A 135,122-nucleotide genomic window follows, 5' to 3' on the forward strand; every position below is an offset into this window, starting at 1 on the left:
GTCTGATGCTTCTGTGAAAGCTTCTCCTGGTGTCCTGAAAGGTGCTGAAGCACCTACAGAAATATGGGAGGCTTTGCAATGGAAGCGTTTCACTTGGGACAGTGTCTGTCTGGACAGAGGTTGTCCAGGCAATCCTGGTGTCTCCAGCTTCACAACTGTACGAACGCAGACTGGAGGCACCCACACCCTTTCCTGAAGAAGCTAAGCCAGGACCCACTGAAGGGTTCAGCTCCCGGAGGCACACTGAAAGAGCTCCTTTTATGCCCAAGAACTTCCACCTCTGCCTGGAGCATCTCAGAGAGAAATAGGTGTGTATGTAATGGATAACACATACGGGAGGGCATAGTCTGATATGTCTACGATGGTGTCAACTCTGTTTTACATACACTATAGTTACAGTTCACCCAGAGCCCAGCACCTTCTGATGCTCCACACTTGCAGCTGGGCTGTGAGATACCCCAAAATCCCAAACAAATATCCAAAGTCCTCAAAATCCTCCTGGATAAAATGCTCACTTAGAAAGAAGACAGCTGCCTGAGGAAAACCCATGCCCAATAAACTGGTAGGACTGTGCTGGAACATTACCACAGCTGAGCTCCCTTCCCCTGACTTTATCTACATCCTTATTGCAAAGTGAGCGGGTCAGAGCTCAGCTTCAAAAGCAGCCTGAGCTCTAATCTGCCTCACCAGATGGACAAGAAAACACATGCTAAATGTGCACAATAGCATAAGGGCTCCTTGTCTAAGTGGTTACAGGACTGGGAGCTAAGGTAAGTTTCCAGGATAAACCTACAACGCAGCGCCAAACACAGGAGAGACATGCACGCACGCAAGAGGAGGCTTTTTCTACCACACAGCTTGGGGTGAAATGACTCCACATGCTATTCATCTGTGTGGGCATCGCAGTGCAGGAAATCCACCCAGCCGAAATCAAGGCATCAGAAGGTGACTGGGACTGTGCACAGCAGTGGAAAGAGCCTCTCCTGAACAAAAGGATGCCACCGCAGTGATGACAATGTCCTCAGCATGAGGCAGGGGCAGCTGTAATTGTGCAAAGTGCTCTTTATTCATTACCCTTCACTGAAGCTGTGTTCTTGATTGTACCTCTCAAAAAAACTTAAGGGCGACTTCTTTCTTGTCCTCAGCAAGATGCAATTTCCTCTCTCCTCCTGGAGAGTACATTTAATCATTCTGCAAGGGACCAACAAGTTTAATTGGCCCAATGAGCTAATTTTAGATCTTCATTCTTGACTTCAGATTCACTTCAAATACCCTTTATGAACAAGAAATATAAATGCTAACAATTTTAGGGTCACATTTTTGCAAGGGGCCCAGAAATCCTCACTGCAGCTGTGTTCTTCTGCATATATAAATAACTAAAGTCACAAATGATAATTGTTCATTATCTGCCTAATGTGCAGAGAGCATCAGGTAGCCAAATCTCCACAGGGCATTCACTGCAACCACAGCTGATTGCAGGAACAAAATTGTCAACTGCTTCCCACCCACAGGTCCATAACGTCACTGAAGGATTGGAAAGGGGAAGGAAATATGAAGACCTGTGTTCCTTCCCTCAAAAACCCCCAAACCTAAAGAACCCAAAGAAAAGCCAAGAGAACTAACCGCCTACCCTTTGACAAAACCAGAAATGACTACTCAGTCTATTAAAAAATAACTACAGATGACGTTAAGATATGCTGCCATCATCCTTGCTGAAATAAGTAAGTTTCAAAGAAATAAGAACAAACTCATCATGCTTATTTCTTTTATTTTCTTTAGCTTGCTACAAAGGAACTAATCTGGGCACAGGTAATAATCTCCCTACACACCAGGAAACTCTGTACAGGCTGGTTTACTCTGCTAAGACTCAGTTTGCTGATAATTAAAGCAGTGTAATGTTTTGCATTGACCTGTTGTTAGTCTTGGCCCACATAAATCCCTCTGGATTGCCTCAGGTGCTGGCTAGGGAAAGTAGTGACCATGTGTTAGCCAGGCCTAAACTCAACTGTTTCTCCCCGTCGAGACCCAGACCTATCACTCTTCCAAACACTTTCCAATTTGACATTATCTTTCTGCTTTTGCTTACCATTGCCAGCTTAATCTCCCTATCCCTTCTGGCTCTCTTTAGCAATTACCATTTCCTAGATTTCTCTTTTTCACAACATGAGTTTTGGATTATTTTCTTCCCAGATTTAGAAGTCTGCCCAAGCCAAACCTCAATGTTGATTTCTGCCCAGGTTTTTAATCCTCCTAAATGAATTTGTATTGCCTTTTGTCAACATTGGTTGTCACAAAACCTCTCCTATCTTGCCATGATCAGCTTTTAAGTATTTTGTTAATCTTTTTTTGCTTGGGGCAGAAGACAAACATCTTAAATTTCCAGCTCGGCACCAGAAGAGCCCAGCACACTGCTCAGGGTACAATGCATTGCACAGGAAATATGTTCCCTATAGACATTCCTAGATGATAGAGTGGAAGTCGCATGTGACAGACATCTCTGTTTTCTTAGTGATTCATAAAGGATTTGCATCTACAACAGACACTCAACATAACAATAATTACGTGCCTAAATCCTTAACAAACCACACAACTGAGAAAGACTTCCCAGATGCATTTATCAGAAAAAGGATCAAGGAATAGCTTCTTCTGCTGCTGTGCTTATATATCTGACCTAGAGACACTGCTTCCAGACTAAAAGCAGTTTCAGTTTTCATGCCTCCTTTCACCATTGACGTATCACTTATTCTTTTTTGAGGGGATCACAGCAAGCGCCAACAAAGAGGGTATTTTCTGTAGATGTCCATGGGAACAAGAAAAAGACCCAGAGCATCCTATTAAAAAAAACATAAAATACATGAATAAAGACTTGTTACTGCAGACACAATGGGGCAATAAAAAATCAACACTGTAGACTAATTAGAGAAAATAATTTGGTATATTGTCTTATTTAGGTTTCCTATCTGCTTGCAGAGATAGCCCCGTTCTCTGAATAGCCAGCATACACAAGATTGCTTTAAACTGTCCAGCTATAACATAGCCACCTTAGATAAAAATCTAAGGCTTTCTGGATGGACAGCAGTCAGTCAGGGGAAGCCTTCTTAATGATGATATGAATTTGAAAACACTCATTTCTTAAAATCATGAAGGTGACAAGTGGATTCAATTAATTCAGCCTGTGATCTTCTATTAGCTGTCCTTGGCCTACACCTGCTGTCAAAATTTTCTAGGCAAGAATAGCCTCCATGGAGCTGAGGCCGGGGGCTTGTTGGGATGCTGGTCTTGGAGTCCAACTGTCCCTGAACGTACTCTTGTCCAGCACCCTTTGTGTCCCAGGAAGATAATTTGAGGCTCAACTCTAAAAGATGGCCACATAAAACTCTGTAGATGGGTTGTATTTTCAGTCTCTGCCATAATGCTAGTCAGTAGTGGGTATGCAGCAATGGATTCACATTTCCATCATGTCAGCTCCACTTAGCATCCTTTCACAGTTTCTTTTTTGTCACACCACTGACTAACCTGACAGAGACTAACATAGCATGAAGCAAGGTAACATGATTCAAGAGCTTGAGAAATATTACACCAAATACATTGCAATGAAATTCGTACCACTAACTGCTTTCCCTCCCTTCTCTTTTCTCTTGAGAAGAGTGCAGGTGGGGAGAAATGTGGTATTCAAAACCAGAAAGGGCCTTAAACACAAATCAGGCAAATCCATCAGTCCAGTAACTTGAAAGCTGGCCTTTATTGTGGAAAGTTTCCAGCAGTGCCAGTAAGCTGAGAGAGAGGGAAAGAGAGGACCTCAGTCCTAACCAGGGCCTTTCCCGCACTGACGGTGTAGGCACTGCCACTATTCAGTGGAGAATCCCCGCAGATGACTCAATGAGCTAGACAACACGTATTAGTTACAACCTTCATCTTCTTCCCTTTATGCTAAACGTGAATCTGCTCTCTCCCCAGAACAAGGTCAGAGCTGGGGCCTTCCCTTCCTTTCATTTCTTCCCCTAACCCCTATTTTGAATGTTACTGTTAAAGTACGATGGCCTAAAAAGTTCTCTTCATTTGTACCCATAAAGTCATCCACATTTTGGTGCATCAGAAGGAAAAAGATGCTGCTATCCACAGCTTTCAACTCTTTCAACCTGAGTCAGGGTCAGGTTATCTGGTGCCATGACTCTCCATTTCTTTCTTGGCTCCTTGGAATCCTTGGGTGCTTTATTCTCTGTGATGCAAGCAAAGAACTCTGGTTATGATATATTTCTGTTTTAAGTTACTCCAGTTTTCTTAGTAGGCCTTTTGCTGAAGAACTGCTAATTCCTTCAACCATAGTGTCATAACGATACTGTCTTCCTGAAAGAAACAAAGGAAACAAAGACAGAAAGGACAGAAAGAAAGAAAAAGAATACAAACAACTTGCTTCACATTACCACCAAGATGTACTTCTAAACTACAGAAGTGTTCACAAACTCCTGCACCCAAACCTAGCTATGATTAACCAAAACAAAGCTATTCTATAGCATTATTAATGACAATAAGGGGTAAAATTACAATCAAGTTTCCACTGATTCCACAGTACTGCAGCTCCATTACATTGGTATCTTAGTAAAGAAACCTTAGACATCTATTTAAAATTAATCAATTTTTCCACAGAAATACTCTTATGAAATGTCCATAAAATTAGAAATAATTAACACAAGTGTGATACTGATACTTTTTTGCTTTCATAGAAATGAGGTCTACAATGTCTGTTGGGACACAGAAAATATCAGACTTTGCAACAAGCAAACCTCATTTTTCTCTCTTCATGAAGTGATTTTCTAACTCAAGCTAACTTAACAATATCTTTCTTCTTCTTGCTTTTTTGGTTTGATTAAAGTTCTCACACGTGCCTTTAACTTCCTGACTTGCCCTGGACTTTACATGTCTTTTTTTGAGGTTTCATTTCAACCTACTTTCCCACTTCAGACTCTTTCCACAGCGTAAAAATACATCTTTTTTGGTGCTAGCCGTTCAGAACATCTTCTGGTATTCATATTGTTCATCCACCTCTTTCAGCACTGACTCATCTCTGTGACGTCCACTATTATCTGTCCTGTCATTTCTAATTCATGCCTTACAGCATTATGATGTGGTTTCCCTTCCACACTGTTGGACAGATATGGTTTGAAAAAGAGAAATGATAGAAAATAAAGGGGTTTCCTACTGATCTCGTATCAGTTGGGTTACTCCACGATGACACACTTTTCATGAGAAGTCCCACCAAAACCAGAGGACACCTCTGTTCCCCCAAAACATCAGTCTTTCTTTAGCTGGATGTCCTTAATCACCATTTGTTAATTCGCTACATTCCCACTCAGCGCTGTTCTACACACATTTTTATACTTGTGTAACATTAGTGGTTAAAGTTGAGCCATTTCTCTATGAAATGGCTATAAAGCATAAGCTTTAAAAAGGTGCTTATATGTCAGAAATAAGTCTTACTGATGTAAGGACCTCTATTCCCATTTAACTGCACCTGTCACTAGAAGGCTCATACCATGCAGATATGCCCACATGTACACGGGTGTAGCCACATTGGCACAGATGCTGCGCATAGACCAGGCACAAACATATGACAGACGCCACTTCTGGCCCTCAAGCCCTCCTGTGACAGGTTGCCGAGGGCAGCTTTCACCCCTCAGAGCTGCAGGCTTTAGGGGAATTGACCTAATCAAAGAACTGTCCTGGTTTCAGCTGGGATAGAGTTAATTTTCTTCATAGTAGCTAGTATGGGCTATGTTTTGGATAGCTGGAAACAGTGTGGGTAATACAGGGATGTTTTAGTTACTGTCGAGCAGTGCTTACACAGAGTGTGAAGGCCTTTTCTGCTTCTCACAATCCCACCAGCGAGTAGGCTAGGGGTGCACAAGAAGTTGGGAGGGGACACAGCCGGCACACCTGACCTCAACTGACCAAAGGTATTCCATACCATATGATGTCATGCTCAGCATATAAAGCTGGGGGAAGAAGAAGGAAGGGGGGAACATTCGGAGTGATGGCGTTTGCCTTCCCAAGTAACCATTATGTGTGGTGCAGCCCTGCTATCCTGGAGATGGCTGAACATCTGCCTGCCGATGGGAAGTTGTGAATGAATTCCTTGTTTTCCTTTGCTTGCACGCGTGGCTTTTGCTTTACCTATTAAACTGTCTTTATCTCAACCCATGAGTTTCCTCACTTTTACTCTTCTGATTCTCTCCCCCACCCCACTGTGAGGGGAGTGAGCGAGCCGCTGTGTGATGCTTAGTTACCAGCTGGGGTTAAACCACAAGAGCACAGCAAATAGCTACACTGAGATGTTTGACTGAACCTACCTGTGCCAGTCATTGTCCTTGGTAGTTTCATGGGTTTTGGTAGAAATCACGTGAATACCCGTGCTTGTGTGGCTGTTACCAGAAACCAGACTAACCCGATAGGTTCTGCCTTAAGCAACAGCAATACACTAACACACGGAGTTTCTTTACATGAGATAGATGAGTGGATAACAGGTGGTACTTAACAGACCTGAAATGAGTAGCAAGAGAGTAGCATCTGATAAAAAGGCATTATTTAGGGACACAGAAAAGAGACAAATCAAATAATTGACAACAGCAATCTGAGGACAGATAGCCTGCTCAGGAAATAACAGGAAAACAACGTTTTATGTTGTCACCTACTGTTGTCCTGCAATTGCCTTATGGCCTCATCTCACTGCCATCCGTAGCAACCTGTGCAGCTATTAGCACTGTTCTAGCTCAGCACTCCGCTCCCCAATTTCCCGCTTCAGTGCAACAAGTACTTCATGCTCTGATCATAACCCAGCAAGGAGGTATGTTGCTCCCACCAAAACTTCTAATGGAGAGGTCTTTCACAGTTCTCCTGGATATCATATCTGTGAAAGATATCCTGGATATCATACTCATGGTTATAATATTGGAAGAATTCCTGATAAAAAAAATCAAGTAAAATCGTGGTGACCTACAAAGCAAGCCTGAAGGCATCACCCCCACTTCTCACTGGCCTACAACACTGGGAAGGTAAATTATTGCACACTAACATCATGTTTGGCTCTTCCTGTGAACTACAGCAGTGGCAGCGTCCCAAAGCTAGGGACAACAGTGGAGAGGAAGACTGGCAACATCCAGTCCACTCTCACATAGGCTGCAGACCCTCGTGAGAGCAGGTCTGACAGAGGGAGTTTCTGACCTCCCGTCTCGCACAGCCCATGGTCGGTGAGCACCACCACATAGCCCGCTCTTTCCTCAGCTTGAGCTGAATTGAGGTTTCAGCCACACATTTGTGTTCTGCTCCAGGTCTGGGGAGCCGCTTGCTGTTTTGGAAATTCGAGGGCAAGGGAACCAGCAGCCTCTGGAGACTGGTCAGCAATACCGATTCATACGCCCAGACAACTGGACTGATCCAAGACAGACCACGTTTGGTAAAGGGAAAGCTGCAAGGAATCAACTTTGCTCAGCAGCAGGTGATGTAACGTCTCTGGAAAGAAAGATGGGCAGAGAGCTCTGATGCATCCTCTCTCTGTCACAAGAACAAGAACTGGGGATGGAGGATATTCATACAAACGTGGGAAAAAGCAGAACAGAGGGAGGAAGGAACAAGCAGACGGGGAGGAGGAGGTGCTGAAAACCGGCAGGGGAACAGCTCTTTCTGGGAGAGAGTAGAAAGATTTTGCGTTGAGGAAAGCTGTTGCCAGTTATTTTTGTACAGATTTTAAAGTTCACCAAACCCAGCTCTGGAAGTTGCATGTTGTGTTTTTGGCTGGCAATATCAACATACCATATGGAGAAGCCTCAGTTTGAGCTTTACAATATTGTTTGGATTTGATATTGACGTATTTTCATTACTGAACCTGCCTTGAATTGTATGTTCTTTTCTTTTGATGTATGATAGATGAAACAAACCCATAAAACAAAGAAGCAAAAACTAAAAACAACAAAAGAAATGCACAGGGAAATTCCTGTATTTTGAATTAGACCTGAAATTCATTGACTTTAGCATCCTGTCTTTAACAGCATCTACCAGACACGGTAGATTCCAGAAAAGAGGAAGAGGCAAGAAATACTATACTACTGTAGATATCATGGATGCTGTTTCTCCATCTGTTTGTCCCATTATTATTGGACTGCTTCCCTGTTTTAGGGATTTGCTGAACTAGTGGGGTAAAGGGGGGGGAACAGTCTAAAGATAGTCCTTTCATTTACTGGTATAATAAGAAACAAAGGGCAACAGCTCCCACTTTCTACTCTCTGAGAAGATCCCTAGCAGAAAATAATCTGGAACAAAAACTTGGAATGGATGAAAGCGTGTAGGCTGAAGGGAGTGAAACATAGAGGGAGCAGAAGAACTGGAGGTCCCAGAGACATGGGAGCTGAAACCACTTTCTAGTTTTTCTACTTGTAAAGCTTTTCCCTTGCAACGTTGTATTCTTCTGCTGAAATTGTGCTGTACGTACTTCGAAAAGCTCAGGGCTTTTATCACTCCAGACCACTGATCACAGCTGCCAAAGGCAAGACTGTCAGGTAATTAAATGCCATGCAGCTTACCTGCTGACCTGATCACAGTGCTTGGTGTTAGAGACTGGGGACCCAATCTAAGCCGAGGAGAACAACCGTGGCCTTTCAGGTCAGCCCAGCTAATGCCTGACTGGAGCTGCTGAGGAGGAGCAGGAAAAGTCAGAGGGTGGGTGCAAGTCTCCAGCCATGAGAACCACTGTGGAGAGAGAAGGGCAGCTTACTTTGCAGACCCGTCATGCTGTAAGGACATCAGTTAATTACATGGACTGTTGTCCACAGGTAATATGAGAATCCCAAGAAGCATCCTCCGAGTGGCATGGAGGAGCTGCAAGAACGTATGGGAATTCTCAGGGAGGCAAGCTTCATGAGGACAAAATCAGCATTTAGGTATCTGAATCTGGTTTTAGGGGTTTTGGGGGGGGGGGGGGGGGGGGGGGGGGGGGGAGTGTGTGTAGTTTTTTGTTTTTTTTTTTTTAAATAATGTATTCAGATTGCAGACTTTTTAGGACATGAATACTGTTGACTGTATTCTTGTTGTGCTTACCACCTTGTGTCCTCATCCCGGATAGGGTCTCTCATTGCTACTGTAATATGAAATCCAACATCCAACAGTATCCAGCAAACACCCTGGGCTAAATTTGAACCTGAGACCTGTGCAGTGAAAGATTTTGCATTTTGTAAACCTCTCTTCATCCAGCCGCTGTTCCTAGTTGATACTTTTTGATACAACCTGCATTTTAATACACTATACCTTCCTCTGCTAATTACCATCGGCAGCATGAAATCAAGCAGTAGTAAAAAGCCCTCCTACGCATCTCTTCCTCCTCCTTGCAAGCCCATGCTGCACCAAACCGCATATTTGCATTTCCAGAGACTGCCTGCCTGAAATGTAATTGAAGACATACAGATCATCTGTTTACAGTAACAAATTACAGTAATTTCAGTGAGGCTTTCGTGACAATTTCACTCCTAACGTGGCTATTTTTGATATGCAGTTAAAACACAAGGAGTATGCTGCTGACATGATCAGAAAGCTTGCAGAGACATTAGCTGAAGAAGGAATACTGTAGTAATCTTTGCTATAGACAAAAGAAAAGCTATACTGAAAAGAGCGCCTCTTTTCCCTTCCTGGAACTCCAGATGAGGAAATTACGAGTACGTGATTGCAGCACTGTGCTGTGTGATACTACACCTCTCTAGCTGGTGTGGGTCGAGCTGTGCAAGGGAGAACCCTGCTAGTCATGATCCTGCTCCAAAACTTCTCTTGAGCCCCTCTCTAGCAGCAACTCCTCTACTCCCTTCCCTTGGCATCTCCACATAGCAGCAGGAGCCACGCAACACAAGTTCAAATTGCTGCTTGATTCACCTCATGAGATTTTTCTACTACTGGTTATGGCCTCTGGTCTGCATTTATGAGAGCTTGGTGACATAGGGTGCTCAGCACCGTGCCGCAGAGCCAGAAACGTGAGAACCTTTTCACTGGTCTCCTATCACCATGACTTGCAGAAAACATGGTGTTGGTAAAGATTTAGAAAGAAGTGCGGACAGCAAAGGCAGTTATTCCAGTATGGTTGGAATCAGAGGCTCCCTTGGGAAACAGCTTGCTCATTACACTGGGCACTGGCAGAGAAACTTAGAGACCAGTGACCTATACAGAACTAGGTCTCTAATCTCCCTGTAGATATTCACTGGAGGGAAAAGCTTCATTGGATTCAATATCTTCAGGCTTTTCCTGTACAAGCTGGAATAAGGAAAGGGAAAAGGTGTAGACTTATTTTTAATTTACACTGAAGATCACAATTAAAAACTGGAACTATACCTTGGGGGAAAAAAAAAAAAAGGAGGGGAAGAAAAAAAAAGAAGCACTGCCCTTGATGATACCACTTAGACTTTGGTTGACGTGACTGATATTCCACTAGCCTGCCTAGTTGCTGCTCAGTTCCTAATATTCTACTGGCGCTTCTGAGAATTTTTTCCACCTCTGCTTGTGCTGGAGTTGGAGCAGTGGGAAAGAAAGAAAAAAACCTGCTGCTGAAAACTCAACACTACCACTGTGCCCTCATTTCTACTTGTAAGAGCATTTGTGCAACACCAATCCAGCTCTGTCATCTCGTAATCTTTAAAGGTATTCATTACCACAAGCATTGCTGAGGTAGGAAGCAGTCATATGGTCCCCATCGCAGAGCAGACTGAACTGCTGAGGGATTAGATAACTTGCCCAAAGACACCTGAGACAACTCAGGTCTGCCAAGCCAAGGCATGGTGCTATACCACCTTCCAACTGGTTCAGCTGAACTCTGTTCCCTTTATTTTCTCCCATGCTTTCAGAATATCCACCAATTTATTCTCAGTTTTAAAAGAAATTAAAACAAACGTTATTTGCACAAAGAACAGTTTTTAAAATCAGAAGTCACAGTCCAGTACATTAAATCTTGAAAATATTAAAAGTCATTCTGGAATCTAAATTCTCTTTGATTTTCACTAAATGCTTTAGTGCATTGCACCTCTTTATCCTCAATTCAATTCTCCCATACATTCCCTCTGATTTTCTGGCCAGAGATAACCTGAGTACAAGATGTGTTTAGGTCTACTAAGTAATTGTTATCTGCAATGGCAAACTTATGTCTGGAGGAACACTAGAAATGCTAGTTTGGTTCAATTAATACGGTTATCCTCTCTGAAATCCATCTCTCTGCAAAACCCTCACCTGCCGGAGTCAAAAGAAATCAGCTTCAAAGAGGCCAAGACAATTTCGTACGTGCATTAATGATCAAGATCACATTCACTGCAATGGCACCTTCCTCTCTGCACAGATATGAGAACTTAAGACCCTCTCTGCTGTCTTCAGCAAGCAACTATGAAAGGGAAGAAACTGGCTAGACCAGCTTCAAGATCTTAAAAATAGGCCATAGCCCAAGTCCTATTAACAGATTACTGCTGTTAGAAAAATTCTTTCTTTTCATCACAAGGAAGAATATGAAACATTGATGAAATTATGTAGATTAATAGGATATAGCAAGTATTACTCAACTACTCCAACCCCATCGAAGTAGCCCAGTCATTCTTACAAAACTGTTGATCAAGCAGACAACTGGAAAACACAGTTGACCTTGAACACATGTGCATAACTATCAATTAACTTAAGATACTAAATGTACATATAAAATAGTATTTTTGTAGGCATGTGGCTATAATGAACTGCAAAAAGTTTCAGTATAAAAGTAGCCTGACAGGACAGAAAAGCAGCATCTTATAGGCAGAAGACAGCCGTGGAGGAAAGATACTGAATTCTGACACCCATATCAGAAAAAATAGGACTTCACATCTTTCACTCTTCAAGCAAAAACAGTTTATATGCAGATGAGACATAAACAGAAAATTTATATCAAAAGACTGGAATTGTCTAATTTATAAGGCAGATTAATTGACCCAGGAGTAAATTCAGGTCAGCAAGAGAGTAAAGCAGCCTTGCAAAACTGACTTTATAATTTTCAGATTGGTAGCTTTCAGTTATATTTTTGAACTTCTTTTCCCCATTTCTGACCCTCTAGCCAGAAATTAAATACTGATCTTCAGGAGAAACAGCCAGGTCAAATCCCTGGAGTTATTTGAACTCACTCAGCATGTGGGAGGAAGGATGGTTCTGTGGTTAAGTCAACTGAGAGTCAGATTCTGTTCCTGGCTTCCTCTGTGACTGTCGGTGCCTAAAAATTATAAGTCATTCCTCTGATAAAAGAGAGGCTGTAGAGGAATTTCATTCATCAGCATGTGCAAGCATGCTCAGATACTGGAGCATTAGCATATGATGAAGTCTCTATGTGCAAAACATCTGTGTGTTTTGGAGGTTCAACTACTACTGCATTTGAGTTTAAGCCATAAAATTTATGCCAGATCTCAGACACGCCTCATACTCAGGTATGCTGTTGCAAAGATAGGGTCAATGTGCACAATGGGGTACAATGTGGATTGTACTGTTCTGCCACAATGAGTCCTAATGTTTTCATTTAGCCCTCATACAGAATTTTACCTTTTAAAATATATTCAAGTGAAAAAGAGCATCAAATGAAGATACCAGCCTGGCAGACAAAGCATCACTGTCTATAGCCAACAATGTCCACTACAAACATGGGAAGCAAGCAGCTGTGAAGCATATACTGCTTCAGCCATATTTTTACCCATATTGCCTACGGGCATTTCAGCTTCCTATCTCTCACTTATTTATATTGTGTCTACAAAAGTATGTGAGCTGGTGGCAAGCTCTGCTATCTGTCATGCTGAAGTTGAAAGGAAATCAGAGATTCTTCTACAACAAATAAATTGAGGTAGATAAGTCCTTAAAATGAGCCAGCGCCTGACAGACAGGGCCCAAAACCTCTCCTTTCTCTGCCTCTATTTCTGTAGCACACCTCTAAAGAGACAGCTCTGCTCCAGTCCACCGCAGAGTTCATTAGGAAGACGCTGCATGATGCATCAAATGTAGGTGTGTGGGGGAAGCAAAGTTCATAGTTTCACAAAGCATTTTGCAAATGCTTTTCTAAGCACGTGTAGTATTATTTACCTCAGCTGTTTAAACTCTTGCATTCAGAGCTCTGCTGACCAGAAAACTTCACGCTACGCAAGAAGAATTTAATTAAAACTTCATAAATATTTCTGTAAAGAAAGCTAAGTGAATTCTGTGCAAGCAAAAGGAACCAAACTGACATCTCTATGAGCTGAATTCCCTGGTTTACTTACAAAGCAGTCCAAGGGCAAACACAAAGCCAATTTTCCTCCTACACAATATACATCAACCTGAGGAACCCTCTAGGAAAGGCAGGAAAGAATGCACCCATTCATTCATGTTCTGTCCTAAGAATACCAGCTAAGGAGATATAGCTTGGGAGGGGGAAGGAAAATAAAAACTCTGTGTGAGGCAGACCCCTGCCTTTTACCGGCTTGATGAAGGCCACTAAATTATTTTAGATTATCTTTATAAGAACCAAAAAAAACAAAAAACAAAACCAGGAGGCATTCAAAATCAAACTTTCTAATAGGGAAAGGATATGCACACCTACCTATCCTGCTCTTAGATGCTTCCTTCAAGAAGAGAGATGGAGAACAGCACAAAGAAAACTTACATGGCTGCTAGAGCCATATGAACCTTTCCAGTAGCAGGAGTGCTTCAACCTCCAGATACATTAGGAGGGAAGTGACATTTATAGCCCTATTGAAAACAGAAATAAAGAAAAGCAATGAAGAGACCAGTTGTTTCCCCTGCCTTCCTTCCTCTCTCGCCTCCCCCTAACTCATATACCCTCCAGGAAGAAAGATTTGACTCTCCTTTGACTTTTCAGAACAGCTGGTCTGTCTCTAACAAATGAGATACCAGAAGAGGAAGTTTAGGAATGATTAAGCTGCTGAAGAACCCCAGCTGACCTCAGGGCATCGCCTCCCCTCTATTGGAGAAACCCAACCCTTCCTAAATGCCAAAGTTGAGGCATTTCCCCACAGCAGTTCAGGGAAATCTCTGTTTTGCAGGATGTATCTTGCTAATACTTCTCATCATTGCTCAAATCTCGCTCTCTGTTTCATTTGAGGAATGCAGGAACAACCCAGCCACTGCTGTTTTGACTGTTACACCACTGACAACTGCTGTGAGCCTTACACACAAGTGGCTATGATTTTAGGTAGAAATTTTAAGAGTTGTTTCTAACAAGCAGTATTTTCTTAGTTCTTTAGAGATTTGCCATTTGCTTTCTTATTTAAGCGGTGTTAGGTTTCCTCTAAGCAAAGGGAAGCAAGAATTTCAGATCAGAACAAGAGCTGATGCATTTTCAACCAGATTAATAAAAAATGCTTTCATGTCAAGTGTTGCAACGAGTTGGGAGAGCCTCACCATTCTGCACAGCCAAGAAAGACTTTCAGAGTTAATAGAGTAATACTGGTGGCAGGCTATCCACATCATTGTTCCACATTAGCAGTAGTGCAAAATGAGAGCTACGAAAAATGTGAGGGCGAGCAGAGGGACATTGTGTTCATTAAAGGTTGCAGATGGTAGTTAAGACCTGTCAGCAAAATGCTGCATACATTCCTTAAGCAGCTCAGTTCAAACAGCAAACACAAAACACTACAGGAATTGCACATTCCTCAAGTCATTTCCAAAGCACTGGCCTCAGCTAAGACCAGGGCACCAAAAGCTACTAATGAATGAGCAGATGGTTCTTTGAATGATCAGTATCAAAGGTGGTATAGGGTCTGCAGCACTACTTGTCAGACTGAATGACAAAGAGGGATGCTTTAATTATTATTGACAGCAGCCACTTTTTGTAAGAGCTCCTAAGTTTCTTGAAATTGTACCCAAAGCCCTTAGACTGTTCAGAGAAGTTGCTCTTTGAAATGCCTCATTGTGAAGCTCCCAACCATACATCTGCCATCACTGTCCCTGCATCCAGTTGGACAACTTGGACATCATTACATCAAGTCACTGAACTCTATACCAGCTCCTATTAGAGATAAGCTTGAAGCAGCAAATTTAGATCTTCATGCTGCTATAAACTGGCAGGTATTCAGATGCAAGATCTGAGCCCTGTCTCCTATTTCCAGCAGATGTGTGAAAAAGCTAGCTTGAGAGAGTTAAGCAGTGGCAGTCTTTAGTTCAAGCATATGCTGCCATAACATACCATGAAATTATCATCTAGCAATGACTTAATCTGTGACCTGAAAAGTATCCCCTTCCCCAGGAGGGGGAAGCAATACTGTCCAATAAAGGCTGTCACTCACAAACCAAGTGCAATTAGCCAGACGCATGTTGCTACTGATAATAACTATAATGAATCCCAAGCAGAGACACCTTCCCTGGCAGGCTGCTGTTTGGGCTTGAAAAACAGTTTCAGAATAAATAAAAACAGAAGCCATCACATTAGCTACTGATTTTTCACCTCCTACTCAAGCACTCCATAGAGATCCACTCTGGGCTCTGTCAAAAGCAAGCAATTACTCTCAATCAGAGATATCTGGCATGGAGGGAGTGACATAGTGCATTCCTTGGGGTGGGTGGGTATTTTTATACTAATTCAGATAATGGAGCTAGCTTGCCGAGTGGGAGAGGACTACTCATTTCCAAGACTACCTCCCAGCCCCCCTTCCACTCCATTCCTTGATTTTTAACATACTCCCACAGCTTTATGACTGGTGCATTACACATAACCAGCTCCTGAGGTGACTGCTCCTAGGTAATAGGAGAGAATTGCTCACATTCCAACATTGGGTGAGTTGATTTTCTTTTTTTTCTTTTTTTTTGTATTGCATATAACAACATGTATATTACACTGCACTGCAGCAAACCCACTTTTTTTTCCCCCACCTCCCCTCAAATCACACAATTTAGAAAGGTAACTGAGAATGTCAGCAACAAAGAAATCAGATGATGCTGTGTTGTAGAAAGATCTGGCCACAGCTTGTGCTCAGCTTTTCACAGCTGGTCTCAAAAGGTACCAGACTGGTGACCAGTTATCTCAGCCCAAACCATGACAGTAAAAGAACTGATGTCTGACTTCAGGCTGACATTTCTGACATCTCTGGCTAGGGCCTCCAAGCTGATATCCTGGGCTGACAGCTCATCTAGGCATGTACTAACTTGCTGCCTTTTGCTAAGCCAGCATTTGTATTTCTGGTCCCTTTCACTTGTTGTCAGAGGATAAAGTGAGTCAAGAGAAAGCTTGTGCCGGCAAGCCGAGACCATTCCAGGCATGCTGCTGGTACAGGCAGCTTGTTCCTAAAGACAGCCAAGACCTAGAGCCCCCCTTTCCACTTCCAGCTACCTCAAACCTGTTACTCCCTGCTTGGGTCCATTAGACTGTGTGTAAAATGATTTTATATCTCTACAGCCTTGCAAGAATTTGATGGTGTTTGTAAAAAGCTTTTTTGTTATAAAGTACTAAAGAGTTGTACAAAGTAACTTATGTGCTGATAAATTCTTTTTGTAATCTTGTTAGTACAATCCGGGAAAAGAAATACAAGGGAAATACTTTAACGTTATTCCCTAATAAGGCACTCCCCTATTAAGCACAGTAGGTCAATTATACCATGTTATCAGTTATGCCATGTTATCACTGTCAGCCTCATAGCCTAGATGGCATAGAGGTGCTTTCCTGGAAGATAATTTACTAGACTTATTTTTGTTTAACCCAAAGGTTTCCCTTCCTTCCACTTTTGAGTACACATTCTCCAGAACAGAATTAAAGAAGTATTTACCCCAGATCGTTGAACAACAGTATTAGTGAAATCTCTTCTAGCTTTATCTGTGCTACACAGCTGGCAACTGTGGATGTCTGTGGCATCCAGGTAGAGACGTTTTCAGGGGCTGCTACTGGCAGTACACTGCAGCATGAGAGCCTGCAATGTAACAGGGCTGGTTTTTTTAGTACAGAATATCTCTCTTGCAAAAAAGCATGTCCCTTGCCAGCAGAATGTTGCTTGCTGTACACCAACTGCATAAGAGGAAATAAATTACAGTGGCACATCCAAATCTCAGCGTTCACTACAGGGAAACCTTGTCAGCAAATTTCCCCTATGGGATACACAATATGGTCTTCAAATACATTATCACCAGTAGTAGACAGCTGGAAGTCAAACAGCACCTATAAAACCCCTTGAGATACAACACTGGCACCTTACAAATGGGTATTGTTCAACACTTGTTATCATTTCTACCACTTTATTTTCTCCCCCATTATGAATCACACTGGTTTTCTCTGGTATAACACACACACCAAGCAGGTAAGGTAGCTGGCCCAAAAAAGCAAATCTTAGCTCTGTATAATTTCACAGAAATATAATGTGTGGTAATTATTCACATCCTTGCTCTTATCATTTGAAACACTGCAGAAGAAAGGAAGGACCTACCTACCACTGAAAGTTTATTTAGATTAAGATAGATGAGACTTAAAGACAATAGTAATCTTGGAACAATTTGGTGTTCAAACTTAATCCAGAATAAAGGCAGGACTGCTGCGATTTACCTTCTTCAAAGATCTGCCTTCCAAGTAAAAGAAGTTAAACTGAAGGAAGTACCATTTCTCTAAAATATTAAATTATTATTAAATATTAAAACATTAAATTATCATGGAATATTGTGCAGATAAATCCTCAGATTTTCAGAAACCCCACGACTCTTTACTATGAAAAAGAGAGGAACAGTTATTTCTGAGGTAGCATGTCAACAAATATGCAAGAGCAGGAGAAGAGGAGGGAAATATAACAGAGAAGGAGAAAAGCTTTTAAATTTGGCTATACATAAGAAAACAAAAATTACTCACTTCTCTCAACCTAAACTATGCTGAGTTTTCTCTGTTATATAAATTTAGCCTTCCAATCCAGAGTCAGATCTACATTAGCATCACAACACTGAGTCACTCAGCTGACTGACGCAGATATACTGAATTCTCCAGCTGAAGAACTTAAGCCTTTCCCTATTAAAAACAGAAACAGTCTTCCTTTCTTTTTTCTTTTTTTTTTTTAAACATATTGCTCCTCTTAGGAATATCAATAGTTTTAAAATGGTGTAGTCTAAGTGTTGTAACATAGAAACTAAATTCTCTTCTTGGACAATAACCAACCTGCAACCTGAAAACAAATGTTACCTTCTGTGACAGCCTGGTTTCATTTAAAGTTTAAAACCTTTTTTACCCCTTTGTGTAACTTCCCACGAGTAAAGCAGAAGCCTATTCCATGAACTGTGGTCACAGGAAAAGCCGCTGCTAAAGTACTACGATGCCCAACCACTTGCACATCAGTTTTAGCGTGAAAGATTAAGAAATAATCCTCACTGCGCAAGTATTCCTGGAACACTTGAAGCCTGAAAGCTAGTTAGCTGTGAAAGGCTAATGAATATTGAAGGTACTAACAAAAACGGTATTTTGTAACTCACTTCAAGAAGTTCTGACCACAGTAGTTGCCATAATGATGTCTCATGTTATTGTGTATTTCAAATGAAGAGGATTTAAATGAAAAAAATGCGACCCAATTGCGTATCTCACCACTGATTAACCAGCAGTTTGTCTCTTAAGCCACTATTAATAAGCAAAGAGTAGCTCTTCATCATCCTAGCAGATGAGAGCACTTTTCCATTAAAAAGTCACTTGCCCATAAATCAGAGCTTATCAAAAGCAACATTTGACATGCGCAAGCAGAGGAGTAAGAGAGGAACTCGGCGAGTGAGCAGCAGGCTGAACCACCGCACAGAAGCATGCTATACGCTGGACCAAATGTGCGTATCACACAGAGATTCAGCACAGCTAATGACATCTTTTCTTGCCAGGCATTAAGATCCCATTAACTGGTGAATCATTCTACCATCTGCAAAAAGCAGGTCCCTCCTCCGCCCTCCCCTCACTCAGGACAAGTAAAGGGGAAGCTTGAAAACAACTTTCAGCTCTTGTAATTTGTCCTTATGAGCAGTTTCGTTGTCTCCCTTAATGATATCATCGGTGATATCTCCAGTTCTCTCTCAACAAGATTTTACTACAGTGTAATGTAACACGCAGAGGTCAACAGGTTTCCAAGCTGCATATATACCAGCATTCAAAACGACAACCAAAATCGACACCTTTGAAGACAGCTGCATAGACAAATAGACGGTTTCATGTTCATTGCAATTAAGCAAAGCAGCATTCATTTTAGAACCAGGATTGAAGAAATACAAAATATTACAACAGAGCATTAAGTTGGGAGACTAACAAATAAAACTGAATCTAGCTACCTGCTAAGCCCCCAGTCATCTTGCAATTTCCAGAGACCACAGGAATCTTCTGGCAGGCCAGATACAAAGGAGGGCAGTTTCATTTGCAGGTCTGCCTGACACAGAAGTTTTACTTGGTGGTTTGGTGCTCTGATGCCATACAAAAACCTAGACAAAGAAGGAACTCATGTCACCTGTCTATCTCGAGGTGCCAGTTGATAACCACATGCCAGGAACTGCTTCTCTTCCTCATTCCAAGGAGGCCAAGGAGGCCATCAGGATGGCCAGACCCAGGACCATTGCAGTAGTGAGTTACTGGTTCAAAAGTTACTGTGAACGTGGTTCCCCAAGAATTTCTTTAGTAGCAGTCCACATCCCACATCATTCCCACCAGAGCTGGCACGGCTGTTTGAACACCCACACTTGCAACCAGACTGGATAACTGATCCAGATGCAAAAAAAAAAAAAGGTATTTTTTGCTGTGCTAGCATCATGGGGAACCTGGCATGAAAGCTGGTTAACATGACTTGAGCAACATTGCTGTAAAAAGCAAATCCACAGCCAAACGATCTGTTTTAGCAAGGAAGTTGTTTGATTTTGGTTTTTTTTAAAGCTAATTTTCAAAATACTTAAAGCTGCAATTCAAACTCTGCATTAGGCAGTAGCTCCTCCCTCGCCATCTTTTTTTTTTTTTTTTTTTTTAAACCACTCATCTGGCTTCCAGATCAAAATGAGAGTGTCACTAATGGTCTTGGAATCAGCTTAGGGGAAAAAAAAAAAGACACCAACAAACCAATTCAGACGGTCTAACTGATTTCACAGGCATTTAGAGAGACCCTTTCAGACTTATAAACAACAGCCCACAACACACCGTTGCCCCTTGAGTTACCTCTAAATCTCTAAAACCTAGGGCTGCTCCCTTTCCATGCCTGATCAAGAACAAGGGGGGATGGAGCCAGACCAAACACCCTCCCACCCTAGTCTGTTATTCACATTCAGGCTCCAATTTCTATCAAGATAAAGAAGATATGGGGGTTGGACTAGATGACCTTTAAAGGTCCCTTCCAACCCAACCTCTTCTATGACTCTAAGAGAAAAGCATCACAGTGCTTAACACCTAGTTTTTCTAGTCGTTTCCCTTAAGTCCCATATTTAAATAAACAAGAATTGAAACAGGAGAAGGGGGAGGCTCGGGTTGCAGTTGCACCAGCTTCAAGGGCTTCACACTGAATTGAACACGACACTCGTAAAATTGTTGTTAGCTCCCTGGTGCACCTGAAGGATCGTTTCTATCTCAAGAACGACTTTTGCAGACCTTGTGTTTTTGGGACTTACTTTGTTTTTCTGTAGAGAGACAACAAATAACTTAGCAAATTGTAGATATTGTTTAGCTAACATGCAAGCTTACCCATGCTTCATCATGGCATGAAGTGTCTAATCTCTTCTTCACTTTACATTATAAAGAATGCATTCGTGGGGTTTTTAGTTTTGGCTTTAAAGAGAGCATCATTAAGTGCTGTGCCAAGAAACCTGATTAACACACTATTTTAACTTGTAAGTTCTTCTAAAACAAACATTCAATCGACAGCTTTAAGTAGACGACAAACTCCTTTAAAAGAACATTTTAAAATCAAAGAGGTAAACCAATTCTACCCTGCAAGAAGAAAAAATTACCGATTCATTAAGACTAGTTTGATATACATTCACTCAACAAAGAAATGCAGATTGTCACAGCTGTCTTAAGCAGTGATTACAAACGAGTTATTCAGAAGTACTATCCATTCCTTGATAAGAGTTATTCAAGTTATTTTACTACCATCGAGTACAACGGCAGTGCACTGACAATCTCCTGATGGGTCCCCAACATCCCCAGCAGCTGTAAGTGGCAACTTTGCACCTTCTGACAGAAAGCTCCTGAGAACGGGTAGCACTGGGCTACTACGAGCTATGCTCAGAGAAAAAAGACATAGTAAAACTTTACTGAACTCTCCAGGAACCTGGGGTTTCCTTTTTTTCCCCCCTCCCCCTTCTTTTTATTTCCTTATTCTAAGATTCCACAAATAATCCATGAATAATTTATTCAGTGATTTAAGTTCCCTTTCTTGATCACCACTTCTGTATTTCATGACGAGTGCTGCCAGTAGCAGCTGCTCAGGCAACTCAGATGATGCTGTTTGTGCTCTCTGATGGGATGAGTACCTCAGCACTGCACTTTATGGCAGTCACCACTGAAGGAGCCTCTGTGTCACTGGTGTGCCACGGACATCACCTCTTCATAGGATTTCTCTTTCCCTTCCCTGCCATGTCCTCAATTACCTTCAGCTTGTATGCTCACTCTTCTGGTTTCCAAACAGTGTCCTCACTGTGGTCGTAACAGCAGATGGAGGAATTTGGGGGGGAGTGGACATGTCACTACTCTCTCTGCATGTCAGTGCTTCCCTCAAATCACTATTTTGTTAACTGCACAGCAGCTAAGCTAATGCCTCAGTATTAGACTCACGGGATATTAGAATTACAGAGGGTAAAAGGATATGAGTAGCAAGAGGAAGTGTTAATGTGGTGTGTTTAAAGCAGGTCTTTCTGTCCTCTTGCATCAGGCAGGTGTCAGTAACCCAACACGATTTCTCATTTAAAAAGAAAAAAACTGAAAAAAACATATTTTTGGTAAAAAAGCTGTAAAAACCACCGCAGGGAGTAAGCAAACAACTTTCTGCGCAAGTGTATGTGACGGCTCTCCCTCTGGGAAGTGTTTTATTTTTCTCTTTGTGATTTATCCACCACTCAAACCTCCACGTCCTCCCCACCCTTCAGCAGCTGCCAGTTCACACAGATTTTTGCAACGTGATCATCACCGATGCATCTCACGAGGCTTTACAATGCCGCCTTAATTTTCCACTCTGACCAACTCCCTCCCCCTTATACTTCCCACAGGGCAAGAATTTGAAAGAAATAAAAGAGGAGTCAGTCGCCTAACTTCACATTTGCAATGAATGGCTCCAGCCCGAGCTGAATCAGAGCCTTTTGAAATTGAGTCATTTTGTCTAGCTTGCTCTAATGTGATAAGCTAGATGGGATAGAAATTCTATATATTATTACACAGAATTATTTCAAAACATGGAGCTAAGATAAAAGCAGAGTCCAGGGAGGGCTAATCTGTGCCTGGCAGCCCACACTTTAATCACATGCCGATTACTTCGTTAGTCATCTCTTCATCAGTGCTCTCAACCCACTCCTGCTCCTCCTGCAGTAAACTTTAATTAACCAAAGAAACACTGGAGTTACTCACTGAGAACAGAGAAACAGAAAAATGGAGGAGCTGAATGCCTCTTATCATAGGTGAGAGTGAATCAGTTTGGAGGTAAAGTCAACTCTTCAAACCAAAGCAGCAGGAATACCTGTCTGTGAGCGACCATTTTGAAACAATCCACAAGGAAGGTTTTTGTGCAGTTGCACTTTCATGCTTCTTTCCCTGGCGTATCTTTCGGGATAGCAGCTGGTCTTTTACAATAAATTAAACTGAGAAAAAGGCAAATAGAACAACACATGAGTCACCTGCGTGGAGAGTTCACTAAAATCACTGCTCTTCATCTGCTGTGCATTATCCTTACTCTCATGGGACAATTGTTAGCTAAAAGCCAAAAACAAGCAAGTCACATAATAGCAATGTTTGTACTTTAGGCTGAGCCTTCAGTTCTTTCTAATTTTAGTGAGCTAGCACCACCCCTACATGTCATGCTGATTACCACAACAGTAACAGCATCTGTCATGCTACCAGCAAGTTACATCTGAGGTGTTATGGTTTTGTTATGCTCTTAGGGATAATAATTAACCATTGATGGAAAGGAAACCACTACAGTAAAGGATGATCCCACTGTACAACTAGTTGAACAAGTTGTCATGACTTGCCAAAGAGAGCCCGTGGCAGAGCTAAGGTGTTATCCTCCTGGATCACCATCCTTGCACCAGCACTAGCACTCTTCCCCACCACATCAAGCCGGCAGCATGAGATCTGTAAGACGACTAAAGGAAAAGAAGGTCCTGGCTCTTCAGCTAGGCACATTTCCATATTGGTTCTGGAGTGCGAAGAACCTACTAGATTACTTTAGCTATTAGGTAAGTATCGGAGAAACAAAACAGTCTGGCAGGTCCCAGACTCTACTGGGTTATACGATAGCAGCCAGTACTCTGAGTCACACGGAAGAGCTGTGCTTTGGACAAAAGCTGCCTATTAGCCTTGCATGCTCATAAGGGATTCTGCATAGCATCCTGCACCCAGCATGCACCTGGCACATTTGCATAATTTGCAGTATTAGAGTAGAAAGAGGATTATGAAAACAATGACTGAGGCAATATTTAGCTCAAATGGATGTGCTGCTACTACCCGGCCATAACAGGCTGCTGACAGAATGAGCTTTAGATAGATTTGTCACTTCCTTGGCCTCATTGTCACTTCATTCTTCTCCTAACCTCTGTATTACTCCATTAATGCCTCTCCCAGCTTCTCTTTCTTCCCACTTCTCACCATGATCCACATTTTGCCCATCCATAGCACTCTGCCACCGCACCACTCTCTCCCTTTCTCCCACTCACGATGTGATGCCTCTCTTTGTGCCACAACAGACCAAGATCAACTACACCAGGATCCTGCTTTTGACGGTGACTACTGGCAGATACCTGAGAAAGACAGTAAGAATCAGCCTCTTTTTCCTCCACTTGTGGAGCCTCCCTGCTTCTTCTGCCCCTCACCTTGCTGTCAGTCAGCACTTGCCCTCATGCCTGATCATGTGAGGATACAAAAGATCCTAATAACTAGGTTTGAGAGGAACAAGAGCAAAGCTTTACAGGAGCTTGCCATCTAGACAGTGCTTGGTATAGAGCTGTCACTCAGTGCCACAATCACATGCCAAGTCAGATCTATCATTAGAGAGATGCCTGTACGCATGGGTTGTATTCACAGCTGAAGCAGGGCAAATCTCAAAGAATGAATCTCCATTTTTATACATTCTCTTTCATCTCAGGCAATGCCGTAGAAGCAGCGTCCCTGATCTGGCACTTCAAGATGCTATTGCTGCATCCCAAACAGCAAAACAAGCACAAAAGGTAACGAGGGATTGCTCCTCCCAAGCACACTGTGAGAGGCAGGAGATTCTTTCTTACCATTAAGGCTCCTGTTCCCCTTAAACAATTTCAATTTTGCTGCAGCAAACTGCCATCTCCCTCCCCTAATCAAAACCCCACAGCAGTAAGTGCACTTAGCCACTTCTGTATTTCACAGTCTAGAAAAAGAGAGAATGCCTGTTGTGTTGGCACAGGAAGGATATGCAGGCAGCCGCACACAAACTTGCTGACCTGGCACAACATTCAGCTGTAATGCAGAACTATTTTCCCATGCAACTCATTGATAGCGTTTAATTGCGAACACTGTAGAAAAGGCTAAGGGATTTGGAGGGAGGTTATGGGAAGCAGAGCATGATCTGGAATGCTGTTCTGCAGTCCAGAGAGCAGTCAGGGAAAGACAGCAGAGGCTGCCTGGATAAATGGGGAAGGTTGAAAGAAACTAGCCCCATGCAACAGCCTGTTTCCAAGCACAAATAAGACTGGATCACCACAGAAATCAAGTTTCATAGCTGCTCTCATGCCCACTATAAAAGGTATCTAAATCACATCAGTAATAAAAGAGTAATAAATCACATAAGTATTGCATGATTGGATTCGGGGGGAGCAAAGGGAAAATTCAGCATGGTATTTGCAGGAGAACGTTGAAGTCCCTGACTACAAAGGGGTGGCTTAGGAGCTGAAGGAGCCCATGTTTTTATGAGTGCTCACTTTGATCACTAGCATGTAGATGTGCAAGTCACGTGATTCAATACAAGCATGTAAATCAAATGTGAATCGAATTAAAAACTGAATTTCAGGAAATTCACGTACCAATGTAAAACAAGCAGCATATAAAGAACTGCTAATTTGTTGTCAATTATGTCAAGTTCAGACCCTCTTTTTGATGTAAGGTTTTCAATTCAGATACAGATATGTTTTACAGTTTTATTTATACCAAGAGGTCTCATCTTCTCTAGATTGCATAGAGGAGTTTTGATAGTTGAATAATTACTCACACATTGAAAGAACAGACTTCTGTCATGGTGTCCTACAACTCTTAAGTCCAAATCACTGATAAATGCTGTATCTAGTATGCCTGTAACTGCAGAAATAGAGGAATAGCTGTATTCCTTATCTGTTCCCTTTCATATGCTTGTATGCTTTGATAAGTGTTCTAAAATAATAACACAACCATCAGAGAGGTAGATCAGAGACAGAAGTTTCAAAAGCCCCAGCTCTTCCCTGTGCAAGAAGCTCTTCTAAGCACTAAGTTCTTCTGCTGGTTCCCCTTTGTACTTGTCTGAAGCCTCACTCATTTCTGAAACTCCAATCTTCTGTTTAGCTAGCATGAGACTTCTTAGTAAGGACTGAGTTTTTTTCCTAAATCTAAGATAGCTTAAATCACTATATGATCCATAGACGGCAGAAATCTGCATCTAGACATTTGTACTTGCCAGCTTGTAGAGAAGCTCCTCTAACACTATGTACAGTTAAAAAAAAAAGTCTTAACTAAGCTTCACAGTCCCTTTATTACAAATAAACATCATGCTTCACTATACCATCTTGCCCATCACAGTCCCTTTCCTTTCGGCTCAATGGGACCCTTAAGTCCCTTCTGATATCCAGTTCCTACCAGGAGCTGTAACTTAGCATGTCACCCAGCTGGAACTCTGCTTAGGATATTAAAAAACAAAAATATATGCTTCTCAATAGCACTCTCTTGATTACCTAATTGATTTTTAGAAATTAACAATAATAATGCTAAAACACCCAGCAGCCTAATTATCAGCCGCTTTTCATTTATACTCCCATTAAATTCACAGCTGCTTTGCAAAGTGACAGGCTGCTGTATGAAGACTGCCTTGTATGCTCTCACTCAAGCCCCTTCCATTTATTCCATAGAGAATGACGACACAAATAACTCAAATGCCTGCTTGGTATTTGGCAGATGCTATTCGCATATGACACACTATTCAAAAAGCAAACAGCAAGAATGACATAACGTTCTGAAGGGAAAAACAGGGCATTTCCTTCTTCTCATGCTAATAAAATAGTTAATTTTCAAGTATCTGCTAATCCCTTCACTATCCAAAGGAATTTTACTTTGAGCCAAATCTGCCAGCTTACCTGTCTTGTAACAAACCCTAGCTGAAAAGCGGGTAGCTGTGAATACAGCAACTGCTGTTGAGGGGTGGGGGGAGAAGAACTGACAAGCAAGGTGTCTGTATGACTGGCACACTCTAGATAGGACCCTGAGGTGTCGAAGTACCGTCTTCCAAAAGACACCCAGCTGGGTTCCTTAGCAGGAACACCTCAAAAAGAAGAAAGAACCTGCAATTACATTTTGTTGGCTTTGAAACATGCTAAATTGACTGAATATTTTTCAACTTTATGCAGTGAGATGTTTCAGCATCTTTAAAATGTATTTGCAGGTGTATTTCTAATTTGCCAGGGCACTCTTACACCAAGCATGTGGGCACTTAACTGACAACACAGATCTACACCAAGAACAAGTCTGCATCATCTCAGCTAAGAACTTGGGTAGTTTTGCTAGAGAGAACTAGGCTGATTTCAGGCTGGACGTTATAAGGAAACACAGAGAGGTGTATTATACCCATGCATCACATAGGAACAGCCTTGGTGTAACTCAATCTGCCAGCGCTTTGGCCCCTGAACTATTGTTGCCCATAAGGCGGTCTGTCAAAACTGATGCAGTTTTTACACACACATTCCTATCCACTAAGATGCAGGCTGGGATTTGCCTGCCTGTTTCAGGTTTAGCAAAAGGCTCCCACTGTAAAATTTTACCTACTATGTATTCCAGCTGGAATCATCCAGATGACCTAAGGATAAATATTCTAAATAATGAACAGACACCCTGAGGTGTTTCGTTTTCCAGGATCAACTAATCACACTCCGCCTGATAGCTTAATTCAGTGTCTCCAACGAAAGTGAGAAGCACAACTGAGACATCTTCAAGTAATTACTTTTTCACAGCAACCAATTTTACCGCTGTATAAAATGAAGTTATTTCTATCCATTCACACTACCCATAACTAAAGAACCAGGAAAAATACAGAACATGTGAAATACAGTTTTTAGAGCAGCCATCAAAGGCCAAACACAACCTTTGGACTCAGCTGATGTTTGTCTATTCCTGATTTAAAACAGTGAGAAAATGGGCTATTTGGGCCATATTTGGTTTAAAAGTTCTCTTAAACAGATGCTTCAAAGCCAGTCACAGGATAGAGAACAAAACACATAGGCTAAAACATTGGACATGCTCAATTTCTGAAGACATTGATTGTATTTAAAGCAGAAAAGTTTGTCATGAAAGAATGAATTTGAAGAAAAGGTGCTGGACTCAGGCAGGATACAAAGTAATATACAAAACCAGTTCGGCAGTATAAGTTGACATGAGAGGTGACAATCCCACATTTTAGTGGTTTAAGAGTTGTGAAAAAGCATCCTCATTTAGATCAGAGCCCCTGCACCGACAGCAATACTCCCTGTACGTTCATCCGGAGCAGAGGTTGCTACATTTTCTGCACAAAGATCTTGGAACAGGCGCAGTTTATAAAGCACAAAACAACCCAAAGTACAAGATGCAGCCTTGAATGCTATTTTGTAGCGAATGCCACAACCTGAGCCGAAAGGAGGGAGAAAGAAAACTTACACTTGTTATTTTAGGGGTTGACTCAGGCAAAAAGCCAACAAAACCACCTTGAAACTGTGATTTTTGTTAAAATTTTTTACTAACTCATTTTTGTCTTGTAAATACTATTTTCAAAGACTAATTAAAAAACTGAAATAATAAAATATGGAAAAGCATAATAAACCTAACAGCCTTGCAGAAATTTGTGATAGGATCTGCATGCCTTGATTCATGTTTTAGAATAAATCAGATGTCAAGTTTGGATTCAGCCTAGAATTTTGCAGGTTTTTTTAATATGGGCTAACCAAACTATGAATAATGTACTTATTTTAAGTTCTGTTACCAAGTCCATCAAAAAAACCTGTGTGTCTTACAGTCTCTTCTAACTACCCTCAGCCAACATACACAGCTTACCGATGATATAAACCTGAAGAATTACATCTGGTTTCATCACCATGCAGCTCGTAAACCACAAAGCAGACCAAAAGCAGGTTTCTACAAAATAATTTGGAGTCAATTAGGTTTAAGAGTTTTAAGATTTTGAACTTGGAAACAGAGCAAGAATCAGGAGGCAAACACGTGAATTTAAGGCAAAGGGCGTGTTTACTATAAATGATGTTCCCTCTCTTGCACGGCTATAAACATTTGGGTGGCTTATTTTTGAAGGGGTAAGGAACAGACGACAAAATTAGATTCAATGATTCTGTTTGTTACAGAAAACACGATGTTTTTATTTATTGGTTTATCACTGAGTGCTCTGGGACCTTTCCTGATAAATGCTTCACTAGCTGAGTCACAGCGTGCGCAGGATTAGTCACGGCTGTAGAAGTGTCCCAAGGTTTCATTTACAGCCGCAGATTTACCTGATGTATATTCATTTCTTCTGTAAGTTGAAACTCTCTGAAGTTATGTGCTTCAGAAACTCCTGGCTCTGTCATTTCCTCCACGTCACCACACAGTCCACCTGCACCGTTCGAACACGAGGGTCAGGCTGCGATAGCACGCAAGAAGGAAGGTGCTGTCTGCTGGCCGTGTTAGGGAAGAGGAATGGAGGGCTCACAGCTTGTACATCAACATATGTTATGTGGGCCACAACACAGCAGAGCATGCGTCATGCTGACTTGATGCTATTTTAAGAGGCAACAGGTAAACTAAATGACTTAGATGAGCGACCAAGCACCCTCCTTTCATTATGTGCTCCAGCGGAGAAGTCTGAGCATCCGGCAGTACTTCTGTCCGTGTTAGTTTCTGCCCTGTGGTATTCCTACTCTGCACATTGGGAGCAAGGACAAGAGGTAAGTAACTTTGCCCAGAGTTAAAGTGCAAATCCCTGGCAGAATAAACCCCCTATCAATACCTCAGGCCTCCAGGTTTTAAGTCACCCTCTCCATGTAATCCCTAAAAATCCTCTGCCTGGAAGATCTGATCTAGCAAAGCCTGGCTCTTCCATGAGAGGTGTCAATAACTGCCTACATTGGATCACCAAACAAACACCAGGCATCTTACCTCAGTTACCTTTCCTCACAAGCTTGAGCAAAGTCTGAACATGGGTGCATGCATGAATTAGCTGCACGTTCTCCATTTTGAGAGGCTTGCATGAAGCAAAAGGAAGATCAAACCTGACCACGTGAGCAACAGTACGAAACCAGAAACGTAGGATTCCTAAATGGCTTAAATGTGTAGCCAGCCTTTGAAACCTTAAGGCACCCAGCTTTTCTGCACCTTACATCCAGCTTTTACACATACCTTAAACATGGCACTATTTAGACATGGAGAGCTCTTCCACTGGTGCCCATATCCTTATGCTAGCTGTGTGAACGCCATTGCTTTCTCAACGGGCAGTTCACTTTCTGCCCAAGGGACATCTCAGAGACTTGTCCCTAACCAAGTGAACTACAGACACACATGAAGTTACCTCAAATGGAAGTCTATCTTAATGGAAAAACATTCGAAAAGAGAAAATTGTAAAGTAAAAATTACTTAAACTGCACTTAAAGGGTATGTCATTACAGGAACAGCCCCTAAATAAACTTACAATCTCTGTTTAATAAATTTTTACACAAGAGCAAACCACGGTGAAGCAGACAGTGAAGTCTAAATGATGGCACTTAGCTGCTCTATGCTGGCTTACATTGTTTACAGCTTCGAAGACAAATACAGAGGCCAATTTGCCTAATGAAAACAAACAGCTCCACTAGACTATTCTGTTTCTTGAGGTGAATATACATTTTATTCAGTTTAGCATGTCCATGTGGTATGCACTATACCTTGACTCAATTTTGCATTTCTTCCTGCAGCAGAACCCAAATTGTTAACTCTCATCTGTAGGTTAAACCACGCCTAATTTCCTTCCTTCTATTATTCTATACTCTCCTTCCTCTCTTCCTGTTTCTGTGCTAAGGATACTGACATCTACTTATGACAAAATTTTCCTCCTCACTTTCAACAATTTCTCCAGTCAACAAATTGCTGTAGAAGGTTCTTAACTGGTCTTATTAGACACACGGAGTCCTTTAATATCATGTAAATGCAAATATACTATCTGAAAGGTTGACTAGCTCCAAAACAGAAGTGAATCAATATCTACTGAACACTCTATACTAAAATCACTTATGTTATTAATACAACCAATGATAGGACTAGTCCACAGAGACTTATCCAGTGATTTAGATTTTCAAAAACAACAGTGTTTCCCTGCTCGGATCTATATAGATGCTCCAAAGAAAACTAGAGATTATTTCCCAAGAGGTTTTGCTAAAAAAACAAAAAAGGATTAACATAGCTGATCTAATATTTCAACCACTCTGCACCACAGTTCCTGACAACAGCTCCCTCAAGGTTAGCCTTAAAATTATATCACAGCCTCATTTGGCCTTGTTTTACATTAGTCTGAAACCATGCCTATATTTTATTGAACTCTGATTCTGTTACTGGTTTTACATATTATCCAGATTAAATTTTTAAGATGGTTTCATGGTTTGAAAAGCATCATCATCTACTGGTAGGGAGTTTTTAGTGAAGCAGGAAATGGAATTAGGAAAGATCTACTGACTTAATTGAACATGCCACTAAAAGCTTTGTCAACTGCAAATATCCTGCCCTTCCGATTTCAGCAGTGATCCTGGGAGGAGAATGTGGAGCAAACTACCCTCCATGCACACAGCAACCCTACTGTAGAGAAGTCTGTGATATAGAACGGGCCTGCCTATGTACATCAGAGCTAGGGGTGCATTTACTGCCTTTACACCCGCTAACACTATCAATATGATTTTCAGATGTGCAATAATTTGATATGATAATTCTGCTATGTTGTGCCTGCTTTCTAGCTCCAAAGGAAACACCATATCTGGAAGAAAAACATAATTCAACACCACAAAAACCTCTACCTTCTCCACTGTTGCAACGTATATTTGAATCCCCAAAGTGACTAAAAAAAGGAGAAATGTACTATGAAAACTCATCTAGAGATATGCAAATGGTATTTCCTATGCTCACTATTATGATTTACCAGGCAGTTACCGTCTTCATTCTATTACAGTAAAAGGGAAGTGGAGAGCCCACATGAATGCCCTAAATCTAGAAATATTAACATCATGAGCATTAGTGAAATAAGCCTGCTTGGAAATACCTCCAAAAAAAGGCAGAAGAAAAAAAACTCTATGTTTGAGTTTTGCTACCATGTTTTCTCCCTGTGGCTTAAGATATCAATGTCATGACTCAGTCTGGGGATTGAATTGCTCCCTGAGTGACACGACCTCCTCATACCAGCTTTGTTCCTCATACTAGTAAAAATTGGTCACCACGAAGACTGAATGAAGAAACTTCCTTATTAGTCATATCTGGATCTGTAAAACTAATACCAGAAAATGATGTTTAAACAAGCCCACTGCCACTTCAGGTATGTGGCCTTCCAACATTTCAAAGCTAAATAGTTTCATCAGGTGTGGGAGAGAGGATAGAAAAAGGAAAAAAAGTTACATACATAAGACGTGCTTTGTGGCTCTAGATAAAATCAATGGATCAGCATTGCCTGCAGCAGTTTGGATCCACATTTAGCTTTTCATGTTTATTTGCTTGACTGGCAAATCCCAAGGAGATTTTGAGACTGATGCTTAAAAAAAAGCAAACATAAAAACCCACCAAGCCTTCAAACTCAGAAGGCTCAGCTCCCAGCTGCACTTTAGCTGATCAGCTGTCCATCCTTACTTATGCTGTAAACCACTGTGCCTTCCCATATTCAATTAAAAACTACACATCAAATCCTCCTGCCGAACACAGGAAGAACATGCTCTTGCCTGCACCTCTCCTGGAAAAGTTCAGTACATTACTGACCTGGCACAAAACTAAAAACTCAGAGAAAAGCAGGCTGCATCTCAATAATTAATGTGATTATAGGCTCAGTTGCTTAATTCAAAAGATACTGCAATAGTATCAAATAATACCCGTTATAATGGTCACTGACAATAATCATCATCTTGTTCCTGCTGACATTGGTTGCTTTTCGTTTTAAGCTCTCTCTGCTGGTAACAGTACCGGGTCGAACACCATCGAACAGCATATTTTACACTATCACCAAATTACGTGAATAGGCTTGACCAAGATGAGGATGAATATTCCCATAATTTCAGAGGACCTAATCAGAATCCATCCCCTATCCCTGAATCAACAAAGTACCAAGCCAGGTTATAAATCCTTCTGCAGCTCTAAAGCTTTGGAAAGACTTTGGATCTATAACTACACCGAAGAACTGAAACCTTCTCACAAAGGAAGCATAGCATGGAGAATCAAAAGCCTCATGGAAAAAAATCCAGTGTATGAAACAGCACAATGTATCAACTATACCTTTTTTCTTTTGTAAGTAAAGGATGCAGATAGCACTGCACTTAAAAAGAGTAAGATGAAATTGCTAAAAACCTTGAAAGAAAAATAAAAAACCCCAACCAAACAAAAACCTCCCATAGATTTTTAGCCAATACACAATGAATTAAAATTATCCCAGAGCCCAAACATGGTGTTGATACCCCTTGTGTGAACAAGGATCATGTAGTTAGGCTATATCTTAGTATACTCTTGGTAACCTGTCATCTTGGTTTCCCCATCACATTAAGATGGATACCACAGTACTCTTTATATGAAATCTAGCATTTAAAGAAATATCAACCAGTAGCCCCACATTTTTTTTCCTTCAAGTGACATATAAATAGAAGCATTGGTAAAGAGAGTTCTAAGTGCCCATCTGATATACTCTTCTTTTATTGCAAAGCACCATTTGCTGGCCAAGTATCCAAACTGACTTCATTTGGAGGCAGCTGCAATGACATGCAAGACAGTTAGCGTAAGAGACATTTCAGTTTCATTTTCAGAGGAAACATCTGTAGAAGCACTTTCAGTTTCTCTAAGCATTGGATCAGCTGTAGGACATGAGACAACGCTCTGATTACCAGGAACAGGATGCTAAAACACATGAAAGCAGTCTCGCTGCTCAAGTAGTGACTAACATGATGTAGAAGGGAACATTTAACAAGTTTGTTCATGCAACAGGATGGGTGGTTGCCATCTCTCACCGCTATGTGCATGCTCCAGAAATTCTCTCACTTCAGGAAAATGTGTCCAAAAGTCTGTCAGTAAAATGAAGGATGGAAAAGTTTGCAACAGCGACGCGCATATTTTGCATTTTACGCAAATTGTACACGTTGTTTATATTGGTAAAGAAAGCACATTGATGCATGTGAATTCTGCAGCTACTATAGCATAGTTAATGTTTTTAAAGGTTAATGTACAGTGTAGTTAGCAAAAATAACCTTATCGTAGTTCAGTATTAAACATGTTAACTGTGGGTAACTTCTAGGTTCACAGGATGGAAGCAGAATATGGCATGACAAAGTCCGTCTTCAATAGTCCTTGACGCTACTCTAATGCCAGACATTCACAATCTGGTTCTACGTCAGTGGAACTCACTATTTGCCATAGACTCCTCAAATTCTATTTTAAAGAGAGAATTCTCCATTTTCTTACTGGCTTTCATTTGATATTCACCAGTACTATGTTGCAGCATTTTTTAAGTATTAATTTCTACAACATAAGGTAGCTTTATTATCCCTTGTTCTACGGGAGGGCAAAGAAACAGAGATACTGAGGTCCAAAGGCGTCCGAGTGACTAATTAAAGTTCTGATGTCGTTAACCTCAGAAGAGGCAGCAAATAATCAGAACCCTCTTTATAAATAAGTACCACCGTCTCAAGTTGCTTCTTCCTATTTTTGACCACCCCCAAAAAACTACTCATATGGCCTAAGGAACACTGATCAGGAGTGGTAGCTGTCCCAAGCCAAGATGCTATAATTTTTCAAAACCTAGGAATTATGACAGTTCCTAAAAGCAATCTAACCATGCCCCAGTGGCAGCAAAATTACCTCCAGCTGAATCAGAGCTTCTTTGGTCAGTTTTCAATGACAAGTCCCATGGGGCAATTAGCTCTAAGTTTACACTCTGAGCTTTCTTTTTTCCATACTCAGGTCTACCTCACTCATGCTATGTAGATACTCATACACAGGAGAGTAAATTCAGATCTTTACAGTGGTATTCAGTAGCCCTCTTGCAAAGCTCTCTTCCTTTTCTTTCAGTTCCTTGAAAATTCAGCAGAGATACAGGACCTACAAACAACAGCCTATTTTTAACTACACATCCTTGATTACTGTAAATCCTGTGTTCTGAACAGAGCGCTTGGACCAGGAGTGTGCAGCTCCCATGTGGGTGGACCACCAAAGACTGACTGCCAGCACCAAGCTGCAGCTGCGGGACACAGCGGAGTGGCTCACCAGCGCAGAGCAGCCACCCAGCTCTTTGTGGGTGACTGCTAACCGGCTGCCACAAACCCCAGCCAGTGCGTAGCATGCGGCTGGCAGAAACCCCGTACTGGAGAAAAGGCACACAGTCATCCCTGCTGTCAGTTGCACCTCATATCCCTTTCCCTCTCCTTTCATGTACTCATTACAAGTTTCCCTCTGCCTATGCATACCATACCCTTCCTTCTGTCTACCCGCACTACCGCAGGACTTAGGTCTCCTCTCCCCATAGCAATCCCACAATCCATCACAGCAGTCCGCCTTATCCCTTACTTCCCAGGTCCCTCCCCACACACAAACACAAAACACCCCCGCGCTGTTCCCATATTAACCTCGAGTTCCTGCTTCCCAAACCTCCCACACTGCTGGCTCACTGCTTCAAGCTCCTCTCCTAATCCTCCCAGGCTCCTCTGCCCACTGCAATGGCCCTTGCTCCCTACTTTCCAAACTCCCCTCGTCTTCTCAACTTTCCTGCCATTCAAACCCCTCCTGGAAGTAAGGAGTCTCAGCAACAGACTTCCCAGCACCCTGAGAAGAAGAACCAGCATCTCCAGCTGCCGCCTTCTGAAGTCCCCAGGCCTCCAGCACTGACATGCTCCCTCACGCAGATGGCTGAATGCCTCAGAGAAAGAAGTCGCACCTTGACTTGGCATATTGCTCCCAACTGAAGACTCACGTTAAGCTGAAAATACCATCTGACAAACTGTCTGTTGTGTAGGCCTGATTAAGACCCATCAAACGGACCTGATCACACTGGCAGGTTGTCATTTCCCACGTAAGCTGGCATTCTGTCAGCTCTCAATTCCTTTGCTTAGCACCACAATCTGTGTTGACTACCACGATTGTAGAGAGTTAAATTATGTTTGGAAATGTGTACACGCTCACCTAACTGACTTCACTTCCACACAAACTTCTGTGTAAACAGGTATTTCAGAACCTTACAATTAGGCCAAATTTCAGGAGAGTAGAACAGCAAAAAGTGAAGCCTTAAAACAAGCAGAACTTCCCTAAGAAGTTTTGAGCCTGTGATTTAACATGAAGAGGCACTTGAACCCCTCAACAGAATAGCTGTATATTTTTAGCATGTGCCTGGCCAATCAGTATTTCTTTCTATAACTTGGTTTTGTAAGTATCAAACTGCTGAAGCTTTCCAAAGTTCAGCCAGAGCCAAACAGCCAGTGCAGAAAAAAATTCAGCCTATAGAAACAAATTTTGCAAGAGCAACAATAAAAAAATGCCTCGTAATGGGAAATACCGCATAATTGCATCTATGGATGAAGTTGACAGCTCTGCCCATGATGACAAATGATAAAGCCAATTTTGCTTAGAGGCACAGGTCAACGGAGAGAAGAAAACCCCCACATGTTCAGGAAAACAAGCCTCAAAATTGAAGTATTAATACAGTATTTTCTTGATGGTTTGATCCAAATGAATACACCAATGACTTCCAAGCCTGACATACTGCCCTATTAACAGGGCAATGCCTGCCGGGCAGGCAGCCTACCAGAAAAGCCTAAAAAAATCCAGTGTCTCCATTTTGGCCTAGACTTGGATTGCAATTTCTGTCGTGAGGACAGACTGTTTTGTTTGCAGAAGCCATTTTTTTGCTAGTGGCTAGGTCCCTGTGCTGAGCACAACAATCTATCCACACAGACAAAGCCGAAAAACAGGGACATTAAACCATTTGGATATAATAATGTCTTTACAGCATCAGTTGCTGCTGAGCACTCCCATCTCTGACCCTTAGCTGCTTCAGGATTTAACATTAAGGAATGCAGAATACTGCTGATTTAAATGTACTTATTCACCATAACTCATACATGTTTCAAAAGACTGTATAGTCCCAGCTATCTTCAAAAATAACTTCAGATATATGTTCCCATTAGCTCCAGCTATAAAAATAACGCAGTAGACTGTAAAAAAGAGACATAATTGTGGACCTACAACAGAGTAAGTTTCCTGCGTTGCTAGTTAAACACGGCTGGTGATACAGACGTCTTGTGCAGCACCACTACCACCTCCTGGACAAGCCAAGCACGGCTGCAGGATGCGCCAGTGCCTCTTCCAACTGTAAATTAGTTTGCCTTAAAGACAGGCAGCCCCTTTATGAGCCCCAAGGCGTGCCCAGCTATACTGGTTACTAAAACCTCACCTTCCCAACAAGATGCGCCGTTTGCTACAGAGTATCACCGCTACCGCTACACTAACTGCTGCCCCGCAGCACCAGCATGGCGACAAAGTCTCCAGTTACACCAATTTTCCCTACTTGTTCCCCAAGTACAGCCACGTGTATCAGACAGCTTCCCACTAGGAATCACAGCTGAAAGCCTCTATGCTAATGGCAACAGAGTTTGGCTTAGGTAAAAGCTGAGCGAGTTGGCTTTTCTTTCTGTTACTAAGTTAGGGAAACATTCTACGGCACTTGTGATGAAGTATTGTCTTAAATTTACATGCCTTCATTTGGCAATAAACTACACTAAAATTCTATGTATCATGTATGATAAAATGTGATATATAAATTCCAGTAACATAGTATCAATTACTTTGTAATAATTATACTACTGCGCTATAACTTTACAGCCTGTAAATAATATGTCTCAATTCTATGAATACACTCTAATACTGCACTGCAATGTATAAACATCTCATAAAAAGTAAGGATTTACAAAGAGATACAGTTCTGGTAGTTACTCTGCTGCCCATGGATAAGATGAAAGTACTGGATGCAGTTAGAAACATTCAGATACAGCACAAACGTACCTGAACTTGCTTTGATCTCCTAACAAATACAAAAAGAACAAAATCTTGACAACAACTGGATATATATTGTTTTAAATAGTGCTAATGTGCTGCTATGCAGACATCCCTCTAAGCACCAACCATTTCATGAACTGCAAAACATACTGTTTAAAAATTGTAATCAGTAAGATAGCAGGAAGACATCCTGCTTATACTGTGTTTTTCCTCAATATAGTAAAAAATTGCTGCTTTAGTCAAACATAGAAAAAAAAAAATCTCTATATTTGGGTGAAGAAAAATCCAGTCTTAAGGATGCAACTAATGAGAATTTCCAATTTATAAGAGAAAAGATCATCTGTGTCAAGGTCTGGCTTGTCTTCCTATACATAGCAGCATGTGCTTGAATGATAGCATGTGTTGAAAGAGCGTCCAAAAAGGCACTATCCTGAGCTGAAGAAACCAAGAGAAAAACACCCAAAAACCTCTTAAAGATAATTGTACCTTTAGCTTTTAGTCAACTGAGCATTGCAATGTTTTTATGTTTCGAGTACTTCATACTATTTTCCTTTCAAATTAGTTACATGTTGTAATCAAGTCACCTCCCGGTCTTCCTTTACGAGCTAAAGAGATTGGGCATTTCAGCCTTTCACGGAGAGAAGGGCCTTTTCTCCAGCCATCGAGTGCTGGTGGCTTTCTTTAGAAGTCTGCAGACCCCATAAAACTCCAAACTCTAGAACCATATATACTATTTCAGTATTAATTCTCACAAAAATTTTTATAGAAGTAAAATACCTCCTTATGCTTGCTCCTGCTGATGCAACCACAGAAATGTTCTCCTTTTTGCTGTTGTTGCCTTTGGAGATACCTGGACACTGCATGCCTCCTCAGTCCCTCTCTGTCACTTGAATCCTGCACATATGGCCTAGATTTCTTGTTCGGAGATGTGAAGTTGAAATTGACTGTACTAATGTACATTTTAACTCACAGGTATGCTCACAAAGGCATTAGAATTACTCTGTATCAATAAATTTGTCTTTTCAACACTCGCTGATCTGTCCACGAAGTCTTATCAGAAAATGTTTTCTCTATCTATTTCTAGATTATTAATAAAAAGATGCTACTGTTACCTTCATTGTTACACTTGGTCTCTTCAATCAGTCTGTAAAGTGTCCAATAATTTATGTATTTTAATTATCAAATCATACACCAAGATACAGAAACGTGTTTTATCCTCAGTCAGGGTATCCTCTGAGGACATAAACCAAGCGTCACAGAACACAGTAGATATATTTCCCCCTTAATATGTAAACAAACCCGAAGAGTCCAAGTGAAGTCATCTTCCTGTGAAGCCCTGCATGCTGACAACCACGAGGGACAGGATGTTTGCAGGATACACCGATCCTCCTGGTAATACTAAGAAACTTTTTGGGTGCCTGCTTAATTTGCCTGGCTCACAGGCTCAAGACCAAATTAATTACTGGATTTCCACCAGGAAATATTTTTTCTTCATGTGACAGGCTTGAAGAAGCCACTGAGCTTTTCCTCCCCTTTTCCTGTTGTATGACCAAATATCGAAACTTACTCTCTTCTAAATTGTCTGGTACTAAGTTTTGCATGGTTCTAACTATCACTTAAGCAGCCAGAAAGTATTGTGTTTGATATTGTCAAGAACAAAGACGTGAGCAAGGGTATCCATCATGTGCACGCAGTCTCAGGTACCCTGTGGTCCCCTACAGCAGCGAGCGGTCAGACATCAGAAATTTGACATCATTCCTCTGGGAACAAAGAGCTGCACCTTGCCCAAAAGAGGGAGATTTCGATGCCGTTAGTAGCTTCTGCTGATGTCAATCCTGTCAGGACAGCCGCAGCAGCGAGACAGGACCGTTCCCTCCCCATCCCGCGGAGCCGCGGCAGGGAGGGCCACGGCCGTTTGCCTGAGGAGGTGCTGCTGACCTCTCCTTACACGGGACTCACAAGGGGACAAGGGAACCGCCAGGCCCGAGGCCCCGCCGCCGGTGGGAGCGGTGCAGGCCACGACGACGCGGTCCCCGCCTGCTCCGCCGCCCCCTCGGCTCCGGCTCCAGCCGAGGCTCAGGCTCAGGCTCAGGCTCAGGCTCAGGCTCAGGCTCAGGCTCAGGCTCAGGCTCAGGCCCCGCGCGCTCCCGCGCGCACGCGCCACACGCCTCCCCGGACGAGCTCCCGCGCGCCTGCGCGCTCCCGCCCCGCGCCGCTCTTGTGGCCTCGCGAGGCGGTAAGGGGAACCTCCCCCCGCACGTGACCCGAGGGCCGCGTGAGGTGGCTGCGTTGCTCGGCCGACCAGCGCCGCGGGCCGGCAGCACGTGACCGGCGGGGCGCTCTCGCGAGCGCCGGCGCGCGCCGGGCCTTTGCCCCGCCCCTCCCCCCCGGCTGCGGCGAAGGAGACGGAAGCGGCCGCGGCCCGACGGGACCCGGAGCGGCGCCACCCCGCTCGCCCCCCCCCCGGCCCGGCCCGGGCCCCGCACGCCCGCCGAGGTGAGAACCGGCGGCTGCTCCCTGCCCCCGCCCCTCGCGCTCTGCCGCCCGGCGGGCTCGTCCTTCCCGCTCTGAGGGAGCCTGGGCCTAGGCCTCGTCTTAGGCCTGGGCCGGGGCCTGTCCGCCGGTGCGGGCCCTTCCTCACGGCCCCGGCGCCCCCCCGCCCCTTCCTCTTCGTTCCGCCGCGCCCCGAGTTGCCCGGCTCGGTCCGCCAAGGAGCGGGTGGCCCTGGGCCGGGCTCGCCGCCGGCGGCCCTTGCGCCGGGCGGTTGGCTCCTGGGAGGAGCCCGGGAGGGGCCGGTTCCCGGCTGCCGCAGAGGGTTTCGCTGCTGTAAACGTAAAGACTCTGGCTTGTGGCAACCAGAGGGGACAAACTGTAGTGCGTGGTAGTGTCCTAAAGATGTGGGCAATTTCGAGGCTGCCTGAAGGCCCCGCCGCTGACCTGCTCTAAGTTATGCGTTTTCCCTGTGCACGCACACAGGCACGTGTTTAAGCTTTCTTTTTTAGAAATTGCTTGGGAGTAGTTGAACAGTACAAAAATTAAGGTGAGCGGCTATCTATAGTCAAATAGTGCGTTACGGAAACTTAGTTGTATTTTTAATATTTTAGTAATAGTTTTTCGTGTTGTTTGCTTATCAGTTTCATTTTACTTGCACCACAAGACGTGATTAAAAAGCAGTAAGCCTGTTGTTTTGATGTGTGGGGGGTGTGTGTGTTTCTTGCAGATGTCAGAAGACCTTGCTAAGCAGTTAGCTAGCTACAAAGCTCAGCTTCAGCAAGTTGAGGCTGCCTTATCTGGGAATGCAGAAAATGAAGATTTACTAAAACTGAAGAAAGACTTACAGGTGAGAACTTGAGGGTATGAGTAGCTGAAACTTTAGGGTCTTTAGCAGGTGTTTCATCTTTCCTAAATATTTGCATTGCAACAAAAATATATACTTGGTGGGTTTATTGTTTTCTTTTAACGTAATTTGATACAATTATGGTAGAGTTGATTTGAAAAAAGCCCAAGTGTGGCCTATTTTAAAACTGTCTTGTAGATTAGTAAAAAAGATGTACTAATTCATCAGTCAGAAGAGCAAACTCTTCTGCTAAAAACTTTAGCCAGAGTGATGAAAGATATGCCAGTGCTGTCTCTACTATCTCTTTTTAAAGCGTTTCTCAGAAAGTCATTTTTGTTGCTTTTACTATGCTGAAGCCTGATGGTTGGACTTAACAGTATGCCTTTCTGCTTATTTTTGAGTTGTCAAATCATTTCATCCAGAATCTGTTTATTCATTGCATGCATTTGCAATGATAAAAGCTTTAGAGTGTAGTTCTGTATTCCTTGTACATCTAAGCCTTGACTGTGTTAAGGTTTTTATATAAGAAAGGAAAGGAGTCGTGTTCTTCATTTGCCACCTGCAGTTTCTTAATCATTTGAGAGCATACCGCATTCTTAAGAGCTAAAAACTAGTTCTGGTCCTTAGGGTATTGTTCGGTGACAGGAAGACCACCAGCCTAATTTTAAGTTGATAAGTGGTCTTTTAGATTCTTGCGCATATAAAGACACATTGGCATATAAAAAAACCCCAGCAGTACCGTTAAAATTTGTCATGAGAGTGCAAGATGCTGCTTCATTTCTGTTGTGGATTGCTTTAGCCATCAGATCTAAAAATATATAGAACTACCCAGTACAAGATTCAGTAACCACTATTCTGTATGGAAATAACAGCAATAAAAATGATGCTTCAACCAAAATACGAGTAGAGCCTCAAATCAGTGATCTGTATAATTCCTTTTAAATTACAAAGGCTTTGTGCCCACAAGGCACTTTATAGATCATCTTAATGTCCTTCGTTGTACACTGTTAAAAGCATGTGTATATTTTTATATTTTTAAAATGCACAGCAAAACCCATATGGGATGATATTTCCGATACCAACACGACCTCGGCTTTGATATGCAGAGATCATTGATGTGAAAGGACAACTTGCAAACTTTTTTATAAAAGCTTTCTGCACAGAATGGGGAAGATCTTTACACTTTCGTCCCCAAAAGGTTTGCTATCCATATGTTCCACCTTGAAAATGACATAATGTTTTGCAGACTTAATATATGCCAACCAAACAATTGTAAAAATGGGTTCGATGCTTCAGTGTCCCAACTAAACAGCTCTTTGTCTGTTCAAAAAGATTGTTACTATGTAATTGAAACATGGTTTTTGTATCATAAACAGTGATGCGCTAGTGCATTTCATATACTTAGCTTATTCCTGAGTAACAAGGTTAAAATAAATATTAGAAGAAATTTTTATAACTGCTTAGCTTTTCACTTTTTGTTTCACTGAAGCACTTCTAGGACAGTGTCCGTGCACCCGAGAACCAAACATACCTTTTGTATCAAGTAGAATTGATGGCAGCTGTCATCTCCTGTAATTGGAGGTGATGTCTGTGGGCGTTGTGTTCTGGAGTGTAGAGCTCTGTCAGGCTTTGCAAAGACCAGTTGGTCAGGAAAAATCTTGGCAAACTCTAACTAGTGTTCTCTGTGGGTCACACCTTCATGTCACAGGGACGTGGCAGCAAGCCATATTGTTCAACCCATTTGGCTGTACTGAGCTGCTGTGGTAGTCTAACTCGTGCTCAGAAATTTTCTTTGAATGAGCTATTCCGTTAAACACTTTAGAACTATCTCATTGGTTGCAATAAAATTAGTGTTTCTATCTTGTGTGCTTAGCACTATGATACGTGGATATCAGATGAAGATTTTTACCAAAACTTTGCTGTTTATAGCCTGGTGTGTAAGTGACTCTATCAAACTCAAAGAATCCGTGGTAGATTTGTCTGAAACTATTCACATTGGAGTTCTACAATAAGCCATGTATGAATGTGGCAAGAATAAGTCAACCGTTGCATACTACTGGTAGTCTACGTAGCTGAAACACTCACTTTCAGGTAGCTTGTGCCTACTGTATTGTATTTGACCTGCTGAGATAAGATACCTGTTTCAAACCATGATGCCTTTTGGATTTGCAGAATACAGCTATCTATATGTTGAGGAATAGTTTGGGATTTTGCATCTGGGAGGGAAAATTAGGCTAATGCTGTATGCTCTGCAGAGTGCTCTCAAATTAGGTAACTTGATAATGAAAATCTGTTCTGATTCAGCTGTAGTATTATGGAAAATGGAGACCAAAGTATTAGAAGTAATTGTAAGCATGTTTCTGTGCTTACAGTTGCTACTGATTGTGCTTACTCTTGCACTTATTAACTAGCAGCTCCTCAAAGAGCAGAACTTTTGTTAGGAAGGTGTTGGAAATTCAGACGTTAACAGCTGCAACAGAAACAAACTGTTAGGCCGTTCATGCCAGTTGTATAGTTTATCAGATAAAAATGCATGTAAGTTTATATTATATTAACTTATTTGGGAACTGCTCATGATCCTTTAGGTTCTTGAGGAATGAAGAACAACTTCTTTACTGCGTTTTCCTGAGCTAGTCTTTGTACACCCATAGCTGAACTAGGATGTGAAACTGGGAGGAAAGTTCAGGCTCCACTGAGCCTCAGTTGAACATTGTTTATCTGTAACCCTCCCTTAATTTAAGTATTTACTGTTTGTTAGGAGAGTGACAATGGTTCATGCTGAGATACTCAACTGAAGAATTTTTCTTCTTTAAGGACTGCAGAGTTGCTTTGCCTTATACAGAAAGTTTAAATGGCCTTTTAGGTGCTGGCTCCTTTGGCTTTTAACACTAGTGAAAACCAGTGGTCTTGATTGCGCAGAATAAGAATATAATATTGAGAGGAAGTTGGGGAGGGGCTTTTGCATGCTCCAGTCTATGAATAAATAATATTTAAAGGAACTGGAAAAATTTGTTATTTTGTTGTTTGTCTTGTTGGATTAGCAAGGGAAGGCCTGACCTGAAATCTTAAGGTCCAGGGAATTTAGAGAAAAACAAACACTTATATCAAAATGACTTAAGGAAATAAATTTCTTTAGTATGCACCTGAACGTTTTCTATAAATGAGAGGGCTTTACAAGAGTGGCAGTCGTGGAAGATACTTTTCCACCCTGCCTCTGGGTGCTTCAGTTCAGCCAATCCACATATTTTTGAGTAAACTGAAAAATGTTTCATCACTTAGAAATGCTGCTATTATACTTGTAGTTGTTGTGTGTTTTAGAGGTTACTATATATAATATAGCCAGCCAGTCCCAAAGGGGAAGGGATGGAAGAAACTGCCAGCTACAGAGAGAAGTGTTATGTCCTTTCACGTTTTTTCTTCAGAGCGCTGTCCTGCCGAATACTTGCTCTGCCACATGTTGCGTGAATTTTTGGTCAACAACCAACATCACGTGCAGCCATGTGTACAGAGTCACACCGTTGATTTTTTGTTTTTTATTGAGACTGTTGAGCTGTGTCTTTGTGCCCATGGATAAACAATTCATCTAGAAGGAAATGCTATAAAAATAATAGGCTACTTTTTGAAATTTTGAGGAGGGCGTAGGCAACTTTACTGCAATACAGTGAGGACCTCACATCTTTTTATCTACCTTGGCAATGAGTGAGTCTAGTTAAATGATTAAAAAACCAAAACAAACTTAGTCCACTTTACATCAGCTGTGAATTTAATACAGTAACTTCAAAAAAATCAAACCAGTAAGCTTCGGGTAAAAATATGCATAGTAACAGAGTTTGATAAATTATTCTTTGTGGGTTTTTTGTCTTTTATAGGAAGTCATAGAATTAACCAAAGATCTCCTTTCAACACAACCTTCGGAAACTCTTGCAAGTTCTGACAGTTCTGCTTCTGCTCTGCCCAGTCACTCCTGGAAGGTTGGGGATAGGTGTATGGCGATATGGAGTGAGGATGGACAGTAAGTGTAGAAAACTTCTCTAACAGTTACATGAAATAGTTCAATGGTAAGAGACTTTCATTCAGTTTGAACTGCCCCTAGGGTGACTAAAAGCAAAAGGAAATCGGGAAATAAATATGATGTTAGCTATTATTGTACTCTCTTTATTAAAGGTCAGTATTTTAGATAAAAAGCAAAGAAATGTGGGGTCATTTTCTAGAAATGCCCTGTTTGTCACTAACCTTATAAAAGTAGGGTAGCTTCGGTGAATTACCATTTGCTAATGTAATAAATGGCAGACTTCGTAAAGGTTTCAGGGTGTGTAATTCATAATTTATCATTGCATTCATATATATGTAATTGATTGCTATCAAGAAAAAACTTTGCTGTATCTCAGTTTGTGCCTCTAATTGGAAATTAATTTTTAATTGGAAATGCTGTTTTTTGGCTGTGAAATAACTAGCTGTGTAATGTAACTACAGAATTAATCAACCTTTTGGATTTAGTCTCCATTACATTAGCCTGTGAAGTTCTGGGAACCCGAGCTGTTCATTCTGACTTCATAATCTTTGAAATAAACATTCTAAAATTATTTTCCATACTGCAAAATGTATAACTGTTGCAGCTTTTTTAAAATTACTATTTATGCAGGACTAATACCCAATCATTACCACTTAGAGAAGCTCTACTGTTCAATGAATGTGGTTCTATTTACAATGTAGTAACCACATAGAGATTTTGGTACAGCTATTGATGCCTTAGGTAGAAAACAAACCTAAAAGTGAACAGTTTTTCTGTCACAGATTATTAATGAGTAAAATGCTTTTGTGTAGGAACTTAAATTGAATCTTACTGTCTTAGGCCACCATTGGGACATTCTTCTTGCTCTGATCACTGGGTTAGACGATCAGAGCTTGGGGAAGAATGTGCCAGAGTGTCCACTGAAGTGGATCTTATTGGACTTAATTGTATTGCTTTTTTTTTTTAACCCCCTGCTTCTATTGCAACATTTCTTAAGTGACCACTGTTTCATGAAGAGCTAGCCAGCGATTAATACTTTCTACCTTATGCAGTTTGGGTTTCCATGTATTTTCATCTAGCTCAACTCAAGATGTTGTTGGCCCACTAAAATTGCACAAGAAATTAATTTAGTAAGCGTTAACTGGAATATTGTCTATGAAACATCTCATTTTATTCCTCTGTTTGCTTTAGATGTATCCTTTTGCTCTGAATTTAGACTCAATTATTTTAAATATTTTTGGAAGTGCCACTTGTCTTTTTTTCCTCTTTCCCATTATGAGGTCAGTTTGACCAAAATGTCATACACATAAATATGAAATGGACTGATTTCTGCTAAAATTTCAAAATTGCTATTTTCAATCAATAAGAAAACTTAATTTTGTAAGTGTTGAAGAGGGAATATTTTGAAAGCTTCAGTTTTTCTTAGTTCTTTTTCATATGGAGAAAATGGAACCAAAGCTTTGCTCTTGTGACCTGACATTTTCCAAAACTCCTCAGTGAATTAGCTGAAAGCTGTGTTCTGTGAATGCAGTATTTTGTTGGGTCCTTTTTTTTTCAATCCCATGACCTGCCAGAACTAGAACCAAATCAGGATATCTGATTAGATTGGCCCCAGCATTCATCATTAGTTTTGATAACTGTGAGGCCATTGCTTCTTGACACAAATTTGACCTTTAGGTCAAATACAGCAGATTCCAGTCTTTGTACTTGTGTCCCTTTGACCTTAAGAAAATAATCTCTTGGTTTGATTTGTGTATTGTCCCTGAAAATGAAGGCCGATATTTGCAAACTTTTTACTTAATGCCATTAGCTGGCTGACAGTGTAGGTGTTGAAGGGCTGAGTATTAAAGCTTTACTCACATGCTTACAGCCATGATATCTTTACAGGTGTTATGAAGCTGAGATTGAAGAAATAGATGAGGAGAATGGAACAGCTGCGGTCACATTTGCTGGATATGGCAACGCTGAAGTTACACCTCTGTTCAACCTCAAGCCTGTGGAAGAGGGAAGAAAAGCAAAAGAGGACAGTGGCAACAAACCCATGTCCAAGTAAGTAATACGCAGGCAGAAGTCTGGAAGCTGCTTTGTTTTGGGTTTGTTTTTCCCCACAGCTGTAAAAATTGGTTAATGAAACTGAATTTTTTTTTTTTTTGAAATTTTACATCTCTTTAGTATCTTCACATGTTTGCTTGAAAAGGGATCTTAAATCAATCTAGTGTGTGTTTGGTAGATTATTGTGGCGGGTATCATGTGTGTTATGTATCCTGGCAAGATAACATGATAGACTTTGTTTTTACTCAGATTATGCTATCTCAAGATATCAAGTATGTAAATGGTAGGCTAAAAAAAAGTTAGTACTTCTTCATTGACAGCAGAGAGCCTGCAAGTTTCAGCCCAGATCTAGTGCAGGCTGTTCTCGGAGCTGTGATTTGGCTAAAAAGTAGTATACTCACCAGTAAGAAGGACTTCTGCTCCTGCCCCATCCCTGTGCTAGGATAGCTGTGTTGACCCCATCGCTGGGGAGATGTGCTTTAACTCAATATCCTGCTGTGTCTGACATAGAAAGGTATTTTTAAGGGCTGAAAACATTTTTGGGGGGGGAGGGTGGGAAAGGTGGTACAACTTCAGATTTTGCTACGGGCAATGATCGCTTCCCTAAGGGATCGTTCTGAGGGGCGCTGCATTGTGGCATAGATCAACTCCTTGAACTTCCTTATCTTTACTGAAGTAACTTATCTCTGTTCTTTTCCTTCCATCCCTGTCCAGTATTTGGTAGCATGAGAGTCCTGCAGACCTCCAGAAAAGTTTGGGCTTTTCACTCAAATGGGCTATTTAAATTTTCCAAACCCTAGATGTTTCTGAAATGTGGAAGTGCTGATAGGTACATTTTCAGTTTCAGAAAGGAATTGCACACAGTGCCATGGGTTGCTGCCTTTGGCATGGTCTTAATCAGGTGGTGGTCGTTGTTCTTATGCCCAAATCTATAAATAAGCAATGTAATGCTTATGCATGGAAAGACTTTTTTTTTTTTTTCCCCCTAGAAGATATTTACAAGCTTTTGTTTTCTGTCATTTACTTATGGAAAACTGTTGTGCATGTCTGTCTTACAGGGGTTTTAGTTTCTTACAGGAAAAGGCACAAACATAAAATGTCTTTTTTCCTTCTCTCCAGAAAAGAGATGATAGCCCAGCAACGAGAGTATAAAAAGAAGAAAGCTTTGAAAAAAGCTCAGAGAATTAAAGAACTTGAACAGGAACGAGAGGACCAGAAAGTCAAGTGGCAACAGTTTAACAACAGAGCCTATTCTAAAAACAAAAAAGGCCAGGTTTGTTTGGTTTTGTCAGTATGTGAATAACAACAGGGCATAGAATTCTGTGCAGTACTTTGGGAGAGAGGAGGAGGTGGTTTTTAAAGAGATTTAAAGGGGGTTCATCCTTGGGATTCTGAAATGCGTGGTTTGGTATTTTGTACACTTAAAAGGCCTGGGTTTATACTGGATGGTTTTGGAAGAGTGCTGCTCTTAAGAGGCTGAGCTTGCACTTAGCTTGGAGAGCTGGGCTCACTGTCAGTTGCCAGGTAGTGTTTGTTGGAGCTTAGAACCTGAGGGCCTGTCTAAACCTCCAAGCCTGACTTCTTGCTGTGTTTATGACCTGGCAGACACAGCACTAAGTAATTGCCCTGGAACAGCAAGCATAGTGCAACAAAGGTAGCAGGGACATTTTGAAGCCTTATTTCGTTTTTGTCATGGCTTGACCAAGAGCTGCCAGACATAGTGGTAAAACTTCAGTCTTCCTTACGAACAATTATTAGAGATTATGAGAGGTGAATTTTCTTCGTTATCGGCCTGACCCAAGGTCCCGAGTACCACGATCACATCCAGTACTTAAGTGCCAGGAAGTTCCCAGCTGTGTCATCTCATCTGCTGATAATGTGCCACAGATGAGCTAGCCTTTAGAAAGTGTGCCTGTCTATAGAGTAAGAAGTTGAAAATACTGAAACACTTCAAATGGTAATGATTGCTTGTTGTTTTGTTTTTTTTTTTTTAAGAGCCAGTTAGTAATTATTCAGAAGTGGTGTTTTCTGTTTCATTTGCAGGTAAAGAGGAGTATTTTTGCTTCCCCTGAGAGCGTAACTGGCAAGGTTGGAGTTGGAACATGCGGAATTGCAGACAAACCTATGACACAGTATCAAGATACCTCTAAATATAATGTCAGGCATTTGATGCCTCAGTAACAGGGGAAAAAGGTGGAACTTCATCTCTGCAGGGCTTTACACTTATCTTTTTATCATTATATTTTTCTAAAAGTAAATTATTTGTTGGCACATAGCGAGTAGTCCGTTTTGTCACCATCTCTTTGGCTTCAGCTGATACGAGCCTTAAATCTCCAGCTATTGATTTGACCCCCCTAATCGTTAAACTTTTTGTAGTTGCATTAAAATACATTCTGCAGGTAAATGCTTTCATGAACTGCTGTTACCTGTTACTCTGAAAGCAGTAGTTATCTGCAGCTTTGATCTCTGGAATCTTCCATTCATACTAGTAATGAAGCTTTTTTCCCCCTTAAGTGGTGGTACAAAAATGGCACCTTAACAGCCTGCCTCGTTTCTGTAGTCGCAGTGCTGCCTGCTGTCCCAGCGACAAGCTCAGCACTAGAGAGCTGCTGCAGCTCTGGGAGAGAGAGCTAGACTCCATCGTAGCTTATAGGTCACATGGGATTGCTAAGGAAGTTCTAAATTACTCCCTTACAAATCCACTGAAGATCAATTTGTACAGCTGTAAATGAGGGCAGAACAGGGCCGACAGGATCTCTACTACTAGTGACGATTCATGTGCTAGAAACAATAAATCTGACTTTAATTCCAGTCTGAATTTCCTGCACTAGAAGTCAAGCAGAGGAGATACTTCTTTTTTTTTTATTTTTTAAATACTCATCAAATGTTCATAGGAGGTTATTGAAATGTAACCAGAAAACCATAGGACAAGCTATTTAGACTCCAGTTTCAAAATAGAGAACTGTACTTAAAAATACCCACGCCACCCCTCCGCAAGGATCAGAGTGTTGGAGAACGTAGATGGTTGTGCTTTGGAAAGGAGCCATCGTCTCCCCTCTTGTAGATCTTGTAGGTTTGATGGTATGGTCACAGACCTGGAATACGCAGCAACAGCTTCTGTCTGGGCCGCCTCCATCCAGTCAGGTAGAACTGCAGCACAGCGGATGTGAATGCCTAGATCCCACTTAGTTAGTTGTGAGTGAGTAAAGGTTAGCCTGAAGTTTCTGTCCTTCAATAATTGACTGGCCCTAGTGTTCATTGTAACTTCAGCTGTATTACAGTGCTGCTGAGCCCCTTCAGTTTTATTCAGGAAACCACGTGTAAAAGCTCTTGCTTTCTTGTATTTTGTATGTGATTTGTTTTCCTCTGTTACTTGTCTCTCACTTACGGTAGTGGTGCCATCTCTGAACCCGTAATGTGTTTAAAGAAGTTAATGGGTAGCCCTGTATACAATGTAGATACTATTTTTGTAAAATCTAGGGCTGAGTTAATGGACAAGAGCACATCGGCTGTTTCCCCATTAAATAATTAAAGGGTGTTTCTTGTCCATTAACCCTGACCATTATTTCCCTGTATATTATGTTAATGTAGCTCATTTTGTAATTTGTTAACTAGATCAGGTCACGTCAGCAACTGTTGATGCACTGATTGGTGGAAATGTCCATCAGTTACCTGAGTCACAACTCAAGCTAAACTCTACAACTGGTAGTTTAGAATCCATACATAGAAAAAGGTTCTCCCTATAATGGGAGAAGGTGATTTTTATGAATACAAAGTGTGTTAATTTCAGTTTTGTATGTTTAACTTTTATTAAATAAAGTGTTTAAAATCTGCTGGATATATTTGACAAAGTGAAAGTGTATGCGGTGGGGGGACAGTAAATGATCAGGGAAGTGGTAAGTATAGAATCTGCTGGACAGAACGTAATATACAGATGTGAGTCAAGTCACTGCAAGATGAAGTAGATTTTGCTTAATTCCTCATCTTCACTGGTAGCAGGGGGGTTAAATTTTCTTTTGCACAGAAAAGCTCTTCAGAGCAAAATAATCTGACCCCACTGCTTTTTAGAAAGGGAGTTTGTACTACAGCCTGCACCCTACAGAGAGGGGTCTCAGCAGTGACATTAAATGGGCGATGGTCCTGCAACACTGACAGCTAAGTGCTGAGGAAGGTCACCTGTTCTCTTTCACAGATGGCTGTGATACAGCGATACTGTATCACTTTCTCTATCCAAAAGGAGCATCTTCTTGAAGTTAGAACTGAAACACACTGAAGTAGGCAGAACTGGAGTTTTCAGGAGGCCATGTGAGCCTTTCCTTAACTCTACCTGTTCTTTTAAAAAAAAGTCAGTCTTTGGAGAAAGAGACTTAATCCATACCTGACAAGCACTACATCTGCTCATCGTTTGATGTAATAAATACAATAACTGGTCTGTCACAGGACTTGGTTCACTAGTCCTGAAGAGAACTTAAGGTACAGTGAGTCACTGGAATGCAACGGGGGTGTGAGCCTCCCTTATGATAATGGACAGTCCAGCTCCAGTTAAAACTAGCTGGTCTCATGGGCTTCATTTTTGCTGAGCCTTTCCAAAAACAATTCAGCAAAACTAGTATGTTTCCTATGAGTAACTTACAGTCACCTCTCTTATAATGTGGGTTGCCTAATGGACTTTGCTGTAATTCTTCTGTTTTTGTTTGGCACTGCAAAGAAATGCTGAAGGAAAGTTTTGATATGCCTTTTTTCTGAAATGCCTTACCTGGAATAGATAGTGACACAGTGATACCACTTTGGCTGGGGTGGTCTGATCTATGGAAGAGAGAACATTTTGAAGACAACTTGTATAAATAAAAAACCCACCAAAACTGCCATCTTGGGTATGCAGCCATTCCTTCTGCCATGTGGGTTTTTTTTTTTGATGCTGTTTCCTCATCTGCATGATGGGGCTGGTTCGTGTGTAGTCTGGCTTTGGAACACTGCCTTAGTAAAGCATCTTGAGAAATTCACATAGAAAAAACAAATCATGAGTTAAGCAATGCTGGTAATTGCCAAAACAAACAAACAAAAAAGTTCCTTATTTTACAAACACTGAAGTGACCTGAAACGTGTGGCTGAAAGTGTTTTGGTATTGGTTTTTTGGTTTTTTTTTATAATTTATTTCCCAGTTTTATTAGCTGCTCTAAACAATAAGAAACCTGATTTTTCAGAACTCATGCTCTGCCTTGACTTCTGGGCCTCTCAGCAAGCAAAGTACCTACCCCAGGTGCTAGCAAATCCTACTATAAAGCAGACAGTACTTAGAAATACTGAAATGACAGAGGGAACGTTAAGTTAAGTGTAAAAGTAAAGAGTGCAAACCTACTAAGCTAGAGACATGGAAAAGATACTTGTTGGAGAACACGGATTTGTTCCTTTCAGGTAAGGATACTGTGCAAGATGACCAGTATGGGCTACACGTTTGCTCTCAAAAGTAAGTTTCTACAGGAAATGGTTTATCTGGTACAGCCTCAGTCTTGTACGAATTATAATGTATTGCGGAAATTAAACCAGCACAAATCTGACTCACAAATCTGGGACTGCTCCAGTCAGTTTAAGTATTTAGAACAGTCTTAAGAGTAGCAACTTTTAAAATTTTCATGGTCATGGCAAGCCATTTCTCTCTTGCTTTCCCTCATGCCAGAGTGAGAGTGTTGTGTCACTTATTTCTGCAGATGCTTGGTCTCAGAGGTTTGTAAATACAAAAAAGGACTTTAACTTTGAAGACTGCAAGTCAACTCTGGAGATGTTTACAAGGCAAAACTGGTAACAAACTTCTGCAGTTCCCGCTGATGTTCCACTCACCTCAGTCAGCTCTGTGGCAGTATTTTGTGAAACCACCACCACTTGCATGTCTTGCAACAGCTACACTAGGCGTGAGATTATGGAAAATGTTCACGGGCCAGGCCCCAGAGAAGGATCGCTACCTTGGAGCTGGTGCCGCTCTTTGCGCTGCCATTTGTCCAATCTTTACCTGCGCTCTAAAAAGCTTCACTTACTTAGATTGGAAAATATGGAGGGACGTTTGCATCAGGACTATGGTAAACATCCATGCCATACACCCAAGCTAGCGACCTGTTAACATACGACCTGATTAAGCAACTTCACTGACACATCGAAACTCACCTTGAGCTGAAGGCGCTGCTACACAAAAGCACTCACGTTATTTCCTTTTGCAAAGCAATTAATTACCTTTCTACACTGAACTCACCTTGCAATGATTCCTTGCTCTGTACAGAAATGCAAAGCTTTCCCACGATGGATGCTGACAGAAAATGTCTTGCTTTCACCTAGACTGAAAGGTGATGTTACTTCCCAAAGAGACGTTCTCCGTGAGGAATACAAGTGATGCTAAGAAGTTTTAAACCTTACATTTTTAGCTGACCTGCTGAACCTGGTATTCCCTAGGGCGATGAGTGCTATTTTGTACAGTTGTCCACCACTCCAGGAGAGGGAAGGGCTTTTAGATTTCCCCATCAAGCCTTCCAGGAGGAGATCCAAAACAATGTATTGTTTTGAGACAAGTATTTTTGAAAAAGGATTAAATGGAAAGAAAGAATTCCCTAGCTTCAGCTAAACCAAGCACTAGCTAGAGTACTGGTAGCCCAAGTCAAGTTATGAACTAGGTCTGTGTACATTCTGACTAGCAACCACAATGTTAAAACCACCATAAAATACTTTAAATTCCGTGATGGTTTATCCTGCTTTGCTGCAATGTCCCTCAAGATCAAAATTAACCCTTGCTGAAATGCAGCCCTGCTGCAACATTCACGACCTCGATGAGACCTTACGGAAGGGGTGAGTTTGGCCCAAAGCTGACTGCACATGCACGGAGTGGCTTTCTGGCTCACTAGCGTTTCTTTCAGCAGGAATCACAGCGGGGGAAGAACAGAGGAACGCTAAATCTGTCTTCTCTCAAACCACCCCTCTAACCAGCACCTCATGGAGGAGGCATGCTAGAGCTATTGCTTGCTGGAAGGCAACAAGAAATGCCAGTGTCCTCCAGCCCCACACATGCTACAGTCAGATCTGTATGACGAAACATCCCAGAGGACCTTACTGCAGAAAACCCCAACCTGGGAGCATCCCCTAAGGTGAAATTAGCATTATTACTAGTGCTCAGAGCCACTTACTCATCATTCCTCTCTGCCTGATTTCTCCGAGTCGCCACATTTCCAGTACGTGAATGCTCTTCACAGCCTTAAAAGCACTGGCCGGGGCCACCCTGCGCTCCCCAGGAATGTATGGAAGCCAGCTGCCTTCCCTTGACCTGCTGAAGACCAACATCAGTCCTCTGCAGCGCTTTGTTTCCTCTGAGTAAACGCTGTATTAAAATGAAGCTTCAGCACATGACTGTAGCACAGCAGACTACAAGCCAAGGTGCTGAATGACTTGTTAAAGGCCAAATTAACCAGCTCACCCCACCAGCTTGCTCTGGGCCTCGTTGGGGTATCACAAACTAAAAAAGGGGCTGATTTTTTCCAGTGTGGTAAAAATAAATTAAAATATTACCCATAGCCCTTCCAGCATGGTTAACACTGAAGATCCTTCTGAAAGAAAATGACATTTCACACCTTCGACCTGCATCAGTCGGGCCAGCGGCACAGTGTGACTCAGTTGTTCAGCTCTGTACGAGCGCACGCCTCATAGGACGCATCCACCCTTCCCAGAGGCTGCTCAGCAACTCCTGATCTTTGTTATTTTTGAAGGGACACCAACACGAGCGTCTCTCCTTGTGAGAGAACTCTTTAGTTTTAGTCAAACACAGCAACACCCCAAACAGAAGCCCTAAATACTACATATTTAGTACCACAGCGATAGTACCGATACCCATAGACTCCTTATTTCTGCTTCTGCCTAATAATTAACGGGATCAGTCCTCTTTTCAGGAGGGAATGAGCAGAGAAGCAGGGGTCAGTGCTGATGTATTATCTCCAATTAAACAACTGCCCTTCTGTAACAGGTCACTCCAAAGGGAAACATTGTGTCTGCAGACAACCACTCTCCTCTCCCATGTTCGTCCTCCCAAACATCACTCAGATCTGTTGGCCAGTTTCAAGCAAATCTGACAGTGCATCAGTATTTTCTAGGTATTTTGTGCAGATTGCAGAAGAAGGACACACTCCTCTTCCCTGAGGGTCCCACAGGACAATTCAGAGACTGTACTGCAGATGCAGAGGCATTTCAGTCACTATCAGGTCACAGAATTTATCACTCACCAGAGAATCTGTCCACAGGACAAAGCCCCAGGAAAAAACATCAGACTTTATTCTGTTATTTACGGACTTCTTTTTTCATTATTAATATTATCACCTCCCTAACCTCAGAATGAAGTCCTGGTTTTTACCATTCTCTTGCAGGAAGTGACCCCAGTTTCTCTTTCCAATGACGCATAGCTGGTGCCAGAAAACACGCAACAAGAAAAGCTTACGATCCTGGGGAGAAAAAAAAAGAGACTATCTGCATTTAGTGCACACAACGGATCCCGCTTCCACTGAAGCCAAATGTTTCATCCATTTCAACAGGGCAACACAGAAACACAGACTACCAACAGGGAGCAGCAAGTACAAGAGAACAAAGAGCAGAAAAGCAGGAGGCTGGAGCTCACAGGCCAGAAACAGATGGTAGCAAACAAACAAAAGGAAAACACAACCACAAAACCTGGAAAATGATAGGTCTGCATAGTTAACCCCATTTCTATTGACCTACAGATTTCTTGAGACAGATGGATTTGAGACCACCTTCGTCACTGACATGCCTCTAATGGAATGGACATTAAAATGACCTTCAAGTGACAACTCGCCACAGGATAACCATGACAAATGCAGCCTGATAGTCATCTCCACCTTGTCTGCAGACATGAGATGACATACTGTAATACGCTTGTGTCAAAAGAAGGAAAATGCTGGATGGTCTTTTTAATGGGTTTGTCCGTAGCAAAAGGACCCGCTGGGGATCTAATTTACAGACGGAGGACTTGACAGAATGAGCTTACAAGGGAGCTGTGCGCGCGCGTGCATGTGCGTCTACTGTGTGGGCAAGTTGCCTAAGGAAAGTACATCCAATTCTGTTTTTACAGGAAGTGTCACTGTATTCTTGAAAAATCAAGCAGAGAATAGATTTAGGACTTCTGTTACTCTACGAACACAAAAATAAAACAGAAAAACAATAGCACCCATAAAGCAAACCACAGAAAAACCTCACACAATTTTGCAAAGAAGAAAGGAAAATGTGATTCCTTGCCCAAATTACCATGTGGCAAGAATAAGTGTTATTCTGGACGAATCCAGAGTTAATGTGGTGGGCAGAACCTAGGGCCACAGAGGAGAAGACTGCAAGTGAAGTGTTTGACTTGACTCTCTACTTGCAGAGGAGTAAAACGAGGCCTCAGAAGCAGCACAAATCCCACATAGTTGTGCATTAACTAGAGCTGGGAACCCAAACAGCAACATGCTTTCAGTGTCTTTATCTTCTGGGGTGAATGAAAATAACTTTTTTTTAAGGACAGAGTTTGGACAAAACAGACAGTAAGCTTCTGTGACCACTTTTCTGGGGAAAACCAGTAAATTTGACTTGCTTTATTGGATCTCTTAGAGTTCAGTAGTGTGAGGGACCGTCTCAGCTTCCAAAGGGTAGGAGAGACGTGACCCTCAAGGGTTTGGATCTGCACCTTTGGATTTTAGAAGATTTCAGGGTGGCTAGTAGAAACTTTGATGGTACTTTGAAAAGTGACATGACCTTAAAGCAGATCTGGCACATGGGACTATTCTGGCTTGCCACAACAGGGACAATTCAGGAGATTCATGCACTTTTAAGCAGAAGGAACTATTATGATCATCTAACTGATGTCCTGCATCACCATACGAACTGGCCTGTATAATCATCTAAAAGTAACTTACAGCAACTTCTCTGAGCAAATTAGTCATCTTGAACATTTCGACACAATGGACCAGACCAGCGAAGGGAGATGTGCAGAGTGTGACAGACTGTGTGACGTGCAAGCATACAGAAAAGGCCAGAGTCCACAATGCAGTAATAAAGCAGTGCAGGACACCCTTGAAAAGCCAGAGAAATGTTTCCATCACATAAGAAACTATCCAAACTCTGCCTGAAATCTGCCAAGACCTGCCACAAAGAATCCCCCAGCACCAGAGCAACCAACCCCGTGTTTTTAGCAGTTATTATAAAGGCTCTTGATTTTGTTTTATCCCTGGTCCTCTTCCTGGCTGGACCACGGCTGCTAGCTGAGCTGTCAGGCAGGTGGCTGGTGAAGGAAGCCCATCTCCTGCTACATTTTCTCCATTGTATTTACATTTGATATCAAGACCCCTTCAAGTCCACAATGCTAGAAAAGGTAGGAGATACCAAACTGGCCCTGGATCATACAAGCAAACATTTCAGACACGTTTATTCCAACCACAGACATGTCACTGTTTTATACCAACTAGGAGAGCAAAGCCATTCCCCACCCCTTGAACTTCAGTATTTCTCAGCTGTGATATTTCTTTCCCAAGTGGCCATTTAAAACAAGCAGGAATAACAGGAAAGAGGAGGTGCTGGGATAGCTACAAAAAAAGGGTCATAAATAGATAAATCCCACTGGTATTCAACTGCTCAGCACCAGGGCTGCCAGTGGTCAACACTTTCAAGGAGAAGAATAATGAATAAATAAGGCCTTGGTAGAGCTAAAGTTTCCCACTTATCACCACTCAGAAGACTGTCCCAAACCTTGTGTCATCCAGAGATTATACAGACCCCAAACATAAATCCAAGCAGCATTTCTTCTTTGAAAACCCTCGGGCCCCATTTGTTAACCTAGAGCTCAACTCAGTCTGTGGCAGACTCCTGCTCCTGCCAGGTCACCTCCCAGAAGGAAGAACAGATGTACTGAGCCACTGGATTACATACACACAAGTGAAAACAGATTTAACAGCAGCAACCTGATTCAGACTTAGTAAGTAAATTAATTTAAAAAACCCAAAACAAACAGAAATCATTCATTACAGCCATGGAAAGATTATTTCTCTACTCAAGCACGCATGTTGTGCCTCTTACAGGGGATGAGTGGGGGAAACATCAGAATATCTGAACACAGGCAACTTATCATAATGCAGAAGTCTACAGCAGACTCGCTCAGGATCTCCTCACTGCAGGATCGAAGGGCACAAGAACAACAAAGAGTCAGCTAAAGTGATACGAATGACCAATATGGAAGAACACGACTCATTTCAGATACAGAAATGTTTAATGGCGTTAAAGTGCTACTTTAATGGGGACCATATGCTAACATTTAAACACAATTTCACTGCACTGCTAAATATGGTTGTCTTTATTTTTTTATTTTACCTCTTTTTGCCCAACCCTACCTAAAACAATAAAATAAAATCTAAAGGACTGAAATTAACAACCCATTCAAATCAGCAATAAGTTATGAATTTTATAAAGCATTTTTTCCTCTTTTTTTCTTAGTAATGAGGGGTAGTTAAATTACTTAAGGATATACAAAGTTTCAAACAATGCCATAGGTGAGGACTCTATTAAGGTTTTTAAAACTTGGAAAACAAAATAATCCTGGCCATTAAAAAGACAAAAATAAAAAAAGCAAAGCCCTCAAAGTGCAGGTTAGAATGCTCGTCTCTGAGAAAATTATAAAACATTCGCTATAATAGCTCTTAACAGCACCTGCACAGATAAGATGGCAAGGCCCTTGGGAACAGGACGTGCAGTCAAAACGTTACATTAACATGAGAGACGTGCTGAGCTTAACTAGGTTAACTACTGGACTGGAACTTCAAAAGTCAGCAAAGGGAATGATTCTAAAAAGAAAACTGAAGAAACCCCCACCAAACCTGGCCTCTTCCAGCTAGCACAGCCTTCATCCATTGTGTGCACGGCAAAAAGCATCTTTGCATTTCATTGGGTCAAGTGCTTCATCAAAACAGAGATCTTCTCATGGCATAAATTCATATAAAAGACATCTAAGGTTTCATATGGACAAGCTCTAAAAAGACGCATCAGACTTGGGGTGTTTTCCCTCCCAACACATTTACAAATGTTTATCAAAAAATCTCTTCAAATAAAAAGGTCATAGTGGCTCAGTATCTGGGCATGACTTTCTGGCATATCACCTCTTGTATGTGCTGGTTTCCTTCTGTCCTCAGCTGGTTGTGTGCCTGCGTATGAGCACGCATCTACCGGGAGATCTGCTGTCGGTGTCACAGCCAGAGGCATGACACAGCCCACGATGTGCTGGTAGATTAGAAGTGTGTACCTCTTGCTTTAGCCACGCATCAGAGGTACTTGCTTTTTAAATGATGTCCAACAGAAAGCTGAGCTGAATGGTGTTCTCTCCTGAACATCTCTCTTTGCTGCCCCTCTCTCTCTGGGCACAGAATGAGACCTTAATCATTATCGTCATTGTTATTCCTAGCTACGTAAGCCTTCTTAGATTTCCTAGTAAATTACAACAGCATTGGATTGTGATAAACTGTAGGACATGGTCCTTTTAGGACCACAAAAGCTCTTCAGAAGGGCCTAAACTAGGTTGTTCAACCTGAATGCAATACAAGAAATTCTGACATTTCTCAGATCTCATGACAGAAAGAGAGGGATGAGTCTCTAGTATCCTCTTTCAAACAAATAAATTCAAAACAAAGTGTTTCATCACTAAGGTCTAGATCCAGGTCCCACAGAAACAAACGGATTTCACTGACTTCAAAGGGACTAGTGTTTGGTCTAACTTTTTGCCAGCAGGAATTGGGATTGGTAACATGACCAAATGAACACATGTGGGTTTCTGTGGAGGCTTCCTTTACCCAGAAAGCTTTATATACAGGTCTCCCCAGGACTAGCTGTCAATATGTCATTTCTGAAAGAGGATACTGGCATCTAGGACCCAGTTCGATCACCCCAGTGAAATCATTCGCCCTGCACTGTTGTCTCACTTGGTTCTAGGAAGCAAACGAGAGCTTGACACTGGCGCTGGAGTAACCCTCGTCACTCCCAATACTCTGCAAGCTGCTGTGATCATCAATGTCACTGATGCTGGTTGTGCTGATATTGTCCACTTCTCCATGGGAGAACTCTGTGCTTTCAACGTCCACTTCAATCTCTTCTAAAAAGGAAAATGAGAGAAACACACACAGGTTAGCACCACAGACGCAACTGCTCCCTTCAAGCCAGTGAGCTGCTGGACTCCCCCAGTCAGGGATGAAGCAGCAGTCCAGCAGGAAGACTTTCAGTGTTCTCCCTGGAATGGGATGGGCTGTGGATATGATTTATAAAAAGACTAGATACCAGCTTGGAGTTTTTCTTAGGGACTTGGCAAAGGGGTTTGACTCCTCTAGCATGCAGGCCACACTATCTGCATAGGTGGGCCACCCCACACGCTGAACTTGTTCCGCTACCTCTTTCTTTGGAGCTCTACTACCCCAGTGTTGGAAACAAAAAGAAACATAAAACAGAGAAAATGGAGCATGAAGTTACCCTGAAACATGCTACTTGCTTGATATTACGTTGCCAAAGCTGGGACCACTCATATAGGGCATTACAATGCATTACCATGGGGATCTGGGTTACTCTCAGAGATGCTCAGTGGACTTTAGAACATAAATCTTATTTCTAAGAAAGACTTAGAAAGCAGAGATCTAGTTAACCAGATATCTTGGTTCCCATATCGTTTAGAATTTTCCAAAAGGATTTTTTTTTTTTTAAACTACGGACTCACACCCAAACTATACAGCGTCTTTGGGTCTGTCAGTAAATATCAAACTATCTATTGTGCCTAAGTATTTCTCCACAGCAGAGGTATTTAAAAAAAGAAAATTATCTGAATTCAGTTAGCCATTCAGATCATCTCTATCCAGTTTTAACTGAGTAGATGAACTCTATGGGAAGCTTGGGAAAAAAAAAGGGGGAGGTGTAGAATGACTCCGGAAATTTTAAGAGGCAATTTGCTTGGTTCTGTTTGCTTGGTTATACCACGGTGCCTTCGTTATACCATGGCTGAAATACAGAATGAGAAGCTGGATGCTGCTTTGCAACATCCGTTCCAGTCCCACCAATATCTTCTTAGACTTTCCTCTTTGTGTTGCCGAGAGATTCAGTAGACCAAAGAGGAAAATGGGTATCTCAACTTTACCATCAGGTATTTAGCTACCATCTTGTGATCACATTATTTTTCCTAACTAACACTTTGGCATTTTAGAGAGCTTTTCAGAGAAACAGGTCACTTGAAATGCCACAGAAATCAGCTCAAGTTGACAATAACAACACTTCTTCCAGACTTAATTAGAACTCATGCAAAATATGAAACTCTTCATAAATATGTCTCTGTGTGTATGTGCATGTGTGTGAGCAAAATCAGTAGTCTAAATACCAAAGGCCATAAGAAGGGGGTAGCTGAGAGACAAGAAATGGATGAATCTCATGCCCTCGCTTCGTAGAGCCCTGAGGATTCAGTGCTAGTTCAGCGACACCCACCTCGCTCTGAGTCCGAGCGATCTGAGGAAATGGTAGATCCAATGCTGTCCATTCGTATTCGCTCTATCTCCTGAGGACCCTGTAGTTGTTCCAGTCTTCTCTTTAGGAATCTTTGTTCTCGTTCCAGGTTCTCAAGCTGGTGTTGGCTTCTCCTCTCAGCCTCTTCAAGTTTCTGACATGATCAAATATGACTCAAAAATTAGTTTCATCCTCTTCTCCTTCCCTCCCACCTCCACTGCCCAGCCACCTGCTTCACTTAGACCTTCCCACGTCCCAGAAGGATTTAAGGGGCAAAAGAGCCCTGAACCAAGCTGCTTTGCAGTCCCCAAGAACAATGCCATCTCCTCACATCTTTTCCACCTCCCAAGTCCTGATAAATCATACACATTAGTATAAAAAGTCTCTGAGGACAGAGCCTCTCCAGGGGAAACGATTTGAATTGTAGCCGTTTGTGGGTCATTCCATTGGTTCAGCCACTTGCATTACCAAATCTGTCCACGAAGGGGCCTCAATTCCCTTAACCAAACCCATTCAGGGTTTGTTATGATCCACTGTAACATAAAAACGTGCCCTGGGAATTCTGTGTTCCTTGCTGCATGGTTTAGCAGGATTTCTCAGAAACAGTTTTCTATTCAGTAAGCGATTTACATAACCTACTACAGATTTCTTTGATCACAGCTGGGAAATCTACCAGGGCACTGTTCTTTGTTTCCTATGACAAGCACATTGCATAAGGAGGAGTCATTTCAGGCTAACTCTGTCCCTTTGGCAGTGCTTTTTCTCCTTCACCACCCATCCTCCCTCCCGCTATCCTGACCTGTGACAAAGTATTTTGGCCTCTTCCAGATACTGACAATGCTGCATTTTCTTTTCATGCTTTGCTTTGCCAAAAGTGAATCTAGAAGAGCGCTGGGCTAGCTGGCAGGTTCGCACATGAAACCCCAGCAAGCCAACCCCGTCTCACGCTCTTGTGGTTTGTGCTAATGCTTCGGCAGTGGAAACTCACTAGCACATCAGAAAAAAAGCTGCATTTCCCATCAAAATGCAGTCATTCAACAGTAGGTATGTTTTTCTTTGAAGAGATGCAGCTGTGAACGAACGATCACAATACAGAACAAGACCCCTGCTCTCCAAATCAATCATTTCCGTAGTTAACGGAGTTCATTATGGACTCTTCTAACAATGTGGCTTGTAGCAATGATAAATGATTAACCAAGGGGGCAAAGCTTGCTTGCCTTTTTTTTTTTTTTTTTTTTTTTAAAATGTTAGTCTCCTTCAACAGAGTTACCTCTAGGCAGCAAGAGTGAGCAATTGCATTGCACTTCCCAACAGCCCAGGCTGAAGGCAGCTGGGAAAAGCAGCTCTTACCTTGATATGTGCTTTGGCTTTGTTGAGCAGCCCAAGCGTTGTGTGCCTGGTGCAGTCTGGTCCTAGCGGTATCAGAACTTTTAAGCGTTCTAGACACAGGCGGAGGTGAGCTCGGCTGCAAGGGGAGAAGAGGAGGATCAGAGCTATGCTTTCAGAAAGGGAATGTCATTTCCTTCTCTACTTCCCTCCTACAAGGCAGTTTTCATGTTTCCCTCTTTCCACACATCACAAGATTCCCCACAGGTACCAGGACAGGCTGCCACTAAACTATTTACGCTGCAAACATCAGCTGCGCACCAGTACTTGCATTATTGCTAACCTCTGACAGACACTGTTTATTTTCTTGCTCTCTGAACTGATAATCTGACTCATCTGGATGAACCTTGTGCAGGGGCAAGGCACACAAGCAAATGGTACAAGCACCTCGTGAGTTTCCTCTCAGCTACTTGCTGTCCGTTTTGCTGAGAAGAACTTTTGTGAAAGCAGTTTTGAATGACTGCTACCCCCCGCACACTTGTGCATTGCTGGCCTGGGGATATTTGTTATGAACTGATCTCAGCACTGTCTTTTTGCACAAAATTAAGAAGATCAATGAGAAAAATGGTCAGCCCAAAACACTCAAACAATCCCTGCTGGCAGTTAAAGGAGCTAGAGGGATGGTAGTTCCCAAGAACTGCACTCTTACTCCTTCCTGGGCCCAGGTCTGAAATGCTGCCGAGGGTGCAAGGTCTGTGGGAACTAGAGAACCCAAGACCTTCCCCTGGGCAGTCTTCTGACCTTGGCTGATGTCTACAAAGACAGGCTCAAGCACGACAGTGTTGCTGATGATATGAGCCATTTTCTGCAGAACATGGAAACATGTTCTGGGGAAAATGGTTCAGGCAGCAGTGGCAAAGCACATCGTCCTCGGGTTGCACAGGAAAACCGTTCCTGCTGTCTTCTCCTCTGTATCACGTATGCAGGAATGAACAGCAGATTTATGGAAAACTATCAAGTGTGGGTTGCCTTTTTCCCCTCCCTCTCTCTTTCCCAGACATTAATGATTTATGTCCAAACTTGTCATCCCAATCAATAACACAATGACATCAGCTCCACCATTCACATGCAAGAAACACTGGTGCAAAAGAGTCCTGAAAGCCTATCCCAGCCCCTGCTCATGCACAAAGAAACTGAATCTTAGCCTGATCCATCTCAATGGGGGGGGGGGGGGGGGGGGGGGGGGGGGGGGGAAGAGCATGGACAGTTCATTTCCATTTGTTTTTCAAATTCACTATTGCACCCAGTCTGAAAGGGGTGGGGGAGAGGAGTCTGTAATCAGGCAATTATGTCAGTGACAAGCAAGGATGATTAAGGGTGGAAGGGTCAGGGGTTTTGGTGATGAACTGTCAGCGCAGGGGAGTGTTCACTAGCAGTGCTGTAGCTGTGAGCTCCTCACTGTTTCTATTATAAATCTCTTTACGAAGGGTCCATCATTCTGTCTCAAGAACAGCCACAGGGCTGCATATGACCAGCAAGGGCCTTGAAGAACACGTGTTTTTCATTAAATATCAACAACTGGAGGGGTGGGGAAAGGGAAATCATAATCCAAAAATCAAACTGAAAAGACTATTAAGCACATCAATCTCATCTTTTACTTCTCAGCTTGCTCTAGGGCAAACCCCACTGACATTAAACCCATATGGCTGACACGGGGGGATTTCTTCTACCTGGAAGCCCATTTTCAATGTAAAGCTCGATCAACAGGAGTTGTGTGCACCTACTACAGGTGTTTGCCCTATGTCCCATGATGACCTGTAGGGCCAGCAATGAAAAAGCATTGCTGGTTCACACTGGCACTAGTTCATGTCATCCCACAGGAGACTGGACACGAACTTCTTGCAGCTAGAGAAAGGAAGAGGAGGAGGATCTTGTGGTTAAAAACAGACTGGGTTTTGAACCCATTTTTGGCTATGCCACAGATTTCCTGAATGGCCACAGAGGCAAGTGACCAAGTCAGAGCTGTCAGAGCACAGCCATCAAGCTGCAGCACATATCTCTTCACAGCACAAGTACAAGCACCAGCCACACACTTCACCCACGGGATCAGCCCAAGTTAAAAATGCAGCTCGAGCAGAGCTAAAGATGTGTGCACAGATCTGGGGGCTGAGGAGCAGGGCCAGTTCCACCTAACAGGGGACTTGCAACACAGCACCTGCTACAGGTAGGGACTGCAGACTCCCCCCTGCCCTGCTGGGCAAGGGCAGCTCCCAGCCCATGGTGAAAACTGCATTATTTGTGCAACAGAAAACAAAAAATTTGGGGAATCAACATCTAACCAGTGTCAAACGTAGCACAGTCCACTCCTGAATGCAGAGAGAAATGGACAACACATCTACAGCCTGAGCTTTGGGCTGAGTCTCAGCACTGGAGGTTTTACCAGGAACCAGGGAAGGTGCTGCACCAGGAACTGCGATTCCTGGAACCAGTGATCAGCTTCGGGCAGGAGCGAGCACTGGCTGGATTGCTGAGACAGTGGTTAAAAGGACGGCGCTGATCTGCCACGTCAAAGGCTAGGTTATGTGCAGACTCGATGAGATCAACCGTGTTAAGCACCTGAAAGCTATATGCAAAGATCCAGCCACATAATAAAACCCAGGACACTGAAACACTTCCCATTGTGCCCCAGGGCCATGGTGGATCGAAGGAGGTTACTGCGCTCTGCAGGCCCTGACAAGGGCAGGGAGAGGATAAAGCAGTCAAATGGTCTGTCCTCAGGAGGACACTGGAAATGCTGGCAGAGAGTTACTTCCCCAGCACGTGTGGCCCCAAAGGGGACATTCCCCCAGTTCTGGATCCCCACATTGGCTCTCGAAGCCCAGAAGATTGGCTCAGGCTCATGCAGACGGTTTTCAGAGAAGCCACTCCTGCCAGCGGCTCTGCTGGCCGGTCGCCAAAGGCCGTGGCCTGCAGCAGGAGTGATGGCCTCTGCCGGCACACCAGGCATCAGGAAGGGACACTTGCCTGTGGCAGAGGGTGTGAGTGCAAGCTGATAAGCTCACGATGGCACATAGCACAGCTTGGGCAACGAGCACACTGCAGGGGCAGGTGGCGTCGGCTGAGCTGAGGCAGGTTTGGAAGAGGTTTGACCAAAGCAATCACTTCTGTGCTGCTGTTGGATTTTCCCCTTATTTTGCACTCAGAGCTGAGCCACACTGAGGTTTGACGACACCGCACACGTAAGTGCATTTATATCTCCAACCACAGCCTAACCGAGGGAAATGCACAGGTCTTTACATTAGCATACAGCAGTGGGCCAGCCTCGGTGCGCAGACTGGTGCAGACTGGGACAGCCAGGCCCTTCAGCCCCAGCACTCACCTCCCACTGCTGGGGATGACACTGGTGGAGCCGCTCGGGAGCTCCCTGGCCCGGTGCAGCTGGGATAGCGAAGAGCAACCAAGCCTGCAAACTGTTCTGGTACAGGAGCGTGTTGCTCTCCTTCAGAGATCAAATCAAACAGCTTGCCCAGCTCTATCCCCTCAGCAGTGTTCAATACCTTGCCTTTTTATTTTTAAAATCTAAGTCCCTGACCTCTCTCAACTTCCAACAGCCCGAGCAGACCACGATGGGTTCTTAAACCACAGAGCACACAGGCAGGTCTGACACACTGATGGGTGGCTTCAGTAAAACCCAGAAATAAAACTCCAGAGCTCAAAAGCATCACAGCAAACTTAGCTAAAAGACCATTTCAGAGAGAAAGCAATCACAAACCTATTAATCTTTCTTATCAAGTTCTGGAGCTGTACCTGGACAGCTGTAATCCCACAGGTCAGGCCACGATACGAGTGTCTTTGCCCCTTGTTCACCTGAACTCTGTTGCAACGTGGCTTTGACAACGCTGCAGGCTCTTGTATTCAATGAAAATACCAGCATTGTGCAGGCTCCAGACAGAGCCAGACGGCTTTCCATGTAAACCACTGGATTATGCCAATATTTGACGCATCTGCCAATATCTGGAAAAACAAGTCTAAATGCCCATATTGTTATATAACAGAGAAACAACTCGGGCTTGGTGCGAAGGGCTGCTGCCTCTCGCTGCCTCGATCCCGAGGAAGACAGAGGATGACAGAAGGACAATTCCAGTTTCAGCCGAGGCCGAAGCCTTTGCACGCTAGCTGCAGGGGAGACGGGAGAAGCTGGAGCCCTTTCTCCTGCCTAAGTGGCCTTGGAAAAAATCAGGCTCTCACAGTAGCATCCTGAGCACATGGTAGGTGCTGGATGTGCTGAAGAAGGAATCCATGGAGGATTTGAAAGGAGGGGGCTCTCCTTTTTCCCAAGAGATCAGCCCGGTGCCTCCCCACCTGCTCAGCCTGATGAGGGGGAAGACTCCTGTTTGAGATTCCCATGTGGGGCATCAGGGTGGCCAGAAAAGGAGCAAAGCACCTGAGAGGCTTCAGAAAAGCAGAGCCTAACACACGCCTCTCTGTCCCAAAGAGCTGAGGACAACCTTTTATCCTTTTCCACCTGGCAACTCTGGCTAGGACAGAGCCCCTCTGCTGCTTCTGCTTCCTCCCCTGTGCAGGGCCAGGAGGAGCCGAGAAGCAAGTTCCTCTGGGATGTGGAGGGCAAGCAGAGCGAGGATGCCCTCTCTTCTCTGCCAGGAGCTGCTGTGGGAAAACATATGTCAGCTCCTAAACAGACAGGCCAGCAGACTGAAACAGAAGAGGGATGAGCAAGCTCAGCAGCCCCATAGCCCTGCCAGTTGATCCACAACAAGCTACAGGTGGCTGCATGTGGAAGAAGTGGGTACTGGCCCCTGAAACGGCAGCCCCACTGCTGCCCAGTGGGCATGTGCTGTTCTCCCCCCTTTCCCTTTGTGCCTGTGCGAGAGCTTCTGACTGTATTTGGACTATCTACTTCTAACCCCCCAGCTCCCCTCCAAGCCTGAGCCCTCAGGCCCTCCGTCCTGAGCCTCTATCAAGGAGGAACCTGGCCCTTGCTCCGTGCAGCCCCTCCTTGCACTTGGCTCTGCCTGGCTGCAGAGGGCTGTAATTTCACAGCCTGCTCTCCTCTCTGGCTCCCAATGACATCATCCACTCTGCTTATATAAAGCACGGGGAGGAAGCCTTTATTTATGCGTGCTTTTTGCTCATAGCTTCAGCTGTCTCACTGTACAACACGCTCCCAAATCCCACTGCAGCAACTGGGCTCCCTTTTGCCTGGATCAGAACTGCAGTGCAGAAAAAGGTGTGGGTGCAAAAAAATTTCCCCGTTTCCTTCCCCCACTGCTCTGAGGACATTTTTGAGGGGTTTGGGTAGGAATCAGCCTACCCCACCACTCTGCACCACAGCAAGCTGGGCACAAAGCCACCAGCCTCTTCCCTGCCTGGGAAGTCCCCAGAGAGCTGAGGGACCTGTGGTGGCAGCTCCAAGCCTTATGTCTGCTGGTCACAAAGCGGCTACACAGGGGCTAGAAACCTACCTACCTTCAACGCCCAAGGAGCCCCCTGCGAAGGCCAGCCCAGGGCTAGAAGGCCACTGGCAGTTTCCCTCCCTGGGCCCTGGTGGGCTCAGCCAAACCCCTGTGCACCCCTTGCCAAGTGGGTGACCCCCCCCCCCCCCGCTCAGGTACATCCTCCTCTTGCGAATGTTGCAGCAATGGCTGCAGGCACGATGGTCAGGGAGCCATCCCTGATTGTAAACATCCCTGGAGAGACCGCAGCTTCTTTGCTAGGACAGGTTTTGGGTTTGTGGGTTTTTTTTCCAGGTTCCACCATGGGCAGAAGCGATGGAAACTGAGACAAGAAACTTTCTCCGCTGAGGAGTCAGTCAAACACACGTGCACACTCAGCTCTGAAGCAGCAGGTTTACCAGATTCAGCACTATCCCCTAGTCAGACACTGCTGATAGACTTTGCTGAATCAAGGCCTGAACATCTGCAAAACACACACATGCACAGACACCCCCCACCACCACACACACACTCTCTTCCCATCTTTAGAAGATCAAGCCTCCCTCCCAGCAGGAAATGACCAACTCGCCTCCAACAGCATTTCAAAGTGCTGAATTCTGATTTTTGTGTGTTGAAAGAAGGGAGCATCTGAGGGAAAAGCAAAGCATTTCCCAGATATTTTTGTACTATGCCTGCAGGTCTATAGGGCTTGAATTCAACAGTGGATTTAAGCACGTGCTCAACATTAGGAATATGCTCAAGTCCCACTGAGGCTAAATCAGACACTTGAACTCCAAGACATGTTAAAAAACCAGAACCAAACCAAACCAAAAGAAGCACCAGAAGAACCAGCAGAAGGAAGATCCTAACATGGAAAAGGACATTATCATCCTTCCCCTCTGCCTTCCTCCTCTTCCCTCTACACCTTTTCAAAGTCGAGTCTAATTTAACCCTGAAATTAGAAACCACCAACTTTGTTTGGATTTCAGAGCTAATAGATTGCTTAAAAAATTCAGGAGGGATCACTGGTTAAAGAAAGCAATTCCTGAAGAAACGCAAGTAACCCCACATCAATAATTCACTGGACGAGAATGATTTTGAGATAAAAGTAATGAGAAACACATGCAAAAACCACAGGGCAGGGAAAATGGGGGAAAATATGGTTTCCTTCTAAAAGCAATTCACAGGTCAGAGGCATGCTTATCTCTAACACCCATCACATGACTCGATCTTTTTTCCTTACTCGTCTCTAACCCCCAGCCCAGCCCTCTCGCAATGGTATCTGCCCCCTGCTTTACTGAACGCTTGTCTTCAGCGAAGGAAGAGGTTTTGCCAAGCACCTGGATCAGGAATAGCGAGGCAGCTGGGCACCGGGGGCCGAGCCCGTGCTTTCTCTGCTGCAGAGCGTTATGCAATTGCTGCGAGCCCTCCAGCCACGCGCAATAAAGCTGCGGTGGCGTCCAGCCAGCCTGCAATAAACACGCTCACACCCGCTCACCCCAATTCCACAGGACACCAGAGACGAGACACATGTTTTAGAAGGAAATCTGGCTCAGAAATATGCAGTTAGAAGTTAATATTCTCCACCTGAGCTGTGAAATCATTCAGAACAAGCCTTGCTTTCTGATTTTAAATCAGGTCTCTTCTCACGATTATTTGTTTTCCCGCGTTGCTCCCAGTTGAAGGAGATACTTGCTCATTTGCCTCTTTGTTTCCAGTCAATTTCTATTGATGGCTCCCTGGCATGTAGGAGTATTTGTATTCCAAATGCTAATAAAATGTACCATGAAAAAGTAATTGGGAAAAAAAAAAAAAGCCTTTAGATATTTACGTTTTTTTAAGCCTTTCTAGTGTTTAAAATAAACAAAGAAATGAAAATTTAGGACCGTCAATAAAAAGACTTGACAACGTATTATAAATAGGAACTTAAAGGAACAAAAAAGTTCTATGGACAACATTTTCAGCCTGATCTTAACCATACCAGATCTGTCTGCAAAAGTTAAAGATGAACATCTGCCCAAATGTATTCTCAAATCAAGGGCAGATGAAAAACAAACCAAAAATGAAGAGACCTATGATTAAACAATAGTCAGAACAATAATAGTAATAGAAACAAAAAACCAAGGCAATGCAGCTTTTCAAAGTCACACAAATCCATGCACCTCTGCCTGGTGACAAGCTACATAACAGGGAGATAACAGGTGGTACAGTGCTCAAGAAAGCAGCATCCTGATTCAAGCCGGTAAGCAGAAATGAAATACAAACAGCAATGTATTGATGCACTCCGCAACAGCACCGTTTTGTCCAAAGGCCACCTCAGTCTCAAAACCAAGACAAGGTACACTGGGAAAGGAAGCATCTTATTGAACAACTGAAATACTTGGAAAAAATGGCCAGTTTTGTAGCACACAAACCCTTCTCCACATCTGCAACAGAAGCTGCAAGTCTTAAGGTAAGCATAAAGCAAGGATTTTAACTTAAAACTTACTGCCCACACTCTCCATTGTAAACTTTGAAAGAGGCTGTTCTACAAGCCCTGCCCTGACTGTCCCTGAGCCCTGCATGGCCTTCCACCGCAGAGCTAGCATATAGCCAAGTGCATCCCCATAGGCACACAGAAATTACTTCAACCCCCAGCTCTCCTAGATGGGAAGACTCATTGCTGATTTCAACTTTGGAAGAGCTTCAGCCTCTTGGCAAACAGAGGCTGCAAGACCAACCAACCTTGTGCCAAGTGGTCTGCTGCCACCACTGGTCCGTTCCAACACGGGTCTTTCTAGCCTACTACTGCAGTCTGGAGGGAGACATGCTCTCCCCACCTCTCTCCACGTCACACAACTGTCAAGGTCTCTCCCGTTCCGGACATCCTTCTATGTATAAAACTGAATATTACAAGAGGGCTCTCCTAATTTCGTCACAAGTTTGAAGGCAAATGAATTACTTCAAGGCTTTCCAAAAATCAAAAAAGGGGAAGAGAGGGATGGAGGGAGGGGAAATCAGGCAGTCTCCAATTGAAATATGGGGGATCTAGCTGAAAGATTTGGCTTTCCTGCAGGACAGGTGCCTCCTGGGCTGCAATATGGAGGGATAAGAGACACTTTTAGCTATATCTCCCAAAGGCTGATCAGTCTGTCCACACTGTGCAGACATTAGGTGTACATAATGTTCAGTGGGTGCAGGGGTTGGCCTACAAACACCTTGAGTTATGTGGACACATGAGAGAGCTTCCACTTCCAGGATTCAAGGCCACAGCACTGCAGACATGGCTGTGAACAGGACATTTCTGGAAGACTCGGGGTCTTACTCTCGTCTCAGAGGGCACTTCAGGGAGTAGGATTGCTCTCATGTCACACTGAGTCTCTATTACCTTCCTTTTCACTCTGTCTTCTGACCAGCACTGCAAAGGCTGGACTGTTTGCTCTGCTCTGCTATCACTAGCCGTCATCCTTCAGCCTGCCCATGTTTTTGTTTCCGTCCTCTTCTCCAACAGTCTACTGGATTGGAAACTCTTTGGAACAAGAATACAGTTGCCAAATGCACTGACATCTAAACAAGATCCTGTGAATGCACTCCAAAATCCTAAATCAAGCAGATCCCAAACAATTAGACTAAAGCAACATTATGATTCTGAAGCTGAAGTGATATATCTGGGGCTATTTTTATTCATGCAATAACTTCTGGGCCTTCGGGTCCTATTTGTTGCATATCTTGAAGTTTTTCTCTTTGAACTAGAGGGCTAAAATACAGAAGCTTCATTTAAATGAATAAAATAATTAAAAAAAGAGACCATCTGTAATGCCATGACTTCCAAAACTAGGATGCTTAAAGGAATGGCAAAAAAATTTGAATACTGCTTCTCGCAGTAAAAAAAATGATATAATTTTGGAAGGTGCTTCTGCCAGAATGAACTCACAGCTGTTCGGTATCATGACTGCTCATCCCTTCCTAACCCCTTTGATCTTCAGAGGCACCAATGAGATAGACTCCTTCAACTCAGTAGAGAAAGATCAAATATAACAGCCTGAGCTTCACAATGAAAAGGTGATGAGAACAGGATAGGTGGCCATCTGCCCAGCAGAGGAACGGAGTCAATCAATGCCTAGTATTTTCTCTCGCCCCTTCATTTTCATCCCCATCTTGCACCGAGTTCTCAGTGCCCATTCATCAGTTTCTCTTCCCTCCTCCCAGCTCCTCTATGGCCTTCTGCCTTTCTTTGAAAGCAATTTGGACAGATGTTAAGACATGTCAAATAGCAACAGATGCTCTGGAGCAGAGTCTATTATTATTATTATTAATCAAAGTTAATCTCCCCCTAAAGTTATATATTGAGGATCTACTATTATTGATCTTGGCCATTAGCCATAAAGTATTTTAATCCCTGGTGAATATAATTAACTGAACTTCACTGTAGCACAATACACGATGTTACCAGCTAAACCCCTTTTAGGCTGAGCTGTGCTTACAACAGCATGCTAAACCCTACAGCCATCACAGGCCATAAATGCTCTACATCACATTCTCCTTCTGACTTACAAACACAGCCTAGTTGCCGCCAGTATGGTCACATCCAGGTACCTCTTGCACAAGATCATTTGGCACCAACTTTTCAATCATGGTCACTGCTGACCACGCAGGTATGGCAGTTTTGCTACCCTGGTCATAAGATACAGTTACAATCCTGCATTTGACTATCAGGGAACATGCAAAGCAAGCCATAAACATCAACGTGCAACCCAGGCCGGTTAATTATAAAGCCCTGGCTAGCCCAGTCTAACAAAAACTCCATCTTTGTTAAAAGGTGGTTAAAAATAGACCTGCTCTTTAAATAGCCAACGGTGTCCTGTGCCCTCGTTCTCAATAATACCATTATAATTATCCTTCTAGGGATATGCAGTGTACTTACAACCGCAAAGCGTGGCGACTCTGCTCCAACCAGTGCAGCATCCTCCTCCATGCCGCCAACACACCTGCAAAGTAGCTGTGCCATTCATCAGAAACCTGCCTCGCCAAAGAGGAGGCAGTAACCTGCTTTGCTGTGACCTACGGATTTTCAGCTTTACTGCTAGAATTAGGTCACCGGCAAAGATAGCCAAGATTTTCCAAACTCACCAGCTATTCTTGATTATTCTGTTCAGAGGTTTCCTGGCTAAGCACCATGCCTTTGAAAAGAAATGAGGAGGTATTTCAGGCTCCTGCAAGGTTTCTACAGTCAGACACCAAGAAACAGGGATGCTCTCACCCCATAATCCTTAACTGCTTCTAAAACTGCCAGGCAATGGGAAGAGCTCTCCAGTTTGGATCTACTACCACCAAGTCTCCACAGCCTCTCAAGGAGAAATCAAAGATGGTGCACACCAGAAAACAGATGAATTAGCAGGGATCTGCAGAGACCCTTGAAGGCCACCTGCCTGCACTGAGACTGAAAGAACGTGAGATACCAGGCAGCTTCTCACCAGGCAGCTGCAGAGTGCCCCTGGACTGGTCTCCTGGCTACAGCAGAAAAGCTACCGATGGTCCACAGGGTGTCATAGCAGTAAAGGCACAGACAATACCTCAAATCAGAGCCGTTGTTTCTTCGTAATACTACTGAAAGAGACCCTGGACTTTGGTGCCTACTAAATATAGTCAGGTTTTAAACTAGTAACGCCTCTAACCAGTTGAAAGAAGCAAGCACTTGCTTTGTAAGATAGACATTTGTTCATCAGTGAAAGAATAAAGGATGCTACCAACTTGTTATTTGGGAAAACATATTTCCTGTTTTCAAAATAATGAGCAGAGAATATGCCGATATCAAGAATACATTCTGATCTGGTACTAGAAGTTATTTTTGTCATTAACATAATTTTTTAAATTACACAGATAAGCTATTGCTACTAAAAGATATTTTTACGGTTCATTAAGATAGGACAGAGTTTTTCCACGCCATACCTTTCTTTTCTGAGGCTATATTCCAGTTTCCTCACCTCATGGAACAAAATCATAATTCCTAATGAAAAAATATTCTAAGAATGTGACCATTTGGAATACTTGTTTACACAAAATCTTTTATGCCAGAAGGAAAGCATGTGCTCTTCATCTAATACCTCTTCACACTGTCAGAAACATTTAAGGAGTCATCAAATATCTACCGTACCTTTCAGGTATAGAGGGCATGCATCTGGAACAGAGGAAGCAGTGCATGTAATTTCACCTTGTAAAATTATTTTAAATTTAACCTCAGACTTCCCAGGAAAAAGGAATTACCAGCCAAGGTCATGATCGGATATATGTTTGGAAAAAAGCACTAGGAAGGAGAACTTAAGAGATCCTAGCACTATTTTTCCTATTGGATATGGATTTTTGCACACAAAGAACAGTAATACTCTATTTCAAAAGTCTAGGAGTTAGCTAATGTTAAGTGACAAACAGTTTTAACTCGTTAACTATGTATGTTACTCAGCAGGGGAACCTGAACAGAGAAGCACAGCTCCCAGCACTATGACAGCAGATGAGTCATGTCCTGATCTCAAACATGGAGGTACCAGGAAAGAAAAGAGGTTCTGAAAGGAGGTACCAGAGAGTGTGAAAACACACCTTGCTTCTGCTTAACTGGAGTGATGTGCTAATACAAACTCATTGTCAATACAGTTCTTTCAAAGAGGAGCAGGGCTTATCACCTCAAAAATTAAAACAATGTAAACTTCAGGGGAAAAAAACAACAACAACAAAACAAACCCCAACTCGCCCTTTCCCTTTAACTACCCTTGACACCTTCCTTGCATTTTCTTTCTCTCCTCTGGGCATGTGTGAAGGCCAAGAGATGTAAGACTGCTCAGACCTCAAACAAGGAAAAAGTATGAAGCTGGCCACTTGGAAACCATTTCTTTGGGCAGGAAGCAAGACAAAATGTATCCGTAAGACATGAAAATTGCTTGACTTTTTTCAGCTCAACTACAAAACTCCTAGTGCTTCCAATAGGGCTCAAAAAGTCATTATATTAAGCACAGGACATTCTACCTAGTGAACTCTTGATCAGCTGGAAAAGATCATTACGATCCCTGCCTGGGTCAGCAATGCCACAAACGGATACAATTCTAATTCCCCCAAACCAAGAACAGCTGTAGTTGAGTAAACTAACATTTGTGGGAGGATTAGCTGCATTACGATCACTCGCTCTGTATTTTCCCAGCAGGAAAAGGGTTAGGATCCCACCTGGGAACAAACCAAACACTGAAAGGTTCATAGTTTGTTTTGGAAAGAAAAATAATTAAAAAAAAAAAATGAGCAAGGAGCTGGAACACCTAGTGCTCTAGTTTGGTGGAAACTGGTTTCCATTTGCTCAACTATCAGGACAATATTAAGAAAACAACCACACGAGCTTACAGAAATACTTGCAGTGGCACTGCATTATAATAATCACAATCACACCCCTCCTTCCCTGTTATTTTGTCATGCTTATGTCCTTCACAGAGCCTCACGAATTTAGGCAAGATAAATTAGTGCTTCATGGTCAGATACTTTCTACACAGCGTCCCATCCTGGGATCACTCCTTGTTGGTTTCAAAAATCACTGGTGTTAAAAATAATAATAATTAAAAAACAAGAAAAACAACAACAAAAAAATTCTCACCACAAACCATTCACCTGGGGAGAGGCTGCGGTAGGTCTCCCTGTCAGGAGAGCCAAATGGCAAACCAGAAGCACAGGTCTCTTGACTTTCCTAGTGCTGTGCTAGCCAGGAGCTTGCAGAGTTTGCATGCACTTTCAGGAAGGACGAAGCAGCAACCAAACGGAGCTGACATTTCAACTCTCTCCACAAGCAGGAAAGGGTTATGCAGCAGGCAAGACCTTTAAGTGAGAGTCAGGAGACCTGTCTGCAGCCAGCTTGCATGTCCTCAGGTAAATCCCTCGAGGAACTGAAGCACACACCGCTCATCCACAAAATGGAGCTAATCCTAATTCCTTCACGGAGTACTGCACAGCTAAATCCACTCTTGGTTTTCAGGTGCTCATGTAGCTCAGCAATGACACTGGTATGTGAAGTGCCTAGAGAGTAGGACACTTTGGGAAGCTAATTCATTCAGCTTTCTCTGCTAGTTAATAATGCCCAGAGTACAAGATGACCACATTTCTCAAAATGGATCAATAACCCCTCACTGCTCCCCCCATATATGCAGCAAAAACTATCTGAGGTCTCCTCTTACCTCTGTCCCAAGAAATTCCCAAGATGCAATTTCAGCGAAGTTCAAAGTTTAGTCAGAATCAGGATGCCGAGATGAAGGCTGTATCGTTGACTTTGCAATCAAGCAGTCATGAAACTTTTTATTTCTTTAAAACTTTTAGTTTCTGATGCCCTACTGTTAATCCCATGTGTCCAGAAGATTATGATTTAGGCCCCATAAAAAAAACACACCAGAGTAGCTCAGACATCACATGATTTAAAAAAGCAAACATAAACACCTACACAGGATGCTTCCTCTTCTTTCTGTTTTTTAAATACATAGATTACACTGGCTTATACACTGGTTTTATGTGGGGGATAGAAAACACTTAACTCCAGGTGCTGGGATTCGAGAATTACAGAATATCACCAGAATTGCAGTGGAGATTACAAGAGCTGGCAAGATTAATCATATTTTTCACTTTAAATAACAGAACAGTTTTAACAAATGCTCCTTTTAAAAGAAAAAAAAAAAACCTTTAAGAAACTCATGCAATTTGCTTTCCCTAGATGGCTGAGGGGAAGTGCAAGGCAGCACTGTCTGCACAGACCTGAGTGCCAGCTTGGAGGGCTTATGGAGTCCCCTACTCCTGTAAAACAGCTTTCTACTCCAACTACTGCTAACCATTTACAATGTGCCCAACCCATGGTATAACCTCCTCCCACTCTGCTCTTTCCCCACCACATGTATTTTTGTCAGAGATCACTAAGAAAAAAAACCACAACTCAAAGAAACTCCAAGAGACACTCATGACTCCAGAAGGCCTTCACATGTTTTCCTGAAGTATACGACACCAGATATAAGATTTCTCTTCTTCTCCCCCTTTGCAATCACTTCACTGAAACACATCCCCATATGTGCTTTTTCCAGTGAACACCAAGCCTGTAAGCTGCTTTTCCAAGCCAAGAAAAGTTTAAAAGAGGTCACGCCACAGAGAACAGGCTCTGCGCATTTCCTAAGAGGGTCATATTACGTAGAATATCTACCAAAGTGTTCCCATCCGGTTTCCCACTTCTTTTGGTATCGAAGTTCCCTTTCTGGGTAGGTGAACTGGCAAACACATGCATTGGGAAAAGGAAAGATGAATACTTTTTTTTCCCCCTATTTGCTTATCTCAGCCAGAATTCCTCAGCATACTTCTAGAGTCTAACAAAGGGATTCTTGCTATGAAAGTCGATTACTTTATTCAGCATTGGGACCCCCCCTTCACACACACAGAGGCACTCAACTTTGGATGGCTTTTTTTCTCCTCTAAACAACGCTGAAATCATTTTTTTCTTAGTTAGACATTAGGAAAAACTTTCTAGTGGTAACAACAGTTAATGAGGGCATTAGGTTGCACTGCCTCCCTAGGCACTCCTGCTGTCAAAGGCTTTTAAGGCCATGCTAGATCGGCATCTGTCAGGAAAGGTTTAGATAGAGCTTATCCTGCCTTGGGGCGAGGGGACAGACCAAATGAGTGCTGCAGGCCCCTCTCAGCCCCATCTTTGACAGCTTCACAAAACACCACATAAGTTTGAAGAGTGCGGTTTCTTGCCCTCCTTTAGGCACAGGGCCCAAGCCAGCTGCAGGGGCAGCATGCTGAGTTTCTGGAAAGCGAAGGGGAATTTTGCTTCTCCGAGCTATGACCCTGGTGTCAGAGCAAAAGATTTGCTCCAGAGGGCAGTTGTAGCTGCTGCATGCAGCTGGAAAAGGGCAGTAATGCCACGTGTGTGGGAGCAGGTAGGCAAAGTAAAAGGGAGGATCCTGAGGCATCTGCAAGGCACAGTTTCCACTAGCAGAATGAGACAATCCCCTGCCGTGCAGGTTGGCGAGGAAAGGACAGGAGCAAAGCAAACAACAGGAGGGGCTGCAGGGAAGAGGAACCCCCACCTCAAGCTGCTGAAACCAGTTACATCCCTGTCACCCCAGCGAGCTTCTCTGTATGCAGTTATGCAGCTGCAAACACGGACAAGAGCAGCCAGCTCTGAGGAGCGCCAGAATCTAGCCTATGAGAAACACTGGAAACAAACACAGATCAAAGGGAAACACCAAGCTGTATACACAGCTGGGGCTGTCTTCCCCTGTTAAAAAGAGACGGGCACGTAGATTTTAACTGCAAGCTCTTTGTGTGCGCTTGCACGTAACTGTGTGCATCTGTGCAAATGCGAGTACTCACCCCACATTCGGCCTCTTGACATTTCCGAAGTGTAGCTAATGAATGGTATTTTCCAAGCTGTATGGATGATTCCCATACAGCTGGGCAAAATCTGACTGGGCAACCCACAACTCAACCCACCCCAGGGAACAAGGCCAAATAGGTGGGAATGAAAGACATGGGAGATACAAAGCAACCTCTTTTTAGCCTCTGATTTCTACAATGAACCTGCTACACCACTCCCCCTTTCAGAATAACTCATTTGAAGAATTTCACTGAGTTTCCAGAAGCAGTAGAACACTTCCCATCTAAGGGCTGGACTTTGGCCATGTGGAACTACAGTGAATTACCCCAAGTGTTCAACAGGTTGTATCTTTTAAGTAGCATTGGAAAGTCCCTCCTGGGAGGAAAATGTGGAGGATACATCACCCAGAACTTCCTGGGAGAGCCGGAGCAATTCCTCCTGCACAATCCAGCTCTGAGTGGAAAAAGCAGAGGAACACACTGCGGTAGCAGATAGAAATGCTGGCAGCTGCCTGTTCTCAGGTTCTGAGACACTCTTGGCTGACCAGGCTCTTCTTCAAGGCTGGGGACAGGCACAGTGAGCTCCTCAGGTCTGATCTCTCCTCTGAACTCTCCTGTTCTGTTTCTTTTCTCTCTTGGGCTGCTCACAGGGAGATCTACCCATACACAAATAAGCAGCAAAATTGAGTCTGGCATCAACTTCCTTTTCCTTTCCACATATCCCCTCTGATGGGTGTGTGGCTTTGCCAGCCTTCACCCTCGTCGAAGGGTCCTTGCCCTTTCTCTATAAACAAATACACTCACTTATTCACATGAAGAGCAGTGTCTATCAAATGCCCTCCTTTCGTTGTTGCATTATTCACTGTCCTGGACAGTAAGCCGTTCGGTACAGGAACCCTTGGCACTGCTCTCCAAATGACTAGGCATAACTATAGCACTGTAGATACAACTAGGGAGGAGCAACAATTGCCCAAGTGAAGGAGCAAGTATTCGTTCGAGAGTCATTAAGAGCTGTGCTTCTAAATGATTCAAATGCTTTTAGATATTCCACCCTAGCTCAGCAACCAGTCAACTCAGAGACAGCAGCCTGCACTTGACTTTATAAGCATGACTAAGTTTTGTGCAGCTGTTTACTACCTACCATGATAAACCCCACACCCTTATCATACGAACTGTTATCAGCCTGGACCACGCATGAACCCACTGATACCATTCAGAGTCTATTGCTACGAAAGTAACACTGCATTTCAAGCTCACGTCCTGTTTCCACTGGAGGTTTCAGTGTGTAAGCTTTTTTGTATCAATTTCTGTCATGCCTCCTCCTTTCCCTCAGCCCCTCCTGGGCAGAAACCCTTGTACAGGCAGTTACAAGTGTGTAACTGCTACATCCCCTTTCCTGCCTCACCTTCTACGAGCTGAGCATGCTCATTTGCGAAATCTCCCATTCACGGCAATCCCTTCTTCATCTTGAGTCTTAAGGTACTCTACTTAAATTCCTGAGCAAAAAAGTAAGAGCAAAAAGCATCCATCCTTTGCAAAAGCTTTTCATTTTTCCCTAAATAAGTCACGTCGCTTTATGAATGCACTCTCAAAGGTAAATAATTAACAGGCAAGAGGGACAGAAAATCTTATTACACAGCTAATGGGAAGTGATGCTCAGGCAGCAGTGTACACACATAAAGGATACTTTCAAAAGACAGCCCTTAATTTTTTTTAATGGAACATCGGGCAGAAGACCTGACTCATCCCATTGCTCTGGGATCCAGGGATTCTTCTGCATTCCTCCAGACTCAGACAAATCCAAAACCTTTATATGAGATTCAGCCTGCATCTGACAAACTCAAGTGCCACCTCTGAAAAAGGGGATACTTCAATTTTGCAAAGGCACTGCAAGGATTTACCAAAGAGAAAACACAAAGAGCGCTAGGCAGAGATGATCTGTATTTCTACACAAATTCAAACTCCCAATGCACATAGAAAGGGAGGCAGGTAGATGAAACCATCTACTGCTATGTTCTGCCATGGCCCTGACTTAGCCCTGTCCACGTTACCCGATGGTTTCACGGGAGGAGAATTCCTGACCCTTGGTTGCACATTGCCCATTTAATTGTTTTATGGTTGTCACATGCACTGTTTGGGAAGAAACCTGCCTGGTCTGTTTGTCCACAGCTATGCAAACTGCTCGGGGTGACAAGCACCATTTGCAGCCAGGCAACAACCACAGCAACTGCGAGATGAAGCCCTTTGCTTTCATTTCCCAGACAAGGCTATGAACGCCTGTTACACACTTGCACTACCCACCACAGCTCCCAAAACAAGGGGCTAGACCATACTGCGCTGTCCTGGTTTTGGCTGAGATAGAGTTAATTTTCTTCTTAGTAGCTAGTACAGTGCTGAGTTTTGGATTTAGTGTGAGAATAATGTTGATAACACACTGATGTCTTAGTTGTTGCTAAGTAGCGCTTGTCCTAAGTTAAGGATTTTTTCAGTTTCCCATGCTCTGCCAGCAAGCAGGTGTACAAGAAGCTGGGAGGGAGCAGAGTCAGGACAGCTGACCTGAACTAGCCAAAAGGATATTCCATACCATGGAACGTCATGCCCAGTATATAAACTGGGGGGAGCTGGCCAGGAGGGGCAGATCTCTGCTCGGGCATCGGTCAGCAGGCGGTGAGCAATTGCATTGTGCATCACTTGTCTTTTCTTGGGTGTTATTTCTCTTTTTTTTGTTATATTCCTTTTCATTACAATTATTATTATATTATTATTGTTAGTATTATATTTTATTTTACTTCAGTTATTAAACCGTTCTTATCTCAACCCAGCAGTTTTACTTTTTTTTCCTGATCCTCCCCCCCATCCCACTGGGAGGGGCAGTGGTGAGCGGCTGCGTGGTGCTGAGTTGCTGGCTGCGGTTAAACCACAACATGCGCCAAGCCCCGCCAGCCACCCACAGCAGCAAAGGTACCTTCACTTTGTGCCCCTCTTCTCTTTTCGATGGGAGAAGGCGCGAGGGCAGCAAGACAGCATCATGCAGCACCTCCTGGCCCTGGGCAACACCGACAGGGAGGACACTGAGGGGGACACAAGGAGTGAGCATGAAGTTTTGAAGGAAGCAGAGGTGGGACAGGGGAAACTTTTGAGAAAGAGAGAAAAAGCAAGCAACTGGCTGGAGATGTGGATCAACAAAGCAAAGGAGTGGGTCGATGCAAACTTGTTCCCACATGCCCATTACTCCAGGCACTGGATCCATGTGTGTTTCCGCTCCTAACCTGTTAAATGGGGGTATCTGACTCTTCCCACCACCCCTTGGTGTATCATAAGGTTATAGGTTCTCAAAGTTGTGATACTTTGGTAAAAATGGGCCACATGCAAAAAGGAGAATAGAGGAAGTTTCTTCCCTACATTTCCTATCCCACGCTGAATTTCCTTTGGTTATCACAAGTCTGCATGGGCTATGTTGCTATAGTACCCTCAACGTATGTACCAGATATAGATCAGCACACACAACTCCAGCTTCTGCCCCAAGAGTAAAAAGTCCTGAAACTTGTAGTTAACAGGTAATCTGTCTCAAAAATTATATTCCTATTACCTCATCTTCTCTAAGGCAGAAACTCCCCAAGTGGCTTTTAGCTAGTAATGCTTTCAGGCCCATGAGCAATGTTAGTCACTTGAACAAGAAAAGTTGTTGCATCAGAATTTCTGGCTCTCGGCACTTCAAACAGCACCCCAGGGAAAAAAAAAAAGACAAAAAAAAAGCCTGCAAAGTCTCCAGAGATGCATTTGGGAGAGATATGGCAAGTACAGAGTCCTGACACAACTAAAAACTGAGCCAGGAAAGCTGAATGCTTGACTTACTTACTACCTGAGGCCAGATTCTTCCCCGGTCCAAGCTCACCGATTACAGAGGGGATTTGCCCAGCCTTTATTTTTTTCAGGACAGTCATAAACACACAGAACTGAAGAAGGTTCAGCCTGAAAGAAAACTGCGGCAACACACCCAAGTAGAAACTCTAGAACGCAAGTTTGGGAAGAGATTCAAGAACCAAAGCTGGCAATGATGCAATCCAAATGAGATACCATCTAAGTACATAGGACTGCTTCCATTACACATCCACAGCAGCTACCAGACCCCCTCCTGGCTCCCTGAAAGCAGTAACCAGTAACACACCATTTGGTACCTCTTCTATTCACTACTCTGGAAATCTTAAGTACAGGATGCTGAATGCAAGAACTCAGCCAGCAAGTGGGGAGACCTGACTGCAGAGCATGTTTGTTTCTAAGATGGGGGTTTCCTCTAAAGTGTCCCTTCTGGGAAGCAAGACAACAAAAGGATTCTCAGTGTCAGGCCATTATGGCAAGGCCAAGCAGACTGCGCTGATAGTTCTTTCTACACTATGGGAGGAAAACACATCAGAAAGTGTCCCTAAAACACATCTTAGTTGAGAAGGGCTTTGTGATAAGTATCTGTTTCTGAAAACTGGCTTATAACAGTGATTTTATTGTGCAACATTGTTGAAACAAAAACATTTTGCTTTGCGACAGTTTATCCAAAATACTAGTATTGTTCTTTTTCCTCTTCTTTCTCCAACTGCTATTGGATTCATAAGGGAGTTGCAGAGATCTGGGAGCAGAAAGGCAGGCATGCAGTCATTCTTCACTGCATCACTTTGAATAAAATCATGTTGAAACTAGAAATTCCAATACAAGCAGTACTGAAGGACTTCCAACAAAATGAGGATCATTTTGTTTCCTTCGAATTTTGGCATGGAGACTAACTGTCCCTTTACAGCAGCTTTACTCAGAGTTCAAAATGTTCTGCTGCCCAGCCAATATGAAACAAAGCCTTTGCAGACTTTTGATTGTTATGTGAATCGAAACGCTGCTTCTGCACAAGGAGGCACTTCGCGTGAACAAGTGTGGTGGTCAGCCAAAGAGACCGGATCACAGTTTTACAGCATCTGATCGGTGAGGTCCTGGAGCAATGCAAAGAAATAACCACAATATAGCAAAAGGTAGACTGACACTAAACAATGACGACTGAGCCTAAACGTATCCAGAAAAAACATCTCTCTGATAGCCTTACTCCACAAACTACAGACTTCACTCTCTCCAGGTTAAGCAAAAACAGGCACAGCAGTGTAATAAGTTATCCAGATCTCCTAAACTAGAGGAACATGCTTCAGCTCTGCTGAAAATTGTTGGTCCCAGCTGAAAATGGAGGCATCTGTCATCCAAGTGACAAAGTTGAAGACAGCTAGCTACCTCCAGCTCTTGTTCCATACTGGCCACGGAGACGGGAGGGTTTAGCTACATTCCCACAAGGAGCAAGTTGGATCAGTGCATGCTCTGACCTTTGGATGTGTCAAAGAAAGATGCATGCTCAGCTGTGTTGGACATGGTTTGACTGCTGCAGGGAACATCACAGGTTCCAAGTTTTATTAATGAGGAAAACAATATGTACTGTCAACATTTGCTACACGAAGTTAACATGAAAACAAAGCCCACTCCAGAGAACAAATGAAATTTACTGGATTAATTTCTTGTTCCAGCTCTCCTGATAAATAGCACTGACCTCAACACCACATTGATTAGTTGGTTCAAGACAAACACTGATCAGATTGCCTTGGCAAATATATATAGCACTACAAAAGCACAATCATCCATGTCTATTCAGAGTAGCAAAGATTCACTATACTTTCATTTCCCTTTCCTCTATCTTTCCCAGCCTAGACAGCATGTCTGCACTATTTAATACCAGAACTATTTAAATGCCCTATGTTAAGTGCTTTCCCCTCCTTCTTCTCTTGCATTTTGCTAATAGACACACTCAAGCCCCTGTTCTAGAGAAACAGAACCAAACTGTGCAATTGCTGCGGAGCCTCAGAAGGCCCCACGTTTCAGTGCAAGCTGACTCAGGTCATGGTTTTCTCCTAAACGTTCAGTAGGGTTTTTCCTTTATCTCATCTCCTACCTCAAACATGCAACCTAGCATAACAGTCAGCTCTGCGTGAGAAACCATTTTGAAGAAACACTCTGCAATAAACAGTCTCTCACGTTAACGAGAGAATGGGTGGGGAATCACAGAACATAGACGGGGGATCCTGGTAAGAGTCAGAAAGGCTAAAAAACACAGTACTCGATCATTGCTACGTGTTTGTCTTCTTCACTTTGTTTCTGATCATCTCAAAAGATATCAGAGAGAAAGGATCTTACATCACTTCACTGTGCTTTTACACTAAACACAACTCTTTAGCAACTTGGTTTAGAAAGAGTTTTGTCTCCTTTAGACTTTGTCCCTTTTCATTTTAAATGAGGTATTTTTGCAGAGCCACAAATTCTGAGAGATCTTCAGAAAATTCTAATTTCATTGATTCTCCCAAGGTCTCCTTCCCTCTTCGGATCTATCTTTTGTTTGAACTAAGTTATTGTTACCATAAGGAAAATCTGCCCTAATAACTCATTGTTTACCCAATTACTAAGCTTTGTTTTCCTTCCTTCTGCTGTATTACAATGCAATCATCACCAAAACCAAATAGATCAATCTAGGATATACAGAAAAACTTTTTTTTTTTTTTTTTAAATCTGACCAATAGCTTTACAAACATCCTTCTTGTTCTATCAGGAGACGTAACTTTTCTGACAGACACCACCACCATGTTGGTCTACCAGAACTGCCACTTCACAGAGCAGCAGGAAAGTCATCTCAGTGCTGCATACCTTCTCTTAATACCACACTGACCACATCCTTCCAAAACTGCGTGTGTCTAAAATGTTCAGACAACAATTAATTCTGCTATCTGTGTAACACACACCATTTAACTTAAGCCTGAATTGTATTTATTATCCTTTTTTGAGAAAATATTACACTACCAAAGTCCATCTTTTAGTCACTTGCTTTATGTTTTCTTTTAGAAAATGATAGGGTGTTGCTTACGAATCAGTTTTTTGGTAGGCGTGTTAAAGGACTAAGTAGTATTGTTTTAGTTATGCCTTGCAGCAGATGAGAAGCAGAATACTGGTTTCTTGTTTAAATGCAAGCTATGACTCATCCTGGGCAGAGATAAACTGAAACACATACCCATTAAATAAAAAATACAAACAATTTTCCAACATGAGGATTAATGACAGATAGTAACTATAAATTAATCTTTTATAAATCAAACAAAGCCCCTTATATAAATGTCACTGCAATCTCTTCAGATAAAAAACCAAATCAAACCAGAAAGAGAAGTCACTTAAATATTACAGTTAATATTTGGTACCAAATCAGACAGCTCCTTAGCAGAACCACTGGAGTGTTCATGAAATATTTCAAGACTAAGAAAAGGAGTGGAGCTTAAAACATCGCTTTAATTTTTTTAATATATTTTTAGTTACTTTTCAACATCAAAGGGGTACAAGATTCTTAATCCTGATACATTGAAACATCATCAGCTCTGCAATATTGAGTCCAAGTTAAATCATATATTCAAAAAGGAGAAGAGCATTTTGTTTTTCTAGTATTCTCTTGCTACAGCTTGAAAGAAACTCTGTGTAATTGTTGAATGGGTTAAAACAAAATTTAACTGAACATAAGAAGGCTGCTGTTCGCAGACGAGGGGAAAAACCAGAGTCAGAGACCTAATAGTGGACAATTTTGAAAATTATAGTGTGTGTCAATAATGGAGATAACAGTGAGATTCAAAAGGAATAATCGCAAATAATAGAGAAAATGAGCACCTGCCAGCCACAAAGCCATTAGTATCAGGGCTTTTATCTTTGCAGCAGTTAAGTCTGGCGACACTGACAAACTTAACGACACAGCAAATAAAACACAGTGAAAACCTAACTGGGAAGCTACCCCCTTCACCCACAAAACACTGCTGTGGAGTTTAAAAATAAATGCTTCCAGTATGAAACTCACTGTCCAAATCGTTGGTAAGAAACACTGCAAACCCAGCATAGCCACTACAGGGTCTAGCTGGGTTTGCAGATGTGCGTAGCTCATCAGGCCATAGCATCTGCCTTAAGGGACAGACAATCCCAAACCAGGAGCAGTGGGCTCCTGACCAAAGACCCCAGATATAGGAGTTTGCCTGTACAGACCACCCAATGTGCTCAAATGTGCGCCCTTCCCAGAAGGCTGAAAACCAAGGTAAAACCATGTCTGAGACACAGACCTGGAATATAGTGCCTTGGAATGGGAAGCCCTAGAAGAAAGACCTTGCTAAGAAGGCTGATGGTTCGGAGTCTTCAACCTGGAACAGGTGGTGACTAGGGAGCATAACTGAGACGGAAGGAGAGGAAGAGAGAGAGAGATGGTACTACACCAGCTGGGAATGGGAAGACAAATTCTGTAGCAAGCAAACAGCTTGTCCACATTCAGAAAAAGGTGGCATAAGGGGAAGCACAGGTAATAATACTCCTCTCACTAGTAACATATATAACAAAGTGCTGGACAGTAGTCAATCCTCATGATATCCCCACCCCAGGCAGTATTACTGTCCTCAGTTAAAGACAGGGAATCAAGGCAGAAACTTCCTCAACTCACACAGATAGCTGGTATCAGGCATATCCTAAATCCATCAATACTTGCCAGTCCTTAGCTGGACAGTAAGTATGTAATGCTAGCTGCTGAGATCTCACCCACCGGGAGTGTGAAGCTTCACTGCCTGCCCCACAAGCCTGAGGGTAGAAAAAGATGGTCACAGATCCAGGCAACCTTGGCCAATGTGAGAGGATAAGGTTGGTACAGGGAAAGATGGAGACAGCTCTGTTCTAAAGCTGTACTAAGAGCAAGCAGCGTTTGCAGTAACAATCAGATATGCAAATAAGCACATTGAAAATTAGTGATGGTTTACTGTTGTCATGGAGAAAAAAGCACCCTCTGTTCTGGGTCAGACCCAAGAACTGCATTTTCTTTCTCTCACTGGTAAATAAACTCTAGAGAGCACTGGAAAATCCAGGAGCCAACACTTCTCAACACAGCTCAACCTGGGACTGGAAAGGTTGAGTCTCGGGGGGGACAGGAGAGCAACACAACCCAAATAAAAAAACCTCTCTGCATCACCCCAGAAGGACAGGACCATGACAACTCTGTAGACCCTCAAAGCTACCAGGAGGTAGAAGCACAGCCTGGAAGAAAAAACCCACACCACGCAAAGGCCAAGCTGCTTCCCAGCACTGCTGCTGCTGGGGGAGGCACATGTGGGGGAAACTGAGGGCAATGTGATGCACAAGGTACTCAGCTCTGATTCCCTTGAAGCTACATGGGAAGATCTTGTCTGAATGGAAATACACACTTGGCTTGAAGCCTCTGTGTATCTTTGGCCATCCTCATAGGGCTCCCATCCCTTGTTAAATGATGGCTGCTAAGAGGGAAGAGGAGGCAATCAACCTATTTAGACTCAGCTTTCCCACCCTGGGGATTTCTTCATAGGAGCAGCTGGGCAGAGCACTGCCTTTGTTCCAGCAACCACAAAAAACACAGACGCCCCCCATCAGCCCCCCTAAAATCCCACAGAAGAGCCAAGATAAGTTTATAATGGAAACCCTGACACAATCTTAACTATAGCATCCTGAATGGAAGGCGATAATCTGATCTGTGTGTGAACTAGCTCCCCTTGTCTCAACGGTATTTATCTTATTTTAACTCCTGTTACAAAAGGGTTGAGTCATATTAGCAGAGCTAGCCAAGTAACAAAACTGCAAGGCTTGCTAAAACTTCAGATTCAAGGATAAACAAGCGCAATCCTAAAACACGTTAGAAGAGAGAGTCTCCACAGGAGTGCTGGTAGCCAGACCTCCGAGCCTCTGGACAATGGTATTTTCTTCTGCACCGCAGAGATCATCACAGCCCAGCGGAGGGGTGGGAGAGGGTGTAGAGCACAGGGCTCTGCCCTTCGGTTCATAGTAATACGTATTACCCAGGGCCCAAGAAACCTGATCCCGTAGCAACCTCATGTATGGAAAGTGCCCCAATCAGATTTCACTGTGTCAGGAGAAGAACAGTATTTACTCTGCATACAGATTAGTCACAAAACTGGGTCACTTCTTGCCTTTTCAGAGAGAGAAAAAAACCAACCAAAAACAAGACTTCTTTTTCAGATCTTTCTCTGTCTTCCCCTCTGACTTTTAAAAGTACGTGATGCAGTGTGGTCATTCACAGCTGTCTAAGCTGATCAAACGGCACCTGCACGTGTAAGGTTAAAAGCACATCACACCCACTAGGCTTGCATTTCTTAGAATTCAGCTCATTAGCTACTTACCGGTTCTTTTCTAGTTCGTTGTGCGTAGACCTGGAAGATAAACAAAAATTTGGATTAGCCACCTTTGACCTCTCAGCACCAAAGTTCAATCACTGCAAGCTGTACACATCCCCAGTGGCATATCACAGTGTAAAGCCCACCAACTACATACTTTAAAATCTATAGCTATAACCTCAAGCCTCCCTGCCAACAAGAGATTCCCCCCCTCCTAAGTCTGTATTTACCTGCTACGTGCAAAGCTGCTACTCTTACCGGTGCTACAGAAAATGTTCCCTAGAGACTTAAATGCACACAAAATCCCAAAGAGAGGCAATGATTAGGACAGGGGACCAGAGTCAGCCATTTACAGACTACTTCTGACTCTGCCACCAACTCGGTACAGGACTGCAGTTACGTTTCTTTATGCTTTAGTTTCTCCATCCACCCTGTAAAAATATTGGTATCATATGCTAACACAGGAGCTCATGGAGTATTAATTTATGCACAACAAATACATGGAAACCTTCCAGCAGAATCGACTCTGTAAGGACAACCCCTGGAGCCCTTCAGTGGTCACATGCTAGATTTAGCAAACTTAGTAGAACTCCAGATATGGCCAGCGTTTGGGCACGAGACGGGATGGCCAGTACTGCCATGTTTGCAAACATCAGCGGTGCTGAGCAGCACTTTTAGGATGCCTGGAAACCCCTTGGGGATTGAAACAGCACCACCACAGCACTAGCTTGCAGTGAAGCAAGTGACCCATAAAGTGGCACTGCGACCATTTGACAAAGGAGGGGGCTTTGTCTTTATACCTGCCCGCCACACCAAGCACGCTGCCAGCACTCTCTAATTTAGAGCTCGCAGCTTGAAAATGAGACCAACTAGAAACAAAAGGGAAACAGGCAAGTCATTCTCCTTGCCTCTGCGATGGCAGCATGAGCGGCAAAAAAGCTTAAATCCTTTCACGATTTCTAATCTAACGATGTTATTAGTAACCCAGGTAAGGTTGTTGAGGATTATTTAAAAAGGATAGTCATTTATCCAACATTTCTCTTTAACAGAAGGTCACCTTAAAATAAGAGTAAAAGGAGCCCAAAAGCTTAATAAAAAGGATCTATTTTCTGTAATTTGGCATCACATTTCTTCCGGAGCTCTGAGAAGATTATCCTCTATCCCCCATCTGGAGAATCCCACAGAGAATTCTACAATTAGGGAACTGAATGGAGGATGTGCTCCAAGGGAAACCCTGTCATAATTAAATGCTTCTCCAAAAAAAGGGAGGAGGAGCGCTTAACAGGTGTTAGAACCTCATTGAAGATGATGAATAAACCACAGACGTCTGCGAAAAACAAGGTAAATGAGTCTTAGCTAGCCGTGGCTGAGAGCTGTGGGTGGCTAGAGGAAAAACAAAACGTTACCGTATGTCTGTGCAAGGTACCCTGCGCAGCAGGATATGGGATACCCTAAAGGCAAGGCATACTATAGCCAAACTCCTACAGTTAAGGAAACTCCCAAAGCAAATCCTTCCCTCCCAAAAAGAGAGGATTCCTTAAGTCTGGTTCCCAGGAATCAGAGACATGAACATAATATTTAGTCCAGAGAATCTCCCAAATCAAACCCACATCCCCCACGGAGTCTAAACCAGCAAAATCCATTTGTCCAGGCAACTTGGATGCAAATTAACCCACCAGGGCTGAGCTGAGGCCCTTTAAAACCACTGCCCGTATGTTCTTTGGAACATGCTTATTGTTCTTATTTACTGTATGTTCCTGCAGGAGACTTTGCACTCCTCTTGGCTACGACATTAGCAGTTATAAAGCTAGAGATATGCAATGGCTTGAATTCCTATATTATATCGAGCCAATTATCAAGGCCAGCACTGAAAGAACAAAGTTTGGCCCACTGCTGTGAACAAAATTAAAACAGCAGGTTCTCCCTACTCCTCTCACACAGGAGACTCTTTATTACCTATCTGCCTTCTGATGAACAAGACAACTGAGAGGGGTCACAGGCTTTTCACCAAGTCAGGAAATTTATGCTGTCACTTTTAACCATATCGGTGGCAAGGAAAAAACCAAACACGCGTGTGTCCCCCCCCCCCGCACTTTCCCACTGAAGCTGAATGCAAAGGAAAGAATCTCAGCAATGCTGAACGAATCCTACAGGGATGTTACTTCTCTTACCTGCTTACGCTTTGCTTAGTCTTACTAGGGACATTTGGAAAAGTTTTAATTTTTCCTTTCATCTAAATTTAGGAAAAAAAACCCAGCACCACTCCCCACTACCACCCCTCACTAACTCTTATTTTCTATGCCAATTTCCCTTTGCTTGGACAACGGATACAGAAAAGCCCCCTCTCTCTTCTGTTCATACTTCATTTCATTTTCTGTAGCTCCTGATCTAGAGATTAATTTTCTCCCCTCGTCTTTGGGCTGCACATGTTACTAAGATTTATTTGGAGTTAAACAAGGACAGTGCTGTCAGTGAAGTGCAAAAAAGTACAGGAACCTCTATTGATACTACATTCAGAAAAAAAATATTTTAAATAGGTACAGAAACAAACGTAACTGGACCTCTTTAACCGAGCTGGTCTTATCATCAACTGGGAACCTAGAGAGTATCACCAGACTGAAATCAAAGCTCCACCCTTGTATGCCATCGCCAGCTTTTTGATGGGTACAGGATGAACACCACAGCTGTAAACTATTGCAGCGCTTGGGGAATGTTTCAGGGTTACTTGTAACACCCTGCGTTTACAACAGCAAGGAACTGGTGCATTCAGTGTGATATTGCTTTGCTGCGGTTGATAGTCAGTCACAGCCTGTGTCACCCAGTGAAATAAGGACACCACTGTTGAGCATGGACCACAAACCAGAGGAGCTCACATCCTCGCTGTCAGGCGGACAGGCACAGGACCTTGCCCCCACCTGCAAAGCTGAAACCACAGCCATGCAGGTACGGACATGTTCAGAGAGGAAAACAAAAGCCCAAGCACATGTACCAGTACTGCTCAAAACCTCAGCTGCAATTTAAAAGTAGCTCAAGCACAAACCATCTGCAGGGCTCTCATTTAAAAGTCAGGTTTCTATAGCAGTGTAAGTATTTTATTTATAACAATAAATTTAAAACGTCCAAACTGATAACTACTCCTAAAAACTGAAAGAATGTTACTTAAAGAGGAGAATCCTGCTGACTACATTTTGAAAACAGCTTGGGAAAAGATCAAGAAAGAGTTTTAGAAGCTTAACATAAAGGAGCCAAGCAAACAACAACAAAAACAGCAGAGCAGTCCCCATCAAGATTTTAAACAACAAAAAGCTGAAAGAGGAGAAACTGAAGTTTATCCCTCTTTACCCGAGATACCTGAAACCGTGTACAAAATGGGAAGAAACAGGGAAGCAGCAATTGTCAGTCACTCTAATCTAAGGTCAGATGCAAAAACCTTTTTGTGCCAGTTACTGTGATTCTGCCTGCAACCTTGCTATCCAACACTGTAACAAGGTGTTGCTGATACATTAAGCTACAATGAAGTCCCCTAGTGAATGAGACATTGTAAATAATTTGTCACTTTATCACATTTTCTTTATTTAAATAAAATCTCTCCTACCACGGCAGAGGCAGCCAAACTTTCCCTGAGCTCAGGTACGCCAACAAAACAAACTGCATCAGGGAGGAACAAGCTCTAAAGAGCACTGAATTCATTTGTCATTGGGTTTTTTACGGTAATTAAAATCACAAAGCTGCCACATGACATTAAACACAGCTGACCTTTCTGGTTTACACATTTAATATTGATAAATAGCTCAATGAATGCATTTGAAGCATATCTGCATTTTGGTTTGACTTCTTAGTGAGGTAACTATTTTCTATTGGGAAAACACAGCAATCCAGAGTCCTTGTCCTATGTGACACACAGATAGCATTTAGACCCAATGACCCTGCCATCTCCTTGTACCTGGTCACCCTCCTGTCTGTATCTGGCACCAGCTCCTGGCTCCAAAGGAGCTCAGGACTCCAAGAGCTCCATCTCCATCACAACAGAGATACTGGTGGCTCAGGAGATGCTGCTGGCCATAAGTATTGCCAGGTAAAGGGGGTGGGGGGAATAAAAATGACCTCTTCCAATACATGTCCTTAATGCCAACACAGAGCCAGTGCTTCTCCTCCAAATTCACTCAGCCCCCTCTGTTTTAACAAGAGATTAATCAGGAAAGAAATATTCCATCAGTTTGTGCAAACTAAGGCACAGTTACCTGAATCACGTTTAGCAGAACAGCAAGAACATCCATCCACAGACCAGGCCAACCGCTTTCTGTCTTACTTCACTCAGGTTCAGCCACCTCTGCTGCTTATGCATCATCACACCACATACAATCTCATTCTTCTTTATTTTACAGACCTTTCCCAACTTCTGGCTCTGTTGACACCCATTCACTTGGCCACCAAATTCCCCTGCAGGAAATGCCTTCTTCCATTCCCCAAGCCAAGATCAACCACCCTTCTGGAACCAGTGAACTACATTACTGCCTTCTCTTTTATGCAAGTTCTTCCTCAGAAATGACTCCTATTGGAAACAGCCAAATGACAAAACAAAACAAACGAAAAGAAAGGGTGATCAACAGGTTTTTTCAATTTTAAATCCACCTGTGTCCACAAAACAAAACTTAGTCGCTGAAGAACCCCAGTGTTTTGCCAGGGTTTCAAGGAGCAGTGGATCGACACCGTAAGTAGTCTATGAAACCAACTGCACAAGCCATAATCTGGGAAGCCTACAGAGAAGCTCCACCAGTAGCAGCATGTGAGCCTTTCAGCCCAATGGTAAGACAAATGATAGCTGCACAAGAGTCAAATCTTCCTGCCCAGATGGAGATGCTCACAGGCTGAGTTTCTAAGGGAGCTGTGAACCTACCTCACCTCTGGGAGACCCAGGAGCCTGGGTCTCGGAGGGCTGCACAGGAGCCTTGGGAACACAGCAGCTTACAGTACTCAACGCTGCCAAGAGCTCCTACAGTGAGCAGCAGGATGCAGCTGAGCAGGAGGTGGCATAGCTGGAGCAGAAGTCCTTCTGCTGCTGTCCTTATGCCCTTTGCAAGTACCAGCCTCAAGTCTAACAAGAGCCTCACCTCAGCCTTGCATACCAGCAAATCTAACAAAACATGTCCTTCCAAGCAATACTAGAGACAAAAGTTATCATCTTCTTAGTTATTACTATCCCACGATCCCCCTACACTGTCTGGCCTTAAGGTCCAGAATAAATGCTTCTCCATGAGGAGCTGAAGTGAGGAGACAGAACAGACTGTTTCACCTTCTCACTGACGTCAATGGAGATGCACCAGATTAACCTGGCCCCAAACTCTGGCTAGTTTTTCTGTCGCTCTTAGAGGGACATGGTATCAGATTCCTCCCAAGACTCTGATCAAAGCTGTTTTCCCAGGATCAAGCCAGACCCTTTCCAAAGTTCACATTCTCTGCCTCCAACAGAGAAGGGGACACGGCCGTACTGGCATCTGTTCGTGTTTGTTCATCTTTGGAAAAGGAGAAATGGCCCCACAGTCTGTTTTCAGCTCAACAAGGTGAAGAGAGCTCCTTCGTCGGTTCACAGCTGCAGAAAGTCACCTACCCCTGGGTTTCTACACAGTATCCTGAAAGTCTCCTGCAACACTCAGTCAAAAACTTTAAAAGGTACACTGCACACATCCCTTGAAGAAGTAAACGTCTTCAAAACCACCTACAGTATTTACACAGCCTCTCTCAGTTTAGTACCTGCTCCTCATAATCATTATTTCTGTTTGCAACACTTCAGAAATTAACTCTTCCCTAACGCTTTTTATGCAGGAAGGACAACACCAACACAAAGAAATTCTAAATGATTTTCCCAATGTCACACAAGAAGCCTGTGGCAGAGCAGGGTACTTAACTTGGGTTCCCTGAACCCCAGGATAAGGTTTGCATCAGTGGGTTGCTGTCTGCAGGCGTCCCAGAGAGACATCTAACAAGGACATTTGTGCCATCTGATTCTTGTGTCAAAGACAAAAAAATGATGTAATCATTGTAAGCTGCAAGTGGGAAAGTGGGAAAAAACCCACCAACCACCAACAACCCAAACCTAAAGCAGCCCTCATGTCTTGCCCACTGTCTGCCAAGTGAGCCAACTCTACTCTCAGACACCACTGTACGAGGTGCCAGAGAAGAATCTGAAATAGGAGCCAAAAGCAAAGTAATATTAGTTTACCAATAAAACTCATCCGATAGACACATCAGGCATAACCCTCAGGTGGGGAAGGAACTGCAGCCGCAGTCCCAAACAAAGCACGCTGTTCTGTTGGTGCATGTTCTGCTTTTTCAGCACAAGGGAGGAAAGAGCAGGAAGACAGCTCCTCCTTGCTGAGCACCACGAGTCTCTCCCAGTCCCAGAGCTGGGCTCCCCCAAACCAGAACAACACCCCATTAAGCAGCACAAGGTGGCACTCTGCAGGAGAAGGGTTTTCCAAGCCAGGCCACACAACAGCAAGAATGTTGTTTTGCATTCAGTTCTGCAATCTGGGGCCAGCAAAGAAGTCCCCAGCTGGCTTCCCTCCCCACTGTACGGGCTGGGAGCAAGTGTGCTGGTGTGGGCCTTCTTCTGTACCACCTGAGACCCTACATGCACAGGCTGGTCCTAGCCCCAAGTGCTAAGGGAAAACTGCCCCATCTGATACACTCCCTCACACAGGGCCCTGCATGGCTAAGAGGAACTGGGTTTGCTGAACAAGCAGCTATTCAATATTTTGTTTTCTCCTCATTGTTCAACACGTGGCCTCAAGCCAAGCCCTGCTCTGAATACAGAACCGGTGGTTTCCTTACAGGCTTTTCGACAGGCTCACCGAGAGCAGTGGCTAGGCAGTTCACAGGCACATTTATTGTCAAGCATCCTCACTTTCCAAATCAGAAGCTAAGAAACAGGGAAATCAGAGTTGCAGCTTCTCATCCCTCCTAGTGCCTCTATGAAGACCCCCAAGGGCCTGGTTTTCTGGGCCACTTTACATGTTCAAAGCACAACTCCCGCTGGTGCCCCTTGCGGCTGTGCATCATCAGCTCTTCCGCGGCTCAGATCCCAGGCTCATACCTCGGGAAAAAATCACATTATGAGGAATAGACTATTTGGGGGTCTCCTATGATAAGCCAGGCTGAAAGGGACTTGCTGAAGGTACATAGGGCTGCTGACAGGGGCCAGGAGTGAAGTGAGTTCTCCAATGCGCTATTCATTGCTCCGTTCATCTGCCTTCTAATTTCTGTGACAAGTGAGCAAAGCTCCTACAGAAACCATTTCCTTCCCTTCCCAGCCCACAGTTAACCACATCAGAAGGGGCTCGTGCACACAGATCAGACACAAAGGCTGATGTATGTCCATTTTGGAAGGTCTCTTAGCCATTTCAGTAGAGAAACCCTAGCCCACCTCCTTTGGACAGGCAGCAGCCAACATCTATAACGATACAGAACTTCACCAAATTCAGGTAGATTCTCACAGGTCAGGAAAAAGTATATTCTTTGCCTTCACCAAGGCAAGATTCCTGTCTATGATCCATGATGCAAGGGAGCTTCTTGTAGACAGATTCTTGACTTTTCTTGGGTTTTTTTAATACATTGACAAAACCATGTTTTTCAGGACCTGGTGAGGAGAAATGTCAGGTGGCTTCACCATGGCACCTCCAAGCTCCCCCATGAACAGAGAAGACCATGGCACAGAATGAGGACAGTAAAATACAGACATTTCCTCACACTAATGTCAGGTGTGTGCTGTCCCCCAGGTCTCTCCCAAGTGCTACTTGGGAAAGACAACCTCCCTATGCGATCATCATAAACAGATCATTCAAAGCAAAATGAATTATTTAAGTAGAATGAGGCACAGACTTCATCCATCCCCTGCTAACACCTTAGTATCTCTGCTAACGAAATTTTCTCTGTTGAATATTCAAGTGTACTACAGAGCAGGGTAAGGCCTGACACTCCAGAAAGCTCTATGTGGTCCCTGCCCCACTGACTTCCAGCAGGCTCCATGGATCTCACTGCACGGTCAGGGGCTCAGCCTCTTCCAAGGCCCCACCGGAACCAGTATCATAGTTGCTGGTACCTGCACGGCAGAGAGATTGCAGTGATTCACAGAAAGAGACTAAAGGCACAGGAGGTAATTTTCAAATCTACCTAGAAAACTTAGGATCCTAAGTCTCATCTTCTTTCAAACAGCCACAAGCTCCAGAACACCGATTCTGCTTCCTGAAAACAGGATTAGAAAAGTGTGTGCATTACCCCAACGTACAGATGGTGGGAACCATGTAATGTACAGATGGTAGGACCCATGTAGGTCATCTGACGTGCCCAGATCTTGCAGCCTTTCGGCAGCAGACTCAGGAAGCGATCCAAGGGCCCAGCATGCCAGCCCTTTGCCCTATACCATGCTTCTTCCCACACATAACATTACCCTTTTGAGGAAGATGGTCATATCCAGAAATAGCCTTAGCAATGTCATCTGCAGAGCAACAGTCTGTTTGGGGAACACATACTTCTCTGCCACACGCATCTTCTGACCTAAAGAAACTGCTTTCAGATGCGCTGGGGAAAATGAGGCTTTTTGAGTAAATGCCACCTGACTGAAACGCACTTTGTTTGAAAAGAAACTGATGGCATTTGTATGGCTGTGGGCCAGGCCAGACTTTCTTCAATTCTATTTAGACTTGTTAGTTATCTCTCATGTTACAACTATCTTGCTGTTACACTGTGCCTGGAGATGAAGGGAGGGGAAATATACTCGAAAATACATTAACATCACTGTTAGCTACACACTGTATTAGGGAAACTGAGGCACAAAGACTTACACAGGCTGTAACAATATTAGGAAGAGAACCCAGATGTCCTGATGTCTGGGGTTATATTCCGTCAACAGGGACATACTCATCTAGCATCTGGGAGATCCATGAAAAAGGAAGGTTGAGAAAAACAGAAGAGCTCTGATTTTTTCTGTTCGTACAGTTCTGGCTCACAAGCAGCAGCAACTAACACGAAGGCAGCGAGGTGGCTACCTCCCACTGCTCCCAGATGGCCAAGCTACTTGCGAACAGTTCATGAACTGCTGCAGTTTGTAGCCTAACTGTTAAAGGCAAACCAGAACTGGTGCCATGTTACCTTACTCTATCTATACATTGCTTTACGGCTGCCCAAGCACCTGGGCAATGACCACTGGAGTAATAGCCTCAACAGCAATCCCAATGCCATCTGTCCCTTCCCATAACTTCTCCCTTCTTGATGGTGTAACAGATAGAAGGAGACAAACGAGAAATGTTCAGAAAATAAGCGACTTATTTATGCAGAGGAACTTCAAATCAAAACTGAGGCAAAAGAATTGCTCTCAGTCCACATGCCTGCTTGTCACAGAGAAAGCAGCAAAGTATAAACAAGTAATTAAGATAATGTTGGAAACCATCTAGGCTACTTCAAACTGGATTCATAAAGAAACAGAACTGAAGTGAAATCACTTTCATATCAGAGAATGGAAGTACAGTAGGGAGCACAAAAATGAGACGTGGGAATATATCCAGCAGGATGGAAAAAGCAGGCCTGTTCCCTCTGAACTGACCAACAAGGCAGTGTCTCAGAGAGAAGAGATCCAGGCAAAGGCCAGCCAAGTGCACAGCCCCAGAGACCCACAGCCTCTCATCAAGAGAGCCCAAAATAGTCAACAAAATCAAATCCTATCTTTGTGGTTCAAAGCGGGTAGGGAGTAGGAGCAAACACTCTCAAGAGGAGAACAAACAGAAGCCAGTCTTTGAGTTTGGGCAGAAGTTTGTCAGGAGGGATCAGGAGATGATCAACAGCAGGAACTCCAACAAGCAAGACAATTAACTCAGCAGCATGACATGGACTAGTCTGTTAGGGTCAGAAAGAGAAATGGATTTGAAAGCTCAACCAGGAGCGAGAAAGGAAAATGTCAGTCTTACCTACAAACAGGGGAGCAGATGGAAACAACACTACAGGTGACAACCAGTTCACTGTCAAGCAAAGGATCAGGTCAGGTTAAAAGCATGAAGGATAAATCCCTGCATGTGTTGTGGATGAGGCATTACACAGAGAAGATACAAAAAGGGTACAAATGTGGTGAGAGGGGAAAAAAACCCCAAACACCTGACAAACAAGGAATACTACTTAAACCAGGGAATTGACTGTACACTGAATATAATGGGAAGAGAAAATGAGGGAATTTCAGGAACAGATGACCAGGTTTGGCCCAAATATCCTCCCTACTATCCCAGGGCACCAAATCTCTCTAGGAGCTGGAGCTAACAACATTCACGTTTCAAAAGACCCTAAGCACCAAAATCTGAAGTTCCTTGCCACTGCGCCAGCACTGCTATCAGTGATTCAAATCAGCCCACGGCAGTTGCAGCACAGCTCTACCTGGGCAGAGTGCTGCAACATGAACAGCATGAGCCCTGACTAACAGTCCCACTGCTGCCAAACAGCATGCTCCTGTAGAGGCTTCCCCCAAATCTGCGAGGACAAAGGGATCACGAGCCTTTAGCCACAGAGAACGACAATTCACGGCAGACAGATGCTGCAGCAGTGAATTATAGCTAAGGTGCAGATAACATCAACAACTGGGCCTGCTTCTAGTTTACACAAAGGCCTCTTTGCACAACTCAGAGACTACAAATTAAATTCTACACCTACTGAAGGTATCAAAGTATAAATTCAGCCCAGAATCACGGGTTTCTGCATACACTCCCCGCCACGCAGATCTCCCTATGCGTGGCTATATTACTAATACAAAAAGGAAAGCACGAACTGCAGCTCTGCAGGATCTTCCCACTTGGAGGGCTATAAAATAAACAGGATGACAAAGGGGAACACAGCAGGTTCCCCCATGGAAACTGCTACATCAGCCCTAGCACTTTTGGAGGCCTCATTCCTCACTAGGGAGTGGGGTTTATGCTTCTCATGCCATTTGCTGGGTTCACCCTCACTTTCTCTATTTTGCCTGGTAACCTGCCAGTTGTACTACAAAGCCAAGCATCACTGAAAAGACACTGCATACGAAACCTCACATACATGGGGCTGGTTTGTTTTTTTCCCCCCCCCCAAATCGTTAGCAGGATCTCAGCTTCTGATGTAGATCAGCAGAGACAAGGAAAGGCACAACTTAGTGCCAGCAGGTTCAGAAACTCCAGCATCATCATGACTTGCTTGCCTACACTTGCAGACTGCATTGGGGCAAATTACACCAAATGGGCAGATGGGATGTGCTGAGGCTGCACTGAGCTATTTGAGTACAGCCCTACCTGCCAACCTGCTCCGATCAACTGTAATCCAGTACAAACCTACAGAGGATAGTGGGATTTTAACAAGGGGTGATTCCACCTCTCGTGCATGGACCAGCAATCCATTTTCCCAGTCTAACACTCAAACTGTCATTATGCTTTCTCAAAAAGAAGTCATGCTCACACCTAACTATAGTCAATACTGCTGGCCAGTCCCTCTCAACATCTCTAACAGAGAAGCAATCCTTAACAGCTCAGCCTGGTCCAGTTTTCCTTTCTTAAAAAATTAACTAGCACTTTCATGTATACTCTCTACTGGAAGGCAAGATCCCACCTCCAACTATTTCTAGACAAAATTTCAACAGCAGCATGAAGATTCCAGATAGTAATCACACTGTTTGTACATTATCAAAGTGTGGCATAAATCAAAACATGGCACAGCAAATCTTATCCATTTTCTGTTTTACACATGTGAATTTGTACTCTATGAAGCAAAGCCAAGTCCTGAGCCATGAATAGAGCTCCCTTGCACTACAAGGCTTGAGACAGAAAGCAGCCTCTATCCCCAGCATATTACACAAGAGCCAGATTCTAACCCACCTACACACAGCGAGTCAAAACTCAACTCCCACTAGCTGTGGAGTAAGGTGTGATCCAGTGCGAGTGCAAGCACCTAAAAAAAAAGCCCACAAGCAAATAAACAAAGTATCATCCAGAAACAAATAACAACTGATAGAGGCTAGGAAGCAGCAAAGCTGTCAACAAAAAGCCTCAGAGACCAGCGCTCTGGGATGCAAAGAAAGGGGTAGGGGCTTTGTGCAGAAAAGCAGACCAACACGGGCTGCCACAGCAATTTGCTCAGGAATTTCTTACGCAAAATAGGCAAACCACTCAGACCCCTGCGCCTCCTCTCCCCCAATAAATTCAGAATTACAGCACTGTCCTAACTCCAGAGGCTGCAGGAAGGACTCAAAATTGCCAGATACTCAGTCATCGGCACAATGTGGGGGGCAGTGAACCTCCTCTGACAGAAAAGATAGAATATATTTTAAACTGTGCTTAAGCAACTGTTCACCAACCCCCCTACTCCTCCCCTGCACAGTGAGGTACAGCTGCACAGCACTGCTGTTCTGGTAGATCAGGCTTTCTTGCACACCCGATAGCCAAGGTTGACTTGCAGCTACACATGCCACATCCTTTCAGCTTCTGCGCCTGTGTTTGTGAACACATGAAGCCATCACCTGAGGCACATGAGGTACCTAATGCACACCTACCTGGCCCCACCAATCCTTGCTCAGGGACACTGTGAGCAAATTAAGCTTCAAGCCAAGAGTACCTGAGGGTTTCAATAGTACAGTCCCCATCCCTACCCTCAAAAAACAGCTTCAAAGGTTATGAGAGTGGAGGGCTACAGAGAAGATTCAGCACAAAACCAAGTGATGGGATTTAGAAGTGTAGGAAAAAAGTTTCGAATGGGGCAGAGGAGAGCGCAACAACAGAGAAAATGAGGAGCTGCATTGCTAGAATAGCCAGAAGGGCAAAGAAACCCAGACACCCAGATTTCAAGACACCATGTCCAAAATGCCTTACCATACCCATTACAGCTGCTGATTCCAAGCTCTGCAGGCAACCTGCTACCGGACTGTAGATGTCTGAAAGGCCCTTGGAAAGCAGCCTCAGACACAAGGGAGGATAATGGGAAGAGAGGAAAATGAAAGGAAAAAAGAAACTGGACAGAGTTCAAACCCTCCCCCATGGAACTGAGCAATAGATTCTTCGAGTGCCCTTAACAACACGGGCCTCCCGGGAGAGCTGAGGGCTCCTAGTGCCACTGGGAGGGTGCCTGGCATTTCCCCAGGATCAGACCAAAAAAAATAACAGGCTTTTCTACATGCCTGAGAGTCTAAATAAAAACAAAACACAAATGACAATCTAATATTGTAACGTAATTTCAGATTCCGTTATAAATCTTAACTTCATTAAACTGATTGTATTATGGGGGAAAAAAATCATTTAGCATCCCTGCTGTTTATTTTATTTCCTGCTGACACAACGATTTAAATTGATTAAAAAGTCTTCTCAATTATTTTCCAAAATGTATAAATATCAAACCAGTCTAATCCTAACTAACTAGAATGAACCTTTCAAATAACTGGGTCTACTTAGAACTGCATATGTAGGGTCCGTAAGAGCAGTTTCCCGTGACATCGAATGCAAGTTAATGTACCCACAGAACTGTACTCCCAGCACGGACTACTTCACTTCTCTAGCAAGTTTTTAGAACTCAGCTTCTGTCCCAGAAATGTCTTCAGAAGGAACGAACATTAAATAAGTGATACTGTATGTTACAATAAATCTCAGCTAATTTTTCATCCCAGTCCAAAAAGCAGAAGATATTTTTGTCAGGAGCAAATTAAAAAAAAGCAAAATTAAATTCTAATTTAATACAGGTTGGCTAACTGATTTGCTTGGTTTTTTGCTTTTAGCTATGTGCTAAATGGGATTTTTTTTTTTAAAGTTTCCCGTGTTTATTATGAACTCCAGGTCACAATGACTGTGATTCTCCACATATTTTTGCAGGTGGGTAATTTTCAGTACCTAAATAACCCTGACTAAAGCAAGACTGCACATTTTTAAATATATTCAGGTTTTAACTCACAGCATGCAACACTAGGTCTTTAAAATACCCATGCAAAACACTACACATACATACAAATAATGTCCTGAGGATTGCAGAGGGGAACCCCTCTGCAGCAATCTGCATGCTGTCAGTTGCACAACTGACACAAAGGAAGGAAGAGAGAACTTGAGCCAAAACATCCTCCTTTAAAAACGCATCATGTAAATCAGAAGTAATGAAGCAATGTTTTCCCTCTTATCTGCACACCCCTGTTCAGGGTAGAAAAAAATTATTTTGCTGGGACTGGGAGACCGTTGTAGTTCTATAAGAATAAGATTTGCTCCACCATTGCCATCCAGAGCTGGGCTGCCTGTTCCTCAGAACTTTCTGGGTGTTTGTGCCATGACAGCACAGAGCCTGTTGGGAAGAAATAGCTGTCATGTCTGGGCTGCAAATGCTGAAGGGAAATACTTGGATTTAAACTATGAATTAAAGAGCATCTAGGCTCTGTAAATACCCTGCACCACATAATCATGGATTATTTGGTTCAATAAAGAACAGCAACAATGCACAAGTGTCAATTTCTAAAAGTGTATAAATAAAGAAAAAAAAGAAAACAATTGTGCTTTGCCAAGGTTGCCTGAGAGACATTTTTACAGGAGGCTTTTAAATGACAAGATCTGCATGAGATCTAAACGCATCATTTTTCTACACTAATTAAACATTTTGAGACAAAAGCAATCTAAGAAAGTCTCTTGTCCATACACGAAATGTAAGTTTTGCCCCTCATCAAGGGCTTGATATTTAATTTTAAGTCCATTCAAACTCCACTAGACAGAACTTACTGAATTGTCCCTTTGATTTTAACAGGAAGGGATGATACAGAGCCTTCCTTAAATAAGGCTGATGCTATACTCAGCGTCACACAAAACACACTGCAGTGAATTTGGAGGCACCCTGAACTTCACAGTTGTCACTTCCCGGCACTGCAGCCATCTGGAAGGCCTGCCATCTCCTACAGCAAGTGCAAGCTGCTACGACTTGCGCTAAAAGAAACTTCCATTTCCAACTGTGCGTGTAAGGGCTGAGCTCCCCAAAACACCCGCTCTGGTGTCTGCCCGGAGCAGACCTGACACCGGTCACTCCCTGAGGCCGAAACAAGTGTGGGAGGTAACGCACTGGGTGATGTCCTCACTCTAAAGATTCAATTTGGCCTCAGTATTCCTTGTATAATGAAGGTTTTAAATAGGACTAGAAAGTATCTTTTCTGCTTCTCTGTTGCCTTTCCCCTCCACATCAATATATTCAGCCTGTCACACTACACGGCCCAGTGGGCTGGTCTCAGCACAGAAAGGTGCTCTGTGAGAGCTGTGCCTGGGGGCTCTGTGCCGGCAGGGCACACTGAGCACCCAGGCCCCAGGGACGGGGAGTGCTCTGCATCCCTCTCTAGCCTACAGGCTGCTGGATTCCGTGCTAAGGAGCTCCTGAGGGGGATGTGCTTCCAGCCCTCCTCTGGAGAAGGGCAGGTTGCCATGACAAAGGCCTTTGAGAGAAAGAGGTGTGGGATGGAAAAGTAGTATGTGAGAAACCTAGCGAGAAAAATACAGATCTCAATTCAGCATTTGCCATCATTTCCCAACACAAAGTCACTGGGATTTGGGACTTTGGTTCATGGGAAACAGTAAAGGGCTACAACTGCCCTGAAATCAGGAGAGGCTGGATGAAGGAGTGAAGCAAATATAAAGATGCAGCATACAAAGAGCTCAGGATATGCTGATCCTGATGAAGAAAGCTTCCCCACAGCAAGGTGCAGTAACATCACTTCAAACAACCTTTATTATCAAATGCTGCTGAAGCAGAATCACTGCAAGCAAAGGTACCTTTTCCCTAGGCCTTTACAGGTCCTTCCCAATGGCCTTAAAAAAGCTTTAATCACCTGAGCCACCTGCCACCATTTTATGGATTGCACAGGCCTTGCTGCAGTAAAAGCAAGCTTGCAATTGCCTTTTCAAAATTATACTTTATCTTTCTAAAGTTTCTCTATCCCAGAAGGCCTCGACAAGGTCTGAACAATTCTACAGAAAGGAGCAAAAGAAAACAAAAAGAACAGGAATGAGAGGGGAGAGGCAGATCCTACTACAGCACCAAGTGATAGGCTTAATCCTGTCATATCTTCTAGATTTAAGAAACCAAGAAATATGGCATTGTATAATAAGAGAAGCGTCAAAAATGTGGAGTTCTACAATTACCAAGCAATCAGAAAGCTGGGTAATCCCACTGCCCTGAAAGGCAGAGTGAAAGACAGCTTCGTTTTCCTGAACTGAATTTTTAACACATTGTACGCAGCAGCCAGTCATCTCCCTCTCTCCCATTTGTTGTAGGGGATCCATTTCAAAACATCATTTCCTTGCTTCAAATCATGCCTGTCATTACAATCCCAAAGCACCCAGGCTACATGCACGCTATCCCTTAAAAGCAGTGACTTCTGGGTTGGAAAGACATCAGCTGTATATAATGGGAATAGCTATTGCCTACCTCCTCCCTAAACCCTATGAACAGATCTCCCTATTCCCCTTTCCTCTGCAGCATCTGAGCCTTGGCACAGAGTCAGCTGGCAGTGCCACTTCAGATACAGCTCCCCTGTGTCCCTCTGCTCTCAGCGCTATGGATCCAGAATGGACGCTGTACTTGTGTGTCCCAGCTCTGAAACCCCCTGTGCTCAGACTCTTCCCATTTTTCCCGCAGGGTAAGTTTCTCTCTTCTGCCTCCAGCTTCCTTCTCCAGCTTCATCCTCCCAGCCAGCCCTGCACCCCACGCTTTCCTGCCCGCATCGTACCTGTTGGCAATACTTGCATTGCTGCCACTGCCGCTGTGTTTCCTTGCCCGGCTCAGCCTCCGCGTGGGCTTTGGGTCTTGTAGTCCAGGACTTGGAACTGAGGGGAAGGTCGAGGCATAGCCATGTTCACACTCTGCATGAGAATCAACAGGCAGGGCATAAAAAAAGGGGTTATTAAAAAAAAAAAAAAAAAAAAAGAAAAAGTCAGCAGGCAGGCCTCACCACTAACCAGTCAGCCTAGCTGGGGAGGCCCTTAACCACAACAGCTCAGGGAAATGAGTGATGATGTATTCAGAGGGAAGTGGACTGGGAGGTGGAGAAAAGAGAGGAAGGGGAGTGTAAAGGCTCTGCCAACCTTGGAGGAAGGACACCACCACTCAAACACCTCAAAACATCAAAAGAAAACATGACAGTCCAGAGAGCACCTCGTCTCTCTCCTCCTGTCCAAGCTATCTGAACCGGGCAAACCAGGCGTATTTCACTGTGCCATCGAGGTCTCTGCAAAGCCAGGGCCACCCACCACCATCCTTCCCGCCTAGTGGGAAACTTTCACACCAATCCCCACTTTTCCCTCCAGAAATCGCATTCACCTCCATCTCCCCCTCTCTGCAAAAACCTTCCACCTCAGCCACCACCTCCAGGAGGACCTGTCAGCCCTGTCCCTCATCAAACCCCTCGCTGTTGGGGATTTACCACCAGCCCACCAGCAAACACTCGCTCTGATCCCCTCCTCCAGGGTCACTCTCAGCCTTCCGCGGGGATCTCTGACCCCAACCCCGCTCCCCCCACGGAGGGCTGTTATCCCAGCACCCCTCCTCCCCCCATTACCTCTCTCCCTTCGCTCCAGATACTCGGCCGCCTCCAGCAGCCGCTGGATGTTGATCATCTGGACCTGCTCCATGGCCCCCAGGCCGGCAGCCGGGGGACTCCGCAGCCCCGGGCCCCCCTCCGCCCCCACGCTCCCAGCTCCCCCGCTGGAAACGGGGGCGGCTGCGGGGGGGTGGAGCGAGGGATCGCCGTCTCTCCCCAGTCCCCGGGCCTCCTCACACCGACAGCCCTCTCGTCCCGGGGGGGCGGCTCTCCTGGGAGGGCGAGGGGTGGGCGCACGGAGGTGGCAAGGGAACACGCGAGGAAACGCCGGAGGAAGGACCGGGACCGGGATCCTCCCCCCGGGAGAGGCAGCGAGGCGAGCGCTATTCCTGACCCAGACCCGTCCCTACCGCCCGGCCGAGCGCTGCCCCACCCGCAACCCTCGCTCCGGCCCGGCCCGCAGCCTCCCCCCGCCGATCCCGGCCCGGATTTACCCCCACTTCGGGCCCTGCCAGGATCCAACCCCCTCGGCCCCCGCCTGGGCTCGCCCCCCGCCCGGCTCGCCCCCGCCCGGATCGGCCCCTCAGCCCCGCGGCGGGACCGGCCCCTCAGGCCGCCCCGCCCCGCCCCGCCCCGCGCGCCCGCCGCCCCCGCCGCCTCGCACCACTTTGTTTACCTCTGCCCAGCGCTCACGGGAGGGGGAGGGGCGCCGCGCGCCGCCGCGGGGCTGCCTGGGAAATGTAGTTCCCCGGCTGCCGCCGAGCACTGTGGGACGGTGGCTGTCTGGGGTCATCACCGGGCCCCACACAGCCCTCCCCCCCCCCCCCCCCCCCCCCCCCCCCCCGGCCGGGGCTGGGAGCGCCCTCCGGGCCCCACGCGTGGGGGCCCAAAGCCTCCCGGGGCAATGGCTGTGTGCCCTCACGCCTGAGGTGATGGCTCCGTGCCCACCCAGGCCCTGAGGTGACGGCTGTGTGCCCACCCAGGCCCTGAGGTGACGGTGGCCAGGCCCTGAGGTGATGGCTCCGTGCCCACCCAGGCCCTGAGGTGACGGCTGTGTGCCCACCCAGGCCCTGAGGTGATGGTGGCCAGGCCCTGAGGTGACGGCTCCATGCCCACCCGGGCCCTGAGGTGGCAGTGATTTGCCCCGTCCTTCCTCCTTCGCTCCCTCCCTCACAGCCCCTGGAGCATCAGCGGCACAAACCCAGCGGCGCTCGCAGTCGTTCGCATACGTCCAGCTGGAAATGGTGGGGCGATGAGCGGCTACGGCTTCCCCCAGGGCCACCACCACCGCCGGCTGCGGCAGCCACCCACGGGCAGCAGCCGCTGCCACACCACAGCGGCCTGCCGGCCAGAGCTCCACGCTCCACCAACATGCTAGGGGTGAGATGGACATCGCCTAGGAGGCAGGACGGACCTGCAGCCACTTCATCCCTCTCCTTGCAAACACCAGGGCTTTCCGCACGTAGCAGTGCCAGGACTGTGGCAAGAATAAAGCAAAGAGAGGCTACAAAAGAAAAAGCTGCAGCCACAGGGTGGGAGCTTTCCACATCTCACCTGTGGAGATGTAACTAAAGACAAGGTGCCAGACTCTGGGAAGTCACACCTGGAGTGACTGACACAGTGTTTCTGATGGGAGACAGAGGTGCAAGACCCATTTTTTAATGGGAACACAGCCCTTTGAGATCATAGACAAAAGATATCACAGAGCAATCTCACTACGTACTATTCTGTATATTCGAAGCAGCACAGAAACAAGTAACAACAGTGACCATCTCAACATTTTAGTAAATACCGTCACACCTACACCTTGCAGTCCAATCTCCACTCTTCTCAGCATCTTGATAATGTATTTACGTCCTGATTTTCATACAGGCACAAAACCCCATGATCACTTCTGTGACTCTGCATTTTGCCAACTACTTTAACGTTTGCTGGAATGGAGCTTAAAAAATGGTTAGCATTTAATTGTATGATACCAGTCTCTAAAATATTTGATCTACACTCATAAAGGGAACAATCGGAGACATTCAAAATCAGAATCAGAACATCCAGAGTAAAAATCTGAATCTCAAACTGATACTGACTTAGAAACCCTCCAAGGGTTGTTTTGTAGTTCTAATTGGGGTTATGTTTCATGGGTCTGAACCTTTAGGCTGTGACTGGTTACATTTGCAAGCATTCCTCCATCAGAACGGGAGCTGGAAAAGTACCTTTAAAAAAACCAGAAAAAATTAGATTCTCAATTAATGGCTTGTGTCTGGTAGCAAGAGCTTTAAGCAGAACACAAAGTATCAGGAGACTCGTGAGGAAGTTGCAAGAGTTGGCAGCACTCAACTTGAGAAGGCCTGGAAAAAAGTGGATTCAGGGTAGCTAACTTTTCTTTAAACACATTTCGCTGATTCACCATTTCTGAGATCTCCTCAGAAAACTGCAGGCTTGCAGCTGATGGAGGTAAAAATAATACCACTATTCAGTTCTTACACAGCCCTTTTCATCTCCAAATCTCAAAGGGTTGATTTGTTTTGTTTCCCTTAAGATGGGACAGTTGAAGAATAAAGGAAGCTGGGACACCTTCAGGGACATACCTCCCTCATTCTGCACTGCGCAAAAGCAAGCCCCAGTCTTTGCTCAGGCAGGACAGCCTCCATCCATGTACCTACACCGAGCCAGACCACAGCACTTGTAAAAATCGGCTTTTGTCTGGGGCAGAACGCAGGGAAGGAAGTATTCTTTCTCTCCCCACCTCTTTTTTTCTACACTGGAAACTGCTGATAGAGCAGATTGTTAAAAGCACATGGAAAGTTTCAAATTTGAGCAGTCTCAGGGAGTTCTTACATAATCTTGGATCACTCACAAAGGGAAAAGGGCACAGGTGCACACACCGCTCTGCAACAGCGGGGTTAACGCAAGAGCATTTCTGGGCTCTAACTGTGTTTCCTCTAACCTGCTTCCAAAACCAGGGAGCCATTTGCCTCTCAGGATTAGCAATACTAAATATTAAAAAAAAAAACCCCACAACCCCCCAAAAAGCCCATGATGAAGCCCCCAAATCACTGCAAGACAGGTTCTTGTCAGCATCCACCACCACCAGTTTTTCTAATGGCACATTTGGAAATACGTGGTGCCACTTTAGGGATTAAATAGGGAAAGCCACGACCGGAAAATGAAGGGGTAGTTTAGGAACATATCAAAGTGTCAGCCTCCTGAAGCTAGTTCAAGATACAAAATAAGAGAGTATGAAGGAGGGGTACACTGACACACACGGTGAATTACATCAGCACTGGAATGAAGTAACAGCAGGATCAGTTCTGCGTGAAATGATGTAGGATCAGCTCTTCCATTTACACATCAGCTCAGCTTCCAAGTCTTTGTTTCTGAAGTAAACAATGTACAATTAGAAAAAAAATTCTGTGTGAAACAAAGCCAAATTTGAGAATAAACTGTGGGACATCTTCCCAAAGAAGGAGCCCTGAAGAGGCAGGCAAGCCAACCGCGGAGCCATGGCAGATCTGCAAAATCTTTCAGTTGCCATCCCAAGTGCTCGTGTGGGCAGGTCAGCCTGCAGAATGCCAGAGTTGTATGTGACAGAAACAAAAGTGGGTGGAAAGCGAATGGCACGAAGAGGCCCGATGCAATTCAACTGCTGACCAAAAACCCCCCAAAGTCACATTTTAAATGTGGTTGAGCAATCCACAGGCAACGCTGGGGAGGGGTTAAGGGAAGAGTATTTTAGGGGAGAATGAGATCATTTAATTTAGTGGCTCCGAATGATCTGTAAGTACAGTTTTCTGATTATAAGTGCTTGCTGCTTGGCATCCCTTCTGGCAGCTGTGATTCACTTTCATTGTGTGTTCTGCTGCTTCGCCCTTTAGAAAGGGGCTTTTTACATTTTATTAAATGGCACTTCGGCAGCCCTCCATTTCCAGCCTTAATAATGGATTTGTTAATCTCCCTGATAGCCTTTCCCTCCTCCTTAGCAACAATTTAAATATCCAAGAAGAAATCTGCAGTGCAGAAATCAATTAATATTTACATCTGAAACACTGCTGTACTATTTTAATCAAGTAGAACAGATGTGGTCTGGTTTTTACCAACATCACCACCACTTGCATTACACTAGCATCTTCCATCAGGGAAATCTTCTAAGAGCTTTCCAGAAAGTAATGTTTTAAGCTTCTCAAACCTGCAATGACTTTAGCTCTTTCCTTTCGACTCTGCAGGAAGGGAAACTGAGGTGTAAGCAGCACAATCGCTCGCCTGAAGACACACCCTAAGCTAGAGGTGGAACAGGAACACAGCTCACGAATCAAGATGCCCAACCCTCTGCTTTGAACACAAGGCTTAGAAGTAACACAATGCTTTGCAACGTCAAAGTTATGTTCAATAAGGGCAATCCCTTTGGCTAAACTGCCTAGCTTTCCATCCCTTCTTTGGCTTTTTCTAAAATCCTCCTGTCTCCAACTCTTTGCAGCCTCTGGGAGGAACGTAAAGATGGCAACAGTTGCAAGAGCTTCCTTTGCCCACCTTCACACAAACCCTGTAAATTCTTAATATCGCTTTCGAAGCCTTGAAACCTAACACCCCTGCAACCAAGGCATCAACAGAGATCCCCAGTAGGAATCATGCTCTGCTGCTCTCAAATCAGGAGAAGATTCATCGATTCCCCACATTTCTGGGGACAGCAGATTCATAAAACTCCTCAGTTTTTCTAGCCAGGGGAACAACGGCTCTGGCATACCTGAATATCCCACCTACCAGCACACACTGTAACAACCAGGTCTCTGCTCTCCCGACTGTAACAGCTCAGCATCGGAGGACTTGTAGCAGCGGGCTGGAGAACATCCCAAGTCCCAGCTACTCAACACCCTTCCAATGCTTTCAATACCTTCAGTAAGGGACCTACACTGCCTATAGGACATGACCTCATTTCTCATCCGGGAGCCTCATTCTCTCGCAAGGCATCAGATAATCCCTTTCAGCACTCCCACTGGTGCCTGGAACCCATCCACTGGTGAGGACAGAAGTTTCTCAGAGCCAAACCACCTGGATATCCAAGAGTTTGAACAGGAATAAAGCGTATGCTGTATACCTCACTCTGATTCAAAGGCCAAGCTCTGCCAATCAGTAAGGCAAAAGCCCCAGGTGCACCGGCTCTTTGGGCTACTTGCTCCTTTCCTCTGGGAGACGTGTCGCTCTGTTTTCAGACCTGCGCTGTGCCCCACTTTATTCTGAGTCAGTGACTTATTCTGCGACTTTGGTCAAGTCACTTGACTGACCCAGCTGCAAAATCAGGAGGACCTCCCATGAGAAAAAAATACACCATATACAGGATGGGGTCCTTCAGCTAAATGAGAAGAAGGTAGGATTCTCCAGCCAACAGCAGAAGGTGCTTCTCTGCCAGCTCTCAGGATGCTCTGCAGACAAAGGATGTGATCGGTTCTCAGCAGCGCTCCTGGCACAGTCCCACGGTTTTACCTCTGCCCTATCATTTCTCCTGCTGTGGCTTCCTTCTGAATTTTACGCTGAGGTCCAAACAGCGTGAGTCAAAATAACCCAACCTGGAAGTGGCTAACACATGAATCACTGTGGCCAGGTCACGAACCAGGAGGAATGAAAGAGGTTTATTGTGAGCTGGATGAAAAATACATAAATAAAGGAGCCCTGTACTGCTCCATATATCACATCACCGTAAGATCCAAGACCATCTATACTGACCTTGAGCCACGTGTTCAGCTCTCATTGATTCAATGGGAGCTCTGCGCACAGACTGAAGGCAGTCTCGGCTCCTTCTGCCCTCTGCTAATTACAGGTTTCTGATACTTCTTTACTTTGGCTTGTCAAAAAAAGACCCCAAACAGCACATAAACAACGGAAGGAGCCATATGATGAAGATACTGTTGACTCACCCTCAAGGCTCAGTTTTCCTCTCCTTCAGAGAGGATTATTCAGGAGCAAAGGACAAATCTAAGGTCACCCATTTGTTATTCCTGGTCAGAAGGTCAATAAACACAGCCAGCACTTGAAGAAGATCTAGCTATCTTCTGTGAGGGGCCAAAGTCCACCGTCCCATGCGTGCACACCTCTACTAGACTTGTGAATAAGGACACCACTGTTAGAGTGGCTTGCTTGCCTTCATGCTTTTAGAAGAGGATATGGCAACATAGGTCTGTATCTGTAGTGCGATCAGTATATATTACATACCATGTCTATTACAGATAAGTCATCATATCCAAAGGATTCATCACGTGTTTACGCAACTCCTACTGACAAAAGCGTGAGTCCACACACACAAAGGGGATGCTTGGCATGTACTAAACCTCAGCTGAGTTTACTCCAGGTCCCTCTAAAAACGTCTTCCAAACTCCAGCATTTCAGCTGCTACAGACTTCCAGCCATGCTTATTCATGAAGTGGCATTTGCAGAGGTTACAGATAAACCAACAGAGCTGCCCTCAGCACAACTTTCATTTCTGAAAACAGCCACTATGATTTTTTTCATGTGACGTTTCTATTCCTTAGATACCAAGTTTAAATTTCTAGAAACAGGTCATTTGGAAACCTGTACATGTCAGTTAGCAAGGTGTGTTGGGATTGGGCTTTGTGGTCTCGCCATGAGAACTGCAGCAAGCAGGCAGGCGGCACTGTTATTCATTTCCAGAGGCTCAACCAGAAAAATAATTCAGTTATATTTCAGTAGCTAAAATACTCTAGTTTACCCAAGCGGTCTGATAAGAGGACTCTAGCCTCCCCCGTCACTGTACTGTAATACAGATAATTTTTATTCCACTTTTTTTTAAAGGTGAGTGAATACTACAAGGGTGGTTTCACTGCTGGTGCTGAAAGGGCACTCCTGAAGCCCTGACGGTACATCCTACTCTGCTCTGTGGCTCTCAGCCCTGTGGTTCTGTTTCCAGACCATCCAGCCAACCCATGGCCCCTCTGCTATTATTCACGACCACGACGATGGGATGTGGGACCTACAAATGTAAAAAAATCATCTCCTTATTTCTCCCTGGGCACCAAGCAGGTAGGAAACTCCTGCCTTAACTGAAAGTCCTGCCCTGGACATGGAAGGCTCCACCGCCCACCTCACACCACTGACCTGAAGGTAGAGGTGGGAAACTGGTGTGTTTTGGGGGCTGAAAAGGGCCTCGTAGCTGCTCCTCTACCACCAGAAGGTGTGACATGCACACTCTGGGATATTCAAGAGTTTGAATCCACAGGAGACAGGGTTGCCTCCACCTCTCAGGGGGCCCCTCTACCAAACAGCATCCACTCCTGCCTGGGACAGTGTTTTAAAAAGGTGAATAACCTGGTACAGCCACCAAACGCTTGGAAGAACGAACGCAGACACTGAGCGTGGTTTATCAGAAACTGCATAAAACTACCAGGAAAACCACTTGAGCTCACCCAGCCGTAGCAGCCCTTCCTTAAATTCCTGCCTTTGGTTCACGAAGCCCTTCAGCTTCCACACAGCTGTGATGCTGATCCCAGCCAGCATCACGGCGCTTCACCCAGCCCCAGCCCTGCCACCCATCCTGGCCAGGAGGAGACAAACATCTACCTGTTACCCCTGTTTTTTTAAGACTGTGTTTCCTTGGGGCAGGGCACTGTCATTCCCCTACGTGTACAGCACCTAGCACAACAGGGCTGTGACTCAGCCACCTTCCTGATGGGAGTAACACCAAAATAGTTCGTTACAGCCCTGCGTAACACCGCGGTCAAATGACCTGGGCATCCTGCAGGAAGCAGGCGAGCACCGAGTCTGCCTGCGACTGAGTTCGGCTGCAGTCTCCATCACCAAACTTTGGAGCTGGTCTCCCCTGTTACTGCTAATTGCCAGGTCGGAGACCGTAACGAGGAGCGACCAGCCATTACCACTGCCTCTGCCAGGCCACCAGCACGGGGTTCACTGAGCAATCACTCCTGCGCTGGCAGACGAAAGGGCATAGTATCCTCTTGGTGCAATAACCTGAGCTCCGCATGCAAATCTCTTCCCAGTAAGACTACGTATATACGTTAGGATATAACCCTCCCACTTCTGCAGCTATTCCTCAGTTTAGAGAGGGCCTGTAACGCTCAGAGATTGTTTTCCAAACCCAGCAGCATTTTTCTTTGTTTGGGAGCAACACGTAAAAGCTGCCTGGTTTACGACGGTCACGTTCTGAACAGCACGTTCAATAGTTGAGCCTTTGGTGAAATGGGACTTTTCAACCTCAAATGTCCTGATTGCAAATTAAAATATTGAAAGGTTTTGCAGAATTGCCTAACAAAAGTGAGGATTTTCAGTACTGTGACCATGATGATTGTTAGTGACAGCTTCAGTGAAAACAAGTGCTCAGGAACGGAGCTGTGTGGATGCAAACACCTCTTTTCAAAATTCAGCAATAAAAAATCCTGTATCCTGCTGTCCTGCTCATTTTCCAGTTCCAAACAAGGAACCACATAAAATGATGCATTTTTAAATGGCGCGTATAAAAGATCAGATACTATCCACCCCAACGGCAAGAAAAATTCTATCCCCTCCGCCCCCAAAAAACCCACGAATTTGACAGCTCCCCTTCAAGACAAGAGCAGTCTTAAAGTAAAAAACAAAAACAAACCAGCGGTCTCACACTTGATTTTCAAAGCAGGGGTGCTGCTGCTTTCACATGCAAACCCGATTTTTGCTGGTAACTCCTGTCATTTTCCTGCTCGCAGCCGCCGGCCGCGGTGCTGCTTAGCTCCTTAGACGCACGGCTTTGCAGATTCATTACGAAACAACAATTAGCACGTGAGAAAAAAGCGTTCCATGTTAAATCAACTTTCGAAAAACAGAAAAGCAGCCTGGATTTGTTCTGGGCGAGTGGAGAACAAGGGCTTTCAGCCCATCACCACCACGGCTTTAGCGGCAGAGCAGCTTCTCCGCAGCGGGATCCCTTTCCCTGGAAGCCTGCGTGCAGGCAGCCGTTCCCGCAGAACAAGGGCACCCTGTACCGTCACCTGCGTGGGACCGAGAGCTGCCATAGCGGGGTGAGCGGCAAGGGGAGGGTGACGGTGCGACGGAGAGGCGCGGCGAGGGGCTCGCCGATCCCTTTGTAAAGTTGAACGAAAAAGAAAACGCAGCACACGCTCCATGAAGAGGAGGGGAAAAGGGAAAAAAAGGAAACTGGGGAGGAAAGGGGAGAAATAAGAGGAAAAAAAAGAAATAAAAAAAATAGAAAAGAAATAAAAATAAAGACTAAAAGAAAGAGTAACAGAGAAACCCGAGAAAAACAGGGGCAAAGCGCCGGTGGGGGAGCGGAGCCCGGGGCTCCGGGCGGCGTTTGCAGGTGACACCCCCCGGGGGAACAGCGGCATGCGGAGCCCCGGGCTCGCCCCCCCCGCGCCGGGCCCCGCGCCCCCCCGCCGCTCCGCTCCGCGCCCCGCTCCGCGCCCCGCTCGGCAACGCGTGACGTCACACAGGGGACCCCGGCGCCGCGCATTGGCGGAGCGGGACGCGCGGCCCCGCCCCTCGGGGGGCCGCCGCCAATGAGCGCGGCGGGCTGCCTCCATGTGCGAACCATGTGGCTGCGGGGGCGGGGCGCTGGCGGGCGCAGCGCCGCGGGGCTGCGGGCGTCCGCTCCGCGCGTGGGGCTCCGCGGGCGCGCACCGCCGCGGGGGGCACGGCGGCCCCTTTGTTCCCGACGCGTTTGTTCCCTACGGTGCCGCCGTCCCTCGCAGCCCGCGGCCCGCTCGGGAGACCGCTCCGCAGGGGAAAGGCGCAGGCTACGCGCACCCTCCGCGCCCGCGGAGCAGGAGGCCAGCGGCGCGGCTGGCCGCCTCCCCGCACCGGGCGCTCGCCCTGCCCTGCCCTGCCTTGCCCTCCCCGCCGGCTACCTGGCGAGCGCTGCCGCTTGCCTACGTGACTCTGCCCATGCCCCGGCGGGGGGAGCGGGGACGTGTCACCGCCTCCTCCCCCGCCGCTCTGGCTCCGCCACCGGCTCCGGCTCCGCGCGGAGCCCGCCGCCCCCCCCGGGCCCTCTCCGCGCCCCCCCTCCCCGCCGAGCCCTCCCTCCCCGAAAAGCGGAGATGCGCCCCCCCCACCCCCCGCGCCGTCCCACTCTGCTCTCCATCCCAAACTTTCCCCCCGGGCCCGGCCTCCCCGGTCGCCGGAGGGGGGGGATCCCACGCGTGCCTCCGCCGCGGGGGGTGCAGGCCGGCCCCGACGCCCTTTGTCACTGTGCCCCCGGCCCCTGCACCCAGCCAAAAGTTTGGGTTATTATTTTTTTCCCCCTTCACCCCCCCCCCCCCGCCGGTCACGCACACGCGCGGCCACGGCCACAAGCCCACACTCACTTTTATTCTCCTTCTCGATCCGCTCCAGGTAGCTGGCGGCCTCCAGCAGCACCTGCACGTTGTAGAGGAAGGTGTCCATGCCCGCCGCGGGGCTCGTGTTGCAGATGTCCCCGAGGGGGCACCGGGCCCCGCCGGCCGCCCCCGCTCCCCGCGGCTCCCTCCGCGGCCGGCCGCGCTTCCCCATGCCCCGCCGCGCCGCCGCCTCCCTGTGCGGCGCTGCGTGCGCGCCTGTCCGTCTGTCCGTCTGCCGGCGACCGCCGCGGTCCTAGCGCTGCCGCCGCCGCCGCCCGCCCCGGCGCTGTGTCGCCCCACGGGCCGCCGCCGCCGTCCCGCCCCCCCCGCGCCCCGGCGGGGCGGCCCGGCCCGGCCGCGCCTGCGGAGTGCGGGCGCCGGCGGCTGCGCGGCTGTCGGTGCGCCGGGGACGGCGCGGGGGGGGGGAGCGGCCGGCGGGGCTGGGGTGGGCTTGTCCCGGGGGGGGGGACCGGCGGGTCGCCCCCCCAGCAGCCCCGGGATGCCCTGCACCACCCCCCCCCAAGCGGCAAACGACCCCCTGGAAACGGCGGGGGGGCTGTGGCGCCGGCGGTGGTGGCACCGCGCCCCCGGGGATGGTGGCACCGCACCCCCGGGGAGAGCGGCAGGGCGCTGGCGGTGCCAGCGTGGCGGTGGGGGCCCCGCTGCACCCGCACCCAGGACACAGAGGCACAGCCGGGCCCGCGGTGCCCCTTGTCACCCCGTGTCACCTCCCGTCGCTGCCCGAGGGTCCTTCCCTGCTCGGGGACCCAGTGTGACAGGCGGGCTGGGGGCCTCTGCTACACCCAGCCCTGCAGGTGCAGCCCCTAGCTCCGGCGGACCCCCCGGCACGAAGCACCAGCGCTTTAATATCAAATTACTCCTCCTTTTTTGAGCAGTGTCCCCCAGAAAGCCCTCTCTGGGTTCAGACTCCAAAAGCAATTAATTAATTTTTTCCAAAGCAAATCCAAGCTGGAGAGCAGGCAGGGGATGCACCAGCCTCCCCCGAACCCCCGCCCGTCCCTGCGGATCCGGGGTCAGGGCCAGGCACACCGTGGCTGGGGCATATCCTTATTTTCCCCTTGTTTTGCAGCCAGGCAGGTGGGGAAAGAGCGCCTGAGCCCCGGGGAGAGAACGTAGGACCTGACCCAGACTGCGGAGGAGGAGGAGGAGGGCAAGTCTTCGCACTTCCACAAGCCATCTGCGATCTCGGGTCCGTGAGTTTTGAGGGGGCAGCAGGAGGGGACCCCGCTGACACCGGGCTGGCAGCAGGTGCCCTCTAACACTCTCCTGGCTCAGCTTCCACCTGCGGCGGCAACGCCCGAGCCACGGTGCTACGCCGGCAGCTCGAAACCCCGCTCCTGCCCGGCCGGTTGGGTTGGTCTGGATCCGCCGAGGAGCCCTGCGGGAGCAGCTGGGGTGAAGCATGGCCCCAGAGATGTGCTGGGACGTGGGGACCTGCTCCTGCCTGGCTGCCGTGGGGCTCCGCAGGCCTCGCCGGGCTCACCGGCCTCGCAGGGGCCAGCACTGGCTGGAGGTAAGGAGAGAAGAGAGGTTGCGGTGGCATTTAAAAGATGCCCTATTAGTAAGTGTTAATTGGTACCTGGAGCCCGCAGCCTCACGGGGACCTGAATCATCCGAGAGGGGATGATGCCCCAGACGGCAGCGCATGCAATGAAGTCCCTCTGGCTCCCAGTTGCTGGGGGCCAGCAGGCTATTTTTGGGAAGCATGGCTGCAGGATTTCATCGGTCACACGCCCTTCCCAGGGCACGTGCCGGAGCTGGGCTGGCTCTCCGGGCGGCTCAGACCAGCCTCTCCTGTGGTCGTGTGGCACCTCACGCCGGCAGCACCACACGGCTGCTGCCGCATCAAAGATGCCCATCACCACGTTTGGCAGGGTGACCCTACTACCACGCGAAACGGGCTGATGGATGGCACAGGGTGGACTGGCAGTGCCCGGAGATGGGAAGTCCCTGGAAAATTAGGAAGCGAGAGGGCACAAAGCATCAGCTGGATTTAGACGTGGCCTGGAGAAGAGTGGGGAAGGCAGAGGTGAGAGCCCAGTGTGCTGGGAGTGGAGCGGAACGGCACGCCGCTGCCGGGCTGGGGTGTGCTCAGCACCCGCACGCGTCTGGCCATCTGCGAGAGCAGGACTTTGCCTGGAAGAGCAGGGGCTGACCAGAGCAGGGGGTGGAGGTGGGAGCCAAGCTGAGCTATAAAGTACATCCAGGCAAGAAAAGGACTCAAAATGTACTTGGCTTTTATTAACTCCACTAACTAGCTGAGATGAGACATGATTCCTGCTTTACAAGTGTGCACCGGCAAACACTCCTATTAAAACCTCAGGCGGAAAGTCTCTGGCTTTCTAATTGTGCAGGGATGGAGCCGGGGATGCGACTCGGCTCTAAACAGCCCTGGTTGCATCCACTGGAAACCTTGGCACAACCGGCTGTCCAGCTCGGCGTAGCACTGAGGGCATCTTTCTGCCGGCTCACCAACAGGGAGAAGGCTTTCCGTGATCTTAGCTTAAAGTATGAGAAGTTGTTACTGAAAACACATCAAAGGCAGCAGAGGCAGCCAGCATCAGATTGCTTAAAAATCAAATGATTTAAAAATCTCGGCCCTTCTCCCAGAAGAAGATGAGGCCGCGTATGGTCATCTGGAGTTCATACTGTAGATCCCGTGCCTAATGGCAGCACCCTCTGTTACCTACTGCATTTCTTGGTCCTCCTCCTGCACCTGTGCAACCCTCCTGGGATTTTTTGGATGCTTTGTGTGAATTGGTGCTGATTCAGCCGTCGGTAGTGGGTACTGCTTTTCCCAGTGTGACATCCCCAGGGTTTGAAGCCATAGTAGTCATAATTTTGATTCCCTTCCCTTCTAGCTTAATTCTGAGATTTTTTTGCTTTAAAGTTACTTCCACAGAGAAAAGTGATCTGAATTATAAGTCTCCCCAAACAGCTTGCCCTGGAAGGGTTCAAGCAGCTCTGCTGTGGCTGGCCAGGCTGCAGGATGTCCCAGACGCCCCCGAGAACCATGGTGGGTCTGGCCCAGCTTGAGGCCCCAGCTACCAGCCCCAGAGCTCCTGTTTGGGAGGGGACCGTGCCCTGGACCCTTTGATGCTCTGTTTCTTCTAACATTTTCTCTATGGGCTTCCATCCTTGTCCACCAGTGGCAGGACACTGAATTGGCCTGGCTGTCCTCGTGCTTTGCTGTAGCAGCCCCAAATCACAGCTCCCATCTGAATCCTGGCAGCCCGTGCACGGCTGGGTCCTTGGTGGAAAAGTGTTGGAGGCTGCGCCTGGACACCTCCCATGGGGACGGTCCTTGTCCCCGTGAGGTTTGTACTCGGAGACAGCCCAGGGCAAGGCACAGCTCAGGCTCTCCCCCGTCAGTGATGCCAGGAGGTGCAAGAACACTTGCCTGTCCTGTCTGCTCCTGGGACAGCAGAGGATTATGGCGTTTGTTAGGGAATGGGGTAGAGAGATACCGGCATTTCCAAGGGAATGGTCCAAGGGCAGGATTTCCAAGGGAACTGGCTCAGGAGAAATGGGGTTTCTGGGGGATGTGGTCTGCGGGGTACATTGCAAAAAAAGAGGCGGGCAGGGGAAAGTACACGGACAGATCGGAGAGGCAACACAGAAGGAGTGATAAGGGAGGAGGTTTTGCAGTATCACCAGCTCCGCACATCCAGCAGATGTGGTCCAGCACCCTCATCCATGGCAGCCTTCTAAATACAGCCCCTTAAGGGCATGCTCTCTTTATTTGCCTTCTCTTTTACTTTGTTTAACCTTTGAGCTCACCCTGAAGTCTTATTGTCAATTTTTTCTCTGCAAGGCGAAGGTGGAGCTGCTTCTCTGACAAAAGTGGAGGGACCAAGTGCAGCCCCGTGGGCCCACGGGAATGGGAGACGGGGTGAACCGGGGCGAGCCGCTGGCACAGCCCCACTGCCCACGCCGTCGGCACGGCCGCCGCTGCCCGGGCATGTCGCCAAAGCATCGCTCACCATGTGAGAGATCCCTGGACCTTTTATCAGCAGCCTGTGGCCGCGTGCTGCCCTCAGTACAGCCTGGCACGGCGAGGGGAGCGTGGCCCAGGGGTGCGGAGGTCAGGTGCCCGTGGTGCTGCTGCCAAATTCACACTCATGGAGGCGGGAAAAATATTCACCCCATCATTTGGGGACTGAGCCAGGTAAGAGGTAAGATTGCCAGAGTGGTTTTGTTTTGCAGTGCTCCAGAACACAGCAAGGTGTGGGTTTAGGTGCAAAGCTGCCCAGCGGTGTGAGTTGCCACAAGAAACCCCGAGGTTAGAGAGTGAGCATCCCACTCCGCTCTGCGGTGGGTATCTCGTGCGTGTGTGTCGTGCCCTTGCTAGGCCGAACAGTGAAAAACACAGCCACCGCTCTGAGCACGAATGGCGAGTCCCCTTCGGTGGGTGTATTTTGACATTGTTCTGGTGGTATCACGCGCTCACAGCCGCTATTTCCCCACATCGCAGGTGTTATCTGTTCAGTTTGTTCCAGTGGCAGCACCAGTGTAAATCACCCCTTGGACAGACCTGGCAGGGTTTGGAGAGGGTTTGAAAGGGTTTCAGCCCTGGGTTTCAGTCTGCAAAGGCTTCTGGAGGCACCTGCTCTCTCTCCTTTCCGGCTAATCCCATTGTAATCCTTCTATAAAATTTCACCTGCCTTTCAAAGTCTGCTGCTGCCCTTTTGGAAGGACAAACCTGTTTTCCAAGCGATAATTGCACTGCCCATCTGCCAAGGGCAGGCATTTCTCACTGCACAAGAGTGAGACCAATATATTAAAAAATTGTTTGGAGGACTATCACGTCTCTTCTTTTTTTTCTTTTTTATGGACACAGTTGTTGTGGTGGTGATGGGCTAGAGCTGGTCTGGAGCAGTTGTACCCTGGAAGGGAGCAGATCTCTGAAGGATCCTGGGTGACTCCTAAAGGCTCGACTTCACTGTTGGACCCGGGAAGTTTATGAGCTCAGGCCCCAGCCAAGAAGCTGCTGCTGCTCCTGCTGCTGCTACCAGGATGGTTATTCCAGCAGCACTGGTGGGCACCGTTAACCCTCGCAGCCCCTTTGGGTACCCATGTGGGATGCCCAGCAGTGCCCCAGCAACTGCTGTGTGCAGGTCGGGATCTTCCCGCACCACCACCTTCACTAGGACACGCTGTGGGTTGCAGCAAGGAAGCAGAAAGCCTCCATCCCTGCTAAGAAGCATGGCTACGAGGAAGAGCATTTTGTTTTTCAGCATTTCTTTTCCCGCTCTGATACCAGCCTTTTCACTTCCAAATATCCAGGTGCTCATTTTTTCATTTGCAACCTGGTTTGCAAAAAAATCAGCCCCTGGACTTGGCACTCAGCGGTGTGTCAGGCCATAGGGGCTTGCTTTGCAGATGAGCTCTGTGCCAGGAGATGTGTTACTAGCATCGCTATTTGTGATCAGCCAAGTGGCCCCAGCCCGACGGCGAGCGCAGGTGGTGCCCAGCTCCTCACCCAGGCACCCAGGCGCGATTTAATCGGGGTACAGAAATCTGCCAGCACAGAGCGATGCACAGAGGTCAGTGAAATCTTGTATTTCATCTTTTCGGTTTCCCATCTTTGTTGGAGACAATTCACGATTCTGCTAAGGCCACCGCTGAAAGTCTTCTCCCTCAACACAGGTCCAAAGTGTGGTCTCTATAGGGTAGCCAAAACCAGCCCCAGGGTCTAGCTGCCAATAGGTTTGGGCTTTAGGAGGTCAGGGAAGAAGTGGTTACCAGCATTGGGCTTCCCCGCCAGCCTCTGTCCCCTGTGTGCCCACAGCACATCCGTGAAACAGCTCCCGAGCCCCCGGGTGCGGGTGTGTCGTGGTTTAACCCCAGCCAGCAGCTCAGCACCACGCAGCCGCTCGCTCAGCCCTCCCCACTCCCCTGGGGTGGGGAGGAGAATCGAAAAAAAAGTAAAACTCGCGGGTTGAGATAAGAACGGTTTAATAACTGAAGTAAAATAAAATATAATGGTAACAATAATAATAATAATAAAAATAATTGTAATGAAAAGAAATATAACCAAAAAAAGAGAAATGAAACGCAAGAAAAGACAAGTGATGCACAATGCAATTGCTCACCACCCACTGACCGATGCCCGAGCAGCGATCTGCACCTCCCGGCCAACTCCCCCCAGTTTATATACTGAGCATGACGTTCCATGGTATGGAAAATCCTTTTGGCTAGTTCAGGTCAGCTGTCCTGGCTCTGCTCCCTCCCAGCTTCTTGTGCATCTGCTTGCTGGCAGAGCATGGGAAACTGAAAAGTCCTTAACTTAGGACAAGTGCTACTTAGCAACAACTAAGACATCAGCGTGTTATCAACATTATTCTCACTAAATCCAAAACACGTTGTACCAGCTACTAAGAAGAAAATTAACTCTATCCCAGCCAAAACCAGGACAGGGTGCAATGGTCTATCAAAGCACCAGCTTTTCTCCAAATGTTGGGGACCCAGCCAGCTCTCGGACACTTCCCAGCGCTCCCTCTTTCCTGATGACACTCGTTCCGTTGGTGGGTTATTTATGGGGAAGAATCCAGGATTACTGATCAAATATTTCCCTTGTTCAAAGAAAAAAGGGAAAAGGCTCATGGCAAGAAAAAAAACTTGAGGAGAGGTTTAAAGAAGATGTATTTCTTCATGTTCCAATCAGACTATTTTTTTTCACTTTTTCAAAGCACAGGTAAACCTCATGGGCCATCGAACGCCTATCCTCATTTTGAAGAGGAAGGGCAGGAGAGGAGGAATGTTGCTATTTTCATTTCCTCTATGATATTAATCTGATTTCTTTCAAACTTTTAGACGGAAGTTTCCAATTCAACCCATGGATTTTGCAAGGAGTCAGCCAGGAAGTTCTGTGGGCAACATTTTAATGGCCTGTGAGTACCTCTGCTCCTGAGCGTCCTTCACTAGTCAGTAATTAATAAACCTAACTCTCCCCAGCACTGGCTACAGGCTCTCCTGCCAGACCCTCGGCTGCCACCCGCTATTGCCGCCTGTTGTCCCTGGTCCCGAGGCATGACATGGGACCGGGACTTGCAGCAGGACCACTCATCCTTCCGTGAGGCAGGTAGATGTTTGCAGCCAAGTGTTGTGTCTCTCCTTAGAGATGCTGTCAGAGCCTGAGTCTCACTTGGCCAGACCCAGAGTGGGGGGACGCATCCAGCCCTCTGTTACGAAGCCATCGTTACAATGACCTTTCACTTCCCCAACTGCTCCCTAAATTTAAAGAAGAGATTGGAATGACTTAGAGGTGCCCCAGGAGAATGGCACTTGTCAGTGTTCCGGGTGCCTGCTCCAGCAGCCCTTACCCATGGGGTTGCTCCTTAGGCTCACGAGCAGTCCTGACTGCTCCTGTTTCGCCCGCTCCTGTCTTGCCCAGCCATACTGTTTATCTCAGATCCATTTATGCTGCTATTTACTATTATTTACAGTTTCATCCTTCTAGTACCTCTAAAGCTTCTCCTTCATTTCCTTTGAAATCCCTCCTTACAAGCTACCTGTGTGGTGCCTCCTGGTCTCCTCTGGCATTCATTAAGCAAACCTGAGCTATGATCTCTCCTTTTACAATAAGCACTTTTTTATTTTCCCCCCAGCCTCCTAATTGCCCTCCCTGCTCTCCATCTTTGCAAGTTTTCTGTCTCAGAGGCTGTGAGCTGGCACAAGCTCTTCTTGGCTCTTACTAGTTCTTTGCCGTTCGTGCTTGGCCTTTCACAGTAGTTGCTACGCAGTACTGATATAAAAATAATAAAAAATTTTTTCTTGCCCACCCTTAAGGGAAAGCACACATATGGTCTAAAATTGCGTTGTGCCAGCAGAAAAAAGCACATCTCTGGGTGGGTGGATTCACTGCTGAATATTCCAGGCAGGTCTGGGTGGCTCCGTAAGGGGTGGATGGGATCTGCCGAGGCGGGTGGGAGGATGGATGTGGCGAAAGGCCCGAGAGCGTGTCCCTGGTGAAATGGGCCAAGTGGAGGATCTAGTTCTCTGGCTGCTGAACTGAAAACTTTACATCACTCTTAGGAACACACTGACTGATCCTCGAGTCTAGGCTCGCGGATAAAGAGAAGGTGTCGTTTGACATTGCTCCAGGCAGGAAGAACTTCTAATATTCGCAGTGTGCAGTTTTGCACGTTCTGGCTTTGGGGTTTTATGTTAAACTCGATATCTGTGACATCCAACACATCGCTGAGATTTGTGCTTTCTGGGCCGGGGCTCAGGGGCCGTTAGGACAAGCCCTGCAGGATGCATTCAGGGAAGAGCGTGGAAAGAGGGACCCATACTTCTCGATGGATGGTAGTTCGAGTGTCTTCTCACTTCTGAATATCTTGTCTCTGTCCCCCCAGCTGTCCTTTTAACTGATTTCATAGCAAAAATCCTCCCGATCCCCCTGTGTTTTCATGTGTTAGCTAAGGAAGGGCTTCCCGAGGTGCTGATGGCTATGAAGCCATGCATCCCTGGGACCGTGCACAGATTTTAGCTGCTCAGGTGCCTCATTTTTCCCTTTCGCCTCCCTCCTCCCTGGTTCTCATGTCTCAGTGAGCCAGCTGCAGAAAATAAAGCCTAGAGGAAGCGAAAGGCAGTGGCTTTATGAGGAGAAAAGTCCTGGGAGGTTTCCAGCCGTTCTCCCACAAGATGACGGAAACGATGCCCAGGGGTTCGGAGGGATGGGGGCTTGGTTTCACCCTCCCAAGGGCCGTCTCTTCAGCAGTACCTTATTTCTGCTTCGCCAAAGCTTTCAGAGCTTGGACTCATCGCACAGTCTGTACAAAGAGGAGATCCCGGCATATGCACAGACAAGTTAGTTCCGTTGGATTTCGTGGCTAAATTGGGCTTTTCAATAGCTGAGGCTGGCGTTAAGGTGGGGAAATCCATCAGGGCACAGCCAATACTCGACTCCAGTAACAGTAGCAACAAAATAATAGTGAAAAATTACCCACTGCCCTTCAAAAGGGCTCCCTGGTTGTTCTGAATAAAAGGATGGATAAAGGTTTAATTTAAAAAATCAGTTAAATTTTAGAAAAAATGTCGTGTGCTAAAGGGGTCATGCCCAGATCTGGCGTTACTGCTCGCCTGCAGCCAGGAGAAGGGGTCAGTGCCCAGGGAAAGACTGCAGGAGCCTGATGGGCACAGGCTGCTGGCGTGGTTTTGGGGGCCGGGGGAACACAAGGACGCTGCTCTTGGCCCTACTGCCATGCCACAGTGGGCAGGGGAAAGCAGCCCCCCGCCGCGGTGCCAGCAATAATGGAGACCGGCTGGGGAAGGGAGCATGTGGCTCGGAGGTGACAGCGCTTCCCGGGAGGAACTCCGCTTCGGGAGGAACCTTGGGAGCGGCGGGTGCCACCAGCCACCAGTTCTGCCGGGTTTGTGTGGGAGCAATGCATCGAGAGACAACTTGTGAGTCTTGCAGTGTAATTACGGTTGCCTAATGATTTCCTTCACTTCTCACCAGCATCTCCCTCCAACACCTCTGTGGCCTCCGGCACGGCTCACTGTGCCTCTGCGGGCCACTGGCAAGCAGGTTTTGAGCCCAGGAGCTGATGCAGGAGGGTTTCCTGGCACATCCCAAGAACAGAAAAAGCACAGGAGCGTTGGGATGCAGTTTTGCTCATAGAATCGTAGAATCATAGAATGGTTTGGGTTGGAAGGGACCTTAAAGGTCATCCAGCTCCAACCCCCCTGCCATGGGCAGGGACACCTTCCACTAGACCAGGTTGCTCAAAGCCCCATCCAACCTGGCCTTGAACACTTCCAGGGAGGGGGCATCCACAGCCTCTCTGGGCAACCTGTTCCAGTGCCTCACCACCCTCATCTTTACTTGCTTGACAACCTAATATTCAAATACAAATAGACCAGCCCTTCTGCTACTCAGAGCACCTGGTGTTGTAAGAGGAGGGCAAAACCAGAGGGGATCTGCTGGGTCACTTAGTCCAACTATTCTGAGCAGCCACGTCATATAATCCCCTTCACAAATTTCCCAGTTTCCCGGCAGGCCACACCAGTTAATACCCATTTGTTCATGTGCCAACGTTATCTGTGGTTTAAAAGCTATTCTCTCTCCCCAGTATTTCCCTACGGCTTCCTCCTCGTCTTCCTCTGCCCCCTCTCACTGTAACTGAGGAGAAGGATCGTGCATCCTCCCAGGTTGATCCCTCCTGTCATCCTCTGCCTTCATCCCGGCCATGGCTGATCGTTGCACCCACACCACCGGCAAGTCACGGCATCTCGGCTCCTGGTTTGCTGCCCACAGCCACGCTGCATGGATGGCTTCTGATTTCTTTCCAATTGACTGAGATCCCCATGTCTTACACCAACCGTGTCACAGCAAAACCCACTGCTGCCAGTCCCGACTCCCCTTTTGTGTGGGTCCCGGCTCTGCTGAGTGGGGGTGACATCCCTGGTCCCTCCGCTCCCCTTGGCCAGCACGTTACCCACTTTGCAGCTCATTTACTAATCCTCACCTGCTCCGGTTCCACTAACAATGTCTCGCATGGCACTGTCAGATATGTGTCTGAAGAAAAGATTTGATCTGTTGCATTGCCTGGCCTAGAAAAATCTCTGGTTGTAAAGGAAAAAATCAGCGTGACCTGTTTATTGCACTTTTAACCCTTTCCCTTTCCCCTCCAGGCCTTTGACTGTTGTTTCCTCCAAGATGCCAGATGCCATAGGATCCCCCAAAGAGCAAACTGCTTGCAGAGTAAAACCAAATAAAATGCCCCCAAACCAACGTGCACGGCAGGAGAGAGTGACTGCAGGTCCCTGGCAGGGCCGGCCAGGCAGCACATGCCTTGCGTAAATCAGCAGCTGATTGCGGGCAACGTCTTCAGCAGGAACGTGTTTGCTCGGTGTTACTGACTTGCTGCCCTGCGTTGGGTATTTCCCTTCCTGGGCACTCCTGCAGCCACCCTTTGTTCAGGGCTCGCAAAATACTCTACAAAACTGCGGGTGTTGACTGTCAGAAAGCCGGCAACAGAGGGGAATACGAATTGTCTGCTCTATGTTTCAGACTGCTGAACTCGGTGGCAGATGACTTGGTCCACACCAGCCCGTTTAAATCCTTGGCTGCGATGAGACTCTGATGCTGATTTTCTCATCGCCTGCTCCAGCTGCCAGACCGCTTCGCCACGAGCATCGCTTCGATGATGCTTAAAGATGCTGTTTGCAAAAGTACCCCTCTAAATCTACCCAGAAATGCTCTCAGCACCTGCAGGAAGCCGATCCCAGAGATCCGGGTTCAAACCTACCCCCATTTATTTGTATAACACTGAGAAAACACTCCAGCCCGCAGGGAGATGGCCCCATCCCTCAGAGTGCTCACAGCCTCCGGGGAATGGAGAAAAAAATGATTTATTGGGGTGCCTGGGATTAGCAACAGGATTTGTTGTCTTCAAAACACTTGGGGTGATTCAGTGTTGGAGGCTGAGGGACAGAGACCTGAACGTGTTGCGGGCTGTGGCGGGTGAAGCAGGATGGGGACAGCAAATCCCTCCTGGGGACGGCACGGGAGGCTGGTGGTGGGACAGCACTGGCACAAGACGCCATAGAAAACCAGGGTTGATTTGATGGGCAGCGGATCTGAAGCACTAAATCGTACAGGGACGTACAGGACGTGGCCACCCAGCACAGCTGCCGGCAGGAACAGCCCGCAGGGCTGCAATGGCTGGAAAGCAGCCGGAGAAAGGGAGAGACGGGGGCTGCAGGGCGAAAGCAAAGAGTCCTGTGGCTGCCAGTGAGCTGACCCGGCACCACGCAGGATGGGCATCGCCAGCCATTTGGGCTGAAGCCAAAACGGTGAAAACTCACTGGATCCAGGTGTCATCCCTGCCCGCTGCCTGCCAAACCCTGCCCTGCGCGGGCTTCACCCAGCCGGGCAGCCAGACACGGCGGAGGTGAGAGCGAAGACATAAATAAAAAGGTTAATATTTTCCACCCGTCTCTCCCAGCTGCCAGGCAGATTGCAGCTGTTTCTCCCCAGTCACATTGGCCGCAATACTCGTTGGGTTGGTATTTAATTGCCTCTCCCTAACGATACATCAGGCAGGGTGTAATTTGCCGGCGCTGGTCAAACAATACAGATAAACCTGATTTGCACACAAAAGCAGCGGAGCGGGGAAACTTCGCCATCTGATTCTGCTCCCCTTTGGAGCTGGTGGCTCCAGACATGGGCGGGATGTGAAGTGACGGATGTCTCGGCCTTCGGGAGGAGGAAGGAAAATGTCGAAAAACAGGAGACACCCGCGTGTGCTGCAGCGAGCCGGGGTGAAGGTGTAAGTGCCCCCAATGTCACCAGGGCTGGGCTGCCATGTGCCAGCTCAGGGGCTGGCCACGTGTTGTTACAGCTCAGCACATCCCTTTTCTTGGACTTTCTTTTCTTGTTCCTGAATTTCAGGTGTAAAGCTATTTTGAGATTTCTCTCTGCTATTTTTCAACCTTAGCAGTGTGAGCACATATATGGGAGACGGTGACTTTGCTCTTGCTTGGGAATCATGCAGCTGGAGATTAAAAACCCAACAAGTCTTTAACTTAGGAGGCAGAAGGGCTGCCATAACACCAGTACGGGCCCTTGGTGTTTCTCAGTACCTTGGCTTCAGTAGAAGCAGGTAAAAAAGGAACAAAAAAGGGAAAGCTTCATCCCACAGCCACAACTTCTCACCCCGGCTCTGCAGCACTGTGATGCTCAGAGTGTCTCTTGCCCTCCCCGGCTCCCCTCGCACCCCAGGCTCCGGACAGAGAAGAGAGATTTCACCCAGATGCTATAAATAAATGAGAAGGAGGGAGTTAAAAATTAGCCTGCCCTCGCAATGCGAGCACTGAAAAAGCAAAACACGCCCTTCCTTGTACTGGCCCAGGGCACAGACCTGTGTTTATGACCATGTATCATACAGCCATGTATTATAAAGAAAGATAGAAACGGGCAATCTTCAATATTGATACAGAGAGAAGAGCAGTTACACAGATCATGGGTGGATTTTAGTGTTCCTTAAATATTTACACAAACTACACTGTTAGTCAGAATCGCTTTTAAAGGATTGCAAATTTCCAGCACGCAGTGAGCTTTAAAATGCTCAGAAATGAAGTATCGCCATTAAAATTAATTGGGGAATCGCCTGGTTTTGGACACCCCGAGTGTTTTTAGTACGGTGGGTGTGCAATCCTGCCTGCACAGCAGTGACTCCCGTGGGTCACCCACTTCGAGCACAGGTCTGCAGGAGCCGGTCTGCTCTGCCTCACCCTGCAGAGGGAAGACTTGTTTGGGATGGCACCAGGCTCCCGCACCCCATCCCCGGACCGCTCAGCAACCTCCTCCTGTCGCTGACACGCCACACGCACGCGATGAGACCGGCTGCTTCATCACCAAGTTGCACATTAACACCCACACCTACAACGCGGGGTAATTTATGGGAAACTGTCAGATAACCCTGTCCTGGCGCCTGGCATCCTGGCACCTGGTACCCGGCACCCGGGGTGCGCCCAGGCGCAGCGGCCGCCACCGACGCCCGTTCAGACACAAGCTGGGAGGAAGCAAGCAAACAACAACAACAAAAAAAAAGGGGCTGTTTGTTTGAAGGTCTCTGGAACAGGAGGAAATCAAGGGTGCGTCAAAATGGAAAAGCACAAAGTCAGCAGGGAAATGGGGTTTATTTATAAACTTCTAGAGGACGGCTGCGAACAATGGGGTGGGTGTTTTTTATCCCACCCAGAAATGGAAAAGGAGTCCGGGTCTGTCTGACGCCAGCACGGCGGGACAGGCTTGCTGGGGAGCCCCGGCCGAGCGCTCAGCCCGCGGGATCTCGGGGGTCTCCAGGATGCGTCTCCGCTGCCTGTCCAGAGCCGTACCCTCGGCAGGCAGGCACGGGATGATTGCTGGCTTCCTCAAAGCTCCACTGCACCAAAAGCTCTGCCTTGGTAATGGTAAAGAGCCGCACAGCACCCACGGTGCACGTTGCCTCCCTGGGGTGGAAGGGAGCACCCGTCGGTGGGCAGGTTTGGGGTAGGTCCCCCCGTTCCCGTGCAGCAGCAGCCCTGAGCACGTTTCAGAGCAGGCAATGCAACAGCAAACCTCGCTCCTGCTCATCGGGTGTCCGGGAGCTGTTTGTAACTTACTGCATGTCCTCATTTCTAATTATTTTTCTCTTGCGTACAGGGAGTGTACGGGTGAGCCACGGCTGCTGGCAAGTTGCACCCCAGTGTTGTTTCCCAAGCACGGGAGCGGAGGCAGGAGTGGGCAGAGGTTCGGCAGCGCCGCTGGAGCAGCTCTCATTTGCTACGCTCCCGGCCAAGGAGCCCTTCGCCTCTCCGCACACCCTCTGTGGTATTTTAAAACAAGCTCAGGAGACGTGGCAAGCCACCCCGGATCACAGTACGCTCTCCTGTGCAAAATTTAAGCCGTGGTGGATGGTAAATTAAAGAGCACCCCATCAAGCCCCAGTGAATGGATTTGATGATCATCTCAGTCACGTCTTACCTTTTCCTCCCTAGTCAGAAGGAACATCAATATCTTTTTCAATCGAAACATTTTTGGAAAAGCACCCTCCCCAACTATTTAAGCTGGGGTTGTCCCTCTCTGTCATTCCTTTAGGACCAGCGGACTTACAACGTCTAATCCTAAAATCAATTCATAATCACATCTATCAAATTAGAGGCAGCTGCCAAAAATGGCCCATACGCACATGTGCTCCTGTTCCTCAAAGATCCTGGCTGGCTTCACACAGCAAAAGCTATTTAATCCATATGCTGGGCACAGGCTGACACGCGGGAATGCTCCCTGTATGCCAGACCTTCTTCTTCCTCCTTATGGGAATATGCCCCATTTAATCTGAATTTTCCAGATACTAAGCCATTTGTGGCTACAGAAACTTGGGCATTAGGGCAGGTAGAGCGGCCTTTGCTGTTTGTCTGGTGGGGGAAAAGCTTGCTGCCTACCCATGGATCTGAAGAATTTGCCCTTTTAAAACCTGGCTAAAACTGAGTTAGTTCTGGCTGCCTCCACCTGCCCGTGCCCCGAAGCAGCTCAGAAAGGAGGGCAGCGTGCCCAGCGCTCCTCCTGCAGCAGCTAAGCTTTGGCTTCAGAGCCTGTATCAGCCAAGAGATGACGGTGGTGGAAGCTGGGCACAGCAGCTCCTGCTCTAACGCTTCTGCTGCCGTCCCACTGCAGCCCGGGGTGTCCAGGGCTGCACCACGCGTGCTGGTGGGTCAGCGTGATGCCCAGATGGCAATTGCACGGTGTACGAGGCTCAGCCATCCCTGACAGCTCTATTGCAGATCTCAGACTTCTGTTCAAAGTTATTTAATTATGGTAAGAACCACTTTTCCTCTCTCAAAAACTGCCGGAGCTGGGATCAACACGCAGGGATAATTTGCAGCCTCTCCTTCAAGCACCTACTTGGGCACGGAGAGGCTCCCGGTGAGGAGCATCAGTTCCCTGCCCAGCCGAGCGGGAGGAGGGCTCAGAGCTGCCTCTCACAGCACCCCCTCATTTCATTAGGAACGAAAGTCAAAGCACTACAGATGCTCAAGATCACAAGTTTGTGTTAAAACATAATGGCATTTCATGATCTTGCCGCTGCAAAGAGCCACCTAATTTATTGACCCACGGAGATGAGGTTGTGCGAGCCTGTGTCCTCCGCAGGCTTGGCGTGCCTTTGCACTGCATACCTATCATGCATTTCTTTAACACCCTCTGCTTAGTGTCTAAGGCTCTGTCGAGGCAGGTGCTGCTTTGCGTGCGGTGCAGACAGCATTTGTACGGACACCGAGGGAGCGCGGCACCGTGTTTCCATTCACCCAGACGCCACTTTGGTTCTTTCTTGTAATATCGATCTCTCAAAGTAAATGGTTTTTCTGAGTGTCTAGTAAATCAGCAGTATTGGCAGCCTTGATTCAATCTAAATGAGAGCAGGGACTGTATTTTGGGGGCAGCAGCGCTCCCCTGCTCTGGGGTGCAGCACCCGGAGGATTAAAGGCTGAACCCTGATCTCACAGGGGGTTAATGCAATGTGTGTGGCTTGCCAAAATCCACCCTGAAAAGGAGCTGGTGGTGCACAACGAGCCTCAGTGAGCCATGCCGTGCTGATGTGGGGTTCAGGGGGGCTGGAGGTGCTGTCTAGGAGCCTGGTCCCTCCAGGCAAGCCTTTGACTTGCTCTCACGAACCCTCCGTGGGTCGAAGGCTCAGACAAGATTATTTTCACACAGATAAACATGCTGATCCCCTGTGTAAAACACACGGATCTCTCCAGCCAAATTGGATGCCTCTTACTGCCCTGCGCAGCACGCGACGGTGTGCACGTCGTTGTGTTCACACCAGCACCCACGTGGGTTAAATTGGAGGAAGAGGCTGAAAGAAAAAGCGAAGGCTTTCACCTGTGTACATTGCTTTCAAGCCTAAAATGCCCAATGTAAGAAAATCGTCAAGAATATTTCCCCTTGCCACCCCTCGCTCGCACAAAGCTCATTTTAAATGAAGGGACGGGACACTTATTTCTTGAAGTGTTTGTAAAAGGCTCAGCAGCCCCCAGTGAGCGGCTGGTGCTGCAGGCATCCGCACCAGACCGGCAGGCACGAGGGTGCTGGCAGGACGGTCCAGGTAACACTGACATAGTGCCTTCATCCTCGCCCTGAGAAGGCTTTCGGGGCACCTCTAGTACAATAAAGCAACCAGAGAGGCAGAAATCAAGCCAAATGGACTAAGTCAGCCCAAAACATCTGGTTATAAGAAAATCACTCTCATACCCAAATATTCTCCCATTACACAGGCCATGGCAGAGCGAAGTCTGCCCAATGTGCCTCTTCCAGGTCATTTGTGAAGTTGGCCCCATTAAATAAATCCAGGAAGGACCAGCTGCTCCAGCTGAAGGTGAATGATCACATGTAGGTGACATGCCAGCCAGGAGATCAGTGCTTAAATGGATGCAGTTACTTATTAGATGTAAACACTGTTGAATAAATCTAAATAAACTCTAATTATTTATACAGCATATTCCTAATGCTGGTTGAATGTTGACTCTTGCAACTTTAAAATAAAACTGAAGCCAGGCAGAGTAAATGATTTAATGCCTCTGTAGATATAATTAGCATGTGTAATACATATATACAAATATACATAATATATGCAATTATAGGTATTGGTGTTTGAGTGAGTTGTCTAGCCAGATGGAAAGAGTAAGTACTGAAAACACTTTGCTACTGCCCGCTAGAGAGGGAAGGATGCTTAAACTCACTGGAATAAGAAATTGGTAGTCGATATTTGGGGAAGGGAGTTATTGCCCCATGTTCCCCTTCTGCTGAGTGGATTTGACAGCCAACTTCTCCGTCTTGTCCATCCACCTAAAGAAAATTGGGGCTGCAAGTGTCCGACATCCAAGGGCAAAGCACCGTGTATAAACCACAGCTGCTGCAGCGTATTCACACCATCTTCTGTAGGTCTTTTTTGGCACCCAGCAAAGATGTAACTCAGGAAACGATGAGGTTTTGGTCCTCTGGAGCATCTCCGAGGCCCCAGCGCAGCACCTGCCTGGGTACACGTCTGCACCCCACACCCAGGTGATAAAGCAGAGTCCAGGCTGCATTTATCCTCCCTGCTCTGCCGGGCTCCTGCTTGGCCCACACATCCCGCTGCACGCATTGCTTGTACTGCAGACCCCAGAGATACCTTCAGACAAGGAAGCTGTGCTGAGCAAGGCTTACCTGCCGCTACTGCCTTCCCTTCTCCATCCCAAACACCTGGCGGGTGGCGCACAAGAAGCGGCAAGGTAAACGTCCTCCATTTCATGACCCATCTGGGCTTCAGGCTATAGTGTGGGCAAGGCAAGAACTAGTCCTTGCACCTGGTCTTGCTGACAGGGACATACCATGCAATTGCTTGTGTGGCTGATGCATGTGCAACTGCACATATTAAATGCATTTATCTTCCAGTCTTCTCAAGGCACTGGCTGCAATTTCTCTGTATTCAAGTCTGATGTTTGGACTTTGGTGTCCAAAGGAGCGGGGTTTCATGCCCAAGGAGCCTGCAGGCAGACGGCACCTCAGCACGCAGAGGGGCACGGTGACGGCTTCCAACACGCCGGCAATGGCACAGCAGCAAGCCAAGTCCATCCCACCGCTTCAGGTTAGAGCTAGATTTCTTTATAACAAGTATTTTAAAAGCAAGCTACCTTCACAGGCAGGCAAAGCTTGGGACTGAGTTTATACAAGTTTAATGAAGTTTTGAAAGTTTGCAGAACCTCTGTTATTCAGCTGTTACGACAGAGGGAAAAGGAACGAGGTGATGTCCCACCAGCTGCTTTACCACACCGC

At 45.5% G+C, this 135,122-nt stretch overlaps 2 protein-coding genes and 1 long non-coding RNA gene across 5 annotated transcripts; 1 reads left to right on the forward strand and 2 right to left on the reverse strand.

Moving 5' to 3' along the window:
- Positions 1-8,579: 8,579 nt before the first annotated feature.
- Positions 8,580-13,713, reverse strand: LOC127018047 (uncharacterized). The gene is made up of 4 exons (XR_007766684.1): positions 13,598-13,713; positions 9,295-9,425; positions 9,088-9,194; positions 8,580-8,739 (listed from the first exon to the last, which is right to left on the reverse strand). It is a non-coding gene; the product is annotated as an uncharacterized LOC127018047 (long non-coding RNA).
- A 26,308-nt stretch (positions 13,714-40,021) lies between these two features.
- Positions 40,022-50,848, forward strand: SMNDC1 (survival motor neuron domain containing 1). Of its 2 annotated transcripts, none has more exons than XM_050899237.1 (6): positions 40,022-40,105; positions 40,830-40,949; positions 44,816-44,958; positions 46,846-47,007; positions 48,130-48,283; positions 49,054-50,848. In XM_050899237.1, exons 2-6 carry the CDS (start codon positions 40,830-40,832, stop codon positions 49,189-49,191), a joined length of 717 nt encoding a protein of 238 aa, XP_050755194.1. In that variant the 5' UTR covers positions 40,022-40,105; the 3' UTR covers positions 49,192-50,848. The 2 variants fall into 2 exon arrangements, with proteins under 2 accessions (XP_050755194.1, XP_050755195.1); XM_050899238.1 differs by lacking the exon at positions 40,022-40,105 and adding an exon at positions 40,558-40,649.
- Positions 50,849-58,282: 7,434 nt separating this feature from the next.
- MXI1 (MAX interactor 1, dimerization protein) lies at positions 58,283-116,966 on the reverse strand. Of its 2 annotated transcripts, none has more exons than XM_050898805.1 (6): positions 116,783-116,966; positions 105,657-105,789; positions 88,931-88,960; positions 62,893-63,007; positions 61,525-61,696; positions 58,283-60,157 (listed from the first exon to the last, which is right to left on the reverse strand). In XM_050898805.1, the coding sequence occupies exons 1-6, from the start codon at positions 116,964-116,966 to the stop codon at positions 59,994-59,996; spliced, it is 798 nt and encodes a 265-aa protein (XP_050754762.1). In that variant the 3' UTR covers positions 58,283-59,993. The 2 variants fall into 2 exon arrangements, with proteins under 2 accessions (XP_050754762.1, XP_050754763.1); XM_050898806.1 differs by lacking the exon at positions 116,783-116,966 and adding an exon at positions 106,485-106,839.
- Between the last annotated feature and the right edge of the window lie 18,156 nt (positions 116,967-135,122).

The sequence above is a fragment of the Gymnogyps californianus genome, chromosome 6, assembly GCF_018139145.2.
Source record: "Gymnogyps californianus isolate 813 chromosome 6, ASM1813914v2, whole genome shotgun sequence".
Classification (NCBI taxonomy): Eukaryota; Metazoa; Chordata; class Aves; order Accipitriformes; family Cathartidae; genus Gymnogyps; species Gymnogyps californianus.

What these genes read in the sequence shown, in the direction of transcription:
- SMNDC1 (XM_050899237.1), top strand. Translation starts at nt 40,830, where the DNA reads ATGTCAGAAGACCTTGCTAAGCAGTTAGCTAGCTACAAAGCTCAGCTT. An exon ending in GGCAACAAACCCATGTCCAA is followed by an intron (nt 47,008 to 48,129) that starts GTAAGTAATACG and finishes CCTTCTCTCCAG; the next exon opens with AAAAGAGATGATAGCCCAGC. An exon ending in CTAAAAACAAAAAAGGCCAG is followed by an intron (nt 48,284 to 49,053) that starts GTTTGTTTGGTT and finishes TTTCATTTGCAG; the next exon opens with GTAAAGAGGAGTATTTTTGC.
- MXI1 (XM_050898805.1), bottom strand. Translation starts at nt 116,966, where the DNA reads ATGGGGAAGCGCGGCCGGCCGCGGAGGGAGCCGCGGGGAGCGGGGGCG. An exon ending in AACGAACTAGAAAAGAACCG is followed by an intron (nt 63,008 to 88,930) that starts GTAAGTAGCTAA and finishes CTCCCCTTGCAG; the next exon opens with CCGAGCTCACCTCCGCCTGT. An exon ending in AAGCCAAAGCACATATCAAG is followed by an intron (nt 61,697 to 62,892) that starts GTAAGAGCTGCT and finishes TGATCATGTCAG; the next exon opens with AAACTTGAAGAGGCTGAGAG.